The 144,179-nt window shown below is 40.5% G+C and overlaps 3 protein-coding genes across 8 annotated transcripts; 1 reads left to right on the top strand and 2 right to left on the bottom strand.

Annotated features, from left to right (window-relative positions):
• Positions 1-4,555: 4,555 nt before the first annotated feature.
• On the bottom strand, positions 4,556-39,087 carry LOC311597711 (uncharacterized protein). 4 transcript variants are annotated; one of them, XR_014779327.1, is made up of 10 exons: positions 38,052-39,087; positions 34,475-34,589; positions 34,149-34,322; positions 26,695-26,801; positions 24,730-24,867; positions 21,030-21,088; positions 18,844-18,953; positions 13,166-13,199; positions 9,728-9,776; positions 4,556-4,956 (listed from the first exon to the last, which is right to left on the bottom strand). XR_014779327.1 is itself a non-coding variant. In XM_084782011.1 (9 exons), the coding sequence occupies exons 1-9, from the start codon at positions 38,342-38,344 to the stop codon at positions 4,942-4,944; spliced, it is 1,005 nt and encodes a 334-aa protein (XP_084638137.1). In that variant the 5' UTR covers positions 38,345-39,083; the 3' UTR covers positions 4,556-4,941. The 4 variants fall into 4 exon arrangements, 3 of the variants coding, with proteins under 3 accessions (XP_084638137.1, XP_084638138.1, XP_084638139.1); XM_084782011.1 differs by lacking the exon at positions 18,844-18,953 and having other exon boundaries at positions 9,707-9,776; positions 38,052-39,083; XM_084782012.1 differs by lacking the exon at positions 18,844-18,953 and having other exon boundaries at positions 38,052-39,082.
• A 26,466-nt stretch (positions 39,088-65,553) lies between these two features.
• On the bottom strand, positions 65,554-101,205 carry YME1L1 (YME1 like 1 ATPase). The gene is made up of 19 exons (XM_084781967.1): positions 100,535-101,205; positions 96,345-96,476; positions 94,075-94,237; positions 91,501-91,599; positions 88,226-88,335; positions 86,048-86,198; positions 85,431-85,514; positions 81,184-81,266; positions 79,069-79,159; positions 75,452-75,604; positions 74,679-74,811; positions 73,828-73,890; positions 70,918-71,030; positions 69,734-69,889; positions 69,199-69,350; positions 67,988-68,114; positions 67,833-67,906; positions 67,141-67,227; positions 65,554-65,925 (listed from the first exon to the last, which is right to left on the bottom strand). The coding sequence occupies exons 1-19, from the start codon at positions 100,565-100,567 to the stop codon at positions 65,782-65,784; spliced, it is 2,148 nt and encodes a 715-aa protein (XP_084638093.1). The 5' UTR covers positions 100,568-101,205; the 3' UTR covers positions 65,554-65,781.
• Positions 101,206-101,304: 99 nt separating this feature from the next.
• Positions 101,305-141,546, top strand: MASTL (microtubule associated serine/threonine kinase like). 3 transcript variants are annotated; one of them, XM_084781945.1, is made up of 12 exons: positions 101,305-101,566; positions 106,970-107,107; positions 111,813-111,952; positions 112,540-112,628; positions 117,629-117,735; positions 118,156-118,303; positions 122,400-122,572; positions 125,069-126,157; positions 127,838-127,976; positions 136,925-137,038; positions 137,385-137,486; positions 139,216-141,546. In XM_084781945.1, the coding sequence occupies exons 1-12, from the start codon at positions 101,384-101,386 to the stop codon at positions 139,371-139,373; spliced, it is 2,580 nt and encodes an 859-aa protein (XP_084638071.1). In that variant the 5' UTR covers positions 101,305-101,383; the 3' UTR covers positions 139,374-141,546. The 3 variants fall into 3 exon arrangements, with proteins under 3 accessions (XP_084638071.1, XP_084638070.1, XP_084638072.1); XM_084781944.1 differs by having other exon boundaries at positions 127,835-127,976; XM_084781946.1 differs by lacking the exon at positions 101,305-101,566 and adding an exon at positions 109,521-109,640 and having other exon boundaries at positions 106,975-107,107; positions 127,835-127,976.
• The last annotated feature ends 2,633 nt before the right edge of the window (positions 141,547-144,179 follow it).

Genomic DNA, 144,179 nt, shown 5'->3' with positions numbered 1-144,179 from the left:
CTCCTCCTCTTCCTCCTCCTCTTCCTCCTCTTCCTCCTCCTCCTCCTCCTTCTTCTTCTTCTTCTTTCTCTCTCTCTCTCTCTCTCTCTCTCTCTCTCTCTCTCTCTCTCTCTCTCTCTCTCTCTCTCTCTCTCTTGTTAGGGGAGAAAACCCACACTTTGCCCTCACCTGGTCACAGCCCAGCCCATTCTTTGTTCTTTCCTCCAGCTCCTCCTGAAGAGCTTGTGCCCCCCCTTCACCTGTCCCCCACTACTTCTCATGCACATCCCCTCTAACCTTCACCCAGGTTACCTCCTCTCCAGCCACCATCAGGTCTCCTCCAGATGAAGCTGTCAGATGCGGGTCCCACCATGCCCCGCCCCCCACTCCCTTATACGTCACCTGGTCAGGGCTGCTCAGGTTCAAAGCCTCTTCTCCATCCTCAAAGCTCCACAGATACTCTCCAAGAGGCCTTCAACTTCTGCTCCTCCTATGGTCACTTCCCCAGTGCTGGACTAAAGGCGTGGGACACCAAGCACAAGTTATGAAAGGCTGGGGATGAGACGCAGGGTTTTGTACCTTCTGAGCAAACACCGGTGTATTTCAGAAAACCGCTACCTCCTTCCTGCAATACCTTCTTAAATACCCAACATTGTATTCAGCAAAGCTCTTGCTTTGCTTGACAAGAGGAAGGACAGAGAACCTCCAATGATAGTGGGCTGGGAAAGAAGGGGGACAGGTAAAGTTCCCCCATTCATCCTCTAAAAGGCTCAATCAGAGACTGCTTGCAAGATATATTTCACTCTTCCCTGGGTTTCCTCACACTAATATACAGCCATGGGCAGAAGGTCCACCATGACATGTGCTACAGAAGAAAATCTTTTGGGGGCAAGCCACACTTCAGAGGGCTCCTCTATCAACATAAGTTTGTCTGTCCAACGAGGTGATTCCAACATACTGCAGTAGGCTGGGTTCTGACAGAGCCTGGAAAAAAAAAGGTATCAAAGCACAGTTGTTCACTGAGCACAGGGCTATGGTTTTGTAAAATGGAAAAAATAATGTCTAGAGATGGGCGGCCCACCTGCTGGAATGCACCAAACACTGTCCAGACAGAACCCGGCTAGTCTGATGGGCCTGCCATCCTAGTTACCCAGGTGGCGGGAACTGGAGCCAGATGTTGTGTTCCAGGGGTTTTCCAGGCACACAAAGAACAACCTGGACCCCAGGAGACGATGGCAATGGCTGTCCTTCCCTCCCCAGTGCCGCCTCAGAGCTCTCTTCTGTTCTCCCCTTGTCCCTTGTCCAGAAGCCAGCACTTTGCCTCTGCATCCTGTCCTTTGTCCTCCCTCCCAGTTCCAGTGACCTTTTCTTCCTGACATTGCTTCCAAGGCTGAACCTAAGCTGCACTGTGACAACATCTTTCAGGCTCGGAGCCTTGTGTCACTTCCCGAAGGCCATGCAGCCTTTGAGGTACGTAGGTAAAGGGAGAGTACAAACACTGTCATGCTGACATCCGGTGTTATGTTCAGCTCAGATGGAAGGGTATCCTGGGGCTCAGGAGCCCTGGAACCATACAGCTGTGAGGTAGGACAGTGTCCTAGTGGTAAGCATCCTGAGTCATGGGATCCCAAGAGCAGCACAGCTCTGAGGAGAAGCCTCCTCAGCAGAGGCATTGCGGCTCCCAGGAGAGGGTATCCCCAGCTGAGCTGAGCAGCTCAGGGGCCTCAGACACACTTCCCTTCTTTGCTTCTTCTCTTCAACGCTTTTGATGAGAGAGTCACATCAGGGAGAAAATCTCATAAAACAGATTTTTGGGGGGTCCAGCGTATGGAGGGACGAATCCAGGGTGTGGCTACCCCTGCTCCTGAGAGAGGACAACAGAGAATTGAACAAAGGGCAGAGTTTATATAGGATTTCCTAGGGGGCAGATCCTTTCAGGGCAGAGATTTCCAGAATGAGGATTGGTAAGATTTCAAGTCCTGAGCTTGGAAGAGCTCAGGGATTTGTGGGTTTTCCTGTTCAGGGATTGGTTGGTTTTCCTGCTCAGAGATTGGTGGGGTTTGTGAGAAGCTCAGAAATTGGTGAGTTTTCCTGCTAAGAGACTGATGGCTTTTAGTTCAGACTTTTCACATAAAATTAGCATAATCTGTCATGGGTCCTATTGAGAGGCTGGAGATAACAGTTACAGAGGCTGGAAATGCTGTTATGACAGTTATAGAGGTCTGGGAGAGAGGCCAGGCTACTGGAGCTTCCTCAGGCAGAAGCTTGGAAGGACACTTTCAGGCCTTGAGGGTTTACAAGATTTACAAAGGGAGTACACAGCAGGGAAGCCTTTCCCTGCAGCCTGAGTCAGCATGAATAGCCAACAAAGTCTGGAGAAGAAGATGCTGCCACCATGGACACCTCCTGGCACTGTAGCAGGCTAAGGCAGGAAAGGTGAAGAGGTGATGGACAGCTCCCATCTTTGGATGCCAGGACGATAAGGAAACATCACTGCTCTGACAGGACATACCATTTTGACAGGAACTGTCATTTTGGCTCCTGTGGGAGTGAGCAGGCAGGGGCCAAAAGGAGAGGCTTTGATAACACTTGAATGGATGGCAGCCGGCTGCTTTGACAAACACTCAGAGTCTACATCAGAACCCAGAAAAGCATGGCTCAGGATGTAAGAGGATGAGGAGGAAGCTCAGGAATTTATGGCATTAACTGTGGGCCTTCCAAGCCCTCAATGACCTCTGTCCCCAAAGTCAACCTCAGATGGAACATACAGGAGAGGAGGCACTAAGACATCGGTCAGTTGCAGGGTTGAGTAGGGTGAAATATCACTTTGCCAGGCAGCACATGTAAACACAGGAGAATGCTGCATCTACATCGTGTGGTGCTTGCACAGTAGTTAGCCAGCCTATGTCAGATAGCCAGTGGAGACTGGTCCTGGCCACTAGGTAGGGAAAGAAGTTTTCCTGGACTCTCAAGACTGCAAAGGACAGACTAAGAGAACCCTTTGCTAAATGCTTTCTAGCTCAATTATCCTGGATTTCTGCAACTTTCCTTCCTACAAACTGCACCAAGCCCAAGGTGGTCTCTGATGGAAGTTACCAGCTGCTACAGAAGGCAAAGGAGTCTCGTGGATGACTCCGGCATCAATAGCAGGATGTGACCTTTAGAGCAGAAACAGGCTTACCTTTGTCAGATTAAATTGAAAGCTACAGTGCCTGCCTCACTCAATTGCCTTCAGCCTACCCTCGAGTTCTCACACAGAGTCATTTCTCCATATGTCTGGATGGAACTTTACACTTAGAAACAGGGTGTCTTATTCTGGACATTTCAAGCCATTTTGCTCTGCCATTCACAGGCCCCCGGAACTCTGTTTTCTTCTAAGAAATTATGGTCATAACTCGATGAGCCTCTTCATTCCGAAATGGCCTGCAGCCTGAAAACTGACCTTCCTCTTCCTCCCCCTTCCATCTGAAGCTGTGAGGTCCTCCAGATCTGGTCCTCCACCTTTCATCTCTAGGCATTCAGAAACAACACCTGCTCAGGACTTCTTGGATTGTCAGTATCATGGGCACCCTCATCATCTGGCAGATGTATCTCTCTGTCTCTCTCTGTCTCTCTCTGTCTCTCTCTGTCTCTCTCTGTCTCTCTCTCTCTCTCTCTCTCTCTCTCTCTCTCTCTCCATTCCACTCTGTTTCTGAAAGCAGGTCTTTCCTTCCCTTAGCCTCCAACTTGATTCTCCTGCCTTTATCTCTAAGTGCTGGGACTATGGGTGTGGGACTCAGGCACATGTCAGGAGAGTGTCAAATCTGAGGCTTTGTGCCTGCTAGTCAAGCAAGAGACTATCCACAACTGTTTGGGAATAAGAAATTCTATACATGTAAGATCACCATCATCTAGTCCACAGCACTACAATTTTGAAACAAGAGCTGAAGATCTCAGTCGGTCATGATAGTATGCCCCTTTGATTCCAGCACCCAGTGGAAGATACAGATGAGTCTTCATGGGTTCAAGGCCATTCTGGTCTACATAGCAAGTTCCAGCCCTTGCAGGGCTACATAGTGAGACCCTGCCTCAAAAATATAATGAAAAAAAAAAGCTAGAACTTTCTCCTTTCTCTTCAACAATGCACTGTATGAAATAAAAGACATACTCAGAGTATAACAAGAGAATATATGTAGTAAGGGTGTATCATTTACATGTAATATATAAAGAAAAAGTCTCCTTTTCACAAAACAAAAGCACCTAGGTTGTATTTAGTGAAATAATTCAAAAACAACCCATTGCTCCCACAGTGAAAAGCTCTGTAGTTCTACCTTAAACTCATTTGTTAGTTTAAAATGTTTTAAATCATGCAAGCATTTTGAATCCACAAACTTTAGGAAATTTTTGATAAAACTGAGTCTCCAGGTTCCCAGCCTTGAATTATCAACACTCTGTTATACACTGAGAAAACCAACCGGATGTGACCTAATGAACAAATCATTCATAGAAAATACTTTTGAAGTAGGTATCCACTCAACATAGTCTGTAGAATTAATTTTAATTAACTATCAATGAAAGTTGCACAAAGTAGTTTGAGTTTTTACTTATTTTTTATTTTATCTATATAAGCACTTCATGGTATACATGGGTTTATTTCTTATTTTTTATAAAACTAAGGCTGAGGAACTAAGTGAGCACAAGGATCATACAGTATGCCCACAGCCATTATTCCAACAAAGTCCAGAATTCATTTCTGCCACTAGGGCAGCACCAATATTGAAAGAGTTCCTTAAATATTTCCTTCATCACAGATAGTCTCTTAGACCCTAATCAGGTTCCTTGAGACCTGTTTAAAGTAGATACTTTATAATTATATAGTTTTGTCTTTTCTCTTTCAGCTGTTTCCATTTTCCAACTTCATGCTTTCAGAAGTCATCACAACTATGGGCTTGGGTTTGCAGTGGCAGCTTCTGTTCATTCACGTTAATGTTCTGGCCTCTGTTAATCACAAAAGAAATGCACATGATTTTTTAACCTGAAATGCAAGAAGATGATCTTAAATCTGAGGTAGTAGAAATGGTAGAAGCCTTAAAGGAGGAAAATAAATTTCTCAAAGAACTATAGGAAAATACGTTCAGACAGATGAAGGAATAGAGTGAAACAGAAGAAGGGAATAGATAAAAACTGTTCAAGACCTGAAAATTGAAGTAGAAGCAATAAAGAAAGCACAATCTGAGGAAATGCTGGAGATTGGATAACTATAGAAGAAACCAGGAACTATAGGCCCAAGCATCACCAACAGAATATAAGAGATGGAAGAGAGAATCTCAGGTGTAGAAGATGCAATTGAAGAAATCAGTACATCAGTCAAAGAAAACATTAATTCTAAAAAGTTCCTGGCACAAAACATCCAAGAAATCTGGGACATTATAAAAAGACAAAACATAAGATTGATAGGCATAGAAGAAGGAAAAAACTCTCAGCTCCAAGACCCAGAAAATATTTTCAATAAAATCACAGAAGAAAATTTCTTCAACCTAAAGAAAGAGATTCCTATAAACATAAGAAGCTTACAAAACACCAAATAGATTGGACCACATAAGAAAATCCTCCTGCCACATAATATTCAAAACACTAAATGTACAGAAAAAAAGAATATTAAAAGCTGTGAGGAAAAATGGCAAAATCACATACAAAGGCAGACCTACAGCTGATTTCTCAACAGAGACTTTAAAAAGCCAGACAGGACTGTGCATATATCTTACAGACACTAACAGACCACATATGTCTTCTCCAACTACTATACCCAACAAAACTTTTATTTACCATAGAGGGATAAAACAAGATATTCCACAACAAATACAAACCCAGCCCTACAGAAGATACTAGAACACACACACACACACACACACACACACACACACACACACCACAAATGCACTCCATCACAGCCAACACTGGGCATACATTGAGTTGATTACAGACAAAATACTGTCCAACCCGGACAAACTGTTGCAGGAAGTCTACTGCCAATCTTTTCAAGGACAAGGTAGGCAAGTCCTTTATAATTTCTGCTTCACATATAATTCTGTCAAATATTCTGGGCCAGAAGGCTGAAGATGATGCACCAACATTATGGAGAAATTTGTGGGGACTGTCCAGGAAGCCAAATAGCTCTATCATTTTTATACTTTTTTAAGCTGTTTGCTTGCACTTCCTACATATTTAGATAATACTTACCCCTTCTTAAGTCTCTGATGGGGTTGAAGACTAGATAGAGTCTTACAGGTAAAAATAATTTTTTAGGATGATAGAAATTGACAAGGGTGCCAAATATACAAATGTAAATCTTACCTAATAATTTTCAACATTGTTATTATTACATATAGTTTGTTATTATAAGAGAAAGAGCCTAAAAGGGGGGATATATAGACATAAAGTCGTTGTGTAACTCAAATGCTGATTTCTGAACCTGCCCCATATCTGGTTTCAATCCTTGTTCTGAGAATCATCTGTCTCAATGTTGTGCAAACACTGCTCCCCAATTGTCCCCTGATATGCCCATAAAGCAGCTTCTAGCTGATCACTGTTCAGAGAAGAGAACAGGGTTGGATTTCCTGCCAGCCAGGGGAGGAGGAATTGGAGGAGGAAGTAGGGGATGCAGTGGTGGGCACAGGTCCAGGAGAGACCAGGAAAGGGGAGCCAGATCAGGAAGGCCACAAAGTGCAAGTATCCTTGGGATTTGCACTGAGAGGAAGCCAGATTAGTTTAAGGGGTTAAGAATGGAGTAATTACTACTGATTTTTTTGTGTAATGAAACTTGTTTAACAAATAATCTAAGAGTCTGAATTATTTGTGTGATAGCCAGGCAAACAGTGAAATGTAAATTTATAAAAATAACATTAACAGATGTGAATGAATAATGGCAAGGAATCATGGTGTGTGTGTGTCTAACATTTTGAGAAAGTCATATGAAAACCTACTACTGTAGAAACCTCCTAAAATATAAACTTACATATTATGTAAAATAATTTAAATGGAGTTATCCTACAATAAGGCAACAATGCCCTCCTAAACACCACAGGATAACAAATGCAAAACTCAGTGCCAGGAATAGGTTACTTCTTTTTGAGTTGTTGGCCAGTGACATGCCACGGACCCCAAACACTGGAAAATATAGCCAATGCTCATGGTTTCCCTCCAGAACTTGAGGGTTAAGGCTGTATTGATGAAGACACCAGATACTTGAGTGATAGAAGACAAAGACAGCAGATGGTTCTCACTTGGATGCCTCATTCCTAGCTTCCATGGTGCAGATTACCAGAAGAAAGGATAATCACCAGTCTTACCCAGCTGTGAACTCTATAAGATACAACCTGACCAACCTGACAAGATACACCCATTGGTACAATAGTGACATGAAAATCATAGAAGTAACCAATCATTAGATGATTGGATTTAAGCACACCTCACTGGTTAAAACCCCTATCTGGTACCAATATTTAGCCAAGAACCCAAATTTGTAATTTGGAGAACCTACTATTTCTCTGCTAAATGAGTACAAAACCAACTGCTAATGACTTAGCATTGCACACATAGACATTGCACACATATTGGGAAAGCTTTTTGCTTTAGATGATAATTAATGCAGAGACCTGGTCAAGATCCAGAGAATACAAGACGGCAGAATCCTAAGACCTAACTGGGGCTTCTGATTCCTGCCTCCCCCCTCAAGGCTCAGAGATCTTTGTGAAAGAAGTGGCAGAAAGATTGTAAGAACAACAAGTGGTGAATAAGTACAAGGAAAGCATTTTCCATACATATCAGAGATGTTTCACATGTGGATATATACAGTCTTAAGACCGCATGCATAAGACTGAACAGCCTCAAGCCAGAGGAAAAATCCCAGCATGGAAAGTGAAGGTGGGCATAAAGTCCCATCCACAGCTAAGCAAGCAAGCAAGCAAAAAAACAAACAAGCAAGTGAGGAAACAAAGAAGGAAACAAACAAGCAAGCAAGCAAGCAAACAAGCAAGCAAGCAAGCAAGGAAACAAACAAGCAAGCAAGGAAGCAAACAAGCAAGCAAGCAAGCAAGCAAACATACAAGGAAACAAACAAGCAAGCAAACAAACAAGGGAACAAACAAGTACACAGACTGTTGTATGCAGACACAAGTATACAGACTGTACACACACACAAGTACACAGACTGTATGCACACACAAGTACACAGACTGTACTCAGACACAAGTACAAAGACTGTATGCACACACAAGTACACAGACTGTATGCAGACACAAGTACACAGATTGTTGTATGCAGACACAAGTACACAGACTGCATGCACACACAAGTACACAGACTGTATGCACACAAAAGTACACAGACTGTTGTATGCAGACACAAGTACACAGACTGTATGCACACACAAGTGCACAGACTGTATGCACACAAGTACACAGACTGTTGTATGCACACACAAGTACACAGACTGTACACACACACAAGTGCACAGACTGTATGCACACACAAGTACACAGACTGTACGCACTCAGAAGTACACAGACTGTATGCAGACACAAGTACACAGACTGTACGCACACACAAGTGCACAGACTGCTATATGCAGACACAAGTGCACAGACTGTTGTATGCAGACACAAGTGCACAGACTGTTGTATGCACACACAAGTGCACAGACTGTTGTATGCACACACAAGTGCACAGACTGTATGCACACACAAGTACACAGACTGTTGTATGCAGACACAAGTACACAGACTGTTGTATGCAGACACAAGTACACAGACTGTTATATGCACACACAAGTACACAGACTATTGTATGCACACACAAGTGCATAGACTGTATGCACACACAAGTACACAGACTCTTGTATGCACACACAAGTACACAGACTGTTGTATGCACACACAAGTACACAGACTGTTGTATGCACACACAAGTACACAGACTGTATGCACACACAGACTGTATGCAGACTGTATGCAGACACAAGTGCACAGACTGTGTGTAGTCCTGGCTATCCTGGAACTTGCTCTGCGGATCCTCTTAGCCAGAGATCTGCCTGCCTCTGCCTCCCCAGTTCTGGACTTAAAGGTATGCACCACAGTGCGTGGAAGGTCTTATATGTTAACTTACAATAATAAGCCCTGTCATCTTCAAACATTTCTGCTGTAAGGTCATCACTTTCATATTAGGATGCCTGGATGGAGAAGGGAACCCAACTATGTTACTCTAAGCCTAAAGAGAATATCTGGAATTGATGCCATGTAGGTGAACATGGTTTTTTTGTAAGGAAAACAACATAGTGTATGGAAAATACAAACTTGACTCTATGGGTTTAAAGAAAAGAGGTGTAAGGATGAGGACAGCTGGGCAGGTAAAAGCACCTGCTGTCAAGTATGAGGATCAGGGTTTGACTCATGGACCTACATTTGATACCTAAGACCTACATGATGGGAGAAAAGAGCTGGGTCTAGCAAGTTACCTCTGTCCTCCACATAAGAGTACACATCACAATCAATCAGTCAACTAATAAATAAATGTAATTTTTAAGATTAAAAACACACGATTAGGTAGAGAAGTGTGGGCAGACTTGGGATGAATTGGAGGAGGGGAATAAATATGGTTAAAATGAAATTATCTAAAAATTAATTAAATGAAAAGAGTAAAGATTATTAAAAGTTCTAAGTAAGAAAATTATTTTCATCAAGGAGAACTTTACCCCAGGATCGACATTACAAACCACATTTGCCACAGGTGGGGTGGTTCCAGCACCAGCTTTCTTGGTAGGCCTTTAGAGCAAAAAAAGTACAAGACATATGAGTACAATTCATTTAAATGTAATGAAATATCAGCTGTCTGCACAGTGAATTACATTTTTATTATTATTATAAGTTGGCTTAAGTGTTTAAGCCCTCTTTAATTAACCATTTCTGCCTCCACCTATCCTGACCTAAAAACGGCTCAATGGTGCATTACTTATGGCTTCGTACCATGCCAATATTTTAGACCCCCTGGAAATACTTTGCATTTAAATATGGCATACCTTGGAGGAAATGAACTAAAATTCCTATCAGTGGTTCATAGAAGTGAAACAAATCTTAGAGCATAAAAGGCATTACAATGATGCCTTCTCTCTCCCTCACTTAATCCTGAATCAAAGACCATGCTTTATTATGAAAATGTATTATCTTCTTTCTTCATCATGGAAAATGTGTATTAAAAAGAACCTATTGGAGGGCTAGAGACATGGTCCAGTTGTTAAGAGCACTTGCTGTTCTTTTGAAGAACCCACATTTTGTTCTCAGCACTCATGTCATGCCTCACAATCATTGAAATTCCAGCTCTACAGGGGTCCTCTGGCCTCTACCAGCGCCTACACAAACATGTGCATACCCACCTGTAGACAGAGACATAGAGAAAGAGAGAGGCAGAGACAGAGAAACCTTGGAGGGAATTTTAAAAAATATTTCTTCATCTCTTTGTCTGAAAAATAGCAGAGGGATTCCCCTGAGACATTTTAAAATGTTGAAAGATAAATTTGTAAAGTCAAAGAATATGTTTACAGTTGTTAATGGAAATGATTTTCACATAGTAGTTGAAACATTATAAGTTATAGTGTTAGAACACAGACGCTATAAGTGGAGAGAGGGCATAGCTGGAGCCTGAGGTTTAAGTAGGGAGGGGGATGAGCATAGGACAGGATGGAAAAGGAATAACTAACACTAAGTATGTTTTTAAAAAACCCAACTAGAAACTTACTCTTTAGCTTATTAAGTGTGTATTCATATATATATTCATATATTAAAGATTTGTTTGTATTAGTTTTAGTTATGTGTATGAGGTAAGTGTATCTTGGTGTTAGCATGTGCACATGAGTACAGGTGCCAGCAGAGGCCAAAAGGGAGTGCTAGATCCTCTATAGCTGGGGTTACAGGCATCTGTGAACTCTCACATGGGTGCAAACAATAGAGCTCTCGTCCTTTTAAAGAACAGTACACACTCTTATAAAACTCTCTCTCTCCTCTCTCTCTCTCTCTCTCTCTCTCTCTCTCTCTCTCTCTCCTCTCTCTCTCTCTCTCTCTCTCTCTCTCTCTCTCTCTCTCTCTCCCCTCTCTCTCTCTCCTCTGTCTCTCTCTGTCTCTCTGTCTCTCTCTGTCTCTCTGTCTCTCTGTCTCTCTCTCTGTCTCTCTGTCTCTCTCTCTCCTCTCTCTCTCTCTCTCCTCTGTCTCTCTCTGTCTGTCTCTCTCTCTGTCTCTCTGTCTCTCTGTCTCTCTCTCTGTCTCTCTGTCTCTCTCTCTCCTCTCTCTCTCTCTCTCCTCTGTCTCTCTCTGTCTGTCTCTCTCTCTGTCTCTCTCTCTCTGTGTCTCTCTGTCTCTCTCCTCTCTCTCTCTCTCTCTCTCTCTCTCTCTCTCTCCGAGACTTTTTAATGGAGTTAATACTATGTAAAGTATAATGATCCTCCCAGTGGCGTTGGTCATAGGTATCCCAGAGATGTTGCTGAAGACACTACATGCTGTGGTCATAGAACATGAGAGAATCAAGCTGGTATTGACTAGGAAGCTTCCTTCTTACTGACTAGCTTTCATAGTACTAGAAGATCCTCCTATGTAGGCAGCTAGGTAAGAAACGTAATTAAAAGTCTTACCTATCCATGAACCCTATGGGCTACAATGATTAACAGCCAAGCAAGATATGGCTGTGCATACAATAATGCTACAAATGCTATAGATAAACAATTCCCTTCTGATTGCATTTAAGACCCTCCTCACAGGAGAAAATGTATGTGTAAATCCAGCAAATGACCTGTGGCTGGGAAGCCCATAGGCCCTAGAGAAGAATCTACCACTATTATTTTGCTAAGAGCAAATTATATTATACTGCCTTGTAGATATGAGTCTCTGGATCCAGAGAATAGTGAAGTTCTGAGATCCCATGAAAAACATCTCTTTTTACAGAGGACAGTGGTTGGCATAGAGACTCAAACATGGTCAAACTACAGAGAATATGAGTCTGTGAAATGCTCAGGCTAAAGGAGGCATCTTTTTCATAATCCCTACTCCAAAGGCTCAGGGAATAAGGAACAAGAGGGCACAGAAAGACTGTAAGAGCCAGAAGACAGGAATGAGTGCAGCAAACAGTGTCTGGTGGACATGACAAGGCCATTGACCTCATGAAAGCATGCTACCAACTGTTAGGTTCATGAGCTTCTTTGCCAGCCAATTGTAAACCTTGACCATACATGTGCACAAGAAGTGCAGCAGTGAGTTGGAAAAGAAGTGCCATAGAGCGGACATCTACCCTGGGTACATGAGAGACTCCAATCCACTCTCTATAAAATGAGATTAAGTAAATGTTGCACATTTCAAGTTTCCACAGAAACTTTCCTCAGTGTCTTGAGTGATTTTTTAACAACTTTCAAAGGAAATTTTGTCCATTCCCAATATTAAGCAAACAAAAGCAACATATTAGTCAAAATTCTCTTGAACCTCTGATGTGCACTTGCCCTTCTATAGAACTTTTCAATATTGCAGGTCTATAGTGTTGTGTTATCTTTATCAGACATCTCATGAAACCCAGAAAACACTGCGCATGCAGTCACTATGCACTTTTAGTAAAACATTCCTCCCACACACTTCTTCCATTTTGCTGTGTACTGCACATGACTTCATAGTCACATTTAAGTAAGATCGTCCCTAAAATATATTTTAACAGTATTTTTAAAATATTAAGATACATTCTTGGATTATAGCTGTGTTTCTTCTGAAATGCCAAAGCATATATGACATAGGGGAGGGGAGTAGGGGGAAAGCAGGGGTAATTAATTTTCTTAATCGACTTTATATATATATTTCTTGCCCCTGAGCTCTTGAAGGGCTTCTCAGTCTATGAAGAGAAACAAGATACTTCACTATAGAAGTAGATAGTCTGACATTTATATCATGGGCTGGATTCTGACTTGATAGGACAATTAATCAAACTCTAAATGATGGTTGCTTAATTATTAAGGTAAATGAGTTATAATAGCATGGGTCCTTTTGCATAGCTGTTGTAAAAACTATAATAAAGAACATGTATTAACATACAGTACAGAATCAGGGACAAAGTACAGCATCATGAAGCTTCCTTTCATCCCACTCTATTATCAATTGACATTCTTTTATAAATTTACAAATCCTACCTGATAGAAGATCTCTTTTCAGAACCTTTAAGTGCTATAAAACAAAACAAAACAAAATAAAATTTACCTTGTGTGGACAACATAACACTGCCAAGTATTAAAAGTGCCATAGCTGAGCATGGGAATAGAAAGCAGAGGCCGCCCTTGGTACACCTGAGCAGCTTTGGGCTTGGAGAGAGCTCCACCCACTGCTTACCATCCTGGCCCACCTGGGACACAGAGATCTGACAAACAGAGCTAAGTTGGGTAAGGGCCACAACCCACATTAGCTGCCATCCTGGAAAAGACAGTAGAACACCTGAGAAGCTTTGGGCTTGGATCTCTCTCCACCTACTGCTTACCAGCATGGTCCATCTGGGTCATAGAGAGAGAACCAGCAAAGGTGAGTCCAGCACTGGCCACAACCCACATTGTCCACTGTACCAAGGACGCCTGAGGGGCACACAAGCAGCTTTCACCTTGGAGCTCTCTCAGTCTGCTCCTTTCCTGCCTGACCCAACTGGGACACAGACAGTGAACCAAGCAGACCTGAGCTGGGAGCATGCTCTATCTAACACCAATTGTTCGCCATTATGAGGAGGCTTCTGGGGAGCCCTAGCAAATAGCCTTTGGCTTGGAGCTCTTTTCACCTGCTCACAACCAGCCTGGCCCATGTGGTACATAGACATGACCCTATTGGAAGAACCTCCAGGCCTGACAATATCAGAAAATATAAAATGTCTAGAGGCCAATGCAATAACACAAGCAACAAAACTCAGAGCCATCTTACAGCACCAGAAACCAGTGGTCCTACCACAGCAAGCCCTAGGGATATTAACACCCCCAAAGAACAATAAGAAGATTTTCAATCTGAGGTGATAAAAATGATAGAAGCCTTGAAGGAGGAAAATAAATCTCTCAAAGAAATATAGAAAAATACATTCAATCAGATGGAGGAATTGAATAAACCACTTAAATAATTAGAGGAAAATACAATCAAATGGGAGAAAGAAATGAATAAAACAATTCAAGACCTTTAAAATGAATTAAAAGCAACAAGAAAACACAATCTTTAAAAATCCTAGAGTTGGAAAACCTAGAGAAGAGAACAGAAACTGCAGACACAACACCAACAGAATACAAGAGATGGGAAAGAGAATCTCAAGTGTAGAAGATGTGGTTGAAGTAACTGATACATCAGTCAAAGAAAATGTTGAAGCTGAAAATTTTCTAACACAAAATATCCAAGAAACCTAGGGCACTATAAAAAGACCAAACCTAAGAATACTGGAAATAGAAGAAGGAAAAGAATCCAAGTTAAATGGCCCAGAAAATATTTTCAACAAAAGCATAGAAAATTTCCCCAACCTAAAGCAAGAAATGTCCATAAGCATACAAGAAGCCTAGAGAACTCCAAATAGATTGGAACAGAATAGAAAATCCTCCTGCCACATATAATCAAAACACTAAATGTACAGAACAAAGGAAAATATTAAGATAATATTAAAAGAGGAAAAGGCCAACTCACATATAAATGCAAACCTAGCAGAATCACACCCGACTTCTCAACAGAGACTATGAAAGCCAGAAGGGCCTGGACGGAAGTCACGCAGACACTAAGAGACCACAGATGCCAACCCAGACTATTAAACCAAGCAAAACTTTCAATCACCATGTGGAGAAAGCAAGATATTCCATGACAAAATCAACTTTAAACAGTACCCACAGAACCTTACAGAAAATACTGGAAGGAAAACTCCAACCAAAGAGACAAACTACAGCCAGGAAACTCAAGAAATAAATAACCACACATCCTCAAAACCAAAAGAAAGGAAGCACATACATGCACTCTACCTCTACCAACATCAAATTAATAGGAACTAACAACCACTGCTCATTAATATTTCTCAACATGAATGGCCTCAACTCCCAAATAAAAAGACACAAGCTAACAGAATGGATATAAAAACAGGATGAATCATTCTTCTGCATACAAGAAATACATCTCAGCAATAAAGATAGTCATTACCTCAGAGTAAAGGTCTGGTAAAAGGTATTCCAAGAAAATGGACCCAAGAAATAATCTGGAGTAGTCATTCTGGTGTCTAACAAAATAGACTTTCAACCAAAACTAATCAAAAGAGATGGGGAAGGACCCTTCGTATTTGTCAAAGGAAAAATATACCAAGATGCAGTATCAATTCTGAACATCAATACCCCAACATCAAGAACATCCATATTCATAAAAGATATATTACTAAAGTTTAAGTCACATATTGATCCCCACAAATTAATAGTGAAATAAATGAAGTCAATAAATTAGAAACAAAGAAAGTAATTCAAATAATTAATAAAGCCAAGAACTGGTTCTTTGAGAAAACCAACAAGATAGACAAACCCTTAGCCAAACTAACTAAAAGTCAGATGGAGAGTACTCAAGCAAACAAAATCATAAATTAAAAAGGAGAGATAATGACAGACACTGAGGAAATCCAAAGAATTGTCAGGTCTTACTTCAGAAGCCAATATGCCACAAAATTTGAAAATCTAAATAAAGTGGACAATTTTCTTGAAAGCTGGCAATTACCAAAATTGAATAAAAATCAGGTAAACAAATTAAATAGTCCTATATCTCCTAAGGAAATTCAGACAATAATCAAAAGTGTCCCAACAAAAAAAGAACCCAGGGCCAAATGGATTCAATGCAGAATTCTCCCAGATCTTCAAAGAAGAACTAATACCAATTCTCTTCAAACTATTCCAAAAAATAGAAGCCGAAGGAACATTACCAAACTCATTCTTTGAGTCCACAGTCACCATGATAACTAAACTACATAAAGACCCAACAAAGAAAGAATTCCAGACCAGTTTTCCTTATGAACGTTCATGCAAGAATACTCAATAAAATACTTGCAAATAGAATCCAAGAACACATCAAAAATATCACCCATCATGACCAAGTAGGCTTCATCTCAGAAATGCAGAGGTAGTTCAATATACTGAAATCCATCAGTGTAATCCACCATAAAAATAATCTGCAAGAGAAAAACGCCTAGATGCCAAAAAAGTGTTTGACAAAGTCCAACATCCATTCATGTTAAAAGTCTTAGAGAGATTGGGGATACAAGGCACATACCTAAACATAGTAAAGGCAATATACAGCAAGTCTATAGCCAACATCAAACTAAATGGAAAGAAACTTAAATAAATTCCAATGAAATTAGGGACAAGACAAGGCTGTACACACGCTTCATATGTCTTCAATATAGTACTTGAAGTCCTAGCAATAAGATAACTAAGGGAAATCAAGGAAAGACAAATTGGAAAGGAAGAAGTCAAAGTATCACTATGTATAGATGATATGATAATATACATAAGTGACCCAAAAACATTCTATCAAGGAACTCCTGCAGTTGATAAACACCCTCTGCAGAGGGGCTGGATACAAAAGCAATTTTAAAAAACTCAGTAGCCATCCTTTATACAAAAGATAAACAGTCTGAGAAAGCAATTAGGGAAACAACACCCTTCACAATAGGCACACACACAGAAGAAAAAATAAAGTATCTTGATGTAACTCTAAGCAAGCAAGTCAAAGATCTGTATGAAAAAAACTTCAAGACTCCAAAGAAATAAAGAAGATATCAGAAGGTGGAAAGATCTCTCATGTTCATGGATTGGGAGGATCAACATAGTAAAAATGTCCATCTTACCAAAAGCAATCTACAGATTCAATGCAATTCTGATTAAAATGCCAATACAATTCTTTACAGACCTTGAAAGAACAATTCTCAACTTCATTTGAAAAAATAAAAAACACCCAAATAGCTAAAACAATCCTATACAATAAAAGATCTGAAGACATCTCCATCCCAGATCTCAAACTGTACTATAGAGGAACAGTAATAAAAAAAATGGCATAGCATTGGCATAGAAACAGACAGGTGGATCAATAGAATTGAATTGAAGACTCAGAAACAAACCCACACACCTATGGACACTTGATTTTTGACAAAGAAGCCAAAACCATACAATAGAAAAAAGATAGCCTCTTCAACAAATGGTGCAGGTCTAACTGTATGTCTACTTGTAGAAAAATAAAAATAGACCCTTATTTATCATCCTATACAAAACTAAAGTCCAAGTGTATTAAAGACTTCAACGTAAAACCAGACACTGTTAGATGAAAAAGTAGGGAAGAGATTTGGGCTCAGGAGACAACTTCCTGAACAGAACACCAATCGCTCAGGATCTAAGTTCAACAATTAGTAACTGGGACCTCATGAAGCTGAAAATCTTCTGGAAGGCAAAAGACACTGTCAACAGCACAAAGTGGCAGCCTACAGAATGGGAAAAGATCTTTACTAAGCCTACATGTGACTAAAGGCTAAAAATATATAAAGAACTCAAGAAATTAAACACTACCAAACAAACTAATCCAATTGAAAAATGTGGTACAAAACTAAACAGAAAATTCTCAACATGGGAATACTGAATGGCTGAGAAACACTTAAAGAAATGCTCAACATCCCTATTCATCAGGGAAATGTAAATTAAAACACACTCTGAGATTCCATTTCACACCTATCAGAACGGCTAAGATCAAAAATTCAAGTGACAGCACATGCTGGAGAGGATGTGGAAAAAGAGAAATATTCCTCCATTGCTGTTGGGAGCCAAACTTGTACAACCACTTTAGAAATCAATCTGGAACCTTCTCAGAAACTTGGGAACAGTTCTATTTCAAGACCCAGCCACACCAATTCTGAGCATATACCCAAAAGATGCTCTGCCATATAATAAAGCTATTTCCTAAACTATATTCATAGCAGCTTTATTCATCATAGCCAGAATCTGGAAATAACCTAGATGTCCCTCAACTGAATAATGGATAAAGAAACTGTGATGCAATTGCATAATGGAATACTACTTAGCTATTTAAGACAAGGGAATCTTGAAACTAGCAGGCAAATGGATGGAACTAGTAAAGATCATCCTGAGTGAGGTAACCCAGACACAGAAAGACATGTTTGGACTCAGGAATGTTTCTCTTTTCCTTTATCTTTCTTTTTCAGGTATGGAGAAAGGGGTTGAAAAGAAAGAAGGGAGAATATAGAAATATAAATGGATGATAGGACAACAAGTAGATTATTGACTCTCCTCCTCAACTTAAGGCCTTAATGTTACTAACAAATAAGATTATTTTTAAATCATTGGTATAGAATTTTGTCCATTGATGCAAAATAAGTTTAAATTTGATACATTGGTATAGAATTCAAATTTAAGATTATTCTTCACACATATTATACTCTCTCTCTCTCTCTCTCTCTCTCTCTCTCTCTCTCTCTCTCTCTCTCTCTAATATGAGGTATTGTTCCCATACAACTCAAGTAGGATACAAGGTTTACCTCCAACACTTTGAAAGTGCTATTGCAGGCTGTTTAGGATAATCAAGTAATACAAGTTAATTGTTAGTTTATCAAATCATGGTAAAGTCAATTAGTAATCTATTTTTATCGCAATAATATACATCCTAGCTATAACAGATAGATATGATTCTGTAGATAATAAGGTAAAATAGTTAGATATGGTCTTCAAATCCTCAGAGTCCTACAAAATATGGCATTTAAAGATGTTTTTATTGTTTTAAAGATTCTTTGATAATAAGACAGGTTAACTCCTGGCAACACCCAGCCTACCTCAAAGAAGATGATGAACATCAAAGAACCTCCTTATGGAGATGGCTTCAAATGCGGCAAACCAGCCACTGGGCAAAATGTCCTCATTTTCGCTACAGACATAATTCTGCCTAAAAATAAGCAAGCTTTAATGCAGGCAGAATTGACAGCCAAACTCTGCCAAGATATAGTAAGCAAGTCCTCAACTGTTTCTGCCTCACAAATATATCTGTCAGATACACTGGGCCAGAAGGCTGAAGATGATGCTCCAATGTTATAGAGAGTTTTGGGTGAGTATTCAGGCAGCATACTGTCTCTGTCATTTTTTTTTCACTTTGGAAGCTGCTACTCTGCACTTCCTGTTTACTTACTTTCCAATTTTATTCCTTCTCAGGTCTCTGATGGGGTTGAAGACCAGATAGTTTAGTCTTACAATTAAGCTTACTTGTTTGGGGGTTAAGATGCTTTTACGTCTTGATGGGTGTTTTAAGTTGATAGAAATGAGTACGATAGATACTGATTTAAATGCAGAATTTTAGACTCACCAAGATAGGAAAAATATTTTCTTCAAGGTTGCCAAATACAAATAGCCAAAACACTATGAATGTACATTTATATAATTCCTGATTGTTTTATGTTACTTATTGCTGTATGTAGTTTATTGTAATTTATGTGTAATAATATAAATGTATATGTAAAAAAGAAATATAACAAAAAATCAAATTTAAAAAATCAATTAAAAATTTAAAGTTTTTGCCAGGTGGTGATAGCAGAATCTTTAATCCCATCACTTGGGTGGCTAAGGCAGACAGATCTCTGAGTTGGAAGCCAGCCTGGTCTTCAGAGCAAGTTCCAGGACAGCAATGGCTATACAGAGGAACTCTATCTTGAAAAACAAAACAAAGATTTAAAGTTTTCATTGTAAAGATGTTTCATTTTTCTTGGTTATGTTTATTCCTACACACTTCTATTTTGTGAGGCTATGGGGAATAGGAGTGCTGCTATTTCTTTCTCAGAATATTTGTTGTTGGCATGTACATTTTTGTAAGTTGATTTTGTATCCTGACACTTTGCTGAAATTGTTGACTATTTCTAGAAGTTTTCTGGTGGAACTTTGGGGATCTCTTATGTTATATCATATCATCTTCACATAGGAATAATTTAACTTCTTATTCTACTTGTATCCCTTCAATTTCTTTTTCCTGTTTTATTGATATTGCAACAGCATGGTGAAAATGGACAGCCCAGCATCATTCCTGATTTTAATGGGATTGTTTGAGCAGCTAGTGATTTAGAGCTCTTACCTAGAATGGGCTCTGCATTCAAACCTTATTGACTAGCATTACCTAGTAGAGTTAATATTTTTTAATCTAATATATTTCAGGTAGCCTAGTATTACTGTATATTATACAATAGCTAGTAACCTGAAGTGGAGCTATTGGTATTTATGGCTTCTGGTGGAGGAAGAGCCAGTTTTCCTCAATGATGGTGGCTCTGAGAAGCTACCCAACTCAAGTAAATGATACCACACCCATCCACACACAACAGCATTAAATGGATTCATTGGATATTGAAAGATAAATTGGGATTAACATGAAACTGGAAGAGGAGAGTTATGGCTGCTACAGATGAGAAATTGGAATAGAAGAAATAGGAGTATGTTTGATGAAAACACATTACATTCATGTGTAAATATTATAAAATTATATAAAACCACAGAAATAATGAGTGTTGTAGTCTAGATTGAATAGGTTGAAAATGTATAAAGTCAAGTTTTTTTACTAACAACATAGGAAAGAAAAAATAAAATGCTTTAACATTACTCATGTTTAGTGACATATACAACTAAGTAAATAATGTTCAACTATGTGATTCAACATAATATTATAAAAAGGCCCGTTTTATAACATGCTCAACTTGCTACAATGTGATGGTTATTGGAATATATAATATACTAATTTTGAGAATCTTTTTTAAACATAGGACATAAACTATTTTAAGTGCCAAAATTAGTAAACCATTTTCTTCTCACACAATACCATTTCAGATTGAAATTTTCATATAATTAATTTCTTCATAATTCTGAACTCTAACCTAGAAAAAAAGTAAATGCAACCTACAGTTGGTTTTGAAAACTTTTATCATCAGAACTACCTTACCCTGGCATTTTCTTCTGGAATACAACTACCAAGAAAGAGATGTCTTACCTTGAGTTTTCTCTCTTAGGTTTATTAAATTTTGCTCATACTCCAAAAGTACTGTCTTCCTATGACATACAAAAAAGTGGTATATGCAATCATTACTTTGATATTGGTATCAAAACCATGCCAAACATATTAAATTTTTGAGAGTGTTTCAGGTGGTGTCAGTTAAGTTTGTATAGTGTTCAAAACTGTGAACTTGAGCATATTAGTATTAAGCATTAAGTTAGATAAGGGAATAACAAAGAAATGGTGACGAATCAGTGTCAGCTCATACATTAGGCTATCTTGACATTACGAGAAGAATCATAACTATGAATACACTTCTAGCTTCATGACTAATAGCTATTGTTAGACACAATTTCTCTTACAATAAAACTCTTAGGTTTCTGAAAATTACCTTACTGCTTTAGTTCAAGTTATTATAAAAACTTAACAATATAAAAATATAAAGAAATAAATATAAAAGCAATGTAATTATTTAGATCTTAACAGTGAATTGCTTTAAAAACCCAAATAAACCTTTATGTGTGTTTTTCTTCTCAGAAACTAATGTCCAAATATTACAGCTTTCAGCAAATATGATATGCTGTAATATTTACTAGATATTCTGTTATTTGTGTTTATAGTTTAGAAAATAATAGACACTGGATAGTTTTAAACTAAAATTCATATTAACATATCTTCTTAAATTAGTCAAATAATTATTCATTATTATTGAACTAATAAATCATACTAAGATTTTTAAACAAAGGAATAAGAGTACATCATAGTGGAGACAGATACAGAGAACCACAACCAGACATTATACAGAAAGAGAGTCTAAATGAGATGTCTCCATCAACTCCTCAATGCTGACGGAATCCCATGAAAGAGAAGGTAGGAAGATTTTAGGAGCCAGCTGTTTTGGAGGGTACGAGGATAACAAGGCTCTCTGAATCAACTAGGCAAGCTACATTGGAGTTCACAGAGACTAAAGCAGCAAGCAAATGGCCCGCATGGGTCTACATCAGGTCCTCTGTGCATATATTATAGCAATTAGCTTAGTGCTTTAATTGAACTCCTGAAAAACAGTGGGCCTCTGACTCTTGTGTGTGTTCTTGGGACTCTTTTTCTGTTCAGTTGCTATGTCCCACTTTGATATGACTATTTTGCTTCATCTTATTGTGCTTTATTTTGTCATGTTTGGCTGTTATCTCTTAGAAGCCTTTTTTTCCCAATAAGAGACAGAGAAGGAGTGGACCCACAGGAGCAGGGGGGTGGGAAAGAAATAAAGAAGTAGAGGAAGAGAAAACTATAATTATAACATATTATGTGAAAAAAGAATCTGAGGTTCCATCTTACACCCGTCAGACTGGCTAAGATCAAAAACTCAAGTGACAGCACATACTGGAGAGGAGGTGGAGTAAGAGGAACACTCTGCCATTGCTGGTTGGAGTGCAAATTTGTACAACCACTTTGGAAATCCATCTGGCTGTTTCTAAGAAAATTGGGAATATCACTACCACTCCTGGTCATATACTCAAAAGATGCTTAACCATACAACAAGGACATTTGTTCAATTATGTTTATAGCAGCTTTATTCATAATAGCCAAAAACTGGACACAACCCAGATGTACCTCATTCAGAAAATAGATAAGAAAATGTGATATATTTACATAATGGAATACTACTCAGCTATTAAAAACAAGGAAATCATGCAATTTGTTGGCAAATGAATGGAACTATAAAAGATCATCCTGAGTGAGGTGACTCAGACCTAGAAAGCCACTCATTGAATACACTCACTTATATGTAAGTCGTTATTAGCTATATAATTCAGGATAACCATAGTACAATCCACAGATCCAAAGAAGCTAAGTAACAAAGAGGATGCGAGGGAGGATGTTTCAATGCCACTCAGAGAGGGGAAATAAAATAGACATCAGAAATAGATGAAAAGAGGGAACTGTGGAGGAGAGGGTGTGGTGAGGGGAAAGAGGGTGGGGACCAGATGTGGGAAGAGCAGGACGGAAGGATGGAAGAATGGAAACAGAGTGGGGGGGGAGGGCATCTCTAGGACAAGCTTAAGCCCTGAAATAGCATAGCCTTAGGAGGATATGGGGTGACTCTAGCTGAGCCTCCTAGTATTGGGGGACATGGAAAGTGAAGTGGTCACATCCTGTAGTCAGGCAGGACTTCCAGTGGAGGGAGGGGGACAACAACACACCCACAAAACCTTTGGACCAAAATTTACCTGCAAGATGTGCAGGGACAAAGATGGATCAGAGATTGACGAAATGGCCAACCAATGCCTGGCCCAACTTGAGACCCACCAAATGGGAGAGAGCCAACCCCTGAAACTATTAATGATACTGTGCTATGCTTGCAGGCGGGAGCCTAGCATAACTGTCCTCTGAGAGGCTCCACCCTGCAGCAGATTGAAACGGATGCTGAGACCCACAGCCAAATATTAGGCAGAGCTTGGAGAGTCTTGTGGAAGATTTGAGGGAAGGACAGAAGGACCCACAAGGGACAAAAACTCCACCAGAACACTAACAGAGTAACTAACTGGGTTCATAGGGTCTTACAGAGACTGTAGCACAGACTGAAGAGCATGCATTGACTGGACGGACCTAGGCCCCTTCCACATATGTGGCTGATGGGTAGCTTGGTCTTCACGTGGGTCCCCTAGCAAGTGGAGTGGAGGAGGCTGTCTCTAACATGGACTCCACTGTCTGGTTTTGGATCACTTTCCCCTAGCTGGGCTGCCATATTTGGCCTCAGTTGAAGAGGATGTGCTTAGCCTTGATGTGCCAGGATGGGTTTGGGGGGGGGCCTCCCCTTTTCTGAAGGTAAGGGAGGGGGTAAAGGAGGAAGAGAGTGGAATGGCAGGATAAGGAGGAGAGGAGGGGAGATGCTGTGATAGTGATGTAACGTGAAAAAATAAAACATGCACTTTTTAAAGGTTTTGAACAGATGGGAAGGGTCAGTTTACTGTGGATGGGTAAGGGGAAAGCTAAGAATCATAGCTGTTAAAAATAAAGAATTTTTGAAATAAAATCCATATAAGATGAAGACACTGTTCTATGATTATGTGACTATTACCACAAAAGCTCAGGGATGTGAATCAATAAGAGCAACCACTGAGCAGTTGTTAATCTTTACTGTACTGTAAGATCCACGTTCATAGCAAAACCTTAACGGAAGTTCTTCCTCTGAGCTGTGAAAGAGGGCTGACTCCCTTGTACTTACAGAACTAGTTGGTTTCCTGGAATTCCAAGTAGGAGTGTATAGAAGACAAATTTTAGGGATTTTCTTCTAAAGTGGACATTTTAAGACTAAAGTAAACAATTAGAAAATAAAAATGTGACATTGTGTCTGATGCACAAGGGTTATATTTGGAATGAAATGAAGCATTCTGGAAATCCTTAGGCATGAAGATCTTCAAACTCCTGAGGCAGGGTTTCTGGATGGACCTCAGTGATAGAAGTCTTACCTTGTCCACAGGCCCTGTATTCAATACCAACACTATTAAAAATAAAACATGTCTTGGGATTAAAATATCCTGCACCAATTTCTACTTCTAAATAATCTGTTATTGTGCTTGGTTTCTAGCTGATAAAGTAGACTAACTCGTGTCCATCTTAAAACTACCTAACCTGACAATGAATTATCACCTGGTGTGGCCAATTGAAACAGTTAATGTTGATTAGAACTACTTACACTTCACGATCGCCTTCAGTAGCATAACGTAAAGCAGTCCATCCAAATAAATCTTTGAAATTAGTGTCAACACCTTGTTGTAGAATAAGGCTGACCATAGCTGGCGAATCACATCTTACAGCATACATGAGAGAATTTCTAAAATAAATGTAACTTGTTACAAACCTTAATATAGTTACTTAAATGGTTATTGCATATGCTTTGCCGAATAGCTTGCCCAACCATATAGAATTGTTAATAGACATAAGTATTTTGGGAGATCCAGTATTCAATGCTGTGGGTTATCTTCAAAGCTAAAAAAAGTCACAGAACTCTAGTAGATTCCTTTCCCATTAATCTATTACCTAGGAGGATTCCCAACTTAATATCTTTGATGGACAACTATGGTACTAAGGAAAATTTATGTGAAATACATTAAAATTTAGGAGCTTTGTCTATTTCTTCCCTGGCCTAATGTAACATCTTATAACTTTTTTAAAAAGATATTTATTTATTATGTATATGAGTATGCTGTCTTCATGTACACCAGAAGAGGGCATTAGATCACATTACAGATGGTTGTGAGCCATAATATGGTTGCTGGGAATTGAACTCAGGACCTCTGGAAGAGCAGCCAGTGCTCTTAACCTCTAAGCCATCTCTCCAGCCCCGTAACTTTTATTCATATTGAAAAACTAAAATTATTTGTGTGCTTAGTATAGTAAAGTACCAATATAAAATAATATTGATAATAGTGGCAAAGATGGTTATAGTACTTTCAGTTAATGATGCTGATAACCAAAGATGGACAGGGACTCAATATGTATGTTTTATCATACAGATCAGGATGACTTTAAACTCAGCTTTCCTGCCTCTGTCTACTGAGTGCCAGGGTTAAAATTATGTGCAACCACAACCAGCTCCCACACGAATATTCTTAGTACACTCTTCAAGTGTATTATTATATTTTAATATATTAGAGGTGTGTTTTCTCTGGTTTAGCTACAAAGGTCTGGGAAGCAATGCAGTCCAATACCTAAGAGCAGCTTGAAATTGTTCGGTCTAAAAGCAGAACATGGCATCATTTATGTGGTGCTGGTTTGGAGCAAAAATAATGCAAGAGTTAGGAGATTGTGAGGATTTTCTCCAGGGTTTCAGGATGAAAAATAAGCCCCTGAGGCCAGGCAATGGGTAGCAGGCTGGAGTTTCCAGTGCAGAGCTCCTAATTGAGTTATATGTTGAACTGTGAATGGGACCTCGGGGTGCTAGAGATGTCAAGGACACAGGAATCCTTGAGAGAATTCTCGCACCGTCTCCCAGCCATGGGGATACTATACCATGGTCTCCCTGCTAAGATAGACAATACATTCTGAGGTCACGAGCCAAAATAAATCTTCCCTCCAGTAATTTGCCTTTGTCATGTACTATGTCATGCCTATATGAAAAGTAAGTAGTCTAGAATGTTTTTTTTATTTTTATACTTAATATAGAATTTTCCAAAGTATATTTAAACAAAAGCCATGCATTTTAGTTAATTCAAGGTCATATGTACTAATATCAGATTTAAAATTAGAGAAATCAGTCAATATTAATAAGAGATTATAAACACTATTACATACCACTCATTTTGAAGTACTTAAATTCTAAACTGGGCATGGTCACCCATTTCTTTAATCCCAGCCCTCAGAAAGCAGAGTCTGGCAGATCGCTGAGTTTAAGGCAAGCCTGATCTATAGAACAAGTTCTAGGACCACCAGAGCTACAAAGAAAAAACATGTCTCAAAAAAAAAGAAAAGAAAAGAAAGAAAGAAAGAAAAAAGGAAAAACAGAAATTCTGCCTGACAAATAATTATGTTTGGTTTTCAGTATATTTCCATTAATTTCATCTTATTGTTACTATTAATGTAATATTTTTATGTGTATGGTTGTATTCACTTTGGAGTAACACCGAAAGGATATATATATATATATGCCAAATGACTGTACCTCCTGTGAGAGTCAACTGCATGTACACTTGCTTCCATCTTTATTAAAAATTGCGCCATCATCAGTCTGTTTTCCCTGAGAGCAAGCAATAGTGGTGTGAGGTTATCCTGTAAAACAGCAAAATAAACTTAGATTTTGCAAAGACTCAAGGAGAATAAACATATGAAACAGAGTTTGAAGAAGTGGGCTAGAGACATAAGGGACAAAGGGGAGTACATGAAGAACTACCCTTTCCTTCCCGCCCTACTAGGCTTTCATGTACGCAGCGCGTTCTCCTCAGACTGTTGCCCTTTGTTTACGGTTGTGACACGAACTCCAATCCTCCTCAAGGCTCACCTGAAATAGCTTTGCTTCTATGAACTGTACTCCGTTACTACACCTGGAAGAGCGTGAAAACACTCCAAGACTGATTCTGTGTCTTGAAGAAAGTGAGGTCTTGTTTTCTTGGGGCTTTCTTACAAGCATTCAGAATTCTCCTCACACAATTACATTATTAGACTGTGTTCTGACCATCAGCTATTGTGAAATGTGAAAACACCATGCACTGTACGTAACTTTAGTTTTGGCTTAATTCTTATGTGGCAATGTGTTTTGAGCTATTCATTAGCATTTGAAGAAGTAGATTGTGGAAAGTGTTGAGTCTTCTCTACTAACTTAGACTCTACCTTCAGGTCATGAGGACCCCTTGCAGATGTGAAAGCAGGTTCTCAGAAAGCAGATGGACCTTCCACTCAACCTTCCCCAAGGCTCAGTAACTGATTAGAAATTTAACAGTTGTAAAGAGTTTGTCATGTCTCAGACCAGAGCCAAATTATCTAGGCCATCTTTAGGCCTCTTAATAGACATGTCTCCCTCCTCTGTGTGTGAGCTGACATATTTTGATCATTAGGTAAAGTCCCATTGCAGACAGACATGTAGCCCACACCAACTAAAAAGCTAAGGGTGTCATCAGATAGTGTCTGAGGCCCATAGCAGAGATTTCTCCACTTTGCTTAATCCATTCACCTGATGTTTCTGTCAATGCATTTGAAAATCGTCTATTTATGACCTCTTTTTTTCTATTACTATAAACATTCATGACACTGATTCCCCTTTGGAAACATTTAGGGTAAGAATTTAGGGTAACCAAACCTGTGTTCCTTGATCATGGTCACTTATGTTTAGATCTAGGATAAATTTCTTATCCCCTGTAAAGTAAGTGTTCTATATCAACACAAAACCCCAGAAATCAACATCACTCCCACTCCACATGGCTGACTACAGAACTTGACTTGTCATTAGATCTAATGTCTTCAAAAGGACTTCGAATGCTTCTTACTGGATGGTCTGTGGGTTTTCTCATATTGCAAATTGAATGTCATAGCTGTTAGGAAACTCAGTACAAAATATTTTTTCTCACTGTTAATACTGACCCTACTATTATTCTTTTGGGGGGGTTCACAATGTCAAGTGTCGCCAATGGTGGCCTGACCTCATGCTTCAGCTGCTCTCGTTTCCTAAGTGCTGAGATCACAGGTATGTGCACCTATCCTGAAATGTCTAATCCTTTTAATTCCTGCTTACTACGGCTCTACTTTAATTACTAGCTATAGTTACTTATTTACTTATCATTTTGGTCAAAGTAAGTAAGTTAAAAGCCAATGACTTCTCACTGAAATTCCCATGTTGATATACATAGATATATAAGTGATAATGTAACAAAGGTCACTAAATCACTCATACTATGTAAGTGAAAGTGAAAAAAATATATTACAATATTCCCATCTTGATTGGCTAGTATAATTAACCAAACAAGACTTATACATGTTACAGCGGGAGTTTCATTACTTATAGTATAGTAGACAAGAGAAATATTTGCCATGTTGGAAATGAAACACGGGGCCATGAGCATGCCCTGCAAGCAATCCGCCATGAAGCTGGCCACGAGCATGCCCTGCAAGCAATCTGCCATGAAGCTGCACTCCCAGCCCAAGAATAGTTTTAAAGATGTCTTTTAAATATTTTAAAATTTCTTATTCACTAGTATGTTTGCCTGTCCACATGTAAGTATGTGCATGTATATGTAGGTGCCTGTGGAAGCCAAAAGAGGATGCCAGTTTCCCTGGTGCTGGAGTTGCATGTGATGGTGAACTACTTGACTTGGGTGCTAGGAACTGAACTCTGGTCCTCTGGAAGAGCAGCAATGGTTCTTCTCTACCAAGTCATCTGTAGAGCACCAGCCAAGAAAGATTTCAACATGCCAATTTAATGTTGGAACCTAGAAACCTATGTCATAGTATACCGTAAGCCAAGTGTTGTAGACTCAAATACTAACGCAGACCAACAACATGACACAAAGAAATGCTGAAGTGAGTTCCTTGCATCCTGGAGCAGTCAGATAATGCCATGCTCTCTGCCCAGGATCATCAGTCAACTGGATTTGATTCTCTATGAGACCACAAATTCCAGGTTTCTGCAGAAAAATTCTAAAGTTAAATTGTGGAATATTTATGCCTTTATTGATGGTGTGTTTAATCAGTGAATGATTATTTTAAAGCCTTTATATGTGGAATATTAAAAAAGTGGGCATCGAAATTTAATTTAAAATGCAAATGACCTTCTCCTGGTGTTACTTACATGAATAATTTGTTGCACAGGACAGCTAAAGCTAAGTCATTTAAAGAATTCCTGTCTTCACTATTACTGTTAGGTTTTCAGTGTTTACAACCGTAGGTCTTGAACTAACAGACTTCCCAGTGCCAGGCTCTCTCTCCTAGATGGTGAATTACAATCAAAGTGGGTGTTGGTGGTCATACTTCCTGCTCCCCATCCACTTCTTTGCTTGAGAATCAGAAAGCCTGGCTGCAGGCATATTCCGTGAACACCACATCCTCAGAAAGCTTTAAAGAGAGACCTGAGAGCCGCCACATGGGTTCCTTTTAGAAACCGCCACAGGTTGGCTCTGATGCTGGACCTGACCTCTCCCTAGAGCCATGTGTCCTACGTCCTCCCCGCCCCAGTCAAACTGTTGCCTCTGTGCCATGGCATTAACTAGAAATTCCTAGTCTAGCGTCATCAGTCTCAGCTGATCCCAGAACTGAGCTCTGGCTGTGCTGCCTGGATTTATGTCAACGTGACACAAGCTTTAGTCATCTGAGAGGAGGAAGCCTCAGCTAAGAAAATGGCTCAGTAACATCTGGCTGTAGTTCAGCCTGTAGGGTATTGTCCTATTTAGGGGTTGATGATGGAGGGCCAAGGCCCTTGTGGGTAGTACCACTCCTGGGCTGGTGGTCCTGGGCTCTGTAAGAAAGCAGACTGAGCAAACCAGTAAGCAGCCTCTCCATTGTGGCCCTGCATCTGCTCCTGCCTTCAGGCTCCTCCCCTGTTGGAGTTCCTGTCCTGCTTCCTTCAGTGATGAACAATGATGTGGAAGTGTGATCCAAATATAGCCTTCCCTTCCCAGCTTGCTTTCCGTCATAGTGTTTTGCTGCAGTGATAGTAAACCCTAATAAAGACACTCTCCAAACTCTTTCTTAGTGGTGCAGGAAATTTGGATGCTCTACTGAAATTTGAAACACTTTAAGGATGATCTCCTCCTCTTGCTGCTACCTTCATACCCAGCAAAGGCCCTTACCCTAAACCAGTGAGTCTTTCACATCTTTGGGAGCCTGCTCATCTCTGGACCAAGAAAATCCCATGCTGAGTCACATGGCTCCCCTGACATGGTCCAGGACTGTTGCTCAGACCATTTTGTGTTTTGGGGACTGGCCATAGTGTTCTTTCCCCTGCCCTGCCCCAACACCTAATCAGCCACAGCTCAGTACACTCAAGCATGAGTGTCACAAGTCTCCTTGTCCTCTACAGCAGAACTCTTCAAGGAATATCGCTTTCCCATTGTCTGCCCAGATTACCTTTAGAGCTGAGGTGCCCCCCACTCGTATTTTTCTGTCTTCCCGCTTCTCTCTGTGTGCCACTTGGTACAGGTGAAAGTGATATCATGTCCTTACTTTGATAATACTTGATATAATTGTTCATTTACCCAGACCCCTTACCTTATTTAGGTCAAGTTTCCATGTTTAAAAGGATACAAGTACTTTCCCTATCTTACGATTCACTTTGTAGAGGAATTTTCTTATCAGTATAATTAGGGTGAAAGAGATCTAAATTAACAACACCGCCCCTCAATTTTGGGAACACCTATATTTTAAACCCATGTTTAATGCCTGAGCCAAACTTTTTCTTATTTATATGTATTAAATAGGTCAAACCAACTAGATTGCCACGCCTCTGGCTTTAACTCCACTTACTATAGTAGGGGTTCTGATGTAGCTCAGATTAAAGCACCAGTCTCTCTCGTCTGTTATCTTTGCTCTTTTCAGAGATGAGATGTTTGTAATTGTTTTAATGCTAATTTTAACATTTTTATGTCAATGTGGTTATCAGATACAGAAGACAAAATTAATTACTTAAGTCTGGATTAGACTATGACTAGTAGAGAGTAGAATCTGGAAATGTCTTCCTTAGTAAACTTTGGTAATTATTTCTGTTATTTTCCCGCCTCCCCACTCAAAATCACTCTCATTTCCCATTTTCCCTATCAGAGCACGTGTATCCTGCTATCCCCTTCACCTTCTTCTCACTTTCTTCTGTATATCCACAAATAAGGGTAGTCTTCACACCTCATCAAAGAAACTGCCCTTTGCAACAGACAGAGACCACAGGCAATCAATGCAGACTGTGGAGCCCAATCCCAGTGGATATATCTACAAAACACTCCCGCGCCTGAGGCTCAGGGAACACTGCTGTAGATAGAAAGACAGTAAGAGCCAGAGCATCGGTGAATTTGCTCTGAGATGCTGTCTCCTAGCAACATCAGAAGCTACACCCATAAAGTCCCACCAACATAACTGCCCAAAATGTGAGTTGACCAAGGATGACACCAATGAACATGCCAAACGGGTTGAGGATGATTCCAAGAGGCCTGAACCGATACAAAGATCTAGAAACCCCAGGGCCCAGACCTGCCTGTAGTTTTCCAGGACCCTCTGGATCCTTCTATTTCCCACCAGCCAAGGAAAATAGAGGCAGTAAACTTCCAACCCCTACCCAGACTAGCCGATGGACAGGACATTCTCCACCGTTAAGTGGAGAAGGAGATCTGACTTTCACACAAACTCTGGTGCCCCATATTTGACCATGTCCCTTGGATGGGGACGCCTGGTGGCACTCAGAGGAAGGATAATAGGTCACCAAGAAGAGACTATGAGCATATACAGGGGGAGGAGGTCCCCCTCAGTCACAGACATAGGGGAGGGGAATAGGAGGGGAAGAGGGAGGGAGGGAGGAATGGGAGGATACAAGGGATGGGCTAACAACTGAGATGTAATATGAATAAATTAATAATAAAAAAAGGAAAAAAACAAAGAGCTAGAAACAACTGGGTAAAGCTAAGAGAGGAGAGGTAGTCCTCCCCAGGGGAGGGAGAGCCCACAAATTTATTTTTCAACACTAAATGGTCATCCCTGAAAACATGCATACATATCATACATACAAATGTATACGGACTCAACAGATATATGTGTGTGTATGTGAACATGAACATATGTATGTGCGAATATACATTTATATCTGTAATAACAAGTAATGAAAAAAGGGATCATGAACTTGAAGGAGAACGGGGGGGGGAAGATTTGGAGAGAGGAAAAGAAGAGACAAACATTCTAACTAAATTATAATCTCAAAAATACACAACAAAAAAAATAGCCAAATCTATTACTTTCCCCTACATATGACATCACATTATTATGTCAACTATTCAAAGGCTATTTAATGAGATGGAACCTAAGTATAGCAACCCTACTAGGACTTTGCTATCTGTCTCCCTCACAACGTCTTCAAAAATCAAAATTTCAAATCTTATCTCAATTATCCCCTTTTCTCGCTAATTCCAACTCCAAAATGGTTTGGAGGCTCTTCTTGGACTTCCTTACTTCCTTTTAATAATGGTCTTGACTTTATATCCACAGAGTGATCCGGGATCTGCATTCTGATTCAGGTCCTTGGAACCCTGTCCAGCACACTGCTTGGACTCAGTGATTCCCTCCTGTGAGTGAGTGTGGATGTCAGCCTTTCTTCTAGCGGCCCACACCCGACTCCCCAGTGGAGAAGAGGAAGGTCCACCATGACACTTTATCCTTGTTGGAACAGTTGAATGTGGCCGACACCCACTGTCCCTTGAATCTACTCCTTTGCCTCCCTTTTCTATAAAATCACTTCTAGGTTTATTTTTTAAATATAAACAAAAGACTAGAGTGTAAGAACATAACGCGAGACTCTAGCTGCTGCCGAGGCCACAATACTTGCAGCAGCTGCCCCCTTTTCACCGGCCTCTTACTAAGCCACTGTCTGTGAGTCTCCAGTTAGGAGACTTGCTGGGGTCAGGATCTCTCACCTGGGTAGTGAGTTCATATCAAAGGAGAGACTGGTTAGCCACAATTCCTTCTCCCTAACCCCTTCCCTGCCTTGTGCCTTCGAATCAGAGAGCCTGATGGCAGGCTTGCACTGGGAAAACTCTCCCACCCTAAAGTGCTTTTAAAAAGAAAGGAAGGAAGAAAAAAAAGATAGAAAAGAGACTCACACCTGCCATTAGACTGACTCCTCTTCTCAGCGACTCCCACGGGGCTATCCATTCCTGGTGCTGGGGCCTGAGCTCTTACTAGAGGCCCTCCATGCCCTGCCTCTCTGTGTTTCATGGTGTTATTAGCTCTAATAAACTCCTTAATCCTCAGTAATCTGTCCCAGTGCCCCTCCTGAGCACCCTGAAACCTCTCCATTGCATAGTCACCATATCTCCCGATGAGAAATCAATGCGACATCAGTTGTGTGTTCTAAATCCTGGCCCCTGGCATGTTTTTAACTTAGGAACATCCTTTCTTAAACTAGGCAAAATTATCCCAAACTGAAGAATGCCCTATCCATGCAAAGAAACTGGAAATTTTCTAAACAATTAACAAAGCCTTCCTGGCATTTTGTGCTAACTACATAATTTGCAAATTGGCTTGAATATTTCTAATAAATTTGTTTTCATATTCTTCCATTAGCACCACCATGACTAGACAAGTGGCTGATAGAACTTGTCAACAGCATCAATATTTCCACTTAAAATTATTTTGAGTTTTAACATGATGATTATTTTCAAGGCTAATAATGCCTTATTGTATTTATCTTTAATTTTTACCAAAAATGTTTTTAAAGTATTGAATAAAATACAAATCTTACCTTTAAAAAACTCAGTGTTTTCACATACATTTGTCTTAAGTGTAAAGAAGAAAACTCCACCTTCCAAAGTGCCAATACTTAACATGATTTCCCTTCCAAATGTCTAAGCATTTTCTCTCAGAGAGTGAGTGAGCTTCTAAACACGGGTGATTAGCCCTGCATACATCACAGCTGTTTCTAAGCAGAGTGATCCTTACTTTCGTTCTTTCCTCAATGTCTGCTCCGTACTCGAGCAGCCTGGCAGCTGTTGCTGAATTCCCGGCATAGACTGCATAGTGAAGAGCAGTGTTGCCCCTGTGGTCTTTAATGCGCGGGTTAGCGTGATGATCTAGCAGAAAACGCACGATTTCTTCTTCCCAGCTTTGGACGGCCTTAAGGGATTGTAAGAAGAAGCACATGGTCAACTCGAAGGCTTTATGATCCACGCTCACGGGCTCATCAACTAGTTATGTTTACATGAGATGAATTCATTTTCATGTAAGTCAAAAATCATCTCGTTTTTAAAATGATGCATATGGTCTACCTTCATCAGCGGTGTGATGTTACAATTGTCACGCACATTAATCTCACAGCCACGCCTCCAGAGATACCTCACCATATCTAGATGTCCATAGAAGCAGGCGAAGTGCATGGCAGTCCTATAGAGAAACCACAGTGCACTTTCTCAATATACACAAGTATTAACTGAGACTGGTAAATAGCAGACAGTGCATGTGCCTTTTAAACAAATATGTAATGTCCTTCTGAATAAATGTGTTTTCCATTGTGAAATTTCTTCCAAAAAATATAAATCTGCTTCATTTAAAATTTCAGGATATAGAACACAGATCCTTTGCCAGAATGTAGCACAAATGGCTTCTGTCCCAATTTACTACAGACCCCCTTGTTTCTAAGACTCAGGAGAGTGCGTCTTTTCCTGTATTCCAATTGGCTTTCTGTCTTCTGTACTTTCAGGATAGGTCACTAAGCTCTGCTCACAGCACTTCTCCAACATGCAGCTCCAGACTTGCCCACATTCCTACCGCAATGCAGGTCTTCCGCTCTATAAGCCACATGTTCATGGTAGTGCTCAGGAAACAGAGAAGGCACTGGAACTAACAGCTGGCCATACCCCCAACTAAGGCCTGATCCAAAAAAAAAACCCTTCCATTTTTTCATAAGATTTTATAACCTCCAAAACTGAGCTTCCACCTGAGGACAAAGTGCTCAAATTCATGAGTCTGGGGGTGGGGTGTAGATTTGTCTTCAAACCCAGGCGGATTTTAATCCTACTCTAAACTCTGTTACTACAAGTATCTCTTACCCTTTCTAGGCTTCATTTGTGCTTCAATAAAATGAAACCTTGTGATATTTCTTGAGAATATATATATGTATGTATGCATATATATTTAAGAAAATGTTATTTATAACATTCTAGACATCATATTACTTCAACTTAACATACATGGTATTCCGTAAAAACAATACAACTATACCCATTTTGTAGGTGTTTTACAGATTCAATATTTCAACACGTGTAATTTTTTAAGTGAGACGAAATCTTCCTGTCCAAGCTGGCCACACACTCATGCTCTTCCTGCTAAGATGCAGAAGCTGGAGTGCCTTTCTCCTGTCTTATAACTATAAATGGTAGTAACTTTTAGATTGTTATTAGTACTCAAAATAATGGGTTAGAATATAGTCCTATATGCACGGGTCCATTGCAGTCTGGTTGTGCCTTTCTCATTTAATAAACTTTACTTCTTACAAATACAATAGAAACAGCAATAAGAGTAGCAAAATCTAAGCACACAGTAATCACGGCTTTAGCTTTCAAGAACCTTTTAAGCCGAAGAAAGAAATTGCCAGAGTCAAATGAGGAGGTATAATTTATTTTAGTCAGTATTGCTACTCTGGGAAAAGAAACACAAATTTTCAAGGATAGGTGTATCCTGAAAGATAGTATGTACATAGTAGATATTCTGGTAAGTCTGGAGACTGAATGGATTAAAAGACTGTGGGGCAGGGAGTCATGATTCTATAAAGAAAGTATTGTAAAAATAAAACAATACTTGTGCAATATTAATAGCCATTTATATTTGCTATCTTTTATTTTCATAACTATTATCAGTGTCTTGGTTTGGAATTCTATTGCAGTGACAAAACACCATAACCAACGCAACTTGGGGAAGAAAGAGTATTTGGATTACACCTCCACAGCACCGTTCATCATCAAAGAAAGACAGGGCAGACCTCAAACAGGGCAGGAACCTGGAGGCAGGAGCTGACATACATGGAGCGGTGCTGCTTACTAGTTTGCTCTTTAGGCCTTGCTCAGTTTGCTTTCTTATTGAACCCAGGACCACCAGAGGGATAGCACCACCCATAATGCACTGGGCCCTCCCCCATCAATCATTAATTTTAAAAATGCCCTACAGGCTTCCCTACAGCCTGACCATATGGAGGCATTTTCTCAATTGAGGTTCCCTTCTCTCAGTTGACTTTAGTTTGTGTCAAACTGACATAAAACTATCCAGCACAATCAGTCTGCAATTGTTTGCCTGCATAGGTCTCTATAGAATAAAAGCATGTTCAATAATACTTATATGATACAAAAATTTGTAAGCACAGATACAAATATTCTCTTCGGAAAAGATTAAGTATTGACAGAAAATATTAATACATATATGTACACCCAAAATTAAAAGAAAGTGTAAGATTTTCATCTGTGTGTGAACACAGTCCTACTCTTCAAATAACTATTTGACGGAATAGCACAAGTACATGCAGAACCATTGCCAACTCACCACGCAGGAGTCACAGAGCAGAACTCAATGCCAACACACTGCATTGAAAGATTATAGTCTAGATCGCTGAAAATAAACTAGAAAGAAATCAAAAGATGACCACAAGACCCCAAGTGTTCACATTAGACATTCAAAGCAATGGTTCTTAACCTATAGAGGGTCAAATGAGCCTTTCACAGGGGTCACCTAACATCATCAGAAAACACAGATATTTACATTATGATTGATAACACTAGCAAATTACAGTTATGAAGTAGCAATGAAAATAATTATATGGCTGGGGGTCGCCACAGCATGAGGAGTGGTAGTAAAGAGTCGTAGCATTAGGAAGGTCGAAAACCACTGATTTAAGTAATAAAAGAGAAAAATTCCCTTGTCATTCAAACGCTTAAAAGTAACACATCAGATTTTTATATATAGCTTGCTATTAAAAATCCATAATCAATGTCGGTGTGAATATAATCAAACTGAGTTGTCACTTAGCATAACTATATCTGACTATGCTAATATTCCTTTAAGTCTGCCTATGCGTCCTTCAAAGGTGAGATATTCATTTCAGTGGGTATACTGTAATTTTTTAATAACCCTGTGTTCTTCTAATGATTTGATATTTTAAGGCAGGTTGAGAAAAATTAAGTGCGGTGGGTTTTTCCCCCCTACTGGAACCAAGAAGTAGAGATGTGTACAACTTTTATATGTAGCAGCAGTAACAGGGGCACTCAGCTATCTTTGCAGTTCAGTTCCTTACAACACACATCAGATAGATAGATAGATAGATAGATAGATAGATAGATAGACAGACAGATATATAATGAATACTGGATTTTGAAAATTTTTTAGGTTTGATAGTATTACATTATGAAGAATATTCTTTTTGTTTCTGACCTTTGACGGGGGGTGTTGTAACAGGGTTTCTCTGTGTAGCCCCGGCTGTCCTGGACTCACTTTGTAGACCAGGCTGGCCTCAGAGATCTGCCTGCCTCTGCCTCCCCGAGTGCTGGGATTACAGGCGAGTGCAACAGCGTTGGCCCTGTTATTTGCCTTTTAAAACATATGCCGTGTTGAATTCCTAATGTGTACACTAAGACAAAATGATTTAATTTTGTTAGTTAGCACTTTTAGATAGTCTGTTTACTCTCTAAAGGGGTTCGTGGGGGAAGGGAAAGCAACCAGAATTCTGCCCTTGCGCCGGCTGAAACAGGCTGCTGTGGAAAAGAGCAGAGCTGGGCTCTCCCCGCCCCTGTTCCTGACCTGAGAGCCAGTAAAGGTGTCTTCTCTCACATCAGCCCTCCCCAGGTATGAAGGATCTCTTACCTATTCTCCTTGTCTCTGTGATTGATTTCGTATTTACCCAGATTGAAGTACAGCCGCGCAAAAGGTAAATCTCCCGCACAGGCCGCCATGTGCAGATCATTGTCGGGAAAATATGCCACGTCTAAGTAAGCAGGATCCTGAGTCCCAAAGCACAGCTGGCTTCTCCGATCCTGGATACTGCAGAAACCCAAGGGCGTCTCTTGGTGACTCTTCTTCTGACAGCAATAGAGCACAGAGAAGTCCGGGAAACCAAAAGGACTCCTCTCTCCCCCTCGGCTGTTCTTTCCTCCCATCTCAAACGAAGTTATTGCCAGCCAAAACCGTTAACTGCCGCAGTATCGCGATTATTATAACAAGCTGACTCTCCTTATCTCGTATCAAATTATAAATCCACCCCTCCTGTTTTTAATCTCATATATATAGTAATTAGCCCCGATTCCATATCTAAATATCAATGATATTATAATAAGCCTACTCCTCCTGCTCCAAATATTTATTATATGTCATAGGCTAGCCAAGTCTCTCCCCAACGCCCCCTCAAGTCGGCTTCCTGGTTTAGTGTCTATCAACTGCAGAGACAGTTGGCAGTACAGCTGTTGTCAAGCCATCCTGGTGGACACAAACACACAAGGGTGTTCGTGAACACACGCGTGCCTGACTTTCAACTGGCTGAAGCCAATGAGGATCAGTGCGCATGTGCGTAGTCCAGCCTGTCAAATCTCTGCAGAACAGAGTTTCATGGCTTCAAACGTCATAAGAGGAGGCTGGAGGGACGGCTTCGCGTTTAAGAACATGAAAATGAAGTGCCCTTGCAGATGGACCTAGCTCGGTTTCCGGCCCCCACTACAGGTGGCTCACAACTTCCTATAGCTCCAAGAGGGTCCTACACTCACAGGGCCACATTCCCTCACACACATTAAGTACATAATTAAAATCGCAAATCTCTTCAAATGTCAAAACTCAGAAAGCTGGATAGCCTTCGGTCATTTGCCCAAGGCTGACACGCAGACATGGGAAAGCATTGTATATGGCTGTCGAAAGTGGACGGGGGGGGGGGGGGGGGGCCGTGACTAAGAACGCGGAAGGCCTGCTCTACAAGAAAGTCTCTCCAAACAGAACGGTCTCTTAATCTCCACTACTTATTTTCATATGCAGTAGTGTCTCTGCATGACTGCATAAGAATTCAGCAGCGGAACTCACAGCCGTCTGTTTTCATGGTTTCAGAAATATGTAAGTACAAACTCTGAAGAAAAACTGATGCACTCAACAAGATAGACAAACCATTAGCCAAACTAATTAAAGGGCAGAGAGACAGCATCCAAATTAACAAATCAGAAATGAAAAGGGGTATACAACAACAGACACTGAGGAAATCCAAAGAATCATCAGATCTTAGTACAAAAACCTGTACTCCACAAAATTGGAGAATCTAAATAAAATGGGCGAGTTTCTAGATAGATACCACCTACCAAAGTTAAATCAACACCAGGTAAACCATTTAAATCATCCTACAGCCCCTAAGAAAATAGAAGTAGCCATTGAAAGTCTCCCAACCAAGAAGAGCACAGGGCCAGACTTCTTTAGTGCAGAATTCTACCAGACTTTCAAAGAAGAGCTAACACCAATATTCCTCAAACTATTCCACAAAAATAGAAACAGAAGGTACACTACCAAACTCATTCCATGAGGCCACAGTCACCAAGACTCAACAAAGAGGATTTCAGACCAATCACCCTTATGAACATTGATGCAAAAAATAATAAAATACTCATGAACCAAATCCAAAATCATATCAAAGATGTTAGCCACCAAGATCACATAAGCTTTATCCCAGGGATAGTTCAATATATGAAAATCCATCAATGTAGTCTACCTTATAACCAAACTGAAAGAAACACACACACACACACACACACACACACACCATCATCATCATCATCATCATCATCATCATCACTCGGTGCTAAAAAAGCCTTTGACAAAATCGAGCACCTTTCATGTTAAAAGTACTGAAGAGATCTTGGATACAAGGCATATATCTAAATACAATAAAAGCTACATACAGCAAGCCAATAGCCAACATCAAATCCAATGGAGAGAAACTTAAAGCAATTCCACTAACATCCAGGACAAGACATGGCTGCCCACTCTCTACATATCTATTCAACACAGCACTTAGAGTCCTAGCTAGAGCAATAAGGCAACTAAATGAGATCAAGGGGATACAAATTGGAAGGGAGGAAGTCAAAGTATCACTATTTATAGATGATATGATAGTATACATAAGTGACCCCAAATTCTATGCGGGAACTCCTACAACTAATAAACATCTTCAGCAATGTGACTGTGTACAAAATTAACTCAAGTCAGTAGCCCTCCTTTACACAAATGATAAATGGCCTGAGAAAGAAATTAGGGAAGAAACACAATAGCCACAAATAATATAAAATATCTTGGCGTAACTCTAATCAAGCAAGTCAAAGTTCTGTATGACAAAAATTTCAAAGAAAGAAATTGAAAAAGACATCAGGATATGGAAAGATAGCCCATGGGATATGTATAATTAACATAGTAAAACTAGCCATCTTACCAAAAGCAATCTTCAGGTGCAATGCAATTCTTATTAAAAATTCCAGCACAATTCTTTACAGACTGGAAAGAGCAATTCTCAACCTCATATGGAAAAATTTAAAAACCCAAGATAGATAATAAAACAACCCTGCACTATAAAAGAACTTCTGGAGGTTTCACCATCCCTGATTTCAAGTGATGTTATATAGAGCGATAATAATAATAAAAACTGTATGGTATTGGCATAAAAAAAAAAGACAAGTAGATCAATGGAATAGAATCAAAGACCCAGAAATAATCCCACACATCTTTGGATACTTGATTTTTTTTAACAAGGAAGCCAAAACCATAACATGGGAAAAAAGATAGCATCTTCAACAAATGGTGCTGGTTTAAATGGATGTTGATATGTAGAAGAATGCAACTAGGTCTGTAGTGAGTATAAACATGCTTTTGTTTTGATCCCAAGTGTGGGATGTGAAACAGACTTGTGAGAGGTCACCTGATCTTTGTGCCTCATGTGAGGACATGGTCTTTGCCAGCTGCAAAACATCCTGTGTGGACTATGGGAGAGTATAAATAGTCCAAAGAACAAAGATCAATCACTTTTGCATTGCTTCACATTGCTTGGTTGTTCATCACTTCACTTCGAGAAGTTCCTAGAGAGAACCACTCCAGAGAACACTTTGAGGTTCTGGGTTCCAGATGCTGCAGTTGTGGTAGTTTTTGTTGAATTTCTGGTTTGCTCTTTAACAGGTCTTTTGGGATCCTGATGACAAAGGGTGGAATCACCCCAGGGAACTGAGTCTAAAAAAGGTCTACTTCTCCTGTCCCTGTTAACTTTCTTTCTATCCTATTTAGGATATATGGGTTGAAAGGGAGGTAGAGGCATAAAAGAACCCCAAATAAAGTAGCTTTTTAAAAGATCCAAGCCTACAGGATCCATATTTATCACCCTGCACAACATTCAAGCCAAAGGTGACCAAAGGCATGAACATAAAATGGGATACACTAAATCTAATAGAAGTGAAAGTGGAGAAGAGCCTTGAACTCATTGGCACAGGAGATAACTTCCTGAACAGAACACCAACACCACAGGCACTAAGATCAATAATCAATAAAGGGGACCTCATGTAACTGAAAACATCTATAAAGCAAAGGACACTGTCAACAAAACAAACCAACAGCCTACGAACTAGGAAAATATCTTCGACCCTACATATGACAGAGGGTTAATATCTAAAATATTTAAAGAGCTAAAAAAAAAAATCAACAAACGAAATAACTTGAATGAAAATGAGGTACAGAGGGCTGGAGATATGTCTCAGTGCTTAAGAGCACTGTCTGCCCTTCCAGAGGTCCTGAATACAATTCCTAGCAATCATATGGTGGCTAACAACCATCTCTTGCCCTCTTCTGACATGCAGGTGTACACGAAGAGAGAGCACTAACGTACATAAAATAAATAATATTTTAAAATGGAGTACAGAGCTAAACAGAATTCTCAACAGAGTAATCTCTAATGGCAGAGAAATGTTCAACATCTTTAATCATCATGGAAATGCAAATCAAAATTTGAGATTCCAGATGGGTGTGGTGGTGCACATTTTTAATCCCAGGACTCTGGAGGCAGAGGCAGGCAGATCTCTGTGAATTCGAGGCCAGCCTGGTCTACAAAGCGAGTCAAAGACAGCCAAGGCTACACAGTGAAACCATGCCTCCAGAAAAAAAAATTTGAGATTCCATCTTATACCCATCAGAATGGCTAAGATCAAAAACTCATGACTGCTCATGCGGGCAAGGATGGGGAAAAAGTGGGAACACTCCTCCATTGCTGATGGGAGTGCACACTTGTACAGATACTGTGGAAATCAATCTGAAGGTTTCTCAGAAAATTGGGAATAGATCTACCTCAAGACCCAGCCATACCACTCCTGGGTATATACCCAAAAGATGCTCCACAATACCACAAGGACACTTGCTCAACTGTGTTCATTGCAACTTTATTGATAATAGTCTGAAACTAGAAATGACCTAGATGCCTGTCAACTGAAGAATGGATAAAGAAAATATGGCACATTTACACAATGGAATACTACTCCACTATTAGAAACAAGGACATCATGCAATTTGCAGGCAAATGGATACAACTAGAAAAGATCCTCCTGAGTGAAGTAACACAGTCCAGAAAAACACACATGGTATGTACTCACTTATAAGTGGATCTTAGCTATAAAGCATGGGATAACCATGATATAATACATATAACCAAAGTATCCAAGGCTTGCCCAAGTGAAAATGCTTGAATTTCACTCAGAGCAGGAAATAATATAGACATCTGAAGCAGATGGAGAGAGAGAACGGGGTGGGAGAGAGGGTGCAGAGTGTAATAGGTATGAGGACCAGGTGGGCAGAGAGGAGGGGAAGACCCGGAGAGAGAGTGGGAGTCGGTTAGGGGAACATCTCTGGGACAGATGAGGCTCCCAGGAGTCTATGGGGGTGACCTTAGCTGAGACTCCTAGCAGCGGGTGTTAAGGAGCATGAAATCAACACTTCCTGTGTCCAAGTGGGACTTCCAGTGGAGGAAGGAGCATACCAACTCACTCTTAAAACTTTGTACTCAAAATGTATCTTGCCTACAAGAAGTATAGCAGTAAAAGATGGAGCAGACACAGGGGAATGGCAGTCCAATGACTGGCCCAACTTGAGACCCACCCAATGGGAGAGAGCCAACTGATACTATTAATGATACTCTGCTATGCTTGCAGACAGGAACCTAACCCAACTCTCTTCTGAGAGGCTTCATTCAGCAGCTGATGGAAGCAGATGCAGAGTCCCACAGCCAAACAGTAGGCTGAACTCAAGCTCTGTGGAAGAGTGGGAGAAAGGATTGAGAGAGCAGAAGGGGTTAAGGACATCACAAAAAGACCTACAGAGTCAGCTAACCTGCGCCCATGAGGGCTCACAAAGACTGAACCACCAACCAAAGAGCATGCCTAGACTGAGCCTAGAACCCGTGCACATATTTAGTAGCTGAACAGTGTGGTCAATAAGTGGGTCTCCTAACTATGGGAGTAGGGGCTGTCTCTGACTCTGTTGCCTGCCACTGGATCCCTCTCCCCTAGCTGGGCTCCCTTGTCAGGCCCCAGAGGGAGAGGATGCACTTAGTCCTGCTGTGACTTGAGGTGCCAGGGAGGGGTTGATACCTCTTGCCCCCCCCCACTTCCCTTAGAAGAAGAGGGGAGAACGGGAGGAGTGGAGAGTGAGGGCAGGACTGGGAAGAGAGGAAGGAGGGCTCTGGCATCAGGCTTATAATGATTACATACATACATACATATACACATACATGCATGCATGCATATATACATACATACATACATACATATGTACATATATACATGGGAAAAAATAATGCACATTCCATGCAAAATGAACATACACCAACATAAGCCTTTTAGACTCTTTTTTGCCCTGATTTCATTTTTATGTTCTCTCTACTTTTATTCTATTTTCTCCTGCAATAATTTCAAGGTTTACTTTAGAAAGCAATATTTTTTCTTTTTAATTGGCAATTTTCTTTTCCCAACTCATCTTTTCTCACTAGGTTACAATGCTATATCCAGTGGCTTTCTGGGTCCCCTGGCTTGGGGGACTTGGCTCTGGCTCCTTCCTCCTTCCCCTCTTCCGTCTCCCCTTCCCAAGACAGCTAATTTCCTGTTCCTCCTCTTCTTTTTCTTCTCCCCTCTTCTTGTCCATCCAGAACAACCACAACCCTCCCTACCAGAAGCAATGTCAGCTTCTCAGACCAAGAAACTCAGTGAGCGAGGTTCTTTTTTACGAAGCACATAGCTATGGAGCTTGCAGGATTTGTCAGTTTTGACAGTTTGCTCAGTCTTTGACACCCTGAAAAGAAAGATTCAGTGCTCTCATTTTCAAATTCTGCACGCACGCAGATGTCCAATAACTAGTAGGACCTCAAAACCTCAGGACTCCTCTGGCCTTCATGACCACCGTTCATCACTGGAGAGCCACCTGAGTTCACAGCTCCTGCACTTGACCCGCGGTGCAGCAGGCATCCCTTCTGCTTTCAGCTCAGTGCATTGGTACTCTTCCTCCGGGTTACTTCTCAGTTCTGAGCGATGCTACAATTCATGTGTGTAAGGGCTGCTGACCACTGTCTTGTGGGCATCACTGTGAGCTTTGCTAGTGGTCCACCTGCTCTGCAAACTGAACTGTATTGGCTTAAAAAAATCTTGTCTAAAGCTTGTATCAAATTGGTTTCTTCCGACACAATAAAATAAAAATACTTTATCATTTCACACTGTGTAATTGTAAAAATACTGTGTAATTTGGGAACACATCTGACATACATCCCTGGACAGTTTGAAAATATTTTCTAATGAAATAAACTAAAAAATAAAACCAAAAAGATAAGAACTGCACTAAATATTTAAAATATGACAGAGTGGGTGTTCATTATTTTAAAACATCAATGGTCACATTTTCTTGCTATTTACTATGCTAAATAGTGTATATACTTTACATAAATAATGAAATGGTATTCCTGATACTTCTCTTACCCTAAAACCCTAGTGCTCAGAAACTTCCTTCTGAGAATACATTCATGCTTAGAATTCTACCCTCTTAGTAGCATGCCAGGGGGCAGCCCCAGGTGAGGGCAGGGCTTGAAGCAGGTGGATGCAAGAGCGATGAGGAAAGAATCAGACTCGGGACACTATTTACTTCCATTTCATGAGAGATGGGACAGAGAGGAAGCACATCTCAGTATGTATGGCTTGACCTACTCTGATAACCTGTGTCTCTCACAGGCTGTATATAAATAAAACACAAAATCATGTTCTCAGAGACTTTAATCATTGACTGCACAGCCTTTTGGAATACACCTTTTCTAAAGTCTTTCTTGATTACATGAGTATATTGAAATAAAAGAAACAAAGCAAGCAAACAGCAAATTTCATGATAACTAAAATTAACACGATAAAATCAACTTTCTTTTAACTCGGTATCTTCTTAAGATTGGTGTCGTAAAGCCATATGGTTACAGAAATGCTAAAATAGGATGACTATACTTGATTTTGATTCTGTTTCAGTTTGACACAGAATTAACAGATCATAAGTTATTTCCTACTACCTACCTATTACATCAAACTTATTTTCTATAGAAATCCTATCTCTTTGACCCTTGTTTAATTCTTTTCCTTCCTCTATTTTTCTTTTATATTTAACATAAGACCACCATTTTTTTTATTCTTAAAATAATGTGCAGCCCCTTGCTTAGGCAAAGGCAGTCTGCTCTTTGTTTTTCTACAATATCAGAAAAGTCTGTTCAGGAAAGCAGGTAGCTCACTAAGCCAAAATGATGTCCTCTCTGTGTCTGTCATGAACCTTTGTTTCAATTCCCATCGTTATTCCAGTTCCGTAAAGAATTTTAAAAAATCAGGATTCCTAAAACTGCTTGCTTTGCCTTCAGGAAGGCACCAAGGTTTGTCATTAACTGTATGATCAAAATCTCTTCCTGTCCGTACAAGTTCCCTGTTGCTGAAGCTGAACATTAAAACCCAGTGATTCAGTTACAGTTTGTCAGCTTCTAGAATTTCTCTAAGCTTTTCTTCTTTCATAATTTTTCTCAGATTCTCTGTGTCATGTTTACTAATATCACTTAATAATAATATAAACATATGTCTAAGTAGCAAGTTCTATAAAAGAGTCACTTTTCTGCATAGCTGTTTTCCACAGGGAACTTGCACTAATTCCATTCTTGTTGATACCAGCTTCTGTGACGTCATTGCAGCTCTAGCTTTCAGAGAGAGGCCTTTAACCGTAACAAGCATAAATACAAGCAAAGGTTGTGTAACAGATTTCCACCAAGGGCAGTGAAGTCAGTCCAGGTTGTCCAGGCACTGGAACTTTGTCAAGCAGCACCTTCCAGGTGCTTGGCGCCGCCATCTCTCCCTTTTAAGTTGTGAAGCGCAAAATGCAACTGTCAAGGCCTGCAAACCTTTGGCTAGGTGTCTGATGATGACTGGGAATAAGAACACGAAAAGCAAAGTTATAAAAATAGTGAGACCCAAATTTATTTTTTAAAAAGGACCAGGAATTAGTGCGTCCCACACACAGCCAGTAGAAGAGAGTCAGTGACCTCTTCCAAGGCGGAGGAAATAACAGGAGTATGAGCTGTATCATAAGAATTTTCTGATGAAGAGAGACCACAGAGATAAAGCAGAATTATTCCAAAACCCTTGTAAGTGTGCCTGAACTCAACCCCAATCATGTTCTGTATCATTACATGGGAGGAGTCACACAAATCCATCTAAAATTAGAATGACACTGTACACTAACTCTAGCCTTAATATTGTCCAACTGATTTCCAATATAAAGAGCAGCTTCCTCCAAAGCGTTGAAACCGTCCTGAAGGCCCCTACCAATTTGCTCCTGTAGCATAAGTGCTGCAGAAACAGTTTTAGAAATCTGATCAACATGAGTTGCACTATGTTGATGTTGAGCTAAAGCAGTTGTAGATATTGTAAAACTGGTCAAAATACCTATAAGAGCTGTAATTCTTAAAACCGAGGCGGTAACACTATGTTTAGGTCATGAGACAGCAGAAGAGATTTGGTCCAGGGCTTGTAGTCCAGGATCATCATACCAAGGAGTGGAGCTATTAACAGGTAGGAGAACATCTGGTGGCTGTCTGATTATAACATAAACATCATGTGAGGAAGAAACAGTAGTGCAGTTAGTAATTATGCAACCAGAACAAGAAAGTCTAAAGGAGCCATGGCAGTGACGAAGGTAAACAGGAAAGCCTGAGGTCCTTGATGAAGGACAGCAAAAGGAGTTCCAACACAAGCATGGACAGACTTAGGAAAAAATCCAAAATCAAACATAGCATGGTATAGCCACACTAAAGGTGAAATAAGTCCCTTTGTAAAGGATGTTTATGGAGTGAGGTAAGAACAAAAACTGGAGGGGCCAACCAGGAGTATACTGAGCATTAAACGTCTCAGGGAATAGAGACCGATGGTCATAAGCAAATTTTTGTTTGTTGGATTCAAAATATTTTTATAATCTAAATTAGATTTGTTAACCGACCAATCAGTAATAGTAAATGAAGCATTAAAAGGATGCGAATGTACAGAAGTATTGGCAGAACCACAAGAAAACCATTTAGGGAATTTGAGGGGAAATATGTGCCCAAAGCAAACAGAAAGTCTAGGGGGCAAAGGTAAAGTTGTAATCTCATACTTACTATTTTTTAAGGGTAGGAAGAGTAAGTTGTAGAGCTCAAAGATTTCTAAAAGATATAGAAATCTATTAGGAAAAAAACTTATTCCACCAGAGGAGTCAGCAAAGTATAGAAACAACCAGTAGGCCGGGCGTGGTGGCGCACACCTTTAATCCCAGCACTGGGGAGGCAGAGGCAGGTGGATTGATGTGAGTTTGAGGCCAGCCTAGTCTACAAAGTGAGTCCAGGACAGCCAAGGCTACACAGAGAAACCTTGTCTCTGCAGGGGAGTTTGAAACTATAGAGTGGTTGGGGCAGATCAGAGGCAGCTGGGTCCAGGATCCAGATAGGGTGAAGAGTCTGCATTCTGTGGAAACAGTCAAGCACACCATCGTTCTGGGGTCAACAGTATATCTGGACCTTACCTGGTTCCCGTGAGCAAGTCATGCCATTTGACCAAAAGTTTGGGGGAAGACATTCCCACCTGCTCTCCATGGAGATGATTTAAAACAAAAAGGGCATGTTGTAATATATGAGAATATTTAAACTCACCCACCTGTAACCTACAAATACATGCCTTAAGAGTCTGATGGGCTCTCTCCACAACAGCTTGGCCTTGTGGGCTATAGAGAGTGTCCATAGTATGTTTTATATTAAATGTCAAACAGAAATTAGCAAAGGCCTTGCTAGTATAAATAGGAGCATTGCCTGTTTTTAACTGTTGTGGCATGCCCAAATATGAGAAACAATAAAACAAATGGTGAAACCACCTCTTTAACAGCTTCTCCTGTTCCTGCAGAGGCGACAATGACATGAGAGAAGGTATCCACACACACATGAACAAAAGAAAGTTTACCAGAAGCAACATGAGTAACGTCCATTTGCCCAAGATCATTAGGCCTGAGTCCTCTGGGATTAACTCCCATGGGCAAAGAATAATGGGTTTCTGGACAATAGCACATTGAGGAACAATTCGTCTGGTAGCCTCTCTCGTTAAGGCAAATTGATAGCGTAAAGCAGGAGCGTGTTGATGCTTGTTCTGAAGCTGAGCAAACGTAAGGTCGTGTAGCAAGATCAGCTAGCCGGTTACCTTCTGTCAAGGGCAGATTAGTGTGTGTCCATAGACGACTTACAAAGTAAGAGGAGGGTCTGTTCTGTAATAAAATATGCAACTCAGATAAAAGTGAAGACATGCGGGAGGCAGAGGCAGGCAGATCAGTGTGAGTTCAAGGCCAGCCTGGACTACAAAGCGAGTCTAGGACAGCCAAGACTACACAGAGAAACCCCGTCTCGAAAAACCGGAGGAAAAAAAAAGTGAAGACATAGTAGACTTGTTTAGAGCCAGAATTATGGTTTCAATGGCTGGGAAAAGTTTAACCACATATAGTGAGTCAGAATGGAGATTAAAAGGACAATCTTGTAATTTGGTGAAAGGGAAAATCACAGCAATTGGCTCTGTTCTTTGTGCAGAAGTTTCAGCTGTTTCTTGAGTAAGTTTCACCATTGATAATAGCTACAGCCTTGCCTTTTGCAGACCCATCAGAAAAAGCTAAAGCTGCATTGGGCAAGGGTTCAACAGAATGTTGTAAGATAAAAATCCTTTGGGTTTTCAAAAGTAAAAAAAAAAAATTTAATTGTAACAAAGGGTGCCTGGAGAGATTATGTAAAATCTGACCTTTAAAGTTAATAATACAACCTGCCAATCTTCTATGAAAGAAGCTCAGTGAGTTGTTCATTATTATATGGAACTATAATATTACAGACATTTTTACCCTTTGCTTCCTTACTGCGCTTGCATCCTTTGGAAATCACAAGTACCACCAAAGTGACATAGGAAGTAACAATTTTTTTTAGGAGTGACAGGTAGATGGATCCATTCCAAGGGACCATTTGGCCATCACACACCTGTGGGTGTATGAGCAGTAGGCAGTACTATAAGGTCCCATGGTTCATCAAGTTTTCTCCTCTGTAACTGTTGGTTATTAACAGCCTGTTCCACAATTGTTAGTGCACTTTTTGCTTCTTCAGTTAAGGACAGTTAGAATCACCTTCCAGAATGTCAAAGGCTTAAGCTCCTCAGTGGTTAAGAAAAGGACAAATCCAATTAATTTCCCCTACAATTCTTTGAAAGCTACTTAATGTAGTTAATTTGCTTACATCAAGCTTTAAAGGTTGATGGGTCACAGTATCAGAATAAACAATTCTTCCTAGATAGGAGAGGTGGCTCCACCTGAATCTTCTCCAGAGGATCTGACAAGCCAAAACTGGCCAGTGGAGTAACAGTAGTTAGCAATAACGGGGAAGCACCCCAAAAGAGGGTCTCCAGATAAAGCCACTTCCCAAGCAGTGCCAGAAATGCCTACATGTCCTGAGCGAAGACGTTTATGTTCCTTCTTCCCATTTAAGAAGAGGAGAGGTGGCCCGTTATAAGAGGGAGGCCATTATAATATTCTGCAGTTTCTTCCTCTACATCAAGGCATCCTGGGGATCTAAAGGTTCCTTAGGATCATCCCCAGAGTCAGACTCTGTCAAATCATCATCTAATAAATTAACTAAATCTCCATGCCTTAATGAAAGCGGTGCCTTAATAGTTCCATATCCCTTGACAAGAGAAACTCTTTCAGAAACATTATCAGGGAGATCTACCTTTGTCTTCTGCAGACAGGGTCTGTTTAACACATTCCCGCAAGGAGACTGCTTGGACAGGCACCTCTTCAGGGCCATGTTTAGTTCACCAACATCGTGGATCTTTTCCAACTCTTTTACAAATCTCTAAATCTAAAGTTCCATAGTCTGGAAACCAAGGGCTAGTCTTTTGTACAAATTGTAAAAATTCTGACAGACTACTGTCTTTGTCTTTGATTCCTCTTTCCTTAAGGGAACTCTTAAGGATATGTATATACAAATGTATCTCAGAATAATTAGGAATTTTTACTTTTCTCGACTTCTCACTCTTTTACCTAGGCTTTTATTATACAAGGGTGTCTGCAGTGAGATATCCCTTAGTGAGGTCTATCTTACACCAAGACAGCCAGGGGAAACTTACCCTATTTTCAGGCACCTGAGTAGTATTATTTTTATGAAGTGGACTTCAGTGTAATATTTTTGTATGTATATATAATGCATTTGACCATATTCACCCCCCATTACTGTAAGACCCCCAGCACGGCGGTCTTAATGTGGAGACCCCCACCAAGAACCAACGAGACCAAGGCTTCGGTTGCAACACGCAAGAGGCTTTATTATTAAGGGGACGGGTACCCGGGCGTTTCAGTCTCTGGAGAGGCTGGCGCGCCGAGCGAGTCTTTAGGGGGTCCTTTATAGGGAGTTTGGCGGGAAGCTCGGTTACAGAAGCGAGAAGCATAGTTACAGGGCTCTGATTGGTAAATTTAAATGAGGCGAGGTTATAGTCCGGTCATTAGATGGGCTCTGGGAACAGGGGAGTTTATCCGTTCTCTGGGCCAGGTGGTCGTCTATAAATATCTTGTTTGACATGAAGCGAGGTTATGGCCCGGCCATCGGATGGGAACAGGGGAGTTTATCCGTTCTCTGGGCCAGATGGCCGACCATAAATATTTTGTTTGACAAGGACAAGCACGCTTTTATCTTTCTCCTCTGAGCCCCAGGCCTTATCTTATCCCGGGAACCTATTATTCTAGTCTTGCCTTGCAAGATAGCGTTACTGCTGTTATGCTTGCTATGCCGGGTGCACAGGGGAGGGGGTCTTACATTACCATCTCATAAGCCCCTTTCCCTAACCCATCCCTGGTCCCATTCTTCTTCACCAGTATTCCACCTTCAATATGCATTTTATTTCTTCATTTCTAGACTCCACTTGTAAGACAAAATGTGTTTTTCTGAGCCTGCCTAGTTTAGCTAACATGAAGACACTCCTCCATCCATTTTCCTAAAAATTACACATCCACAGAATCTGCATTCTGTGGGAAAGATTAAGCTTTGTCACAGGTGGAAGCAGTCTTGGCGGGCTTTACCCTTGGGGCACACCATGAATACCTTGTGAGAGACTGTTTGGAGCCTTCCTGGGCTTGGAATTCAGGAAGCCTACCTGGGAACCCCACCGTGGCTATTGTTTTCCTAATTGACCCTCGAAGGGAGAAGGAGACCGCCCTTTGCATGTGACTGGGAAGGTGGTGGGAAGAAAAACAAGAGGTTGAGAGAAGGCGAGGAGAGAGCGTGGAGAGAGAGGAACGGACCGGACCAGCTCATGGGTCAGAGAGACACCTAAAGACCTATCCCGTGGAACGGAGACTGGAAGGTTCATTCTTCTGTCCCTTTAACCTTTTTTCCCTCTTGTGTATGCTAGTTGGGTTGTATAATAAAGTTTAATTGTTAATAAACAGAGCCAACATCTGGCGCCCGATGTGGGGCCCGATGGGTTCCACAGTACCTAATGATATGAGGGAAGATTCAGTATTCCAAGGGATAGAAATGTTGTTTCAGGCTATTGGCAAAATTGCAACTGCTGTTGCAAAACTCTTTCCTGCATTATACTTAGAGGGAATTCTTTGTTTTCTCATTGTCCTTTTATTACAATATTTCATGTTTAGAAGGATTAGAAGACAGGCTAATGGCATAGAAAAGCCGGAAGGGTCAGTAAGTTCTATCCTTTTGGAAAAGATTGCAGATTTGACTGGACAGATAGAAAGGCTGAGGAATGAAAATGAAGGGATGGGAAAGCGGATAGAATTTTTGGCATTTGGTAGTGATGAAGGACAGAAAATAGAGAGACCGGAAAGCCAGAAAAACCAGGAAGAGTCAATAAGCTCTATCCTTTTGGAAAGAATTACTGACTTGACTGAACAAATGGGCAAAATACAGAGAAAACTGGAAGGGCTGGAAAAGCAGAAGGCACCTTTGGTTAAAAAGGGTGGAGAAGGTCAGAAACCAGAGGCAAAGGAAGCCAGACCGACCAAAAGGTCTTTGGAAGTAAATGTACCAGTGGAGGATACCTCCACAGTCACCCAGGCACCTTCAGCTTTTCCAGTCACTGTAAGACATGTAATCGAGCCAAATGGTGCTGAGGGTCATGACGAAATAGCCTGGTGTCCTGTAGACATGATGGATTTAAAACATTTTAAGGAATCCGTCGTCAGATATGGTATGCATTCTAACTTCGTTAAACAAATGTTAAACAGCTGGGCCTATCAGAATAGACTTGTTCCCCAAGATTGGAAAAATTTAGTTTCAGCGGTATTGGAAGCAGCACAACAGTTACAGTGGTTATCATGGTGGCGAACAGAGGCTATAAAAATAGAACAAGAAAATATCGCACAGGGAATAAATATTAATAGAGATCAATTACTTGGTGATGGACCATATACTAACATGAGAGAGCAAATTCAAGCTGACGATAGAGTGATTGAACAATGTCGTAAGGCAGCCTTGAGAGCTTGGGAGCTGGTAGAGGAACCTGGGAAAACAACTATTCCCTTTACTAAGGTGTTCCAAGGACCTCTGGAGCCCTTTACAGAATTTTTGCAGAGATTAGGATCTGCTATGGATAAAGCGATGCCAGATTCTGACAACAAAAAGGCATTAAAACTTATCATGGCTTATGAGAATGCAAATACTGAATGTAAGAAGGTGCTTAGACCGTTAAAGGAAAGAGGCGCTCCACTAGACGACTGGGTAAAGGAGACAGTTAATATCAACTCTCAGGAATATCAGAATAATATTGTGGGACAAGCTTTAGTCAGAGAGCCCAGATATCATAATACTCGGTGCTTCAATTGCGGTCAAATTGGTCATGTGCAAAGAAACTGTAGAGATAGAAGGCGCAATAACCCAGGAGAAAACGTAACTCGTAGAAGAGAACAAGGAGGTTCTGGTTATGATGGTAATGAGGTACCAAGACTCCCAGGGTACTGTAGTTGCTGTGGAAAAGGGAAACATTGGACTCGGGATTGCCAGTCTAAGCGAGATGTGCAAGGCAATATCTTGCCGACGGGAAACGGCAGGAGGGGGCCATCGGCTCGGGCCCCCGTAAACAATGCCAGCCGAATTCCTATGGCCAGTCAGGAAGTGACAAACCCGCAGGAAAACGGGAACTGAGTGTTAGCGATCTAATGTATGCTACTGAAGGCAGTGCAGCCTTGGATCTGGCTTCAAATATGTCTCTTACCCTAACTCCTCAGGTTGAATGTTACAAATTAAATACTGGTGTTTTCGGACCTTTGCCTTCAGGCACAGTAGGATTGGTTCTGGGAAGAAGCGGGCTGACTTCTCAGGGTTTTATTGTGCATCCCGGTATTATAGATGGAGATTCTAAAGGGGAAATAAAAATCTTGGTATGTGTGAAAAAGGAGATGAAAATCGATGCCAGGGATAGGATTGCTCAACTCCTACTGTTTCCTTACATTAAGGGCAAAGCCGCTCCAGTGGAAAGGACTGGTGTGTTCGGGAGCACAGGGACACGTGTGTTCTGGCAAACAGTAATTAATGATCAGAGACCTAAGTTAATTATACAATTGAATGGTATTAAAATAGAAGGCTTGGTAGACAGTGGAGCCGATGTCTCCATCATTTGCCAGAAGTCTTGGAACCAAACTTGGCCACTTAAGAAGGTTTATACAGAAATTGTAGGAATTGGTAAGTTATCTCAAATAAAACAAAGTGTACAGTGGCTTGAGTGTGTGGGACCAGACGGGCAGTTAGGGAGGCTGAAACCCTATGTGGCTGACATTCCTATAAATCTATGGGGAAGAGACCTTTTACAGCAATGGGGTACTCAGATTACTATTCCTGCAAATACTGAGATAAACAGGGTTGAAACTATGGGAGAATTGGTATGCGCTTCTAGGGAAGAGATTAACGTAAGTGATCAGAGGCTACCCCAAGCTATGCCCATTGTCCAACATCAGAATTCTTCAGGTTTAGAGGGTCAAAATTTATAAGAGGGGCCACTGCTGAGATACCAACCGCTTTGCCCCTAAAATGGATTTCAAACAGACCTGTATGGCAGGAGCAGTGGCCCTTAACAAAAGAAAAGTTACAGGCACTTCACGGTTTAGTGAAAGAACAGCTGGAGGCTCAACACATCGAAGAATCTTCCAGTCCCTGGAATTCCCTTGTGTTTGTGGTAAGAAAGAAATCAGGTGGATGGAGAATGATAACAGATTTGAGGGCCATAAACAAGGTGATTCAACCCATGGGTTCGCTTCAACCTGGAATTCCTTTGCCTTCCTTGCTACCTCGGTCTTGGCATATAATTACAATTGATTTAAAAGATTGTTTTTTTTTACCATACCTCTACATGAGAAGGACAGGGAAAGGTTTGCTTTCTCAGTACCTACTCTGAACAGTAATTCTCCAATGAAGAGATATCATTGGAAGGTACTTCCACAGGGAATGTTGAATAGCCCAACTTTATGCCAGTATTTTGTACAACAACCTTTAGAAATACTTCGTAAGCTTTTTCCTCAATCTATCATATACCATTACATGGATGATATTCTGCTAGCTGATTCTGATCCTAGTATTGTAGAAAAAATGTTTCAGGAAGCACAAAGAATTCTGCCATGCTGGGGATTACAGATTGCTGTGGAAAAAATACAAAGAGGAGATTCAATTACCTATTTAGGCTATAAAATAACTGAACAAAAAATTCGACCACAAAAGGTACAGATCCGTAGAGATCAATTACAAACTCTTAATGACTTTCAGAGATTATTGGGCGATATTAACTGGTTAAGGCCTACAATCGGGTTAGCTACCTATGAGTTAAGTAACTTGTTTCAGATTTTACAAGGAGATTCGGATTTAAACAGTCCTAGGTGTTTAACTGCTGAAGCCAGAAAAGGAGTTAATTCTGGTGGAACAAAAACTTCAAAAGGCATATGTGGATAGAACTGATCCTGAACTTGTTTGCATTTTGGTTATTTTGCCTTCAAAACATTCTCCTACTGGGCTTCTCATGCAAAGGGAAGACAGGATTATAGAATGGATATTCCTGCCAAATAAACAAAGCAAAAAATTGAAAACATATATAGAGAAAATTTCTGAATTGATTACAAAGGGAAGAATAAGGTTGCGTCAACTGTCAGGGATGGACCCGGTGGAAACTGTAGTGCCTCTTACTGATTCTGAGATTATGTCACTATGGGTAATTAATGAAGATTGGCAAAAAGCTTGTAGTAATTATTTGGGAGACATTAACAATAGATACCCAAAAAGCAAACGTATACAGTTTATAAAAAGAACTAATTGGATCCTTCCAAGTATTGTAAAGAGGTCACCAACCTCAGGGGCACCCACCTTTTTCACTGATGCAAATAAATCAGGTATGGCTGGTTATAAGTCTGAGAAAATGACCAAGGTGATTAAAAGCCCATTTACATCAGTTCAAAAATCAGAATTATATGCTATCCTTATGGTATTGTTAGATTTTCCTGAACCTCTTAATATAATTACTGACTCTCAATATGCTGAAAAGGTTGTTTTGCACATAGAAACTGCTGAATTTACTCCTGATAACACAGAATTGACTACTTTATTTATAGAACTGCAACAGGTCATCAGAAGCAGAAATTATCCTTTGTATATTACTCATATTCGATCCCATACAGGTTTACCAGGTCCATTGGCACAAGGAAATGAAGAGATCGACAAATTATTGATAGGTAATGTATTTGAAGCCTCCAAATTTCACGAAAAACATCATGTCAATGGTAAGGGGTTAAAGAAAAGATTTTCTATCACTTGGTAACAAGCTAGAGAAATAATTAATAAGTGTCCTACATGTTCCTTATATAGTCAACTACCATTACCTGCTGGAATTAACCCTAGAGGTAACAAAAGGAATGAAATTTGGCAGATGGATGTGTTTCATTTTGCAGAATTTGGAAAAATGAGATATGTGCGTCATACCATTGATACATATTCAGGTTTTCAATGGGCAACTGCCTTAAGTTCTGAAAGGGCTGACTGTGTGATTACTCATTTGCTGGAAATAATGGCATTAATGGGAATACCTGCACAAATTAAGACTGACAATGCTCCTGCATGTGTGTCCCTTAAGATGAAAAACTTCTTTATGTATTATAATATAAAACATGTTACTGGTATACCTCATAACCTCATACCTCATAAGGGAGAAGGAGACCGCCCTTTGCATGTGACTGGGAAGGTGGTGGGAAGAAAAACAAGAGGTTGAGAGAAGGCGAGGAGAGAGCGTGGAGAGAGAGGAACGGACCGGACCAGCTCATGGGTCAGAGAGACACCTAAAGACCTATCCCGTGGAACGGAGACTGGAAGGTTCATTCTTCTGTCCCTTTAACCTTTTTTCCTTCTTGTGTATGCTAGTTGGGTTGTATAATAAAGTTTAATTGTTAATAAACAGAGCCAACAGCATTCTTTCACACTAATGAAAACTCACACCTTTGCACGTTGACACAACTTTAAATTTACAAAATCACACAGCTATGCAAAAATCATTCTCACACACATTTTCACTCACAATTGCTCAATCTGCATCTCAAACATGCTCACACTGACAAATTAGGACACAATCTCATACTTTGCAAGCTCACATTTCCACTTTTGCACACTTATCTACCCAATTCATACACTTAAACAATTCACATCTGTTACACATTATTGCACTCTTGTACACAACCAATATGCATACAGCTTCACGTAGCTTTACATAGTTATATGCTCTTGTATAAAATAAGCCATGTATCTTAACATATGCCTGCACACTTATGAAACTAGATGTCTGACACTCTTACATCATTTCAAACTCATACACAAAAATCTACACACAATAATGTATACAAACACAATGCTAACGTAAAAACAACATGCTAGGATACATACACAGACACTCTTGCAGTTACATGCTAACACTTTTCCGCAATTCTGCCTTTTTCCAGCTACAAGCACAACAGGTAAGGGATCCTCAACCCCTAAGCACCCAGCCCAGACTTGGACTTTCCTCTCAGCTCCTGCTGCCTACAGGTAAATTGGTCCCAGACACTAAACACTTGACCCAAAATTTTGCCTTCTTCTCAGCTCTTAGGGCTGACAGGTTAGAGATCCCAAGACCTGACAGCACCAATAAACAGACCATCATGGGCGGGGTGAATTCACAGGGCCCCACCCTGAGCAAAGAACTATAGGGAACTAAAGGATGCTGATAGCTAGAGCAGTTTCTTCAAGGAGCGAGCCCTGTAATTGCTTATCTAATACCAGGTGGCCAGCCCTGAAATCACACATATAAGCAACACTAAGGAGAGTTCAGCAGTGTGTGTGTGTGTGTGTGTGTGTTTGTGTGTGTGTGTGTGTGTGTGTTAATGAAAAAGAAAAAAGAAGCCAGAGGTTTGAGAGAGGGGGCATGGGAGAAGTTGAAAGGAAAAAAAATGGAATGGGGGAGATTGAATTAGGTAATTATATTTTAATAAAATAAAACATCCCAAAAAGTTTGATAATAAAAGGAATTAAAAAGGTTTTTTGTTTTGTTTTTGTTTGTTTTTACTTGAGGTGTGTGTGTGTATTGTTTTGTTTTTTTGGGGGGGGGGTTTGGTTTTTTTGTTTGCTTGTTTGTTTTGAGACAGGTTTTCCCTATCTTAGAACTCTCTTTGTAGACCAAGCTGGCCTTGAACTCACAGAGATCCACCTGCCCTTGCCTCCTGAGTGCTAGGATTAAAGGGATGCACCAACATTACCAAGCAAAAAATTTTCTAAAAGACACGAGCTTGGAGAAAGACGGGAGATGTTTTGATCAAAATAAACCGCATGAAATTTAGAAGCAATAGTATATTTAAGAGTTTATGAAGTTGGGGCTGGAGAGATGTGTGGGAAGAAGCCATGGCAAATTCTGCCATGTCAGAAATCCTGTGCTTAGGCTGTATGCTGTGACCTTCAAGTTGCTGACCTTTACCTCACGAGGCCTTGTCTTCTCGACTATCCTTGGACTATTTACCTTTGAAAGAAGTAGAGAAGTCTCAACTTGGAATCACCCAGAGGATCTAGGAAGTTCTTACAGGGAACTACTCAGAGAACTAGAAAGTTCTACAGGGAGCAATTTTGGCTATTGTATTCTTGCCCAGGGGTTAGGGTGAGTGGCATTAGAATAGATCCTATTGACCTTGCCCTATATATGATCCTGCTAGTCGGCAATAAAGTGAATCTTGATCAGAAATTTCCTGACTTGATTCATTATTTCTCGCATCTTTGTATCCTACTTTCAAACCCCACTCCCTCTTTCAGGTGAACCCTGATTTGATTTTCCTGCGGGCTGTGACCCGACAGATGGTTCAGTGGTTAAGAGCATTGGCTTCTCTTCCAAAGGACCCAGGTTAAATTCCCAGCATCCACATGGCAGTTCAAACTGTCTATAACTACAGTTCCAGGAGGTCTGACACCCTTACACAGACACACACACACAGACACACACACAGTGCACACGCACACACACAGTGCACACGCACACACACAGCAGGCAGAATACCAACGTACATAAAATAAAAAGTTTATGAAATCAGAAAAGAAATGGGAGAGTTTGAAGGTTCAAATAAACTAGAGAGAGTGGGGCATATGACCGAGATATACTGTATGAAATTTTCAATGTTAATTTTGAAAGAGATTTTGTGGAGTTCCACAAGCTACTAACTAGGTTTACTTGTCCAAGATTCACCCCTACTTCTCAAAAAGCACTCAAGAAACAAGAACCTACTGAAACAATAAACCAGTTAAACATTTACACCTTCTACTAAAAAAATACTGCAAACGTGAACTTCTGATAAGAAACTACAGCCACCAGGCAGATGCTCAAAGCACTCCCTACTTCCTTACACGCTAATCAGTCTGTTTCCTTAAGACCTCATCACATTGTTCCCGGGCTTCATATGCTACACTATTCTTACCGTTGTTATTTGTCCTTGGTCCTTGTTCACTTCTGATTGACATCTTCCAGATTCCAGACCCTAAAATGTCAAATAATGCTGACAAGGGGATGCCAGCCACAAGCATCTCCTTCTACCAACAGCTGTTAGATGTAATGCTATACATTTCATCCGCTCTTAGCATGAATTCCACAGGGACCCACCCAGCTCATTCATTATTATCCCTATTCAGCTCCCAAGCAGCCAAGACTGATGCCTAACACTTGGGTCCTAAATTCTTGAGGGGGAAATGGTATGGTAAGAATGCATAAATTAAATGTTAAAATGTTAACAGATGAATGTACATAAATGGTCTTACAACTGGCTGTGAGATATCCAAATTAGCTACATAAAAGACTGGGCTCTAAAACTGAAGCAGAATAGTAAATGAAGCAATTAATCAAATTTTGTTAAATTTGATCTCAAATAGTCAGTAACAAAATAACGAGTTAAATATATCCTATAGCAACACATAAGCAAGGGCCAAATGTAAACTGTAAATAGTGTGTGTTGTCAGTGTTTACTGACCCGACTCTAGGATGAGGCTGCTCCCACTGCCACCTCAGACCCAAATGTTTGTCCAAAAGTCTCCAAAGCCCCTTGTTGGAGGAGAGAGGTAGTTCCCCACTTTTGTGACAGGGAAGGTAATCCAGCCAAGTGGAAAAGCAGTGCCCTTGAAATCATCTGGAAGGAAAACAATCCCTAACAGTTGCTACTATTGTTTATTCTATAATACTAAAGTGCTTACGGTGAGAAAGAGAATTCAAAAGTTCAGTCATGGAAAGTTTACCCATAAGAAGTTGATTAAGAGTGGAGAAGACACATCAACTCCAAATTCCAGCAAATGCCCCAGCTTTCCCAGCCCAACTCTGCAGGGTGTTCTGAGCATCTCGCTGGGCATCTTCTTTGCCATTTGCTATTTATTTACTTATTTTATTTTCTGTCCGAGACAAGGTTTCTCCGTGTAGCCTTGGCTGTCCTGTACTCCTTTTGTAAACCAGGCTAACCTTGAAATCACAGCAACCTGCCACATGGAACCCTCACCTGAGTGAAAGCTCTGATCTGCCCAGACCCTACCGGGAACTCCACTTAAAGGGCTTTCCAGTCAGTTTCTGTTATGTTTTGTGTACCTGGCTTGGCGTTTTGCTATCATCTGCCAATTGCTTTGTAGTCTTTTAATTTGGCTTGGCAGTTTGTTTTCTGTAGCTGTAATAAAGACAATGAAAAATAGCAACTTGGCAAGGAAGGGGTCTCTCTAGCTTACAAGTAACCTATCACTAAGGGAACCCAAAACAGGCTCTTAAGATGACAACTTTGATGTGGGGGTGGGGGTGGGGGATAATACCTCTTTTACTACCAATCTGTAGTTGTCACAATCTCCTGAAAATTGTTGTAATTATTTTCCTCCTAGCATCTATACCAGCAGTTCTCAACCTATGGGTCGAGACCCATTTGGGGATCAAATGACCCTTTCACAGGGTCACCTAAGACCCTCGAAAAACACGGTTATTTACATTATGATTCAAACAGTAGCAAAAAAATTTATTGTTGAGGATCACACGGGGGTTGCAACATTAGGAAAGTTGAGAACCACCACCCTAAAGTGTTGATTTAAATCACAGTACTTTAAATTGAAGTATGGTTAATCAGACTTTCTTATTTTCAGGTATACTCTATTAGCAAGTTTATGTTTGAACAACTCCATTTTGCATTTCTTTAACAAGTTTGAGGGGTTTTGTTTTTTGTTTTTGTCTGTTTTGGGGTTTGTTTTTATTTGTTTGTTTGTTTGCTTGTTTTGTTTGAGACAGTTTCTCTGTGTAGCCCTGGCTGTCCTAGACTCCCTTTGAGAACCAGGCTGGCCTTGAACTCAGAGATCCACCTGCCTTTGACCCTCTAAGTGCTGAGATACAGACATGAGCCACCATACCTATCTCTTCAAGGAGTCAGAAGGTGGGGTCTTCTTGTGGCTCTTGTCTTATTTCTGAAGGTCAGCTCTATTGAGTGAAATATTCTTGGCAGGCAGCACTTTGAATATATTATACTATGCCGAGATTCTGCTATCTGGACTAAGCAAACATGATATTCTTTGTGAATTACTTTCCTCTTGATTTCAGGATCTTTTATTCTTCACCTTCATTTCATCACCAGGTAATCCTCTCTAAAACAACTGACTGTTACATCTTTCTACAGGCTGGAAAAGTTCCCTGCTATTACCTCCTCAAATACAATATCTAACCCATTTATTTCCTATGCCCAACTCAACAGCTATGATATACATTTCCTTTCTGTTGTGTCCCAAATTCCATTTTCTTCTTTGTTTTCTTCTGATTGTACGTCTTCCATTTACTTTTAATTATTTGTATGTGTGTGGGTATGAATAGAAGACAACTTGAAGTTTAGTCTTTCTGTCAGTGTCATAAAGCACTAACCAAAACTAACATGAAGAGGAAAAGCTTTAGCTTACACATCATGGTCACAGTCAGTCACTGAGGGAAGTCCAGGCAGGCACTGCAACAGGGGCAGAGGCAGAGTCCTAGACAAAGGCAGCCATGAGCCTGCTCTCCAGGTGCATATGCAGCAACCTTTCTTATGCCTCCCAAGACCGCCTGCAGAGGTGTCATCTACAGTGGGCTGGGTCTTCCCACAGGGATCACTAGTCAAGATAATACTCACAGACTTGCCCTTAGGTCAATTTTCTCCACTGAGGCCTCCTCTTTCTGGATGATCTAGTTATGTGTCAAGTTCACATAATAAACAAAAACCTTCAAAAACAGCTGATTCTCTGCCTGTACCATGTGTATGGCTTAGGTCATCAGTCCCAGCAACAAGTGCTTTCACTAGTCCCTGATTTTTTATTTTCAGATGATGGGCCTTTTTAGTAAATAAAATTTTTCACAATGTTCTCTACTGCCATTTTACATTTCATTCCCAGTATTTTAAAATTCCTAAGATTTAAAAAGAAAAATTACTTCAATCTATTAAATGGCCCTAATTTCAAAACGATGTCCTTGAGGTGCCGTGTGCCCTTTGCTCCTGACAGTTAATATTTCTCCCATCTTTAGGACTCTCTAGTGGTGCCTTCATCTGTGTCTGTGCTATTTTCTGATTGTTCTTGATCCTTACAGTTGAAGTTAGCTGTCTGACCACTGTACTGTGCCAGTCCACCCTCTGCAGCCTGACTTCTGACAGTGACGTTCAGTAGTAAGCCTCCGCGGGTCCTCTGTTAAGGTCCTTAAGCTCATGGTCACTGCAACTGCAGAAGCACTCTAAACCCAGAACTGCCATGGCTGAATGGGGCACTGAAGCCCAGCTGCTGAGGTATACCTGTTGCTATAGGTACCTCTGAGCCAACGGCCGTATTAGCTTGCCACCATCTCACTGTCACCACAGAAGAGATCTGAGGGGTCTGTCCATTACTGGGCCCTATGGTGGTATGCAAGCCCAGTCCTGGGTTCTAAGACCATGTTCTGTGCTTGCTTCCCTTCTTTCTACAGGGAGCCTGTATCTTTATGCTCTGCTGGTTGGGATATGGACAAGTGAAAGCTAAGTAATGTACAACTGTCTTTTCTACCCTACTCACCTTACCACTATGCTACAACCATGTTCTTTATCATATCTGGCTTGCTTAATCCAAGGGAAGGCATTTTCACATATAATGAATTATTTAAGTAGGTGTTCCTGTAGAGTGATGGAAGCTAGAGGGTCCAATTCCCATAATTCAATTCAGGCATTTGTATGGCTTTGAATATTAGCTCAGAAAAGCTTAAAACTCTTATATCCACTCTCCTTCTTAAAATGCTTCAGTTGGAATGTGATCTTAAAGTATATCGGCAGAAATTCATTTTAGTTTCTTAAAAAAGGACAAAACTCAATGAAACTATCACAAGTAACATTGTATGACTCTAGGAATTAACAAGATCTACAACAAAGTACGGCTTGTTTTTTCATGAAAACCACAGAATTTAACAAAGAACATGATTCTCTGGCAGTCCTGGCCACTCAGTGTAGCTCCCAGACCACACGTCCAAGGGCTAACGCAGGGTGAAGGAAGACCCTGTAAAGCAGACTTATGTGCCAGGAATGGTGACACACACCTACCGCTCCAGCACTCAGGAGGCTCAGGCAGGAGGATGGCCTCATGAAGAGCAGCCTAGACAACATACAGAGATCTCTCTGGAAAACACCCAGAACACCACCAAAAACCAAAGACAAAACAAAAATAAAAAACAAAAGACCCACCCAGGAGAAATAAAAATAAAAAAGGCTTATTCTCCTTTTCCCAGGAGAAATTTAGCTCATTTGGTATACTCCTGAGTAAATCTATGAACTCAATGACAAGCAGCTTACTACCCTGAAGTGGCTGGTTGCTCTGTGACACGCAAACAAGGTAAGTCTGAGATTTCTGTGGTGTGAGAAACCCAGAGGAAGTTGATCATCACTTGGTTTACTAGACATGCAGAGCAGAAAATTCTCCAGGTAATTATATCCACCCTTGGTTGTCAAAGCCTCAGCACACACACAAAGTAGATGCAATAAAGCCAACTAAAACTCAAAAGCCATAGTAAACTTGCTATACAATTTACTGAGACTAAAATTTTGAGGAATTCAATTTGGATGCCAGTTGTAAGATACCACTTTATATTGACTGATGATGAAACAGAAACATAATACAAGCTACAAAGGAAAATTATGTGGTCACTTTGAAGGCTTGAAAAAATGCCCTAAAACTTAATTGTGATGATTTCACAGAAAAAGAAAAAAAAATTTTTGGTCTATATATTTACAATGGATACATTTTATAACATGAAAATTACAACTCAATGCAAATGCAAAAATGTTTTAAGGCAGGGTAGATAAAACACATTGCCAATGTTTTCCATACGTGTATGTATGAATATATAGGGACAGAGAGAATAAGCACATGAATGTGAGTGACAATGGAGACAGTAAAAAGCAGTAAAAAATTAAAAACCCTGTGAATCTAGAGATCAAGAATATGAAGGAGCTCTATCAACATTTTCAGTTTGAAACTGTATCAAAATTTAAGATTATTTTAAAAGGTCAAGAATACCATGTAACAAGATCCCTTTAATTATACCTATCTTCTTCAATGAAGGCCACATCCTCGATGAGAAAACTGAATGTGAGTTTAATAGTTCCTTCAAGAATGCAATCTGGCTGTAACACTACTATGATGCACACTATGTTCTACGGACTTGAATATGAAATTACCTCTACACCCTGTAACATGTGCACATGGCATGAGCCTTCCAGTTCTGGCAAGGAAGAAGTTGAAAGACCACTTTCAAATAAATTGAGTTTTTGGCTTCATTTTGATTTTGAGATTAAATTATACAGTTATTCAGAATATAATTTGTTACTTGTTTACTTCATAAAATACTGTTGTTCTGAAACAAATATTTTCAGTGAGATAGTAATATCTGAAGGAAAGTGGGTATGCATGCTGCATTTTAAAAACATTACAATAATTTAAATTCTGATTATAGCTTAATATTTACAATTCAAACAGCTTTCTTTTAAAGGCCATTTTACACAGTTAACCAAGAGCATAATTACATTCATCTGAATGCATTTCCACTGATATTAGTAGAAATGATCTACCAAAGAAATATCACTATCAGGAGATGACAGCTTTTCAATTATTTAAGCTTCCAAATTTAAAGATACTTACCATTAAAGGCACAATTTTTACTCACTTCAAGTAATCAACCATAAAATGATTATTTACTTTCAACATGATTGATTGACATTTTTCAAACAATTTCTTTAATCCTGACAGCTCTTTATTTTTCATATACCTGCTATGGGTTACTAATCTCCAATGGGTGTCAGCACAGGAATAACCACATCAGATAATGTGACAGAATATTGACAAAGTGTTTCACATCCTTGAATTATACCAAATCAAGAGTGGGGGCTGGAGAGTGTTGCAAAAGGAGACTGCAGGACACTGTATACACTTATAATAAAACCAGCAATATCAGGGTTATCATCTCACTTCCAACTTCTTCCCCTCAAGAACAACTTGAATCTCTTTGGCATCCAAAGTCTCATAGGTCAGCAACGCTTCTGCTAGATTCTTATGCTCTTTTGCGTGAGTTTTCAAGATATGTTTTGCTCGTTCATATGACTCCTGAAAGAGAAAAGCAAGTCATAGAAAAAAATTTAGGAATGCAAAAACATAAGAAAAGAGAAAATAAAGCCAATGTGGCTTTAAAATGTCTGCTGATTTATACCAATAGAAGAACTGAAAAAAAACACAAGAGTTTCAAAAGAGCTTGTGCCTTTCCAAAATGCTCACTTTCTCTATTCTAGCTATGAAGGCATTTCTTTCCTTACCCTCCAGCGGTTAATTAAAGCCTGGCAGCCTCCTCTGAAGATTGCTTTCCTGAAATTCTTACTCTTGCCAGGCATTTCTCTGTGCCCATCACCATTTCAGGTCACCAGGAACCTACCTCCTGCAGACAGCACTACTGCTCTGAAGGTCAAACCATCTGAATGCTTGGCTACCAAAGCCCCTTCACAAGCCTTCTAGTTAATACTGATTACATTCCTCCTTCAATAGGCACTGCCCCTCAGCCAGATCTTCTCTTCACTCCAAAAGCTTCCTTACGTGATGGGCAATTTCACTATCTAGGAATATAGAAGCAACCTTTCTAGTAAGCTCCAGACAGTCATACCTTTTCCTAACTTAAAACCTTCATAAGATATCCAAATTCAGTAACTTCTTATTAGAAAAAACCAACCTACCTACACCAACAGTTTACATTTCATTTTGGTTCTCATGTTCTTCAGTTAATGGCATAAACAATATAGTTACCAGAGGTAGAAATCTGGAAAATAGTTTCAGCTGCTCTCTTACCTTTCATAACTGCAATATAGTATTTTAAGTCAACTGAACCCCACCCCAAGCCTGCATCAGTGTCAGTCTCTTGGGTACACTCAGTGCTTCTTCCCCTGTTATAGGGTAAGACGCAGGAACATCAGTTATCACTAGTAACAGCAGCGCTGGGGGATAAACCCCAAGGCATTCCATAAGCTGGGCAAGCACTCTCTAATGAACTACATCCACCTTATTATCATTTCTTAAAATACACAGGCACATTTGTATTTTAAAAAAATAATAATGGGGGTGGAGGGATGGCTCAGTGGTTAAGAGGACTGACAGCTCTTTCAAAGGCCCGGGTTCAATTCCCAGCACCCACATGGCAACTCCCAACTGTCTGTTAACTCCAGGATCTGACACCCTCACATAGGCACACATGCAGGCAAAACAACAATGCACATAAGATATACATTATTTTAAAAGTAATAATAATAATAATAGTCAAGCTCAGAAAAGTCTTACCCGTAGAAGGATTCTTATTTCCTGTTCAATGGCAGACTGAGTTTCAGGACTTAGTTTCCCTGTGTCACTGTAGGTCATAACTCCAAGCTAACATCAAAAGGAATAAAGTAACTGAACGAATTACTACCAAAAAATTTAGCACAGTAAGTATGAGCCTATACATAAACAAATATTATGTGTGGCAGTGGGGGACCAAAAAAAAAAATCCAAAAGAAAAATGTTGAATGCTAGCACTCTAGAAAGCAGAGGCAGATGGATCTCTGTGAGTCCAAAGACCAAAGTGGTCTTCAAAGTAAGTCCAGACAGCCAAAGCTACACTGAGAAACTGTATCTTAAAAAAAAAAAAAAGAGTGCAACCAAATATCATTGTCTGGAAATTATAAAGACAAATCAAAATGTAAGTCCTTTAAGTGCATTCTCAGAGAACCCTGGCAGCTCTCCCCATGTAGAAATCCACAGTACACGTGCCTCATGGCTAGCAATGATAATGTAGGAATGTGAAATATGAAAATGTAAAGTAAGTTCAGAAAGATGAGCTACATAATTTATTTTATCACACTATCAGTTCATGATGTTAAAGCAGAAATAAATTTGTTATAACTACTCAGAAAAATGAATTAGAAATAAGACAAGGGAAAAAAATGTTATCAACTCATAAATCTATCAAAAGAACCACATGGTAAATTAACTACCTTTTCACTCATTCCAAATTTGGTAACCATCCTCTTTGCAATTTTTGTTGCATTATCGAAATCGCTCGAAGCACCTAGATTAAAAAAATAAACATAACTTGAAAATATCTTTAAAAGAATATAAATTTAAAGAAAATACTCTATCAAAAACCAACCTGTTGTAATGTGATCGGTTCCAAATATGAGTTCCTCTGCCACTCTTCCCCCCATGCTCACATCCATCTGTGCAAGAAGCTGGGCTCTAGTTTCATTCCATCTGTCATTCTCAGGCAGCAGGGAGACCTACACAATTCAGGACCACATGGTAAGAACGGCCAGGCAATCGGCACACTTCTGAAATAGTTATAGTCATAACTAGTTATTTAATTTTTTTCCCACAGATAATAGTCAGGATAATGCTGAAAGACAAGAGATTCTTTAGACATAGTCACCAGGTAACTTGTTTTGGGTTTTTTGTTTTTTTGTTTAGTTTTTGAGACAGGGGTTCTCTCTGTAGCACTGGCTGTCCTGGACTTGCTTTGTAGACCAGGCTGGCCTCGAACTCATATTGATCCGCCTGCTTCTGCCTCCCAAGTGCTGGGATTCAAGGTCTGTGCCACCACATCTAGCATGTCACCAGGTAACTTAATAACAATATCAACATAAAAACAAAACTATCTATAAAAATGCATCTTACAAACAATAGGTACATAATGCTGCAATAGGACTTTTTCCAACTGCACAAAAAATATATTAGCACAGTAAGTACAAGCCTAAATATACTTTCAAGATTGAAGTATGTACTGAGAAATATCTTAGAACTATGAAAACAGCCACTATGACCTGTGTCTTTATGTCCTATTTAGATGTTTAAGACTTCTAATCTATAGTCACTCTTCGATTATATTTTGGCACTAATATGTAACACCTGAAATACGAAACTATTCTGATAGAAATTTATAGCAAATGGACCTTACTTCAGTATTGTTCAGGAAATAAAAAAGGATAAAAATCATTAGGAGTTACAAACTCCTACATAAGCTTCTAGAAAGCTGTATTCGAAAGGGAATTTTTAAACAAGAAAATTAGAAATGAAAGGCCAGGTGACTCAAACACGTGTTCCCAGGGCTTGTGAAGATAAGGCAGAAGGATTACCACAAGTTTCAGGCAAGTCCAGGCTACATGGAGAATTCTAGGCCACTCTGAGCTACAAAATAAGAAGTGAGATCCTGTCTCAAAGAGGGCAAATAAACAACACAAAACAAATCAACTGAACAAATATGAGCAGGGGCTCAGTTCAGTCATGAGGCCTGGGTCACACGCTCCGGTCCCTGAGTTCATACTACACTATGGGAGCAGGGGTGAGGAAGGTCTATAGGAAACTTACATGTCCAAGTGTTGGCCCTCGCGGCATGATTGTCGCTTTATTGATTGGCATTGCATCCTTTGTGTAATATGCAATAATAGCATGACCAGATTCATGATAGGCTGTTATGGTTTTGTTTTTGTTATCAATTTCCACACTTCTTCTCTCTGGTCCTAAGATAAGTAGCATACTACATTAGGGCAGTATTCGTAACTGCTGGGAATGGTAGGTTTCAGGTTAGAACATGATTCACTGTGATAAGAACGAAGATGTGTGTGCGTGCACAGAGAGAGCACAGAGAATAGGAATGTGTGAGCACTCATCATGTAGGACAGAGGACCGGTGGTCAGGAGGCTAAGGCACAATGGCTACCAAGGGTTTGCAGCCAGCCTGAAGTACACAGTGGAAGTGAGGGCCAGCTGGCCAGTTTAGATTATAGACCGAGAGTCAGTCTTAAAAAAAAAAGAAAAAGAAAAAAAGAAAAAGAAAGCTAAGGCAGGAAAAAAAACAAAGAAAAAGTAAACTGCAGAATGAGATATGAGAAAGGAACACATACCCATTAGAATTTTATCCTTAGAAAACTCTAGCTCCTTCATGGTAACCATTTCTTTTCCATCAACTGCCGCCTTTAATGCAGCTTGGTTCACAAGATTCTCCAACTCTGCACCAGAAAACCCAACAGTACCTCGAGCTATGATTTCTGGATCAACAGCTGTAAAGAATGAGAATATAATAAATCTCCATCACTACATAGAAACTCTTTCCACTGAACTCACATTTGAAGAAAGAACACAATTACTCTAAATTACAAATTAAAACACCTATCTTAAAACTGAAACTGGATTTAATAAAACTTAAACATCAAAATATGCCATTTTAAGTTAATATTACTAGTTATTATGAATTAGTGATAATATTGTTAATAATATATTATCTCAATAATAAAACTTCCAGAAAAGTTCTAAGTTGTATTAGCTTTTTGAAAATGAAATAAAAAATAGAGTTGCTAGGAATGAAATTAGAAACTTCAAATATGACCTCTTCTGGGCCTGGAGAGAGCGCCCAGCAGCTAAGAGCACCAGCTGGTCTTGCAGAGGACTCAGGTTCAGTTCCCAGCACCCACAGGACAGCTCCTCTTCTGGCCTCTATTGTTACTGCACACATGTAGTACACATAAATACATGCAGACAGACAGTTATACATACACATAGAAAGATATAAATAAACATATCTTAAATATGTCCTAAGTTATGTCCGGCCTGGCCACAAATTAAAAAAATCAAGCTCACAGTCTGAATTCTTTTCTCTTAAATTTCACCTTAGCATACCTGGGTCTCTCCTTATTGTAGGAGACATCCTTGAAAACACTGTGCCTTACACTACTGTCACGTTTTCTCAAGAGCTCCGTATTTCCATATGCCTTGTTTCATATTCTGCTTTCCTCCTAAATGGAGTCTTGCTTTCTTGTATTTTCTATTTTTATTTAAAATCTATACATACATCTTTATATACATTTATATATAATATACATATATATGCCTGTATATAAACGCAAACAATAAGGATTCAAGTATAAAATAGTATTACGGATAGACACACACAAACTGAAGAATGCACATATAAATGGGAATAAAGGGAACCAAAAACTGAGATATTAGCCAAATAAGGACCGGATAGGATGGTTAGGTCTATTTCCATTTTCCAGAAATAACAATATTTGAATTAAGGAATTAGACTCACATTTATCGAACTTTATTTTATTGAGATACCATTTCAAAATTTCAGTACGACCCTTCACATCTGGCCTTGGAACTGTAACCTGCATGTCAAAACGACCAGGACGTATTAAGGCACTAAGGGAAAAATAAAAAGGATACATATAAGTAAGCTGAAGATGCCAGCACATGCTAAACATGTGAAGGGAAAACAATGACAACCAAAGATAAGAAAGAATTCTGAATATAAATGTTCTCACAGTTCCCTCAGAAGCACAGAAGACTTGTTAAGTCAAGGTTAACAGGAACTGCACACCCACAGTCACAGAACTCAAGAAGCCAGGTAAGGAGTCCCAGACCAACCTGTACTACATACTGTAACCTGGTGTGAAATAATAATAAACAGAAGGCAAAAGAAAGGTTCATTCAATATATGTGTGCAACTAAGGTAGCATCATCTCTCTTTCCCTCCCTATTTAGAGTCCCCGTTCCTTTTTCCCACTTCCCTCTTCAGGTCACTTATACCCTCTATCTTCCTCTCTCTTGCAGCTGTTCCCCTCACCAATGGCCCCTTTTCTTTCCTGGTTTGTTCAATTACTCCAGCTTATGTATTCACATCTGAGGAATCAGAGCTGGACGCATGGATTCTGTATCAGTCTACCACAGAAATGTTTTTGTTTTGGTTTTATTGGACTAAAGAAATACAGCTCCTTTTGAGACAGGGTCTCTGTGTAGCCCAACAGTTCTTGAATTCACTATGTAGCCCAGGCTGACCTCAAATTCACAGAGATCTTCTTGTCTCTTCCTCCCAAATGCTGAGATTAAATGTGTGATGTGTGTTGCAAGATGTCCATCATATTTTAACTACCTAAAACTATCTTTAATACCCCCCCTCTCTTTTTCTCTGTGTGTGCATTGTGTAAAATCCTTTCTGGATTGACAATGCTAAGAGCCATGGAGCACCTAACAAAAGTGTGTGTGTGTGTGTGTGTGTGTGTGTGTGTGTGTGTGTGTGTGTTGTAAAATCCTTTCTGGATTAATAATGCTTCACCAAAGAGCCATAGAGCATCTAACAAAAACCCAAGAGCAGGGATGAGTTTGTTGGTCACTGTCGTCCAAGAGAGTCCCAAAATATTAAAAGTTATTGCTATTGTCCTAACCTGTCACCAGAAGTGAAAAGTAAGTCTGTATAGATGAAGACACATATAACTTCAAACACAGGACTCAGAGATGTCTGAGCTGGAACTGATCTGAATGCCTTTTCCCTGAAGATTAGCTTTTATGATATTAGAAGGCACCATGAAAGCTTCCAAAAAGCAAGTAACCAACAGTCCTACCCAACTAGACAACCTATGAACCACAATAATGATCAGCATGGCAGGATAACCCTAAGAGTTCAGTAGTGGCATGCGTACTTTGATGGTAACCAACAGCTCTCTAACTGCACTTAAACCCCACTCAACAAGAGGGAAATCATGCCTGCAACTAGACCTAGCCAGCTGCCCAGGGCTAGTAAAAGATCTTAAAGGAAACCTACAACTGCTATTTTAATTAACCAACACAATCTCTAACTACATTCTAAATATTTGTCCTGATATACAGATAAGTGTAGTCTTCACCCTTACCAAGAATATCTTCTCTCCGAAACTGACAGAGACCATTATATAAAGCCACACTTGATTAAAGGGCAGAGCTGTGGAGCCCAGTGCCATCGAATACACCTACAACACAACTCCTGCACTCAGGCTCAGGGCTCACTTTAGACGAGGAGTAGAAAGACTGTGAGGGCCAGGGCATCAGGGAGCCTGTTGTAAAGCTGTATCTCCTCCAAATGTCACAAGCTACACTTATGATAGCTCACCAACATGGGTGCCTAGACATGACCTCAAAAGGGTGATGCCATGTTATACTAATATAGATAGGGGAAAGCTCATGAAGTTTCAACTCTAGACAAAGAACTATAGGTAAGTACAGATTGCTGAGAACAGGAGCAACAGTATTTCCCAGAGAAGAATAAATCAAAGCCAGCCCTAAAAAACATGCATATACAAGTAACACTACACACAGTAAGCAGGTGCACTTATGCATGAAGAAACACACACATACCAGAAACCAAAGAAAAAAGACAAAGAATTTAGAAAAGAGCCTTGGCTTGGGAGGAGGGGTTACAAGGGAGGGCTTGAAGGAAGGGAAGAGGGAAGAATGGTGTAATTATAACCACAAAAACCAAAACATCATATAAAAAACACACACTCTCCTGACTGCTGCCTAGAGTACCGACTGCTCTGCCCACTCCCCTAGGGCTGGAGTTCTCTATCAGTGGCTGTAAGCTGGAGGGCCCAGGTGGTGGGAACCAAACTCAGACCACTGCAAGGACAAGATGCTCTCTTAACCACTGAGCCATCTCTAGCCCACTCCTACTACAGAGACCCTTTTGTTTTTTGGTTTTTTGAGGATTTTCAAGACAAGATTTCTTTGTATAGCCTTAATTGTCCTAGACTCGCTTTGTAGTCCAGGCTGGCCTCGAACTCAGAGATCCACCTGCTTCTGCCTCCCAAGTGCTGCGATTAAAGGCATGTGCTACCACCGCCCGGCAATACAGAAACTTTTAATGTTATAAATTTCACTTTTAAAATGCTTCTGTTTTCATATTTTCAGTATCACTGAAAAGTAATTCGAACAGTTCTGAATCCATGTGAGTTTTAATATATTAGGTTTTTTAAACATTACTTTGATATAAATTTAGAATTATTTTATTCTTTAGGAATTCTTTGTTCACTAGTTAGGGTTACATGCCTCAAGCATTTGGCAACCACTAGTCTGCCTCTGGATTTGTTTATTCTAAACATTTCTATAAACAGAACTGTGTGATAGGCTTCTCTTAGCACAGTGTTGTAGCATATATACTTTACAGAATATTTTTTTTCATACTTACTTATCTAATGCCTCTGGGAAATTTGTGGCACCTATAATGATTACTCCTTCATTGGGTTTGAAACTATAAAGAAAATAAAAAGAACCATTTCACTTAAAATTGAAGTATGGCTTAGATGTAATACTTCTATACAAAACTGCTCAATACTAGCCTTAATTGATAATAAACCACTGGTTATATAAATCACACACCTTCTGTCAGTTATTTAGGAAAACAACCTGACATAAAAGGCTTCGATGCCTCATTAGATTTTGAAAATTTTATTTTAACTTTACCAATTCAAATCATTTGGTACTAGACCTTTATTCAGTGAAAATGCCTCACACTGACATTAATATAATTCATTCAAACCAACACTTCTTCCTTTTATATCACACACATCGATAGAAGCTTTAACTTGGTTCAACACTCAGTCCTTGACTACATGGAAACTAGTGCATGATCCTTTACTTGGGGGAGGGGAGGATGAGTCAGTGCTGGGGATTAGTCCAGGTGCTCATGTACAGTAGAAGCAAAAGATTCACCAGTGAGCATACTGAGATACTCCCTATCTTTAAGTAGACCAGTTTGAGCTGGAAGCATTCTTTGCCTCTTATAGATATATCAATTAGTAATGGAAACAATAATGAAAGAAAATTCTGACTTCTTAATAAGGGATGACTCTGTTGCCTAAACATGTAACATTTAATACCTATACAATTTTTCCAAACACTTTATGAGAAGAACTTGTATTAATCTGGGTCTATAACTATCAAATACTGGAAGGTATCTGTTACTCAAAATTATCTTTAAAATACAGTAAGTACTAATTTTCAAAATATTTCATCATATTTTAATAAAGACTCAATTACCCATCCATTTCAGCAAGAAGTTGATTGATAGTCTGCCTTGAATAAGGATGCATTGGAGATTCAATTCTCTTTCCACCAACAGAATCTAATTCATCAATGAATATAACACAAGGAGCATTTGCTTTTGCTTCTCCTAAGAAAACAAACAAAAAAAGATACAAATAATTTGAAAGAAATACTTTTTGAACATAAAAATATTAAAACTTGTAAGACTACCAAAGAAAAAAACAAACAAGAAAAAACATAGGAGAAAAAATTTTTTTTACTAATAGTAATGTTGGAGGGTGTGTGTGTACTAAAGAACATGATAAAAAATAAGAACTGTTTATCCATTGAGGCTACTATTAATTATATGCTACAGAATTAATCAAATTAAAAACCAAAAAACTCAAGAATTAACTTTTCAACAGTCACTAACTTCATCCAGCACATCTACTAGGTGTTATGATTCCTTAGCCCAAGAGTGCAGAGCCTGCAAAAATAGCTCAGTAGAAAATGGACTTGAGCTCAAATTCCTGATAAAAAAAAAGAGGTAGAAGAGAACTGACTGCACATTTGATAGACAGACAGACAGACACACACACATGTGTACACATAATAATAATAATAATAATAATAATAATAATAATAATAATAATAATAATAATAATGAGTGCAGCTCCATTCAAGTTACCCAAAACTAAAACCAATTTTCAAGGAAAGGATAAATAAAACATTATTGTTCCTCTAACAAAGAAAGTGTAATGTTGTCTAAAATATACATTAAAACATACTAAAAAGATTTCTGATCCTGCTGGCTCCCACACCCACGAACATCTCATCGAATTCTGATCCAGAAGCATAATAAAAAGGAACATCAGCTTCTCCTGCCACAGCTCGGGCTAGAAGTGTCTTCCCTGTTCCTGGGGGCCCAACTAAAAGAATTCCTAAAAGAAAAAGCAGACAAGAATGGTTAATTTTTAAACTCCTTGATAAAAACCTCTAACACAAATAATTATCAATTTCTATAATAAAACAGAAATAACACTAATGCTGAATATTGCCAAACATGGCAAACCAAACAAAACCAAACCTATTTTTGATAATGTTTCACTTCAAGATTCTCTCTACAACTAATTTTCCTGTACCATTTAAATAGTACTTACAGTCAGGAGAGGTTGCACACACCTTTAATCCCAGCACTAGAGGCAGAAGCAAGTGGATCTATGTGCGTTCAAGGCCAGCCTGGTTTACATAGTTAGTTTCAGGCCAGCAAGGGGAACAGAGTGTCCTTTGCCTCAAACAAATTGTATTTTTTATTATATATTATATAACTATGTAAAAGTTACAGATCAACAAGACAAGAGAAGAATACTAAAACAAAGGAATACAATTACAACATAAAATTCACACTAAAAGATAAACAGCCAAATATGAATGGAAGAATCTTTATGATGTACTTCCATAAGAGGCCAAAAAATATTTTCTAGAGACATTTAATATAAACAACAACAACAAAAAAAACCCGTGATATTTAAAAAAATAATGCTAGGCCGGGCACAGTGGCACACGCTTTTAATCCCAGCACTCTGGAGGCAGAGGCAGGAAGACTGCTGTGAGTTCAAGGCCAGCCTGGTCTACAAAGGGAGTCTAGGACAGCCAAGGCTACACAGAGAAACCCTGTCTCAAAATACCAAAAAAAAAAAAAAAAAAAGCTTATTTGGTAATTTGCTAATTAAATGAGATTAGTGCAGTCTTTATTTGTAAGTGACACATAATTGAAGTCTACACCTTTCATATGTTCAAGGGAGAAATGAAATGCACATGTATGCATACAGGGAAACACAGAAAAATAGTTGACAAAATGTCAAATGCTGTTGATAATACATAGATGTTAGCTGCTATTATTCCTAGGTTTCCCAAATATTTCAAAGTTTTCATACCAGTAAGCTTTTCTTATAGTAAGACAGAAAAAAGTAATCCCTGATTTGTGGAGAAAATTTAATTCAGAAACATGGCTGCTCTGGAAAGGGATCACATCCAAAGATCTTCTAAGTCTATGTGATCAGTCGCAATGCAGACTTGGTAGATTACAGTATGACAGGCTGGAATGCAGACACACCCTTAGTACACACCTTTAATCCCAAACAATGACGCTCAGGTTAGTTTATAGAAGGAAGCCACCATGTGAGAGAGAGAGAGAGAGACAGACTGACTGACTGACTGACTGACTGACTATTTTTACTGAGTGTTTCATACTGGGGCAGTTGTACAGAGACAGGTTGCAGAGAGAACAACCTAGACACAGATGTAGACAGAACAAGTAAGAGAATGAGAAGGGCCAGAAGATTAAAACACTGCCACAATTAGCTTGAGCCCAGGCAGAGCAATTCAGTCAGAAGCCAAGAAAAGCTGGTTTAAATCAGTGAACTTGGAGTGGAGTTTAGGTCAGAACAGCTGAGCGGAACAAGCCAACAAGAGTTTAGAAAAGTTTGGGGATAGCCCTCATCTCAATCCCTCATCCAAGGAAATAAAAACAGCATTTATATTTGATTTTGTATTTATATTAAAAGGCAATAAAGCTGTAGTGATGTAGCATTTTAACATTAAGAAAAGTAAAGAAAAGATCAAAAACAGCATGAAAATTGCACTAGCATTACCGTGTTTTAGTAATATTTAACTGGTTTACCAATTTTGACATAACATATCTTAGTATATATACCTCAAGGCTTTACCATAAATTTATGTAATGCTATATTAGAAATTAAGTGTAACTATGCTTTTAAGTATTCCCTCCCTGATATTATACCACTGTACCCCCAACTGGGGAAAAAACATTCTATTTTCTCTGCAGAACTCCCAGAAGAGATGCTCCGTGGTCTAAAATCTAGCCTTTAGCCTGCTACCACTGTGGAGCATTTGGAACAGCTACCAAACGCCTACATGTTCTAGGTCTGCTTAGACTACTGGTGCTACTACAAGACTCTCAACGCAGAGACAGCAGTGGGTAGGAGGAGGTGGGCAGCTGGCGGTGGGGCTTTCTTTGAAGGGTAGATGTTGTCGTGGGTCCTGTGCCACATGCACAGGCATCCCTTCACAGGGTAGACTGCGTCTTGGATGTCGGGACCCGCTCTCCATTCTGGCTCTACTGCTCGTTTTCTGGCTACTGTGAAGTGAGGAGCTTTGTGTACCACGTACTATAATGCTTAGCCTCTAAAACTACAAGCATGAAGAAAGCCTGCCTTCCTTTAAAGACAGCAAACAAAAAACAAATTACAATCTTTAATGCAGTAACTCCAGTCCTAGAAATTTGGGGTTTTTTGTTTGTTTTTTAAAAGAAGTGTCTTCTGTTTTTTCAGGCTAACCCTACATTCCTGATCCTCCTGCTTCCGTCTCTCCCATGAGATTAGGGCTCAGTTTACACCATGGTGGGGATCGAATCTTGGGCCTACCATATGAACTGAAATAGAATTTCTACCCCTAAGAAATGTATTCTAAGTAACAATTAGGCTGAAAGGCCAAGCCTTTCTTAGAGTGGTCATGAAATGGCTATTTTTAATAGAAAAAGAATCATATAAAAGTTTTTATAGGAGCTGGGTGTGGTGGCACACGCCTTTAATCTCAGCACTCAGGCAGCAGAGGCAGGCGGATCACTGTGAGTTCGAAGCCAGCCTGGTCTACAAAACAAGTCCAGGACAGCCAAGGCTACAGAGAAACCTTGTCTCAAAAAAACCTCAAAACCTCAAAAATCTTCTCATATTAAAAAAAAAAAAATCTAAGGAGTTGGGTGTAGCTCAGGGGTGTAGTGCTTACCTATCATGTGCCCAGTAAGTGAATTTGATCTCCAGTACAACAAAACAAGGGAAAAAAGGACAAAAACATCAGTGTTTAGTGTGACCCTGGATTTGTGCCTGACCATGACAGGGGTAACATTACAAAGATCACTACTAGAACAAATAATGAACTTTGTGTGTGACACAGTGAAGTTAGCAGTAAAAGTACTAGTATTAACAACTATACAAAATATATAGAAAAAAATATCTTTATATGAGGTTAAAGAGATGGCAAACCGGGTTCAATTCCCAGCACCCACACAGCAACTTGCAACCTCGGTAACTCTAGTCCTGGGAAAATTCAATGCTCTCTTCTTGCCTCCACCAGCGCCTGGCATACACATGGTAGGATCACATACATGCAAGCAAAACACCATATATAGAACAAGACTCCTTTTTAGTAAATGTACATCTTACTAAAAAGCAGTTCTAGAACTTCATATGTGAAATAAGCACATATTTTTTAAAACAAAAATTAGGAGTTGAGTTTCAATCAGTTGTAATATGATCAAATAAAAATTGTAGTATGTTACTTTAAGTTTTTACACCAAATCATGATAAAAGGGAGAATATCTTACCTTTGGGAAGTTTACCTCCAAGCACAGTAAACTTTTGTGGATTTTTCAAGAATTCAACCACTTCCTGTAATTCTTGTTTGGCTTCTTCCACCTTAAATGGTGCAATTAACCAAATAATCAAATAATGGCTAAATTATCAAGGCTTCTTCTTTGGCAATTATATGTTTAATGTAAATATGAGTGAACTTGGCCTTTTTTGGTGACAATTTTTAACACACTAACAGTTTTCTCCCAATCATTATTTCCAGTTACATGGCATCCACATTATGCCAAAAAAAAAAAAAAAAAAAAAAAAAAAAAATCAACGTTCTCACTTACTCAGTAGGAAAAACAAGTCAAACACATTGGTCAGGCTTCAACTGAAACTATCAGAAAAAAACATAGCTTAAGGCCAAAGAACAATCTGAAAGCCTGAACTGTTTGCATTTCTAGAAATTCTAGACATGATTGCATTTCTAGAAATTTTCCAAAAAAAAAAAAAATATATATATATATTATTAGAAATAGGAAATATTTTACTAAAATTTTTGTAATGATAATAAATAAAAATAAAGCTCTATTCATTCCCAGCACGAGAGAATGGGCATCATGTTCACAAAACGCATGAGGTACAACATACTCATAATACTGGAGTCCAAAAGTACAAACAGCCAAAATGTCTAAGCTAGTCAGAGTGGAGTGTATCCCGACAGGCACATGATGCAAACCGTGCGTGCATCAGAAGATATGAACTACAACTCCAACAGCATGGAGTTGGGTATATCATTGCCCAACAATGATGTTCTTGGGCAAAACAGGATATTCTGTATATATGCAGCTACTGCAATATTCAAATAGGCAGAATCAGAGTAACGTGTCTGGAAGGATCCTGACTGTCCCTCCAGTGATGGAGACAGTAGGTGGCTGAGGCTTCTGGGAGGCTCTGGGGCTCTAACATTCTTTGTTGGGCGGAGAACTGACGAAAAACATGTGCTTACTCTTGAAATTCATTATTTATGTACTTTGTAGCAGATATGTTGAACTTCAAAAAGATGTGGCTGAGTTTCTTTAAAAGAACACTTTTTTACAAGTATTCAAGGATACTGTACAGTCAAAGACTACAAATATCTACTTAAAATAATGGGTAAGTGGTAATTTTAAATTCAAAGAGATATGAAACACCATTTTCTTTTCAAAATAAATAATATCTGTCTCCAATCTCTGTGGCAAGAGTATTTCCAGTTGAGCAACAGAAAAGCTACTGGGTGAGATAGGGTTAAATGGATCAAGATAATGATGCTCTAAACAGTTCTTATATTTTTAAAAGCAGCTCTATATACACATACGCACATACTCAAAAACTGCAGGCAAGAAATGATTCCTAGGTAAGTTTCCTAAGACTTGGCAAAACTGTGCAATAGTAAACCTATTATGGTAAATTCTACTACGTTACTTTGCTCACATGAATTTAAATTTTGTCAGAATCTACTTAAGTTGTCAGCCTCTCTCTAGTTTTATACCCAGACACTCCCTCATCCCCACAGCAGGCAGAAACTTACATGCCCCAAGCAAAAACAGCTTCAACAAGAACTCAACTTTTCAAGATTTACTTTATTTTTTAATGGTATGTGTGTGTGCGTGTGTGTGTGCGCGCGTGTGTGTGTGTGTGTGTGTGTGGTGTGTACATGTTGACTACAGGTGCTCATTGAGGACAGAACTGGGATCTTTTGGAACAGGAGCTCTAAGCAGGTGAGCTACCCAGTGTGTGCTGGGAATTGAACTTTGGTCCTGTCAAGAACAGTTAAGTGCTCTTAACCATTAGACCGCCTCTCTAGCCCCAAGAATTCAATTTAAAGCAAATATGACTGCAGACCTCAGTCAGCAGAGCAAAGCGCCCCCACATTAGTGATTAAAATCTTAACTAGTCATCATACCAATCTCCTCCTCAATTGTTCACTTTCTGCAACTCAAACACAGCTCACAGCCTTAAATTGCAAGAAAAGTTTGGGGCAGCTTGCTAGAATCAGTACCAATTAGATAAAATACAAAGAAAGCCAAAAAGAAAATAAATAAATAAATAAATAAATAAATAAATAAATAAATAAATAAAAAGAAAGAATAAAAATCTTAACTTACCCCTTTAACGTGTTCAAAAGTGACATTTTTCATCTGGACAGGGTCTACTGCAGAATCAAGTCCTGTGGTTGTCCGGAAGCGCACTAACAGGAAGAAAATTCATGTGGATATTTGATACCAAAATCTACAAAAATTGCCTGTTTTAGATGCCTATGTTTCTCAAATTAATCTGAAAGAAAAAAAAGTTTTCTGGATTCTAGACCATGTTCAAGGACAAAAGATTGCTTAGGACAGTCAGTAACTGTTTTCCTATTCTTATAATCTTAACATTATAAGATAGAAATCTTAAATTATTTAGGAGAGTGAGTTAGAGTTGAAGCTTATTTTGAAATATTTGTTTTTAATCAATCCCTATCTAAATGTTACAAATGTAAATTTGAAATGGCTATTCATTCTTTAAGATTGGTGTTAAGTGACCTTCTTGGTACGACTGAGGACCAAAGCCAATAAGGATAAAGGGGCTAAGAGGACAGCCAATATTTGGCCTTTGATTCAAGGTCAGCAAAGTCCCAGGAGAGAACAGAATACCCCTAAAAGTGTCCTACAACCCTACTACTTCCCTGTGCCTCTACATCAGAGAGGGTGGAGACGCAGGGCTCTAACCGCATACAATCTGCAAACAGAATGATCATTACAGACAGAACGTCTCCAATCCTTCCATGAGAATCCATGTGCTCAGCAAGGTATGTATCCAGCCCCGGAGATGGCCCAGCTGGGAGGAGAACAGAACTAAGCAGGCCAAGAGGCTCCTCCTAAGTCCCTAAAAGTGACCCTAAGGAGCCTCACAATAAAAAGAAAGTAGGTTAATTTTTGGCCACCTATATGGTTTTAAACACACAGCAGGAAAGCCCAGACAAAATGTAAATTAGTAATATAAAACAAAGAACTAGACTAGACTCTTTTTTAAAGAACAAAGCAACTCAGTTCTTATAAACTTTCCCATTACACCCCAAGTGCAGGCTACTGACATGTAAGGTGAGGTACTCATAGCCACCGTGTGTCAACATTTTCTCCTGCCTGAACCCTCATGTTCTAGTTAGAGCCATCAATTTGACACAACCTAGAGTCACCTGGGAAGCGCTGCCCAGATCAGACTGTTCAGGTGTCACGTCTATGGGCACTGTCTGATGGCCGAGATGTAGAAGGGCTTAGCCCACTGTAGGCAGGATCTCCCCTAGGTGGGTAATCCCAATCTGTGCAAACAAGCTCATGCACTGCTTTAACCACCCTCAATAACGGATTGTAATGTGTAACTGAAAGCCAGATAAACCCTTTCCTCCCCAAGTTGTTTATGGTGCTTCATCACAGCAATAGAAAATTAGAATTATTCAAATCAGAATACCTAATTAGGATTTCAAGCTGTGATGATTATCACTGTCAATTTGATGGGATCTAAGTGAGAAACTGCTGAGCATGCTCACAAAGGAGTTTTTAATTGGACTAAGATGGGAAGAGCAACCTAAATGAAGATGAGGGGCTTAAAACTGAATAAAAAGGAGAAAGTGGGGTTGGAGAGACAGCTCTGTGATTAAGAGCACTGGCCGCTCCTTCAGAGCTCCTGAGTTCAACTCCCAGCAACCACATGGTGGCTTACAACCATCTATAGTGAGATCTGATGCCCTCTTCTGTCTTCTGTCATGCAAGCATACATGCAAATAGTGCTCAAATATATAAATAAATAAAAGGGGAGGGGACAGCGAGAGCAAGCGCACAGCATTTTGCTTCTCTGATTCCCGACTGAGGCTGCCATGTAGCTCCTGCAGTACCTATGCTACAACTGTGGGACAAGATAAAAAACAATCCCTTTCTTAAGCTGCTTTTGGCAGATATTTTGCTCCAGCAGATAACTTGCTGACAGAGCCTCTGAGTCTCTTAGCGCAAGGCTCAACTCTTACCCCAAAAGACAGTATATCTAGGACACATCTTCTCCCTAGAGCACAGAGCTCTTCCAGTCTCCATATCCAAGCCGGACTGACAGCGGTCATGGAATAACTAAGAATATTCCAAGTGGGCACAGGTTTGTGAACACCTGGGCCTCGGCTGGTGGTGCTGCTCACCTTCAGGACACGCTCTCCTGGTGGGCGTGTAGGCTCTGAGCGTGTAGCCTTAGCCCACTTCTGTTCGTTCTCTATTCGTTCTGCATGACTGAAAACATGACTGTCAGCCGGCCTCCTGCTCATCTCCAGCTGCCATGCCCTCCCTGCTATTATGGACTCTAGTCCTCCGATACCATAAGCCAAAATAAACTTTATTACTGATTCTTGTTCTGTGGGCTTTGTTTTCATTTTTAGAGAAAGAGTATGTAGCTGACTGGCATGGAAATTGCTATATAAGTCAGGATGACCTCCGACTTTCAGATATACCAGCCCCTTGCTGAGATTAAATGCATGCACCACTAAGCCCAGCTACCAGATCCTTATAAAGCCAGGTCTGGAACTGTACCTCATTGGATACTCGTGGTGGAAATGGGTTATATCTGTCAAATCTCACTGGTCAACATCTTTGGACCTTGACCTTTTTTTTTTTTTTTTTTTTTAAAGGCTGGATTTTTCTGTGTAGCCCTGGCTGTCCTGAAACTTGCTTTTGTAGATCAGACTAGCCTCGAACTCACAAGGATCCACCTGCCTCTGCCTCCCAAACGCCAGAATTGAAGATGTGTGCCACCACGCCCAGATTTTGCATTCTTAACTGCTGCTTGATTTTATTCTTCTAGTTCACTGCTGTCGTTCCTCCTTACAATAATCCTGTAACAATGAACTCCATATAACAGTCCTTTCGGTTTTTAAGGCCTTAAAAGCACCAAATGTCTTAGAAAGCAATCTGTACCCCATTTTATGTATTATTAGCCAGATTGACTTAACTATCTCCTAAGTGACTTTAGGGTCTCAACTTCTCAGGGGAATTGTTAAGTAGCAGGCTTGGGGTTACTGGGAATGGACGCCTCATTTATCACCAGAAGCTTTTAAAACCAAGAACTGGAACTGAAAGATCACTACTGCTCAACATACAGGAGCTAAGTCTTATTCTGAACTATGCAGCAGTAATTAAACTTTATAAAATTGCTATTTAGCTGGCAGCTGATAAAGAATAAAGATGCAGGGGGCTGGAGAGATAGCTTAGAGGTCAGAACACTGGCTGCTCTTGCAGAGTATCTGGATTCAGTTCCTGGCACCCACACTACACCTCACATGTACCTCAACTCCAGCTCCAGGGTACTCGATGCCATTTTCTGGCCCCCATAAGAACACAGTGTAGACATACATTCTTGCAGGTGAAACAGTCATGAATCTTAAAAAGAACAAGTATATACCACTGTCTCCTCAAGAAAGGCCAAGCGTGATGGAGAGAGGAGAATGTGCCACAGGAAGCGCTGTCCTTTCTAGAGGCTTTAGAAATGGAGATTGGCATCATAATCTTTGCCCATCCACTCTCATCCCTTCAGTGTGGGCTCTTCTCTACTCAGCAGACAACCACCTAGTTTCTACTCTGCTGTGCAAAAACAAGCAAACCAGGCCTACAATCCTATCACAAAGGACATAGTCAGGAGGACCAGCAACTCAAGGTCTCCCTTGGCTACACAGTGAGCTTAGTGTCAGCCTGGGATGCATGAGATCTTGTCTCCATCAAAACAAGTTTTTTCAGAGCTGAAATAAAGCTCTGTCGGTGTGGTGGTCATGCAGCATGCATAAAATTCTGGCCTTAAACCCCAGTGCCCCATAAATTGGACATGTAATTACATGCCTGTAATCTCAGCACTCAACCTTGTTTCAGGGGGAAAAAAGAGAAAGGGGACAAAAAAAAAATCTTTAAATCTATGGATATCAGAGTTTTGTGAATAAAAATCTTATGAGGAACATATTAATGAAGGCCCTAGACATACTGCAGACTTATGGTCTATTCAAGATAGAGTTTAGGAATCAGTATTTTTAAAAATTGTGATATTTTTAATTTTTAAAATTATTCATTTTAATAATGTAATTATTATTCTGATACAATTGGTCACAGAAATAAAACTTTGAAATTATTACTTTAAACCCAGACTAAACAAAATGGCACATCAAAATTTTTTTAAGTCAAACTGAATGGATTATCTTACTTTTCAAATACTCTTCCCCAGTAACAACAACCTTAAGTTCAACAAAAGACAAATTTGTAAGACAGTAAAATACTTTCTACAGTAGTAAAGAATATAAAAGCCAGATACTTGAGGAGGAACTAGGTTAACTGAGACATATAAAAGTCTTTACCAGATAAAAATGGGTTTTTTAAAAGTCCATAAATGCCAAACAGCAGCAGGACAAAGAGGATGAGACGAGTTCGCCGCAAGGAATCTGGAAGAGAAAAGAAGCCTTGGATGAAGTGACATCAATGACTTATTACACATCATGGCACATATCAGGATATTATTGTTTTGAATTGGATATAGTAAGTTAGACTTTTAGCTGAGAGTGTTCCAGTTGGTGGGATGTTGGCTGAGCACATCTGAAGCCTAGGCTGAATCCTCAGAACAATGACAGCAAATGTAAAGTTTAGGTTTACAGAGAAGTTGAAAGCCTATTTTTACCACCCACCTCGGCCTGTGTCCCCAGGGCACCAACTAATATGCATTTATGTAGTAAACTTGTTAACAAGAACCCAGCGTTAGTATAGTTTTATCAGGTATAATTTATATGACGGTTTAATCTTGGTATGAAACAATATGTAAGTCATTTAAAAACCACACACGAAATAAGGTTTTTTACTGTATTTCTGTGTGTGTGTATGCTCACTCTGAAACTGTATGAAACTGTTTTACAGTTAAGAACGGTTTCTGTGATACTTTAAGAAGGACTAAGTACCCTTTCAAGTACTTGAATATTCATACCATTGGTCTTCTGTGTGAGAGCTTGAGCTTTGAGAAAACCCTCGGCAAAACCAGTTTTAAATGCGTCTTGGTGAGCTTCAGGTATGTTTTTAGTTTTCATAAGTTTGTCCAAACTCTCAAGATCTGTTCCTCTGTCCCGCAAAAGAAACCCCTAGAAATAGAAGAAAATACAACAGTGTCGTAAAGACACAAAGAAGGAAGACAGTATCTGAAGATTTTCAGTCTACTCAGCAACGTTAAACAAGCAGACACACTTTACAAATAATTTTGATATTCTGCTAGAAGCAATACATATGGCAATACAATGAACGCTACCTGTGGAAAACAGAAATGCTTAGTAACAGTAGGACACTGGGGCTAGAGGGGTGGGCTCAGCCATTCAACCACAACATCAAGAGAAAGGGACATCAGGTTAAGATGTGTTTAAGTCTGGACAGATGTTTTAAGTTGACAGAGATGAGATATGATATTGATTTACAATCAGAATTTTAGACTCATCTAGAAAATGTTTTCTTCAAAGATGCCAAGTACAAATAGCCAAAATACTATGAATATAACATTAATATAATTCTGGATTGTTTTGTGGTTCTTCTTGCTGTTTGTGGTTTAGTTTATATATGTGCAATAATATAAATGTCCACATAAAAAAAAGAAAGAATACTAAAAAAAGAGAGAGAATGGGACATCAAAAGCACACACAGAAGGTTGGATATTTTTTTTTTTTTGTAGATCAGTTGGTATTGTTTGCTTAGCATACATGACCCACAGAACAACATAAACTGGACTTGGTAGCACAAGTGTGCCAGCACATGAAAGGGAGAGACAGGAGAACTGGGTTAAGAGTCATGGGCTACGGAAGACTATCTCTCCAAACTCCCCACCCCCGCCCTGAACGTCACCTCGTCAGGCATCACGTCATAGGTCTTTAATCTCAGGACTTGAGAAAGAGGATTTTGAGTTCAAGGCCAGGCTGGACTAACAAAAACTGTCATACACGCACGCACGCACGCACGCACGCACATGCACACACACCAAATATGCACACAGGGAATAAACACCATGAGCAAACAATTTGACAGAACAGTATGAAATAATGACCAAAAAGAGTAACTAATCTGGTAAGATGCAATGCTGAGAAAAGAAGAAGGGTATTTAGTGACCAGCATAGTCAAGATGAGAACAGAAAAATGGTCAATAAAGGATAATAAAACACAGTTATGTGAGACTGAGCTGGGTAATAAATCAGAGCAACACAATTAATGAGGTCACCATTTAAGAAACAAAGATGATGTAAGTTTGGAGGCAAGATGGAAAATATCAAGAGCAGGGGGAAAAAAAGGATTAGAGTACTCATTAGAGTGATCCAGGCAACAGAATGTCATAGTGCCCATGTATAGCAGTGCAACAAGGATGAAGAGAGAGGCTGAAGAAACGTCAGCTGGGCAATGTCACCCAGCTTTAAGAACTTGAAGCAGAGCTGGGCATTGTGACATATGCTTTTAATACCAGCACGCGGGAGGCAGAGGCAGGCAGATCTCTGGGAGTTTGAGGCCAGCCTGGTCTACAAAGCAAGTCCAGGACAACCAGGACTGCATGAGAAACCTTGTCTTGAAAAAACAATAAAACAAAAAAACAAAACTAAAAACTTAAATTTAAATTGAGAGAGAGAGAGAGAGAGAGAGAGTGTGTGTGTGTGTGTGTGTGTGTGTGTGTGTGTATTTAAAACAGATTGCCTTGAGTTTGAGGCCAGACAAGGCTATATAGTGAGGTCCAGAACAGCCTGTGCTGCAGAATAGGGGGTAAATACCATATTTCATTGTATAAATGTATGAAATTAAAGAAGAGAAACATATTTAAAGATTTACAGCCACAACAAATTAAGTAGTTAATTATCGATAATGGACAGAAGGGGGTGGGGGTCCTATCAACTAGAAAAATGAATTACTTAAAAGTTTTTAATGTTTCAATGCTTTGTTTTGTTTTTTTGAGACAGGGTTTCTCTGTGTAGCCCTGGCTATCCTGAACTCTATGTGTTCAAGTCCTGCCTAATCTACAAAGTGAGTACAAAATACTACAGCGATCCTCCTGCCTCTGCCTCCCAAGTGCAGGGATTACAGGCATGTACCACTGTGCCTAGCTTGAAAATTATTGCTTTCTAAAGCACAAAGAAGCAGTTACCTTCACAAATGACGGTGCTCTATTTTGTGCTTCTGCTAACCTTTCAGAGGTAGACTGCAAGCGGCGTGTCCTTGATTTCAAAGTTTTAAAACCCCGAGACTGTATGAAAACTGAACAAAACAGTAACAATTACTTTGAATCTATAGTAAGGGAAAATGAACAGGTGTAAAGTCTGATACTAATTAGGAAGTAAAGTTCTAAAAACAGTTAATTCTGTTGACATTCCAATATGCTTTACCTTTTCTAAGAAGCATTAACATTTATTTCATGTTGATATAAAAAAAGTTAAAAGGATTTTACAATATAATGTAGAAAACAAGAAAGTAACAAACTGACTTTTCAAAAATCAAAAGCTAAACTACTGAAATTGATTAAATATAAACAATTAACTTTAAATTTTCTTTGATAGTTATAAATCGTTTCTAGTACCAAAAAATATTGAAGTTTATATTAATTCTTTAAATCTTAAATCTATTTCACAAAGTAATCATCCTTAATAATTCTGTGACTACTCTTAACCGCCTGTACACACATTTTCTTCTTTTACTTATTCATTCTTTAAGCTTCTGAAACACGGAAAGGTTCACAGTGAAGCTAGGCTGGAGTTCCCCGTCCTCTAGCCTTTCGAGTGTCAGAGCGCACACAAGGCTACACACACAATCTTCCTACAGATATTCCAGAGGAGATCCCCACCAGTCACAGTCATAGGGAAGGGGAACGGGGTGAAAGCAGGAGGGAGGGAGGAGTGGGAGGATGCATGAGACGGGATAGCAATTGAGATGTAATATGAATGATTTTATTTTTCAATTAAAAAAAAGAAAGAAAAATTATTCCAAGTTGGGTAAGCTAGCAGGTGCCTATAATCCCCGCACCCAGGAAGATAAGGCAAGAAAACCATGAGCTCAAGAAGACTATATGCTCCCTTAGACTACATAGTGAGACATGGTGTCAAATACAACATTCTAGAAATAAAGTTTACTCAACTCCACTGACATAATTCAGAATACGACAGAGCACATTCAGTTTAATGGTCATTTATACTTGTTTTAGTTTACACTAAAGGCTGTTTGTTGAAATCATCCCTCAGGCACACTAAACATGCTCTCTAAGCTAAGCTCTAACTTTAGCTCCCCAACCACTTCACTGCCAAAAATATACTACAGTACATTTTCATGGTTTGTCAGCATATGAAGACCAAATTCCTATGGTGAAGTTGCCTTTGTGACAAAAGAAACTACTTCCTAAAAGGATTTTCTATGAAGGTTTCTCACATGGATCTTCAAGGTCTAACTTCAGGGCTGTCTTGCCCTACCCATGACACAGTGCCTGGGAGGAACCGGTCAGTGCTCAGGCATTCTTTTAGCTGTCCTGCTGCATGTTAGTTCTACTGTTTGATAATCGATCTGACTTCAGAGTTGTAACACTATAAAAATGTAAGTTATCTTTCAAACTCTAAAATCAACCTTGGTTTTCCGTAAATTCTTAACATACACATAATCTGCCTTAATTAACCTTCTGTCTTTGGCACTAACCATTTCTTCAGAGGATTACTGGTCTTTGTAGAATTTGGTTCTTTCCTTCTCATGCTATAAGTACTCTCCCCAAATGTAGACTCCTAGTGTCCAGATCTTTCCATTTTAAAACAGTCTTGCTATATAGCTCAGGTGTTCCTGCCTTGCCTTCTCAAGCTTTGGGGTTACAGCTGTGTAGCATCATAGATGGCTCCCATTTCTATTTGTAAACGAGAATAGAGTGGTTGGTACTGATAGCAAATGTTTCCTCAATATTAACAAAGCAATAGCATACTGAAACTACAAATGACAAGTTATGTGAATCAAGACAAGTGTATACATAATTCAAAACCAAAGTAAACTTTGCCTCTTTTTTTTTTTTGACATCAATGATCAAACCAGAAATCTCCAAAAATAGGTTCCCCCAAACACATATACAAACATAGCACTTATAAGGAAAAGTGTTTGTTGCTACCCATAGCCTGAAAGTTAACTCCTACAGGTGCTCTATGAGTGGACTATTCCTGGCAATCTTTTAAGAGTTTATTGAATCAACAATCCTCAGCTAGTTAGTTTTTTGTAAATGTGACATAAACTAGGATCATCCAGAAAGAACCTCAAACAAGGAAATGCCTTCCTAAGACAGGCCTGGAGGCAAGTCTTTGGATATTGTTTAATCACTGATGTGAGAGGGTCCAACCCAAAAAAGGATACTGTCACCACTGGGCAAGTGATACTGGGATGCATGAGGAAGAAAGCAGAGAAACGATGGGACGTCGCCATGGCCCCTGCTTCAGTTCCTGCTTCTGCTTGACTTCCCTCAGTGATGGACTGTGATTAGGACCAGTGCTCCAAATAAACCAGTTCCTCCCCAAGTTGCCTTAAGCCAGTGTTTTATCATAGGGGAAAAAAAAAAAAAGCCAAACTAGGACAAAACTCAGAGCCTGTTCTTCTGTTCTTATTGACTCCAAGTTTGGTATTTTTCCTAAGTTCTACTAGAAATAGAAGCATTTACATCATTTATGGCACTCTATTCCACCAGTCCTCAACCTTCCTAATGCTGCAACCCTTTAATACAGTTCTTCATGCTGTGGTGACCCCTAACTATAAAATTATATTTGCTGCTATTTTTTCTATCATTTCAATGAATTTTTTAATGTGAGGGTAAGTCAACAAATACGCTCAGTCAATTACTTTGGAACAGGCACAGATGAGTTCCGCAGATCTGGCTTACCTTGGGACTTAGCACTCACACATAGTTTAGTGTCTATTATTTTGTAGCTCAGAGGACTAGAGAGGGCTCAGCAGTTCCCAGCACAAGCTGCTCTTGCAGAGGACCTGGGTTCAATTCCCAACACCCACATGGCAGCCCATGGGCACCTATAACTCCAGTTTCAAGATCTCTGATGCCTTCTTCTGGCCTCAGAGAAAAGCAGGCACATAGGGTACACAGACATGCATGCAGGTGAAATATCCACACTTATAAAATAAATACTTTTCCTCAAAAACTTACAAAGAAAGCCAGGCACAGTGGCACATCCCTGTAAACTCAAACACATACAAGGCTAAGGAAGACTACAAGTTCCAAGCTGTCTTGGACACAATGAAACCTTTACATCAAAAACTACAGAACTAACCAAATTAGTAATTCCTATACTTTAAGCCCACTATACTAGAAATAGGTATCTCAATCACCACCACTAACAAAAACCAGTCTTATTAAATATAACTATCATGTTTTTAAAAATAAACAGTTTTTCACACCTGGAAAATACTGAAGATCTGAACAAATGCTTCGAAGAGTTTTTGGGTGTTGTCTGTACAAGCTAGAGGAACGTAGTATGCTGAACATATCTAAGTGACCTGGAAGGAAATTGCAAGAAGTTACTGCCTAATTGTCAAGGTAAAAGCAAAAACATGTAAATAAATAAATAAATAAATAAATAAATAAAAAATTGCACAGGATATAAATTTATAAGTATTAGGAAACTTACAATACATGAGTTTCACATCGTATTTGTCCATAGTATAACTTTACTTTTAAAAAGACATCTGATGCCTCAACATAACTTCTTTATAGCTCACAGTTCTTCATTTCACTATCTCTTACGGCTAGATTACTATTTTTCTCTGGCATATGATTATAGCTGCCCATGAATCTCAGTTCAAATAAGCAGAGGCAAAAACAGGAAAAACAGCCTCTTTGATTACAAAGATAGAGTGATAAAGAGCTGCTAATGATTAAAGACCATATTAAAGCTCTAAAGAGAATGCCATAGAACAGTATAAACATAGCGTCTAATATGACTTAAACTATCTAGAGTAAAGCTCTGCAAGTAGAGACAAGTAGAACTCTGTGAGTTCAAGGCCAGCCTGGTCTACATAGTTTCAGAAAAGTCAGGGCTACTTAAGGAGACTTGTCTCAAAAAACAAACAAAGAAACAAAAATCAACAATAAAGTATCTAGAGTTGCAGAGATTAAAAAGGTTCCTTAAAGAGCCAGGCTTACAGTACCACTAAACTACACTCCCAGTCCCAACTCCTCAGTGATTATTACTTAACTGAATGCCCAGTAAGACTTAACACATTTTTCAAAATAGTCCTAAATGTCCAACTATTCCTTATATCTCTGCCTGCCCAAGTGAAGAAAATTTCTCATAGTATAAAGAATTTTAAACGTAAAACTACAGATTAGAAAAACAGGAAAATAACAGTATTAAAATAGGGGGCTGGAGAGATGGCTCAGTGGTTAAGGGCAATGTCTGATCTTCCAGAGGTCCTGAGTTCAATTCCCAGCACCCACACGGTGGCTCACAGCCATCTATACCCTCTAATGCGTTCCTTTGGCGTACAGGTATACATGCAGACAGAGCATGCATATATATAAATAAAATCTTAAAACAAAAGAAAATTAAAATTAAAATGTGTCCTACATAAGATTTCGTATGGGCCCAAAGCTTTAAAAAGTCTAAAAGATGAGAGACTAGGGCTGGAGAGATGGCTCAGAGGTTAAGAGCACTGACTGCTCTTCCAAAGGTCCTGAGTTCAATCCCCAGCAACCACATGGTGGCTCACAGCCATCAATAATGAAATCTGGTGCCCTCTTCTGGCACGCAGGCGTACACGCAGGCAAACACTTTATACACAGTAAATAAATAAATCTTAAAGGAAAAAAAAAGGATGAGAAACTAAGTCCTAGTCAAAGCTCTCAAACCTTAATAACTGTACTTTTTCTCACTCTTACATTCTTTTAGTCTTGGAGTTTTTACAATTTAAGCTGATTTTTAAAATGTGTTCTTCCAACAATATAAAATAGGTATTTCTATATTTTAAGAAGGCTCTAGGGCCGGGCGTGGTGGCGCACGCCTTTAATCCCAGCACTCGGGAGGCAGAGGCAGGCGGATCGCTGTGAATTCGAGGCCAGCCTGGTCAACAAAGTGAGTCTAGGACAGCCAAGGCTACACAGAGAAACCCTGTCTCGAAAAAACAAAAAAAACCAAAAAAACAAACAAACAAACAAAAAACAAAAAAACAAAAAAAGGCGGCTCTAGGCTGGGCAGTTGTGGCATACAGCTTTAATCACAGTCTTTGGGAGGCAGAGGCAGGCACATCTCTGAGTTCGGTTCGAGGCCAGCCTGGTCTACAGAGCGAGCTGCAGGACAGCCGGGGATACACAGAGAAACCTTGTTTGGAAAACAAAGAAACAAAGGTTCTCCTATTACCTACTTGAGTGTCTTTAATCAACAGCAGCTCTTTATCACTCTAGTCTTATAACAAAAGAGACTGCTTTTCTTGTTTTGAATTTAGTTTCATGGGAGCTATAACCATTTAAAACAAACAAACAAACAAACAAAAACCCCAGCTATTGAGAAGGCTGAAGCAGGAAGACCAGAAACCAAGACCCACTTGGACTACAGAATGGACTCCACAGGCCAGCCTGGGTGCCTTGCCAAACCCCTGACTCATAATATAATAAAAGGGCGCAGGATATAGCTCACTCGTAGAGTACTTGCCTAGCATGCGTGAGGCTAAGAACTCAATCCCCTGGAAGACCACAGAGAAGACATGCATGGACGAGATATGTAGCTCAGTGGTAGACTTGCACAGTATGAGCAAACCCTGATGTCAATATTACAGCAAATGAAAAAGTACAGAGAAATTCTCTGTATTTTAACTTTTTTTCTATAAATCTAATATTAGAGCAGTAAGAAAAGTTATAAATTAAAAAATTAAAAAATTAAAAAAAACTGACACACAGTAAATGCCAATATACTGCACCTTCTATAATCATTATATTAGAATAGCTATTTTAGTTAGAAATGACAATAATTAACATACCATATTTATTTTCAAAGAAGGACTGTGCCGAGATATGAGATGTATGCCAATGGGAAGAAACTCTTTTGTCTTTATAAAATCCAGGGAGTAAATTTTCTACCAGTTTATCAATCTGTCCAATTTTCAATTCGGATAGTCCAAGGTCCCTTAAATTAAGTACAGGCTATAAAAGACAAATCAGCCAAGTTAACATTAATGAAATATTTAAAGGATACTTATCAAAAGCAGTAAGACCTTTTTAAATATAAAAATGCATTTGGTTTTCTTTTAATTCTTAAAAATAAGTTAATACAAACATTCTAATGGTTCTAGTTTTACTAGGTTAGTTATGTTTGCAAAAAATTCCCTACTAGTATGACATTTCACAATGAGGAAAGAATATTTCTGCTGAAGCCCAAAGCACCAGTTTAGGTATCACAATGAAGTGAAAGGCTGCACAGCATTTTCCCTCTACATACAAAGCCCTGTGCCCTGGTGCCAACCTAACAGCCATCTGTCTTTCTTAAGTATTTATTTACTGGGTGGAGTACAGTAAAGCAGGGTATACTGAGACAGATCATCTCGATATAACTTTCACTGTAATACAATTGTTCTGTTTATTATTACTGTTATTAATCTCTTACTATGTTTAACTTACAGACTATGTTTTATGGTATTTTCAGTAGTAAGGTTTTCTTGGACTGTATGATAAGGGAGGACGGTTATCAGAGAGACGCAATCGAGTGCCTACAGAAAGGAGCAAGAGTAACTGCGCAAATAGGGTAAAATAAGGTTAATCAAAATGTTTATCATGTCAGGCCTGGTGAGGTACACATGCCATCCTAACAAAGGGTCCGCGTTCAAGATCCTAACTCGTGATGACCATGACCACCTCAAGCAAGCTTTTCTACTCTATTGCCCTCTGCCGGACACCAAAACTAAGAACATTCTGTATTTATAGGTTAGAAGGGCTTTAGAAAACTTCACAACTTTTTTCTCCCATAAAAAGGATATTTGGGAGGCAGATGCAGGTAGATCTCTGTGAGCTGGAGGCCAGCCTGGTCTACAGAGCAAGTTCCAGGACAGCCAGAGCTACACAAACTCTGTCTTGGGGGCGGGCGGCATGTGAGCTTATAACTATCTTAATAAAACTTATAAATATAAAAGGTTCTTAGGTCCATGGCTTACCACGCCTTTGTACTTCACTGACTTCAGGACTATATCAGCACTGGAGGCATAGCTTCCCAGCTTACAGATTTATTTGACTTTTGTGTACTTAGCCTCCAGCTATTTTTGTAGTTTTGTTTTTGAACTGATTGTTTGAGACAGAATGCGGGGTGACCTCAAACTTTCAGTCCTCTGGTGGCTCAGATTCCAGATGTGTCACCACGGCCATTCCAGTTGTTTAATTGTATTAATCTATCTATAAGGCAGTAGGCAATGACAGGATTCCTACGCTGCTATCTTCCTTGAGACTTTGGTAATGACTGTCATAAACCTGTAAGCTCTCAGTCCCACCCTTCCCTGAGGAGCTACTGGAAACTGATGGTTGCTGTGGGAGGAGAGCCATTCCCCAAGGGACATGGCCACTAGTACACTATGTATACAAGCATCCCTAGTTACACGCAGTGGGCCACACACAAACAGCCACCCCAACAGCAGACATGAAAATAGAACCTGAGACTTGTCAGAATAGCTCAGAGGGTGGGAAGAGAGCAACAAAGCACATTATGCACGCGATGACAATGTTAACTGTTTTATTTCTTTAAAAGAGCTGGAGAAACGGCTCAGCAGTTAACAGCATTTTTTTCTGCTGTTACAAAGGACCAGGGCTCAGTTCTAGCACCCACATGGTGGCTCAAAATCATCTGTAACTCCAATTCCAGGGGACTTGACACCCTATTCTGACCTCTGTGGCCACCAGAATGTGTATTACACAGATATACATCTAGGCAAACATTTATATACATAAAATAAAAATGGGCAACATAAAAAAAATTAATACACTTTTTACTAAAAAAAAAAAATACTAATTGGTATCAACAAGGAGTAAAACAGGAGGCATAAACCAAATATAATGTCATAAATGTTTTAAAAGAATAACCAAATAAACTACTTATCTTAATACATATAACAATACAACTGAAGCCAGAATTAGCTACCTTTAATTACAAAAATTAACCTGAAAGGAGAAAGCACTGGTACAAATGACTAGACAACAATATTTGGCCAAATATGATTAAAATCCACCATACAAAAAGGCTTTCTCATATAGTTCAGATAATTATTACCTCACTACTGGGAGCTTCATGCTCAGGAACTGTATCCCGATGCTGTTTTTGAGAAACGGATGTATTGACAGAAACAGATATATTTTTTGGTGAATGGAAGGCATTGATGAGATGACTGAGAGGAACTGTAACCTAGAAAAAAGATAAAAGTTCAAATTAAGCAATATGTTTTTAAAAATAACAATTTTTTTTTTTCTGATCAGGATTTAGATCTGTTAAAAGTTAAAACATGCACCAGGTGTCACAATTATGGCTAGGCTGGGCTACACTCAGTGATAAAAACCTTTTCTTTTTTTTCTTCTTCTAAACAGGGTTTCTCTGTGTCGCAGCCATGGCTGTCCTTGAACTCACAGAGATCCGCCTGTCTCTGCCTGGAATGTGCTGGGATTAAAGGCGTATGCCACCACACCTGGCCCAGTGGTAGAACTCTTGCTCAGGACAAAGGATGACCTCGGTCTGAGCTCCAGCACCACACACACAAGTACATGCACATACAGAGATTAGCACAGACATAAACACAAACGCATGCGCGCACACACAAAATCAACAGAACTAGACATTAAAAACTGTCCATATGAGCTGGATGCAGTGGTGCATGCCTGTAATCCCAGCACTCAGGGAAGCAAATGCAGGCAGATGTTTGTGAGTTCAAGGCCAGGCTGGTCTCCAAAGCAAGTCCAGAAATATTGTCTTGAAAAAGCAAAAAACAAGCAAACAAAAAAACAAAATGGAAAAATCATCCATATTCTGCTGATAGGAAGAAAATGTTTTTGTTCTTTCATGGAGTTATTCTGTACACATTAGAAACCAAGCATGGTAGTGCACACTTTATACCCCAGCAGTGGGAAGGAAGACAAGGCAGAGCTCTGTGAGTTCAAGGCCAGCCTGCTCTACAGAGTTCATGGCCAACCAGGAGGACTGCACAGTGACCCTGTCGCAAAAAATAATTTGAAATACACACACATACACTTTCTTTTATCCTTCAAAGTCTACTTTCTAGGAATTTATTCTAAGGAAATAATTTGACAAATATGAGCACACTTATTAAGATAATTTTTTCAGAACAATTTTAGAATAATGGAAAGCTGGAGGAAACTATCATTAGCCAAGTAGAAAATGAAAGACATTTTCACAGAATTCTTCTCCAAAATAAAGTGCATACCAAGAATTTTCTGGATTTGCACTTCCCTGATGCTATCACCTTGTTCTAAATCCCACCACCTAATATCCTGCCCCTGCCATTCCTCAGCTGTAGCACATTCCCAGAGCTAGATACAAGTGATGTTAAAATCAAAGTCTGTTACACCACTCTCTGCTTAAAATCTAATACCTGCAGAACTTGAAAAAAATCTATGATTTAGTTTTTATTTACTTCCCTTAATTACATGGCCCTTTGTTCCGTGTGTTAGAAAATGGCTCAAAGAACACATGAAAACACTTGGTTTACATTTGCCAGTCTGTAAGAAGTCAGGAAGTACGCAGGGCAAGGCCTGGAAAGACTACCTAGTGGAGGGCATGCTCCATGAAGTAACACATCTACACAAGGCCAGGGCCAGCGGCTCAGTCACCGCCTACAGACTGGGAATTACAGTGTGATGAACTTAGCTGGTCTGACTAGTCCCAATCTGAGATTATATGCAGATCATAGTTACCTCATTAGGACAAGCACAGATGTAATCTGTGGGGGCTTGTGATTTATGAATAACTATTTCACAGAAGATTCGTATCAGGAAAACCACACAAATTAAGGTTTTTTTTTATCATATTATAGTATCCAACTAAAAGATAAACTCCATATGAAAAGAATGTTTTTCTATTTTAATATTCAATGTTGCATCCCAACACAAGTGTGTACACAGAGAAATCTAAATAGACATTTTTGTTGACTAAACAGAATATTGGGCTCTGACTGTAAACCAAGTCTCAAAATTTGCTAATTTAATCCCTCTGACACTAACATTAGGACTGTTAAACTTCCTGCTGTGATTTGGAGGCCTATTCCCTTAAAAGTCATGCTGAATTCCGTTTCCATCATAAGGGCTGGGAGGGGTCAGCTAAGACAGACAGCGCACTGCCATGAGCCATTGTTCTGTGCCACATGGGAGATCAGCTGTACAAAGCCCACAACAGAGCAGTGAAGTCATGAAGTCCTGTCCTCATGTCACCAGAGCGGGTCCCCCTTGCTTGTCTACCATGTTATATCTTCTACCCCAATTATTATCATGATTTCTTGATATAAACTAATTAATATTATATTCAACAGTCTCTCTCTGCCTGCCTTTTCGAATTACTAAAACTTTCCCAAACACTGTCATCTTGGAAAACAGCTGTTTCCTGTATCAAGAAGATCAGAACAGAAACATCACTTTCTACCATTTCCCACACTTATGCCCAAGTGAAATTCTCTTATTTCTGTTCTTTTTTGAACTTTTCTGAGATCGGTTGGCTGCCAATTCCTAATCCTCTTGCCCCTCCCCCCAAGTCTGGAACTAGAGTTGCCATGCTAGACATAGCCACTTCTTTTCTATAATCACTGAATGCCACTTTATGGGGCAGCATCCCTTGCCTGGGTTAGGGCCACAGCATCCTTAATCCATAACACTACACTTTTGCCCTCTCACACTCTCCACACAGCAAGAAGCCAGAGCAAGCCAACAAATAAAAATGTGGTCATGGAAAGCAAATCACCCTTAACTGTCTTGAGGCGTCTCTCCAACTTCATCTCTGACACTGCTCCCTTTAACCACTATGCTCCTGTCACTGGCCTTGCTTCTGTTGCTCACAGGTCTTTTCACTTTTTATATTTTTCCATCTGCCTGAAATTCCTGTTTACTGTTCTTCTTTACTTCCAATCACTAGCAAAAATCCATCTATTCTTTGTTCACTTGCTGCTTAAGTAGTAGCTAAGCAATTACATTCTCTATTAGTCAGCTAAAACCATAGAATCACAAAAAAAAGTAATAGAAATTAAAGAACTATAACTTTTTACTTTTCTTTTCTTCTTCCCCGCCCCGCCCCCACTCACCCCCCCACCCTCGTTGGTCTTTTGAGATAAATTCCCACTATGTAACTTTGTCTGGACTATCTGCCTGTCTCTGACTCCCAAATCATGGGATTAAAGATCTGCTCCAAACCCAGACAGAATAATCTTTTTTTTTTCCCCTCTGTAACAGCCCTGGTTGTACTGAAACTCAATTTGTGGACCAGACTGGCTTCAAACTCAGAGAGATCCCTCAGCCTCTGCCATTAACGTGCTGAGATTAAAGGTGTGTGCCACCATCGTCAGATGAATAATCATTTTCTTAAGACAAGAAGCTGAAGATACCTCTGGTGTGATGACGGTAGGAACTTACGATCCCAGCACTTGGGAGGCAGGCTGATCTCAGAGAGTACGACGCCAGCCTAGACTACACTTCGAGGTCCAGGGCAGCAAAGATACACAGTGAGACCATGCCTACAAATGGAGTTCCAAGACTGCCAGGGCCATTACACAGAGAAACTCTATCTCGAAGAAAAACACCAACAAATATATAAATTATATTAATAAATAAACTGATTTAATTAATTAAGAGGCCTGAATCTGAATGTAAAAACAAAACAAAACAAACAAAAAACATTGCTATCCAAAAAGAAATTTTTAATGAAAGAAAAAAAATTAACACAATTTGGGTCCTGAAAAAGGACCCCAAAAGTATGGAATTTAAATCAAATTTTAAATAATTTTAATGCCAAGAATCCAATGACTCAAAAATGTACTTGAATTAATTCTGGTCCAGAAAAAAAAAAGAAATTATGGTATCTCTTCAGAAGTATTAGAGTATGTTTAAGCTAAATTCTGCTTGTAAGAAATAAAGGAGAGTAAGAAAGTGGTGGACGGAAAAAACATTACTTTCTTCTTTATCTCTCACACAGACTTCACAAACTCCCATCTCAGACTGTCCAACCCTGAACAATGCCTGGAATTCTCTTAACAGAAATTCTGTACAAGCCATCGGATGAGTTAGGATGTTCACCAGGGTTAGTGTCAGGTCCTATTGCCAGCACTGTCCCCTGATCTACTTTTCAGCCCGCGACTCTCACTGCGTTCGTCGTTTCCCTCACTAATTTGCTTCAGCAAAACCGACTCTACGACACCATCCGGTAAACAGTCGCAAAAGGGCTGCAGGAAAACGGCTAAACGCTGGACTCACCTGGGGCTGCACCGTGCTCGACAAGGAGAACATCTCTGGGCCCTTAGCAGCCCGCCGAAACTGCTTCCTATCTTTAGGTCTGAGGAAAGGGGCCGAGCCCTTTTATTTTCTCTTTTACTTCCCTTCGCTTTTCTCCCAGTTTCTTCCTTACTCCTCCCAGAAGCAAAAAATGGCTTCCCCTCCCCTACAGCTGCTAAGACGACATCTGCCCCGGAAGACCAGGGACTAACGAAAGAGTACTTCCGGGACAAGTGAATGCCTCCACGTTCACCGGGCCACAAGACCGTCAGCGCTCCGCCTCTTCCGGATAGTATTTCGCTTTTAGGGGTTTTCGTTGTCGTTGTTTCCCACACAATAAACTGGATGTTCTTCTAGTCACTCCTGATGTGTTTCTGGATTCAGTACGGGGTCAAGCGCGCTTCCCGCTCACCCAGGTTCTCCACGTTCTGCGACTTCGCTCGCTTCCACCCCTCATCCCTAGCCATTGCTTTACTCAACACTCGGCCTGGTTTCTAGCTCTCGCGGAGGGCGGGCGGGAGGGAGGGAGGACTGCAGATCTTTACCGGGACCCGGAAGGACCCCACCAGACTCAATCTGCATCAGAGCCGGTCGTTGGCCGGCAACCGCGCAGCCCCGTCACACTCACACCCACCCCACCGGGGGCTGGCGGAACCCGAACCCAGCCGAGCCCCGCCCAGCGCGCGCAGGCCCCGCCCACCGAAGCCGGCCCGGAGCGAGCCGGCAGGGCGCAGCCGCGCGGTGACGTCACGGGCGGCGCCCTGCGTGGGCGAAACCTGGTTTTTGAATCTAGTTGGCGGGAGTTGCGGCTGCAGTGCGAACTGTACAGCTATGGAGTCCGCCACGGCGAGCGAGGAGAATGAAGGAGGCGCGGCGGCAGAGGAGTGCGTGAATAGGATCCCGGTGCCAAGACCACCCTCCATTGAGGAGTTCACCATAGTGAAGCCCATTAGCCGTGGTGCATTCGGGAAAGTGTACCTGGGACAGAAAGGAGACAAGTTGTACGCAGTGAAGGTAGGAAGTGTAGAAGGGACACGGCCTTCAATGGTCCTCCTCCATGGTCCTCCTCTCTGCGTTGCTGAACAGGCTCTGAGGCTGCTGGAGCACTAGCCTGGAATGCTCGGCTTGCAGAAGCCTTCGTTGCCCAGAGTGCAATGAGCAGGTGTCGGTCATCTTCCCTTTCAGTATCCTGAGAATCACTCACTACCCAGTGAAAAGAGCAAAACTTTGCCCTGGCCAGTGTTAACCAATGAGAGAAAACCGAGGCTAACGGCAAAGACTTGAAGCCACAGCCAAGATTCATGAGTCATGTTTCAAAATCCAAACGGCCTTAAGTACGATGGTTGTGTTTTCCTTGTTTGCTTTGACATACCGAATAGCTGAAATCTTGCTATCACAAATAATTGCTATCACAAATAAGATTGGTTTGTGGACATTGGTTTCAAATCCCACTCTTACCAAGAAGCTGCATTATTTTCAAATTTTCGGCTATGAAGTTAATGTGTAAATTTTTAAATTCTAGTATCATTTATTTTATATGTCATCCGGATTTTTGTTTTACTAGCTTGAGCGTCACCAGGGTTGCATTTGATACTTCCATTACGTTTGCAATAGTCACTTTTCAGATTATGTTTTAATTCCAACCATTTGATAGCAGATGAATAAGCAGGAGCAAGTGCTGTACAACCAGAAGATCCTCATTAAACCTCACTCTTGCTTTTCAAATTTTCCACAGTGATATCTAGATTGTAAGTTGATGTGTAGAGCAAGTAGCAAGAAATATGTCCTAAACCAAGCCTTTATTATCTATATGTGATCTTAAAAACAGTGTGCACTTAATACTCACTCTTGCTTCTCATCCACGCCCAAAGTTTCAGCTTACTCACATTATGGTAATGAGTGCAGATAACAAAGGAAAGCAGGCTTTGACAGTTTCAAGTGTCTGGTACACAGCGCTCGGTGAACAGCACACAAGGTGCCAGCCGTCCTGTCACCTGCCCAAAGGTTGGCCCTCCCGTATTCCTTCACTCCCTTAAATGGCACCAACATCATCCCTACCTTTCAGGCTAGAAACTTGCAGCATTTTAACTTTCTTAAATTTCATTCATGTCATGTATCCTATAACTGTTCCTGTTCTCCCTGTGGAACTTTTTTTTTTTCTCCATTCGCAAGTGAATGACTAGGTTTGGGCCCTTCATTTCTCCCCATTTATTTGTTCATAAAAGTATAGGTCAGTGATGGTTTTAGTAAATTAAATAGTTCTGGGACACTCATCGAAATCCAGTTTTAAGGAAAAGTCCCACAGCCCAGAAAATATCTTTTCTGCCTATTTGTAGCGCCTCTTCCCTTAATCCATCAGGAGGTAACTCCTAACTGTCCTCTCCGTCTTCCTCCTCTGTCTCTCTCTTGGGCAGTCCCAAATAGCCTGAGACTTACAGTGTAGCTGAGGCTGGCTGGCCTTGAGCTACTGATGCTCCAGGCTCCATCTTCCAGATGCAGGGATCACAGGCATGTACCAACATGCCCTATGCACCAACTTACTTTTTATCTCTGCAAGGTCACATTTTCACATTTCACATAAATGGGATCCTACAGTGTATGATCTTTTGCATGTTCTTTTTTTTTTTTTTTTTTTCTCATTTGCCTGGTGGTTTGAGGTTTATCAGGCCTTCAATTCTATCCCTAGTCCATTAGAATAGTCCCCTAACTAGAATCATTATTCTTATTTTTAATCCATTCTTTAGGCTGTGCCCTGCAGACCCGGATCCACAGTCTTTAAAAAGTCAGTCATAGTGCCAGTTTTCTGGTTCACACATGCCCATGCCACCAGGGCCAGCTCTGTTGTGCTTCCCAGGTGAGGTGCACAGCTTGCAGCCAGTAAGGGGCAGGGCCAGCTCTCCCACTCTCATGACCTTGGGGCCACCTCTCCTGCCTGTCATTGCTGGCAAGCGGGGAGGATCCCAGGATTTTCTTAAAAATATTTTTTCACTGATTTGAGAGTTATATGATCCCAATGTTACTACTTCACTTAATGCTCCAATTTTAACGTATAGTTTTGTTTCTAAGCCATCTGCTTTGAAACTTAAAAGGTGTAATGTAGCCAGATGTCGTGGCACACACCTGTGCTGTCAGCATGTGTGAGGTGGAGGTGGGATCAATGGGAGTTCAAAGGCATCCTCATCTATTCAGGAAATGCAAAGCCAGCCTAAGGCACATAGGCTGGGGATATAGCTCTGATTTTTTTTTTTTTTGTAATGCAGCATTTGAGACTATTTCAGAATTGTGTTTTGTTTTGTGGTTGTTCTTTGAGATTTGAGTCTCGCTCTGTGGTCCAGGCTTCCCTCAAGCTCCTAAATGCTGATATTACAGGCATGTGCCACCATGGCCAGGTCTCATTATTCATAAGATAAACACTTACTACATTTTTTGTAAAAAAAAAAATATATATATATATATATATACTTTTTTTTTTAGATTAATTTTATGTGTATGAGCATTTTGGCTCAATACATGTATGTGCACCATGTGCATGCCTGGTACCTAGGGACCCCTAAAAGGATGTTGGACTCCTTGAAACTAGAGTCACAGATGGTTATGAGGCACCATATCGGTGCTGGGAACCAAACGCAGGACCTCCATAAGAGCAGCAAGTTCTTTTAACCATTCAGCAGTCTGAATCCAGTCCCCCACATTTTGACTCTATAACCTTCTATCAAAGAATAATCGTGTGTGTGTGTGTGTGTGTGTGTGTGTGTGTGTGTGTATGCGCCACGTGTGTAGATGCCCATGAAGGTCAAGGTGTTGTGTGACTCCTTGGAGCTGGAGTCACAGACAGTGTTAGCCTCCAGGTGTGGGTGCTGAGAACTGAGCCTGGATCATCTGGTAGTACACACTCTTAAGCACTGAACCATCTTTCCAGGCCCAGACATTGTTACTCTGTTCCTCCCTGGTGAAGAATGAGAAGCTATAACAGAGAAATCTAGACACCCATAAAGAAATGTTCACCATCCTTAGTCATCGGGGAAATGCAAATCAAAGCAACTCTGAGATTCCATTTTACACCCATTAGAATGGCTAAGATCAAGAATTCAGCTGACAGCACACGCTGGTGAGGATGTAGAGCAAGGGGAACACTCCTCCATTGCTGGTGGGAGTGCAGACTTGTACAACCACTGTGGAAGTCAATCTGAGGGTTTCTCAAAGGGAATAGATCTACCTCAAGACCCAGCTATGTCACTCCTAGGTATCCTGGGTATACACCCAAAAGATGCTCTGCCATACCACAGAGATATCTGCTCAGCTGTGTTCATAGAAGTTTTATTTGTAATAGCCAGAAACTAGAAACGACCCAGATGACCCTCAACTGAGAATATAAATAGGACAAAGAATATAGGTAGGATAAACTGAAGAATAAAGAATATGTGGTACATTTATAGAATGGAATACTACTCAGCTATTGAAACCAAGGACATCTTGAAATTTGCAGGAAAATTGGTGTATATAGAAAATATCATCCTGAGTGAGGTAACCAAACCCAAAAAGACACGCATGGTGTGTACTCACATATAAGTGGATATTAGCCACAAAGTACAGGATAACTGTGCTACAATCCAGAGAGCCAAAGAAGCTAAGTTGCAAGGAGGGCCCAATGGAGGATGCATGAATCTTACTAAGAAGCTGGGCGGTGGGGGGGGGGGGGAGCATTGGAGGTAGAGGGAGGGATCTGGGGAGGGGAGGGGATGGGGAGGGGAGTAAGGTGAAGATTAAGAGTAGGGAGAGGGGGAGATAGGGCCATTTGAGAATAGAAATTTGAGGTGGGGAGGACATCTCTGGGATTTGCCAGAAACCTGGTATAGGGGAGGTCCAAGGAAGTTTATGGGGATATAGAGCCTGAAGTGGCGACCTCCTGTAGCCTGTCAGGACTTCCAGTGGAGGGATATGGGACCTGATGTGGCCACCTCCTGTAGCCAGTCAGGACTTCCCGTGGAGGGATATGGGACCTGACGTGGCCACCTCCTGTAGCCTGTCAAGACTTCCCGTGGAGGGATATGGGACCTGACGTGGCCACCTCCTGTAGCCTGTCAGGACTTCCAATGGAGGGATATGGACACCAACCTACCCGTAAAACCTTTGACTCAAGATTTGTCCTGCCGACATGATGTTCAGGGACAAAAGTGGAACAAAGATTGAAGGCTTATCCTCTGAGAGAGAACCAAACCCTGACACTATTTGTTACTCTGCTATGCTTCTAGACAGGGGCCTAGCATAGCTCCTCTGAAAGGATTCACCCAGCAGCTGATGGAAACAGATACACAGACCCACAGACAAACTTTAGGTAGAGCTTGAGGAGTCACATTCAAGAGTTTGGGGACTGACTGGGGGAGCCAGAGGGGTCAAGGACTCCACAGGAAGACCTACAGAGTCAACTAACCTGGACCCCTCGGGCCTCATAGAGACTGAACCACCAACCAAAGAGCATGCACGGACTGGTCCTGGGCTCCCTGCACATATGTGGCAGACATGTAGCTTGGTTTTCATGCAGATTCCCCAACAACTGGAGCAGGGGTCCTCTCTGACTCTGTTGCCTCCCTTTGGATCCCAACCCCCTCGCTGGGCTACCTTGTCTGGCCTCCGCGGGAGAGGATGCTCCTAGTTCTGTAGGGACTTAATGTGCAAGGGCGGGTGGATATCCATGGGCACCGTCCTCTTCTCTGAGGAGAATGAGAGGAGAATGGGGACAATGGGTGTATGAGGGGGGACTGGGAGGCAAGGAGGAGGGCTGCAGTCAGGGTGTAAAGTGGATAAATAAAGTTAAGATAAAAACTAAAGAACAAGAAGTTAAAATGGGGGCCGGAGAGATGGCTCAGTGGTTAAGAGCACCGCCTGCTCTTCCAGTAGGTCCCGAGTTCAATTCCCAGCAACCACATGGTGGCTCACAACCATCTATAATGTGATCTGATGCCCTCTTCTGCAGATAAAGCACTCATATACAATAAATAAATAAATAAATCTTTTTTTAAAAAAGAAGCTAAAATGTAAGTATGTATACTTATAAACATATATTGCTATTTATGTAGCCAGCTTCCTGGTGATTAGATGGGCTTACTAGAAACATTATCTTTTGGCTTTGTTATAGTAAAGCTTTCCTACAAACATACAAATCAGTCAGGTGCTTAACCTCTTTTCTTTCTCGAATTCATGGTATTTTAGCCATTTAACCCAAGATAGCAAACAGTACTATCTTAAACAGTGTTTTCTGTTTGTTTCACCATCTGAGCTATTTTTCTGGTCGCTTCCTGATGTCCATCGGATCTAAATAATTTTCTCTTTCTTGGAGTTTTTATTATAGCAACTTTGAAACTTCTGAGCACTTTAATAAGAGGATAAATGTGTCTCCTGTCATGTTGTCTATTATAGGTTGTCAAAAAAGCAGACATGATCAATAAAAATATGACGCATCAGGTACAAGCTGAGAGAGATGCACTGGCCCTGAGTAAAAGCCCTTTTGTTGTGCACCTGTATTACTCACTGCAGTCGGCAAGAAATGTCTACTTGGTGAGTAAACAGCTTTATAGTCTCCGTGGTAACTCAGCAGCCGCTGAGCCCAGTGACCTAAGAGCACGGCATCTGTGTTTACATCTTGCATCTGCATTGCTGCTTTGGTGCTTAATGACCTTGACCAACTTACATGTTGTTTTAGTGAGAAAAGGAACCAATGGGGTGTGTTTATATATATGTAGTGGGCACAGGGGGAGGCATCCGTTTTAATGAGTCCGAGCATTTAAGTGTCAGTAGGTGGTAGACTGTTACTCTAGAAGCTGGCTAATGCTGCCATTTCTATAATGTAGGCTGATTGAGGGCTGTTGACGATTGATTGAGGGCTACTGACATTATGGAGAATAATGTGCTTTATCAAAGTTAGCATCATCTAAAGAATACCTTGGGTGAGTTATAAAAATGGTACTTGGCCTAAAAACTGGTCTGGTACCTGATGATTCAGCCCATTTCCAATCTTCAGTAAACCTTCAGGTATATTTAGACTTTAGACTGGTGTTAAGTGTGGTACAAGATCTAATAAGAGAAATTTTAGGAAAGAAGGTTTTGCAGCATAGTGCTGAGCACTTTTGCCCCCCCCCCCTTTTTTTTTCATTTTGTCAGGATGAATTTACAAACAGGGCGATTTTGTTGTCTTTCTTTTTTTTTTTTAAACCATCATTCAGATGAATGGTAAAGGAGAAAGTCCTGCCTGTTTTCTCTGATGGCAGCAGCATTCTGTGAACAACATAGAATTCCAGCATTTGTTCATGAATTTGGTCATATTTTTGGTGATTATATTGTTGATGAAATTGTTTCCGGTCTTTGTCTGGTTCTGGTTTCTTTAGTCAGGTGAATTTCTGTACTGGGTTGTAATGAACTCCGTTGATGAAGATGAGACCTGGTGATTGTAGGGAACTGATCTTGGTTAAGATACGAGTGTGTCTGGGCATTCACCTCCAAAGCAAAGTTGCAAGCTGTGCAAGATGGCACAGGTCTATAATAGCAGCATTTCGAAGGCAGAAATAGGAAGATTGCAAGTTCTAGCCAATGTTTGCAAAACACTGAGGCCCATAACCAAGGTTGACTCTTAAAATCTAAGTTTTTGGTGGTTTTGTTTTGTTTTGTTTTGCCTTGGGTTTAGTCCCCAGCACAAAATAAACTTAGTGTAGTGGTGTACACATTTAATCCCAGCACTGAGGAGGTGGAGGCAGGAGGGTTAGGGGATTGAAGCCGCCCTGGAGATGGAAGCTGTGCTTTTAAAACAGGCATGGAGGTGGGGAGAAAAATATAAAGAGATTTTTGGAATTGGGATAACTCAGAAGGTAAGAGTTCTTACTTGCACAACCATGAGGACCTGAGTTCAAATCCCAAGAGCCCATATAGAAATCTGAGGGTGATCATAGACACCCTGGTAATACCAATGCTATAGGGTCACAAAAACACGAAATCACTGAGGCTTGCTGCTCACCAGGCTATCTCCAGATTCAGTGAGAGACCTTGTCTCAGAGAATAAAGACAGGAATAGGATAGTGTTCCTAATGCCCTCTGTCCCCTGTGTACACCATGTATACCACACAACACCAAGAAAAGACTTCTGGTACATGAAAATTACAGTGAAATTGGAATTTCAGTCATTAGATAAAGTTATCACATCCCTTTGTTTATGTTACCTACATCTTTGGCAGTGCTGCAATGCAGAATGAAATAGTTGCATTGGAATCCCACAAAGCCTAAAGTTTATTACCTGGCTCTTCACAGAATAAAGAGTAATATCTTTGAATGCTATGTCCAAAGAAGGTAGGAAATTTGTCTTGTTACCAGCCTGGACCAGACGTTTCCAGGTTGTTGGCACCTTGGTTCAAGAATGGAAGAAGCACTCAAGAAGCCTAGTAGCAAGTCTTATTCAAAGGCACAGTGAATGTCAGACTGAGAAACTTGCTCCAGAGCACCGGTTACTGCCTGGATCCTCCAGGAGGAGGAGGTGATTGCTAGGGGAGGGCTTGGCATAGTTTTCCGTTTGATTGACAAGCTTGGGTTATGTCAACTTTGTCCACTATGCACATCCTTTCCTATGGTACCTCTGATTTTAATATGCGTGCCCAGTTATGCCTTGGCACAGGATTGTAAGTAGGGTTCTCCCTTGAAAGTTTGTTTCTAGAACATGGATTGCCTCACTCTCGCTACACATGTAGACTGGACTGGCCCCACGAGTGCCTCTGCTTTCAGGATATGTTTCAAGATGTGTTCAGCCGCAAAGAAAGAGTTCGTAAGGACTGCCAGGGATGTAAGGGCAGGGTAACGCAACTGATATGTGTCAACAAGGGATTTTATGCAGCTAGATGCAGGTGGGGCTCCGGCCAGACATGATTCTGGGTTGGTAAGCTATCTCTATGCTTTCCTGCCTCTACTTAATCCTTTAATTCTTCCCAAGGCCTGCACATGCTTTCGCAGCACCCCGTTTTACATGGATGTGTATAGAAACCATGACTGTGACTCTAGTATCTGATCTAACTGCTTGGTGTCCTGTAATTTCCGAGTCCTATTACAGTAGGTGAGTGGTAGGTGTGATTTCATGAGGCTCTCTGTTTTTACTCTAGAATTGCTCTAATACTTAGACACTGGGAATATTTTTATGTTGTTTGGTTGGTTGGTTTATTGTTTATGTGGTACGAGGGCCGAACCCAGTGCCCTACACATGCTAAGGAAGAATCCTGCCACTGAGCTCTATCTGCAGGTCTCGTCTTGTTTATTCTAGACATTTGCTAATAGAGAATGTCTGAGCTGTCATATCTAACTTCACTGCTGCTTTAGATCCTTAGATCCTGGCCCTCAGAATGTGGTCCACACACAAACAATGGCAACACGAGGGGTTCAGTAGCGATCCAGAGGCATGAAGATATAGCTCAGTGGTAGAGTGCTTGTCTAATCTCCATAAGGTCCTGGGGTCAGTTCCCAGGTATTGGGGGACAAGGGACAACTTAAAACGAAACCAAAAACTCAAACTCTTAAGTGTCTTCTTCTGGGAGCCATCACCAAAAAGGAGAGTGCCAAATATTCACACCGCAGAATGATGAGGAAACACCAAATAACCACATGTTAAAAGGTGTCTTTCTGTTAATACGCCTGTTTCTTCAAGACTGTATTGTAAGATGCACAACAGAACACTGGGAGACTTGCTTGAGTGATGTAACAGAAAGGCTTGTCTTCTATCTTGTGAGTGGGGCCTGGGGAGGGAAGCTACACAGGACAGCATTAACATGGCCATAGTTAGACTCCACACTGGACTCTTATTGCTCTGTCCTTGCATAAGAAGGCCTTATTCAGCAACTCGTGATAGGTTTGATTGCAGTCAGATGCCACAGAACCAGCCCACAATCTCAGCACTCGAGAGATAAAGGCAGGAGGACCACAAGTCCTGGGCCAGCCAGGGTTACAGAGGAACGCCCTGACCCAAACAGAAACTTCAGGGTAACAGTTCGTTAACTTTTTAAAACTTTATTATCAGATTATTCAGAAACAAAATAAAACTAGCCAGGCACAGGGGTGTGGACCTGTGATTACAGCAATAATCAAGTCAAGGCAGAAGGAAGTGTGGAACCTAGTTCAGGACTAGTCTGAACAGCATATTAAGACCCCCATTCTCAAGAAATAAAACAAAATCATATATTACTACCAAGTTTGCCGAAGTTAATGTATATTTTCAAATTTAAAAGTTTAATATAACTGTGGTGGTGCAGGCCTGTAACCCCCACACTCAGGGCAGCGGAGGCAGAGGGAGCTCTGAGTTGAAGGCCAGCCTGGTCTACAAAGTGAGTCCAGGACAGCTAAGGCTACACAGAGAAACCCTGTCTCAAAAGAAAAAAAAAAGTTTAATATAAACAAAAACACATTTTCATAGAATGATTATATTAACGTATTAGAGTGTAGATGTTAATATGTGTCGTGGGGATTTTAATACTGTAATGAAACACTACAACCAAAAGCAACTTGGGGAGGAAAGGGTTTTTTGGCTTACAGGTCCTGAGTCACAGTCCATTGAAGAAAGCTGGAGCCTGGAGATGTAAGAGCTGATGCAGAGGCCATGAAGGGCTGCTGCTTACTGGCTGCTCCCCATAGGCTTCTCACCCTGCTTTCTTATTGCACCCAGGACCACCAGCCCAGGGATGGCCCCACCCACGATGGCCTGGCCCCACATCAGTCACTAAGAAAATGCCTTACAGGCTCGCCGACTGCAGCCCAGTCTCATGGAGGCATTTTCTCAGTTGAGGTTCCCTCCTCTCCTACATCTCTAGTTTATGTCACGTTGGCATAAAAACTAGCTCACAATACATAATACTACCGTTTTTAAAGTGTGTGTGTGTGTGTGTGTGTGTGTGTGTGTGTGTGTGTGTTTAGAAGAAACCAGATCTGGCCCATGCTAAAAATTTGTGAACATTGGCAAGTGGGAAGTTATTCTAATAGTTTTAGAACTGATGTGTCACTAATTTTTGTTCAAACTGATCAGCTTAATTTTTTACCAGAAAAATAATATGAGAAGCCAGGATTGGTGGTGTATGCTTATAATCACAGTATTTGGAAAACTGGGGCAGAAAAATAGTAAGTTCAAACCTAGGAGTGATAAGAGAAAAAAAAATGTTTTATTATGTAACTAGTCTTAAAAAAAATAAAGTGTAATGCTTAAACCCTATATTTCAAGTATATTGCTTTTAAAATTTTCTGATAGGTTATGGAATATCTCATTGGTGGAGATGTCAAGTCTCTCCTACATATATATGGTTATTTTGATGAAGAGATGGCTATAAAATATATTTCGGAAGTAGCATTGGCTTTAGACTACCTGCACAGACATGGAATCATCCATAGGTAAGACTCACTCTTCTATGCATTATTACGTAAAATGTATTCTGTCTGAATCCATACTATATGCAGAAACTAAATGCTTGTATTTCTAATTTACCTATAGCTCAGTTGTAATACTTAGAGACTGCATTAGCCCTTGTATAATCTCCCCATATTTTGTTAACTGTTGCTTTGAATGTAAACATGATATTTTATTGTGAAGACTGTTAATCTCTGTCCACTCCCATACCATCTTACAAGAGTGATAGACCTCGTGGTCTCGGCTGACGTGCACACCTTTCGCCTGTTCAGAGAAAAGTTAAATGGCTCCGCTCAATCAGACCTTGCTTTGGAGAAGCAGATATACATTTGAATTGGCAGGAGGATGGGATATCCAAAAATAATGCCAAATAGAATCTAGTATTGAATCATATATATTTTTGTAAGGTCCCAATATGTAATAGATGCTTTTGATAGCTCTTTTCTGAGCCACTCGTGAGTTATTTTAAAGAAAATAATCACTGTTGCCTCTTGTAATTCCACCCACCCTTCCTAGAATTTTACCATCAAACCTACTTTATTCAGTATCTGTTTGCCTTTTGTGTGTTCAGGGACTTGAAGCCGGACAATATGCTTATCTCCAATGAGGGCCATATTAAGCTGACAGATTTTGGCCTTTCCAAAGTTACTCTGAATAGAGGTAAGGATACTAGCAGATAAGTGCCTTTTACAAAGCCCCACAGACCTCTCTTACATTAACTTAACATTTTTTATACTAGACAAAAACGTGATAGCTATTGCGAGATAGGCTAGAAATTAGTATGTAATGTTGTGGGGGTTGGGGGGGCATTCCCACTAAAAGAAGGCTTTGGGGCCGGAGAGATGCTGGCCCAGTGGTTAAGAACACTGACTGCTCTTCTGGAGCTACTAAGTTCAATTTCCAGCAACTACATTGTGGCTCACAACCATCTATAATGGTATCTCATTCCCCATTGTGGTGTGCATGAAGACATAGCAGTCACATACATAAAATATATGAGTAAATAAATCTTTTTTTTTTTTTTAATAAATTTTAAAAGGAGGCTTGGTGAATGGTGGCAGAATGTTTAACTGGATCCAGTCCTAGCACCAAAAACAGAGGAAGGAAAAAAAAAAAATGAAATGATCATTCTTGAGTCTTCAGAGGTCCTTAAAACTCCTTAGATCTTTAAAAATGGAACAGGCATCTGCTGTTCTCATTATCCCTGCTGAAACAGGATGAACAATTAAGCAACAACAAAATAACTAAAGCTGTAATGTGATCCAGAGCTGATTCCTAAAACACTTACACAAATACATCTTGCCACCACCAAGACCTTGTTAGATGGGGCTGGGGAGATGGCTCAGCAGTCAAGAGTACTGGCTGCTCTTCCAAAGAACCTGGCTTCTGGGCTCCGCAGGCACACACATGCATGAGGGCTTGCATGCAGACAGACACACATGTACTCGTGAATACAGTTTTCTTAAAAGAAGTGTAGATGAAGAGAGAGGACGTTGGAAGAGGTGAGAAGGATGCTGGGGAGGGGAGGATAAGAGCACACTGTAGCCCACACTGTATGAGAAGGATGCTGGGGATGGAGGATAAGAGCACACTGTAGCCACACTATATGAGAAGGATGCTGGGGAGGGAGGATAAGAGCACACTGTAGCCACACTATATGAGAAGGATGCTGGGGAGGGAGGATAAGAGCACACTGTAGCCCACACTATATGAGAAGGATGCTGGGGAGGGAGGATAAGAGCACACTGTAGCCCACACTATATGAGAAGGATGCTGGGGATGGAGGATAAGAGCACACTGTAGCCACACTATATGAGAAGGATGCTGGGGAGGGGAGGATAAGAGCACACTGTAGCCCACACTATATGAGAAGGATGCTGGGGATGGAGGATAAGAGCACACTGTAGCCACACTATATGAGAAGGATGCTGGGGATGGAGGATAAGAGCACACTGTAGCCCACACTATATGAGAAGGATGCTGGGGATGGAGGATAAGAGCACACTGTAGCCCACACTATATGAGAAGGATGCTGGGCAGGGAGGATAAGAGCACACTGTAGCCCACACTATATGAGAAGGATGCTGGGGATGGAGGATAAGAGCACACTGTAGCCACACTATATGAGAAGGATGCTGGGGATGGAGGATAAGAGCACACTGTAGCCCACACTATATGAGAAGGATGCTGGGGAGGGAGGATAAGAGCACACTGTAGCCACACTATATGAGAAGGATGCTGGGGAGGGGAGGATAAGAGCACACTGTAGCCACACTATATGAGAAGGATGCTGGGGAGGGGAGGATAAGAGCACACTGTAGCCACACTATATGAGAAGGATGCTGGGGAGGGGAGGATAAGAGCACACTGTAGCCACACTATATGAGAAGGATGCTGGGCAGGGAGGATAAGAGCACACTGTAGCCACACTATATGAGAAGGATGCTGGGGAGGAAGGATAAGAGCACACTGTAGCCACACTATATGAGAAGGATGCTGGGGAGGGGAGGATAAGAGCACACTGTAGCCCACACTATATGAAGATGCTGTGATGAATCCAGTCCTCTCTGTTCCAACTTAAGGCGTAAGAAACAAAAATCAAACAAAACCAAAAGCAGTAGAAGAGACTGCGACACATGGCTCTGGGGTAGTATGCTTGCTTAGCATATGCAGGGCCCTAGGTTTTGTCCTCCAGCAACACAGATGTACACACCAAAAGAGTTGTATGTAGAGGCAGGCTTTTTTTGCTTTTGGATTGTTGTTGTTGCGATGATGATGATGATGATGATGATGATGATGATGATGATGTGTGTATACGCATGATATGGGGTTGCGGCATGCCTGGTGCATGTGGAGGTCAGAGAACAACTTTGTGGGGTTCTGTCCTTCCACTTTTACAGGGATCCCAGGGATCAAACTCAGGTCATCAGGAGTGAGGAGTAAATGCCTTTACCCACCAGCCATCTCACTGTCCCTGGTTTTTGAATTTTTGAGACATAGTCTTGTTCTATAGCCCTGAGTAACCTAGAATTCACTATGTAGACCAGACTGGCCGTGAATTTATGACAATCCTCATGCCCCTGCCTCTGCCCCTGAGCACAGTTATACAGGCATGTGCTACCTACCACACCCAGCTTTTTCCAAAAGTTTTTTTAAATAAATGAAGAACAATGTAAGATTGGATCTAAAAATTGTGAACTCTAAATTATACTAGCTTGAAAATACATACAAGTCTACAATTATTACTAAGTTAGGTATATTTCTTACCTAAGCTGATATGAAACTATTTATAATCGTCTTAATCCCACTTCATGTGATTTTTCACACATCTTCCTTCAGAAGTAATATCTGATTGTACAGTCTATGTGAGGTTCAACTAAGGATGTTTTATAATATATAATATGTTCACCATATTCGCTTTCTTATAACTTAAACATTTTTAAATTGTGAAGCAAACCCAACCCCTAATTAGTTACTAGAAAATTGTATAGGGAGGATATTATTGGTAAAATATATAAGATTAGTGTTGCCTTTTTCTGCTTCATCCGTATGAGACAAATGAAACTGGTATGTTCAGACTCAGCACAATGTTTTGTTTTAAGACAGGGCCTTCCTTTGGCCTTGACTCACAGCAGTCTTCCTGCTTCAGCCCTCCGAGGGCTTGGATTGCAGGTTGAATATCCTATTTAAAAACGCATATCAAAAGAGAACAGACTTCTCTTACCTTTTCATCTAAATAAAAGAATAAAGTATTGTGTTAGTCACTGTTCTATTGTTGTGAGAGACACCACAGCCAAGGCAACTCTTACAAAAGCAAGGTTTAACTGGGGGGCTTGCTTCCAGCTTCAGAGGGTTAGGCTATTGTCATTGTAGCAGAGCGCTTTACGTCCTGATCCACAGGCAGAGAGGGTCAGGGGAGGAAGGGAAACAGACAGACAGACAGCTGGCAGGAAACTCAAAGCCCACCCTGAAGTGACACACTTTATCAGCACATGTACTGCAAGGGCGCACTTCCTAATTATCAGCACATGTACTGCAAGGGCGCACTTCCTAGTCCTCCTTAGCCTTTCAAACAGTTCTACTTCCTGGTGACTGAACGTTCAAATATATTGAAGCACGTTAAAAAAGTAGATCAATTTCTCTCGACCTAAGTTTAGCCTATTAGTTGATGTCAAAGGCCCATAACGAAATTTATCTTGCCTAATTTCAGAGCTTATAATTTTTAAGTCTAACGGGTAACAGTGAGTTTTCATACATGTTTATAATGTACTATAGTCACATTCACACACAGCCTTTACCCTGTCATCCCCCTTCCTCTTCCCAATCAGTCTCTCTAATGCTTCGTGTCTTGCTGTTTTCTTTAATTTCCAGTTAGTTATAGGAGAGTTGTTTATGGAGTGTGGGACTTTCTCAGTGGCTACATCACTGAAGGAAATGTCTTTGTCTCCCCCCAAAAGCATTAACTGCCTATAGGTCCTTAGGAAAGGAAGACCTTATTAACCCCTCCTCGTGCCATGTTGGCGGGCCTAATCTCATGTAGGTCTTGTTTAGGTGATCACAGTTGGCTTGTAGAATACTACAGTCATCCCTGTAAGTCAGAATTCCACACCAAAGTCACGCCACCTCCAGCTAAAGCATGCTTTCTACCCATTCTGTGATGGGATGTGTGACAGAAGTGGCCCCTTCACGCTGAGCATTCAATAGTCACTTATTCTTACCACTTTGTCAGGTATTAGCATCTGTAATTACTGAGCCCACTACAGAAATAAACTTCTCTAGCCAGAGCTGACAGCAGCAATGATCTATAGGTATAAACATAATTGTTCTGAAGGTGATTTTATGGGTACATCAGGTCCATCTGTCAAAATAAGAGCAGTAGGGATTTCCCCCTCCCCAGGACCTATGATATCCCCAGCCATGAACTCATCACCGAGTTTAGAGTGTCGGACAAGGATTCTCTCCCTCAGCTGGAGAATGGTAGGTGCCCCCATAACATAGTTGCCCATGGGCATGTCTGGCTAGTGTGGCAGCAGTAGTGGCTGGATGAAGCTGTTAAATAAAGGTAACCCTCCCCCAGCATCCCCCTAACACCCTCTGGTACTGTGAGGGCTAGCCAGCAGGGAGGAAACTCCCAGCTCAGTTCCATAGCAGTTCCTCTGCATGCTACAATGAGAGAGTGGTTTGCTCAGCAGGAAGGTCTTACCGTCTCCTTTGGTGAATAGCCAAGAGCAATGGCAATTGCTTTTACTGAGATAACTGATAATTAGTGACAAGTGTTTCCTAACAAGCCGATAGCATTCTAGGTCATTTTGCTGTGTTCTACCAATTCTACAAAACTGTTCTAAAAATCTCCCCTCCCCACCCCCTGCTCCAGTCCTGAGACTTTAATCCTGGGCCTTACACATGTTATGCTGGGCAAGACGTTCTACCACTGACCTATATGTCTACTTCTCAAACTTTGAATGATTTCAAGTAGTTAATTATAAACGTTGCCTCTGCCACTCCAAAAGTTCTCTGCATATATGTATCCTACACCAGCCAGATTGTAGATAAAGTTCCTAATGTGGAAAGACAGGCAAAGTTCAGAACATGTGATTATTGATATACACAATGATAAGCAATGGCTTTAAATAGAATCATATATTTCCTTGCATACGTAGACATCAACATGATGGATATTCTTACAACACCATCAATGGCTAAGCCTAAGCAAGATTACTCAAGAACCCCAGGACAAGTCCTGTCTCTCATCAGTTCTTTGGGATTTGTAAGTACTTGATAAGGAAAATTCATACAATACTTTTCATGATGACCACTTAAAAATTTAAGCCTGCTTTAAGATGAAAATCGAATGGATATAAGTACCAAGCATGGGGTAGCATTACTTTTGGCAGTTTTTGTATTCAGATGGTACAGCATCTATTTTCTATATTCATCTGAAGATAAATCTCTTACTATTTGTTTTTAATTTTTCCTTTTAATATTTTTTTCTTCTTAGAAAATGTTTATTACATGTAGGTGTGGGTATGTGCACCACGGTGCACAAGTGGACGCAGAGGATAACTTGTAGAAGTCAGCTCTCTCCCCCACGATGTGGGAGGAGCAGGGATTGAAGTCATGCCGTCAGGAGGCAGGCGCCTTATCTGTCACCTTCTCACTGGCCCCAAATAATTTTGCTTTTTAATAGTTCACACCAGTTGGAGAAAAAGATCAAGAGTCTGCAAACAGGTTTCCAGTCCCTAAATCTGAAGCACAGCTTTCTCGAGGATTAACATGTCCTATGTCTGTAGATCAGAAAGAGCCCACTTCTTATTCTAGCAAGTGTCTAAAGTCATGTAAGTATAAAGGGGTGTTTTATTCCACCACGTGTGTGATTTAAAGAACAAAAACGTCAAAATTTTAAATTTCTAATAGCAGTCTTTAGTAACATAAAATACAAATATTCAGGTAGTCTATGGTACTATTTTATTAATCTCTTCTACTAGTCTATTTTATTATATAACATTTCTGAAAATTGCAGTAGATTTTATAAGTCCACAGAATAAACCATCTTGCTAATAATCATAATCAATTATTGTAATAGTAGAATGATGGTTGGGTGAATTTCACTAAACCTGGATCTGTGGGAATTTTGTCTGAAGTAAAGTAAAGTAACTACAGTATTTTATGTCTTTGTAAACATATTTGATTTTTAAAGATTTTGAGGTAGTTTAAATTTAAAAACACAAAATAAAGGTTGGGTTTTCTTGTTCTTATTTGTTTCGAGAGCGGGGTTTTGGTTTGTTTTGGGGCTTTTGTTTGTTTTGTTAGTGTTTTGAGAAAAGTTCTCTATATGTTGTCCAGGCTAATGTTGAACTATTAGCCCGATTGGCTTTTAAATTTCAATGCTCGGGCGGGAAAGATGCCTCAGAGGTTAAAAGCACTGTCTGCTTTTCCAGAGGTCCTGAGTTCAATTCCCAGCAACCACATGGTAGCTTACAAGCATCTATAATGAGATCTGGTGCCCTCTTATGGCTTACACAGGCCCTCTTGCAGGCGAACATTGTATATATAATAAATAAATAAATCTTAAAAAAAAATAATTCAATGCTCTTGCCTCAGCCTCCTGAGTACTAAAGTTACAGATATGTGTCACCACAACTGGTTTCAAAGCAAATGTTATCTTTGCATTAAAAAACAAAAGGTGTATATGGTGGCACACACCTTTAATCACAGCACCCAGAAGCAGCTGGCTCCCTGAGTTCAAGGCCAGCCTGATCCACCTAGAAGACTTGTGTATGAAAATTTTAAGTTGGATTAGACGGACTTTGAAATGAAATCCCTTCTTAGTGGTAAAATGCGACGGTTACTATGTTAGAAAGCTCTGATTTTCCTAGAGTTTAATTCATGGTCATCCCTTTGGAGAAAGAAAAAGATACATGTGTCTTAGTTATCTTTCTATTGCTGTGCTAAAACTGCATGACCAAGGCACCTTAAAAAAAGAAAGTGGAACCAAGAAGAGACTTGATACCCTATGAGCATATACAAGGGGAGGAAGTCCCCCTCAGGAACAGTCATAGGGGAGGGGAACAAGGGGAAAATGGAGGGAGGGAAGAATGGGAGGATACAAGGGATGGGATAACCATTGAGATGTAACAAGAATAAATTAATAAAAAAAAATTCCTATACCACAAAAAAAAAAAAAAAAGAAAGAAAGAAAGTGCAGGCCAGGCGTGGTGGCGCACGCCTTTAATCCCAGTGCTCCAGAGGCAGAGGCAGGCAGACTGCTGTGAGTTCAAGGCCAGCCAGGTCTACAGAGTGAGTCCGGGACAGCCAAGGCTACACAGAGAAACCCTGTCTTGGAAAAAAAAAAGTGTTTATGAATTTCATTGGCCTTCTAATTCCAGAGGTTAGAGGTCACGATGGCAGAGCTAGGACACAAAAGTAAGTGGCTTGAGCAACGGCTGAGGGCTCAATCTTCGTCCACAAACAGGAGCTAAGAACACACTGGAGATGTGTTTTGAAACCTCAGGCCCGTCCCTGTGACACACTGCCTCCTTAGGCTGCTCCTGATCCTTCCCACACAGTTCTACCAACTAATCAAACCCGAGCCTGGGCGGGCCATTCGCCTTCACCAGCACCATATGCATCCTTCTGTATGCATAGAAACCTTGAGGTTCGTAAATACTTCAGTAAAAGCATAACTGTCTTGTGTCTAATTGAAACTATCGTGGGGACCTTTATTCAGTCTGCAAAACCACTTAAAAAGCCAGGCATGATGGTGCACTTTTGTAGTTTTAGCACTAAGGAGAGGGGCAGTGATCCCTTGGGCTGTGTAGCCGGCCAGCCTAGAATGCTTGGCCAGCTCTAGAATAGAGCTAGACCCTTAACTCTAAAAAAGGGTCGGGGGAGCTGGAGAGATGGCTCAGCAGTTAGGGGCACTGGCTGCTTTTCCAGAGGACCTGGGTTCAATCCCCAGCACCCATACGGCAGCTCGCAACTGTCTGTAACTCCACTTCCAGGGATCTAACACACTCTCTGGGCTCACTTGGGTACTAGGTATGTACATGGTGCAGACATACATGCAAGCAAAGCACCTATACATATCATTTTTTAAGTTAAAATACATATTTAAAAGAAGAAGAAAAACTACATGGCACCTAAGATACTCTGCTCAGAATGATCCCTGGCCTCAAGCTCAAATGCACACACACATACACACAGGTAAGGAGCAACCATTCCTAGCCATCTATGTAGGATAAAGGAGCAGATATACTGTAGGTGCTGCCTTATTGCACTGGTTCATTGGTAGTCAGATTTCTGTCATGTGACTTATCAGATCATAGTGACAAAATCACTTACAGAGAGGCGTAAGTGCAAAGCTCATTAGCAGAGCCAGGCATGGTGGAGCACGCCTTTAATCCTAGCACTCAGGAGGCAGAGGCAGGAGAATCGATGTGAGTTCAAGGACAGCCAAGGCTATAGACAGAAACCCTGTCTTTAAAAAAACAAAAAACAAACAAACAAAACCTCATTGGGAGAATGTTTGCTAAACATATATGTGGTCATGAGTTCAATCCTGAGCACTGAAGAAAGAAAAGAAAAAAGAAAATGCCTGTGGCTTTCTATAATCCACCCTGCTGAGCACTATAAATTTCAACATCTCTAGTCCTGCTACAGCTTTAATTAAACATAAATTGAGGTGGGTAAATTTAGTAACATTCTAACCTTAGAGCATACCTCACTAATGCATATCTCACTGACAAATGCTCCATTATCTATAACTTCAAAGTAAATCATACATAGCTCAAAATCAATTTCCTTCTAATTGTATTTTAATTTCCTTATCATGGCTTTTATTTTACAAATGTACAGGGATTTTGTTTTGTTACAACCTCCAGAGCATTACTTAAACTTGAAATAATTTCTAAGTCTAAACGTAGTAAGAATCATATCAGACACACCACCATCCTGTGGACTAGGTTAAGCTTACAAAGAGTAGTATATTATATTATATTATATTATATTATATAATATAATATAATATAATATAATATAATATGTAATACAGTTGCCTGGAAAGAATCAGGCTCCACATGTTCATAGCAGCCTTATTCATAAGAGCCAGAACATGGAAACAGCCTAAGTGTCCCTCAGTAGAAGAATCGATAAACAAACTGTGGTACATTTACACTATGGAATACTACTCAGCTATTAAAAACAAGGAATTCCCGAAATTTGTGGACAAATGGGTTGAACTAGAAATGATCATAATGAGTGAGTTAACCCAGAAGCAGAAAGACTCAAATGGTATATACTCACTTATATCTGCATACTAGCCCAAGGGGCATGTCCCATGAATGTCTTCACTCACCAGGAAAGTGGGACAGAGGGGAGGACATCCTGTTGGGACTGTAGGTGAGAGAAGCATGGGAGAATGGAGAAATAGAAGGATCCAGAGGGTCCTAGAAACCTACAAGAAGAACATTATGATGGGCGGATCTGGGCCCAGGGGCTCTGCTCAAACTGGCACCAAGCAAGGACAGTACGTGCAGTAAGCATCAAACCCTGACCCAGATCTAGCCAATGGACAGGACATTCTCCACAGTTGAGTGGAGAGTGGGGACTGACTCTCACAAGAACTCTGGTGCCCCATATTTGACCACGTCCCCTTGATGGGAAGGCCTGGTGACCTCAGGAAGGATATAAGAGACTTGATACCCTAGGATCATATACAGGAGGAGAAGGTCCCCCTCAGTCACAGTCATAGGGAAGCGGAATAGGGTGAAAGTGGGAGGGAGGGAGGAATGGGAGGATACAAGGAATGGGATAACAATTGAGATGTAATATGAATATTATCAATTTAAAAAATCAGAAGAAGAAAAAAAAGAATCAGGTTCCATAAAGAACTAGTAGCTGTGAAAATAAACCAGTATTTTCTTTTCCCTACAGGTCTTGAAACACTTGCATCCAATCCAGAAATACCTGCTAAATGTCTGACTTCTAATCTCCTCCAGTGTAGGGAAAGGCTGGGCACGTCTAGTACTGATAGCCAGTCTCATACCTTCGTATCCAGTGTGGAGTCAGAGTGCCACAGCAGCCCCAAGTGGGAAAAAGACTGCCAGGTTAGGAGGACGCATATGTAAGCCGAAGCTAATACACAACACCCTACCATTCCTTATAAACCCTGTAAGGAAATGGCATGGTTACATGGGCCTAGTTGAACTATTATTAAAGAAATTCTTCATCTTTCTGGATATCCTATCAAATTCTTGTAAAATCTTTACTTCATCTCTCATTCACTTGTGATGCTGGTCTTGCTTAGCGTAAGATAAATGATTAAGTGTTGTAGGAAACCAATAGAAAATGTTTGGCTTCCAGGCAAACTTTAATTTCCTACTGTGATAAAGATGTTGGATAATTGAAGGTTTGCTGTTTGCTTGCCTAATAATTTAAAAACTTACAGTATGTTCTTCTGAACTGTTACTACCAATTTCACAAATAGAAACTCTTTAGAAATAACTTTTAGAATATAAAGTTAATAGGGATGTGTCCTTAAAAGTCTCTGTTTCAGGGCAATTGTTAGCCAAATGAATGGATGTCCTTTAAATTATTTTACTTAAGCCAGGCAGTGGTGGTTCATACTTTCAAACCCAGCATTCAGGAGGCAGAGACAGGCAGATCTCTGAGTTCAAGGCCAGCCTGGTCTACAGAATGAGTTCCAGGACAGCATGGCTATACAAAGAAATCCTGCATTAAAACCCTCCAAAACAGATATTATTTTACTTAATTTATATATTGTTTTTGCTTTTTCTATAAGGTTCTTAATGCTGATAAGTACAAAAGGTGATGGAAACTTAAATGTAAATTTATAGTAAGTTCTCCATAGAAGGTTGATAAGATAAAAATAAGTCATTTGATAAAGTAATTTAGGTTCTATTTGCTTTTTATTTTCAGAAATCTGACTTTTCTTATTACTATTAGATATTTGTGTTTTTAGAGTAAAGTCAAACATGGATAAAAACAAGACATCTGGGTTTTTTTTTTTCTTTTTAGATTTTGCTATAGATAATATATGCTGTGCCGTACACAGATTTTTATTCCTACAACTCTTACTTCATCTCTTTCATAGTCTAGAGAACATAATGTGTACTCTTCCTATCTGTACATAGCTTCACCTTCTCCCTTCCACTTAGCTCACCACTCAAGAATGCGGTGGTGAGAATACAGCGCACTCTGATACAGTAGACCTCCGATAACACTGTACTGACCCCCAGGTTCATCAGTTTCTATACCAGAAAACCAGTAAATTACAATTTGAAATTTTTCTTTTTGCTTAGAACTAAATGTTTGTCGCTACTAAGTAAGTTAATGATAGTTGCTAAAGTTTGATGTTTGTACATTAAAAGTAGACCCTGTTAAATCTGAGGTTGTGTCTTTGTGGTGTAGCACTTGATTCACATGATCCTAAATTTAGTCTCCAGTGATGCCAGGGGGAAACGGCAGTATTAGACATTGCTTAATTCATGCTACAAAAGTATTCTTATAAAGACCCTATGGGGCTGGAGAGATGGCTCAGTGGTTAAGAGCACTGGCTGCTCTTCTACAGGACCTGTGCCACTCATATGGCAGCTCACAACTGTCTGTAACTTCTGTTCCAGAGGCTACAACACACAGACATAAATGCAGACAGAACACCAATGTACACAGAATAAAAATAAGTACTTTTAAAAAAATGCTGGTTTTTTTAAAAAAATCCTAGTTGCCATGTGCCAGTTTTAATATACACAAAGTTCTGACACATGCATCTTCAGATTTTTCAATTCAGTCTTCAAGAAAAGCATTTTGCTAGTCCAGAGTTGGTACAGTGCTCACCTAGCAGCTCAGCACTCTGGATCCATCTCTAGCATCACCTGTATGGGGCCTGGTGGCACATACCTGCAATTCCAGCACTCAGACAGGCTTTTCAGAAGTTCAAGGTTATCCTTGCTACATGTTTAGTTGAAGCCAAGCCTGAGATACATAAGACTGTCTCAAAATAAGAAAAGCATGTTGTTTTTGAAGCAGTGTCAATTTTTATTTGTTTGTTGCCAAGTACTCACCACTGAGTTACATCCACAGCCCCAACAATGGATTTTAATTCCTAAGTATTTCTGGTTTTATTTAATTGTCTATATAGTAACACATGTTTACAATAATTCTTTTTGGTCTATAATGTTTCAGTTACTAGATTTTAATCTCTTGCATTTTGCTGTTTTAAAGAGAATCACCATACCTCCATTGTAAAATTATGTACAATGTATATACTATATCCCTACCCCAAAATTTATCTGAATATATTCTGCTAATCTTCTCTGACATCAAATACCATGCTATCAAAATAAGTATTAGGACATAATTTATTGAAATTTTAACCAATGTTTCACTTGAAACAATGTAATTATAAGCAATGTAGTATAGTAAGCTTACACTATAATTGTTTTTAATTCTTCTGTTTCATCTAAAACAAGAAAAGGCAGCATACTAGTTCATTGATTACATCTCACATGTAGGCAATCATCAGCTAGAAGCTTTTAAGAATCTAAGATTTATAACTGAAAATAGCATTTTCCTCCTCTTAGGAAAGTACCAAGTCATCAGGCTGGAATGCAGAAATGCTATATGCAGAATCTACAAACGCCATCGAGACAAAAAGGAGGCTTGAGTTAGCACTTTCTCCCATCCATGACAGCAGTGCCGTTCCTGCTCCTGGAAGCAGCCGCGTGAACCTCCCTAGAAGATGCTTCTCTGGGGAAGTCTCTTGGGAAGCAAGAGAACGGGGTGTAAATAGTGAGGGCATGGCCGTTGGCATGAGGCAGTCTGGTTCCCAGCAGTCCTGGCGGTGGGTTGTAAATTCTAGTGGTACGTCTGAAGAGCAACTTGGTAAAAGAAATTTTAAAAGAAATTTCCAATTGGTTGATTCCAGTCCTTGTCAGGAAATTATACAAAGTAAAAAAAACTGTATAGAGTGTGGGCACAGTAAGGAAAGTATAGGTTGCTATGCAAATCAAAACACAGGCATGACGGCCGAAGTCCAGAATCTTAAGCTGTCAGTTGGTGGAAGTCAGCAAAATGACTATGCTCATAAGGAGAACATTGTCACCTACTTAACTGATAAACATACCCCAGAAGAACTGCATATTCCAGTGATAGCAAAAAACCTTATGTCTGAACTAGACGACGATTGTGAGATGACTAGTAAAAAGGACTGTCTAAATCCTAACTTTGTGTATTCCGATGAAGACGGAGCTTCTAAAACTGTCTGTGTGGATTCAGATTCATCTTTTCCTGGAGTTTCTATGATGGAAAGTTCGCTGGAAATTCAGGCTTTAGAGCCAGATAAAAGCATCAAAGAATACTCTTTTGAAGAATCAAATAATGAAGATGTACTTGTGTTACCAAAGTGCCAAGAAAATGACTGGCACACTTCTTCTATCCAAGACAGCAGCCAAATGTTAGCTCCTCCCTCCAAGGCGTTCAAAACATTAACCTCTAAAACAAATGTTGTAGCTTTTCGAAGCTTTAACAGTCATATTAATGCATCCAGTAACTCAGAACCATCCAAGATGAGCATAACTTCTTTAGATGCTATGGACATTTCCTGTGACTACAATGGCTCGTATCCCATGGCTGTGACCCCTACTCAGAAAGGAAGGTCCTCTATGTCGCAGGTATATTACAGTTTATTAGCATTTTATTCTTTCAGTGTTAGAATAACCTATTAAAGCACATTCTTGCCTCTCAGGTTGTATGGTATTAATTATAGTTTTGTTTTCTTATAGATTGTTGACATTTTTCTCATAAAAGTAAAGCTGATAATGCTTGTTATTCTGATTATTTATATAACTATGCTTTTCTAAGAAAATACATATTTTCACTGATCTTAACATACTTTGAAATAAGAAGTTTAAATCTGTCTTGCTATTCGCCAACAACTTATATATTTCAAATATTATTTGTCTTTATTTTCTAGACTTGTATAAACCAAACTTACCATTTTTTTATATTTAATTAATTTATTCAGATTACATCTCAATTGTTTTCTCCTCACTTGTATCCTTCCATTCCTCCCTCCCGCTTTCACCCTATTCCCCTCTCCTAGGTGTGTGACCGAAGGGGACCTACTCTCCTACCATACAGTCACAGGCCAGCAAGTCTCATCTTGCTAGCCTGCTTATCCCTTCTCTGAGTGCCACCCAGCCTCTCCACCAAGGGGAGGTGGTCAAACATGGGGCACCAGAGTTCATGTCAGAGTCAGTCCCTGCTCTCCACACAACTGTGGAGAATGTCCTGTCCATTGACAAGATCTGAGTAGGGGTTCAATGTTTACCACATGTATTGTCCTTGGTTGGTGCAGTAGCTTGAGCAGAACCCCCCTGGGTCCAGATCTGCCTGTCATGATATTCTTCTTGAGGTTTCTAGGACCCTCTGGATCCTTTTATTTCCCCATTCTCCCATATCTTTCTCACCTAGAGTCCCAATACGAAGTCCTCAGATCTATCCCAATCTCCTAGTAAGTGAAAACTTTCATGGGGCATCCCTTTTGACCCACTGTCCAATTATAAGTGAGTATATACCATGTGAGTCTTTGTGCGTCTGGGTTAAGCGCACAGTAAGGTATACAGTATGTGCCTTGGGTCTCACTCAGTATGACCATCTCTAGTTCCATCTATGACTCTCTTTCTTTTATTCCTTTAAAGGGGGCATTATAAAAAGATGAAGCTCCAGATTTAGGTTATAAGATCTGGATTTTCCCTTAAGGGCTTAGATGTCCCTTCACCTCAGAGCTGTTTCCTGCTGCCTGTAAGGATAAAAGACCCTGTGGTACTGGTTTCGCAAGGTTGGTGTTAAGCAACAAGTACCTTAAAAACATTTTAAGGCCACTTAGTACAAAAGGCGACAGATACTTAGTTTATCTCACATGTTGTCTTAATAGTTTTCAATCCTTTTGTCAGCCGTAGCCATTCTTATCTGTTCTGATCTAGGCTGTCCAGGTATTTGCTGAGGAGGACTACCATCTTATAAACCTGTAATCTTAACCCTTGAGACGCTAAGGCAGCAGATCGTGGGTCTGAGGTCAATGTGGATTGTATAGTAAAACTATCTCAAAAGAAAATTTTGTTCTTGGGCATTTTTAATCTTTTTCTTTTATAGTGATATCTTACTGAAATAATTGATGTTATGTGAGTTGTTGCATTTTATTACCTATCAGGACCTTTTTATAATTATAACTAGCATGTGCCTGTCTTTAAATCCCTGAGCAAGGGACTTTTTCTTGTTGCCTCAATGCTTTTGTTCATTTAAAAGCAATAACATATTTGTTGTCTCTTGAACTCTTCTTGAATTAGCAGACTCCAAATCAGGTCAAATTGGGAACGTCATACAGAACTCCAAAGAGTGTGAGAAGAGGGGCAGCCCCAGTGGATGATGGACGAATTCTAGGAACTCCAGATTACCTGGCACCTGAGCTTTTACTGGGGACAGCCCACGGTAAGGTATACAGTATGTGCCTTGGGTCTCACTTTTTTGTTGTTGGTTTTGGTTTTGGTTTTTGGTTTTTCAAGACAGGGTTTCTCTGTGTAGCCTTGGTTGTCCTGGTCTGCCTTTGTAGACCAGCCTGGCCTTGACCTCACAGTGATCCGCCTGCCTCTGCCTCCTGAGAGCTGGGATTAAAGGTGTGCGCCACCACGCCCAGCAGGTCTCACATTTTTCTCAGTGGCTGCATTATCTCTTTATGTGAAAGTGTTTTAAATTTCCTTGATCTGTGGTCAAGCCCTGGAAGCCACATGGTCCGGCTCCCAGCACACCCACACTGTGGGCGTCTGTTTGAGACAGTGTCTTACTTTGTAGACCAGCCTGTCCTTGAACTCAGCTTCTCCTTCTTTTCTCTTTCAAAAAAGTTCTTTTACATTCTAAGGTGAACTGTATTTATCCGCCAGAACTGATACCACAAAATACTACAAATCAAGTGGCTCAAAACGTATGCTTCACGGACCTGAAATCTGAAGGCTAGAGTAGGGACTTCTGAAACCTGAGGGAGGATCCTTCCGAGATCTGAAAGCTTACAGTAATTTCCAGGCCATCTTTTATTTTTCTGTTTCTATCTCTTTATATGTGCTGCTTTCCCTACATCTCTGTCATCATGTGGCTTCATTATTTTGACATGTCATAATTTTTCACTTATGTATTAATTCCTTTTATTAATTTTTGTTGGCATACAAAGTATTGAGTTTCATTATGACATTTTATTTATGTATGTATCACTGTACTTGCCTGATATTGATGCCCCTTCTCACTGGACATCTTCCTCTACTCAGATAGTCTCACTTCTGCTTTCAAGTTGTGTGTTTGTGTGTGTGTGTGTGTGTGTGTGTGTATGTGTGTGTGTGTGTGTTGTGTACTTTACATTTATTTATTAATTTACTGTGTGAATGTATATTTTTAAATGTAACTTTTATTCGTCAGATATAATTGTCATCTCAGAGGCTTACTGATGAATAAGCTCATCCTTTCTAGCTCTTTCTGAATTCTGGCTGGCTGGTTCACCTCAGCTGTTTTTGTTTTGTTTTGTTTTGTTTTTCATATTCCTCTCCAAGCTGACTGATTCAATCTGGCTTAGAGAATTCATTTTCTCAGTGAATTGCTCTGCTTGGCCTTAGACTGACTCTGGCAATTTGTCCTAATCTTCTGGCCCCTTCTCATTCTCTGGCTTCAGCGGCCTCTGCTCACCTGCACTGAGGTGCATGAACTCAGGAATGAACACAGCTCCACTGCCCTGACTCCCAGCTCACTGCCCTGACTCACTGCCCTGACTCCCAGCTCACTGCACTGACTCACTGCCCTGACTCCCAGCTCACTGCCCTGACTCCCAGCTCACTGCCCTGACTCCCAGCTCACTGCCCTGACTCCCAGCTCACTGCCCTGACTCCCAGCTCACTGCCCTGACTCACTGCCCTGACTCCCAGCTCACTGCACTGACTCACTGCCCTGACTCCCAGCTCACTACACTGACTCACTGCCCTGACTCCCAGCTCACTGCCTTGACTCCCAGCTCACTGCCTTGACTCCCAGCTCACTGCCCTGACTCACTGCCCTGACTCCCAGCTCACTACACTGACTCACTGCACTGACTCCCAGCTCACTGCCTTGACTCCCAGCTCACTGCCTTGACTCCCAGCTCACTGCCCTGACTCACTGCCCTGACTCCCAGCTCACTACACTGACTCACTGCACTGACTCCCAGCTCACTGCCTTGACTCCCAGCTCACTGCCTTGACTCCCAGCTCACTGCCCTGACTCACTGCCCTGACTCCCAGCTCACTACACTGACTCACTGCCTTGACTCCCAGCTCACTGCCTTGACTCCCAGCTCACTGCCCTGACTCACTGCACTGACTCCCAGCTCACTGCCCTGACTTCCAGCTCACTGCACTGACTCCCAGCTCACTGCCCTGACTCACTGCACTGACTCCCAGCTCACTGCCCTGACTCCTAGCTCACTGCACTGACTCACTGCCCTGACTCCCAGATCACTGCCCTGACTCACTGCCCTGACTCCCAGATCACTGCCCTGGGCTCATAAACAAGCTGATTCTTTCTCCCGGTACTCCTCTTAAATACCTTTTCTCCTGAGAATTGGGCATGTCATATCTCTGGCACATTCTGTCAAATCTTTCTCTGATTTGTCACTTTGTCTGCCCTTCAGTTAGATGTTATTGTTTGGGATTAAAAGTGTACTAAAGGATTCCAGCCAGAGGGATTAAAGGTGTGTACACCAAACTAGAAAGTTTTTAGATGTGATCGGAGCAGCCATGTTGCTGGATTAAAATTCCTCTACAGTGTATATATTTCAAAGGGCACATTTTGAGCTTCCAATTCAGTAAGAAATCCTGTATCCCAAAACAAGGTGGAGACCAATAAAGGAAGATACTTGATGCCTTAGTTACTTACTGTTCGATTGTATAAAGACATGTTGTGACTAAGGCAACTCTCATAAAAGGAAGCTTTTAATTGGAGGCTTGCTTACAGTTTCAGAGGCTTAATCCATTCTCAGCATGGCTGGGAACATGGTAGCAGGCGGGCAGCTGCTAGAGCAGTACCGGAGAGGTTATTAGTACCCTGATCGTCCTAGCAAAGGATGAGCCTGGGCCTGGCCTGAGCTTTTGAAACCTCTAAGCCCACCCCAGTGATGCACTTCCTCCAATAAGGCCACGCCTCCTAGTCCTCCAATAAGGCCACGCCTCCTAGTCCTCCAATAAGGCCACGCCTCCTAGTCCTCCAATAAGGCCACGCCTCCTAGTCCTCCAATAAGGCCACGCCTCCTAGTCCTCCAATAAGGCCACGCCTCCTGGTCCTCCAATAAGGCCACGTCTCCTAGTCCTTCCAATCCTTCTCAAGTAATGTCAGGCCCTAATAATTAAGCATTCAAATATATAAATCTGTGAGGGCCATGCTTAGTCAAACCACACCTAATGTTAAGGTTCTTTCTCCACATTCATATGCAAAGATGAATGACATATATAACACACACATATACCACACATGCATGCGGCACACACACATAGAGCAAAATAAATTAATAAAGGCTCAAGGTTCGCTATTGAAAAGAAGAGTATTAAAGTGGTTCTTTCTGTGTCCTCTACAATTAACCGAGGCTGAGGGTATCAGGATCCAAAGTTATGAGGGGAAGGGTCTGCCCCCAGCTTCTGCCCAGCGTGAGTCTACTGCCACCTAAACTTTTCTTCAGGTCATCTAGCCGTCCTCTGTCCACATCACTTCCCACACCTCCCTCACAGTCCTGTGCCTGTGGCTGTGGCAGGTTGACTCTACATTTTATTTCCAGATATTGGGCCTCCATGCAACTCAGTCTTACACAGCAGGAGACAGACTTCTCTTCTCTCTCATTAACTGCATCAGAGTATGTCCCTTGAGCCCCAGCTGGACTGAAGGCTTGCAGGATCTGTGGGCTCATCCTATAGGTAGGACTGCCAGGCTCTTCATCAGCTGCCTTGCCTGCCTTCTGTTTTCCTTGCCCCTTGTACAGCTGTGTAGCTCAATCTATGTGCTTCTTGGCCCATTTTACTGAACTACCTTTCTGTTCGCAGCACTTGACAACAACCTGGCTGGTCTGGAACTCTTCTATACTCCCCAACAGGCCTTGAACTCACAGAGATCCTCCTGCCTCTGCCTCCAGAATGGTAGGATTACATGTACAGCACCTGACAAGCACTTACAATGCACTGAGCCATCTCCCCAGCCCAACACCACAAGGCCAAGTAACTGAGCTTCCTGATTATAGGTAAAATGTTCCAGACTAGCTGAGCATGGTGGCACAGACCTGTAAACCCAGCACTAAGGAAGGCAGAGGCAGGCAGATCACTGTGAGTTCGAGACTAGCCTGGTCAACAAAGTGAGTCCAGAATAGCCAAGGCTACACAAAGAAACCCTGACTCAAAAAACAAACAGGCAAACAAAAATGTTGCAGTCCAGAGCCAAATTATGTTGAGTTACTTTTAATGCCTTTGAAAGCCATGAAGTGCCCACTCCTACCTGATATAATACCCTGGTGACTGCCGTAACCAAAGCTGTTCTCAGCAGGTCACTGGCCTGCGCCTGCCCAGAGCTAGAATGTCCCGGAGCCTGCAGCCTGTAACTGCATCTCACCTGCCTTGCTGAAACCCAGCCACCTGGGGTACCCAACAGCCTAGCTTTACTCTCAGTAGATGGTAGGATACCTGCATTTAAAATACGTCCTTAGGATTTTCTGGATTTCATGGGTGTTTGTTTTAATGTCTCATTTCTCTAATTTTATTCATTTGGGTCTTTTAATTAATTTGGCTACAAGTTTATCTTGTTTATCCTTTTAAAAACCATCTCTACTTCATTGATTCTTTGGGGGTTTTTTTGTTTTATTTTGTTTTTTATTTTCTATTTCATTGAGCTCTGCCCTGACCTTATTAATTCTACCAATTGCTTCTAGGTTTGGTTTGCTCTTGTTTCTCCAAGGCCTTTGGGAGAATTTGATTTTTTTTTCCCCATGTATGTGTGGTATGAACGACATACAGAATGCATGTGGAGATCAGAGAACAACTTCGTGGAGTTGGTTCTCTCTCCCTCCACTTTTACGTGGGTCCCAGGGACTTCAGGTTGTCAAACGTGCATGCCAACTGCTTTTACCAATATACTGCTGAGCCTACTTATTTGAGAATTTTTTGTTTTTGTTTTTGTTTTGTTTTGTTTTGGGGTTTTTTTTTTTTTTTTTTTTTGCGTTATAAACACTCTGTCATTTTCTCTGTAACAAACATGAGGAAAAACTGTCTGCCCTTAAAATTCTTGAAAATAATGGGATAACAAACATCTGGCCACTTCATTTTTAACTTGATTTGAACTGAAATTGTTACTCTTCATGGACCAATAATGTATAAATATTTTAAAATGTAATATATTTATATGTAAGTATAAGTATTTTAGGATCGTTTTTAAATGTAACAGTGGCAGTAATATATAGAGGTTATTGCCTGTGTGCGTTTCCCTCACCCTTTGTCTCACTGGGTCATTAGCTAGACCTAGCTAAAATACAAACATTTGAGAATTAACTTCAGAATTTAGGATAGAATTTTGAAAACTGGTATACAAAGACTTTATCTCAATCAGGGCCAACAAAATTATAGATAATAAAATATTAGTTCTCCACCAACAGCCCAGGCATTAATGTCAACAATTAATAAATGGGACCTCATGAGGCTGAGAAGCTTCTGTAAGGCAGGAGACACTGTAAAGAGAACAAAGCGACAGTCTACAGACTGGGAAAAGATCTTCACCAACCCTACGTCTGACAAAGGTCTAATATCCAAAATATATAAAGAACTCAAGAAATTAAATACCACCAAACCAAATAACCCAATCGAGAAATGGGGCATGGAACTAAACAGAGAATTCTCAACAGAGGAATATCAAATGGCTGAGAAACACTTAAAGAAATGCTCAACCTCCTTAATCATCAGGGAAATGCCTCAAATCTTTCTAAGCACTCGTTTTAACCTGAGGCTATTGCGATGCCAGAAGGGTTTGATTTTGTGCATAAAGTTGGGGTTTACATGGTATAGGTCCTGTGTTAACCAGAACTGTAACAAGTTGCTGCCTCAGTTTTTTTTTTTTTACTAATTTATTCTTGTTACATCTCAATGGTTATCCCATCCCTTGTATCCTCCCATTCTTCCCTCCATCCCATTTTCCCCTTATTCCCTTCCCCTATGACTGTTCCTGAGGGAGATTACCTCCCCCTGTATATGCTCATAGGGTATCAAACAACTCTGAGATTCCATCTTACACCCATCAGAATGGCTAAGATCAAAAATTCAAGCGACACCACATGCTGGCGAGGATGTGGGGAGAGAGGAACACTCCTTCATCGCTGGTGGGAATGCAAACTAGTACAACCACTTTGGAAATCTATCTGGTGCTATCTCAGAAAAATGGGAATAGGGCTTCCTCAAGACCCAGCTATTCCACTCCTTGGAATATATCCAGAAGATGCTCCAGCACACAACAAGAAAATTTGCTCAACTATGTTCATAGCAGCTTTATTCATAATAGCCAGAACATGGAAACAGCCGAAGTGTCCCTCAATAGAAGAATGGATAAAGAAACTGTGGTACATATACACTATGGAATACTATTCAGCTATTAAAAACAAGGACTTCCCGAAATTTGTGGATAAATGGATTGAGCTAGAAATGATCATAATGAGTGAGTTAACCCAGAAGCAGAAAGACTCAAATGGTATATACTCACTTATATCTGCATATTAGCCCAAGGGGCATGTCCCACGAAAGCCTTCACTTACCAGGAAACTGAGACAGAGGGGAGGACATTCTAGTGGGATTCTAGATGAGAGAATCATGGGAGAAAGGCAAAGTAGAAGGACCCAGAGGATCCTAGAAGCCTACAAGTAGAACATTATGATAGGCAGATTTGGGCACAGGGGTCCCGCTCAAACTAAGGCACCAGCCAAGGACAATACAGGCGGTAAACCTTAAACCCCTACCCAGATCTAGACAATGGACAGAACACTCTCCACAGTAGAGTGGAGAGTGGGATATTACTTTCTCACATACTCTGGTGCCTCACCTTTGACCATGTCCCCTGGAGGGGGAGACCTGATGGCACTCAGAGGAAGGACAGCAGGTTACCAAGAGGAGACTTGATACCCTATGAACATATAGAGGGGGAGGTAATCCCCCTCAGGAACAGTCATAGGGGAGGGGAGTAAGGGGAAAATGGGAGGGAGGGAAGAATGGGAGGATACAAGGGAGGGGATAACCATTGAGATGTAACAAGAATAAATTAATAAAAAATAAAAATAAAAATAAAATAAAAATAAAAAATATTAGTTCTCAGACTTCTGAAGGATTTGAATCTGGCATTTTCAAATGTTAATTCTGAAGGCTAAAAAGAGAAAAAAGAAACACTTATATAAGAGCATTAACGAACGTCTCCACTTGTCTGCTACCAGCAATCTCATTTAAAAGAGCTAAACAGTAGCACCTCCCCCAGTAAGCTCAGGAACCTGGCCTGCCTAGTGCCTGAGCGCTCTGAGCCTCCCTTGAGTGAGAAACAGGACTTTGGAGCCTTTCACCTCAAGGTCCATCTGTTCTCTGGAAGCAAACAGCGCCTGGACCAGCCCACCAGACTTGGAATCCAGGCCACCCGCTGGCCATTGAACACCAAATATCCAGTTACCTGGTCAATTAAATTGATTGCTCTCTTAGCTACTGCGTTTACTTCTTCAGGCCATAGTGTTATTATTTCAAAACAGGACTTCACGTAGCTCAGGCTGGCCTTGAACCCATCACATAGCTGAACTTGTAATCCTTCTGTTTCCAGATCTAGAGAGCTGAGACTTAAACCTAAAGCGTCATACAAGAAAGACAAGCACTGTAAAAGCTTAGCTATATACTTTACCTACCATCTTAATGGGGGCACTTGAGACAGGGTTTCTCTGTGTGGCCTTGGCTGTCCTATAGTCACTTTGTAGACCAGGCTGGCCTCAAACTCACGGTGATCCACCTGCCTCTGCCTCCTAAATGCTGGGATTAAAGATGTGCGCCACCAGCCCAGCCGAAAATAAATTTTTTTAAAGCAAATAACAAAAGCAAATGTGCATGTTTGGCAACCCATTAGCTTCCACCAACCCAAAGGCTTAAGAATGTCATCAGATAGCATCTGGGAATGACCAGATCACTGAGTTTTTCCTGCTTTTCTATGACCTGCCTATGGGCACCATTGGTGTATTCGGCCAGTGTCTGACTTATGACTTTCTTTGCTTTGTAGTTAATATAGTGGAGCATGCCTTTCCTGTTTGAGATTTTACTTTATTTATGTGTACTTTGTGCCTGCATGCATGTATATGTCCATGCCTGGTGCCTACTGAGGCCACAAGGAGGTACTGAATTATCCTGGAGCTGGAGTTACAGGTGGTTGTGAGCTGTCATGTGGGGGCTGAGAATGGAACCCAGGTCCTCCTGACCACTGAGCCATGTCCTCAGGTCTAGAACATGTCTGTCAGGACACACTTAATCTAAGCCTGAGGTGTGGTCATTCAACTTTGGCAACAGAATAGCTCTTACTCCCTTTGATATAAGAACAGTATTTTTACATTTTAATTTATTATAATTTATTCAGATTATATCCAGATTGTTTTCCTCTCACTTGTATCCTCCCATTCCCACCCTCCTTCCTTCTTCCACCCTATTACCCTCCTCTATTTTTGCATCAGCAAAACACATAGTAAACCATTATGACTTAGGGCATTCATGGTTCCCAGGCTTTCCTTCAGTTAGTATAAATATTGCTGACATACGTTGGGTAAAACAAGTAAAGTAATACTATCATTTAAATGTCTTTGTTTGTTTGTTTGTTTGTTTTGTTTTGTTTTTTGAGACATGGTTTCTCTGTGTAGCCCTGGGTGTCCTGGAACTCTCTCTGGAGACCAGGCTGGCTTCAAACTCAGAGATCCACCATCCTCTGCCTTCTGTGTGCTGGGATTAAAGGCTTGTGCCACTACCACCTAGTTATGTAGTCATTTCTCAACTTAAAATTAAAAAGTCTATTTCAGAAAACATTCTTTAGGTTAAAGATTTAAGAACTTAATTTAAGATTTAGAATTCATAAAATACTCAAAATATCAGAAGCTACTAATCAATCAAAAAGTAGCTTTGCAATGTCTTTAAGTATCTGTGGCAGCTGCTACTTGAAGCCTCCTGAAAGCTAAGGCAATGGTTAACCCACTGCACAACAGAAGGTAATGTGTGCAGAAACAGAAGAAAGCCCAAAGCAAGAAGGCACTGATGGCTCAAGCATCAGTATACTGATGTTTCTGTTGTAAAATGTCTGTATAAAATGCTTGCAAATTCAACTCTTCTCGTCTTAAATTCCAGGTCCTGCAGTAGACTGGTGGGCACTTGGAGTTTGCTTGTTTGAATTCCTAACAGGAATCCCCCCTTTCAATGATGAAACTCCACAACAAGTATTCCAGAATATTTTAAAAAGAGGTGATTTTTTTTTTTAATTAAGATAGATTCCGGGTTGGAGGATGTATATCGGTGGTAGAGTACTTGTCTAGCATACATGAGACCCTTAATTTCACCCATAGGACAAAAAAATTCATTTATCTCTATTAGTTGAGAATGATTTAAAATCATGTTTAAAAAGGCATTCTAACATAGTGTTAAGCGTGGGGTCAGAGTGGTCTAAGGAAAAAAAGGCACTCAAGGAAGTAAGCTACTGACAATATGGGTGTCCACTTCTCCAAGGTTTACAGAAAGTAAGACACACCCCAGTGTGGCTCCTCAAGGTAAATAAAGTCAGACAACTTTGCTTGTGTATTTGTGTTTGTAGACATCCCTTGGCCAGAAGGTGAAGAAAAGTTATCTGATAACGCCCAAGGTGCAATGGACATACTCTTAACCATTGATGACACAAAGAGAGCTGGAATGAAAGGTAAGGGTTTGTCAGTCAACTACTTTACACTTGCTTGGTTCCCCATAGTAACTGTGCCTTCAGGTTCTAGTACAGTAATCTGGCTGCGCAGTGGTCAAATCATAGCTATACAGTTGTGTATTTGTCTTTATTTCATCTTCAAACCCAGCACAGTGTACTTACAACTCACACACTGAATTTTGTAACTCTCCATGAGATACTAGAAACAATATTATGTTGTATCTTCTAGTTTAGAGGAATAACAATTTATAGGCTTATAAATTTCCTAAATCAATATTAAGCATGTCATCTCCCAATATTCTTCTTAAAGTAGATACTTTTGGTTGTATTTACTTACTGCCTTGCCACTTCTTTATTTACTGAATTTATGTTGCTGCTTTAAAAAGTAAAGGATTGAAAACTGGGTATGGTGGCTCATAACTATGATCCCAGCCCTTAGGAGCCTGAGACATAAGAATTGCCATGAATTCAAAGCCAGCCTGGGCTCCACAGGTTAAAAAAAAAAAAAAAAAAAAAAGCCTGTCCCAAAAATAAATTAAGTGAGGAGGAGTTGGCTGGAGATGGAGCCTCACAGTGACATGTGCACAGCATGTGCCAGCCCCTGGTTTCAATCACCAGAGCTGCAAAGAAGAAACAGTAGCAACTAAATAACACAGAACAGTCCAACAAGTGAGCATGTTTTTATTTTAGTAGATAGAAGTAGTAAAACTACCTGATGGCACACATAATCCCAGCACTAAGGAGGCAGAGGCAGGTAGTTTGAAGCCAACATGATCCACATAGAAACCTATTCCAGGACAGCCAGGGCTACATAGACACTGTCTCAAAATAAAACAAAAAACAGAGGAGTGCTTAATGAGAAGATTCATGATGGACCCGTAGTGTTAGCTACTACATCGTAACGATGCAGCCAGTGAAATCAAGTAAGTCAAAGAGTCATGACGAGAATGTGTGGGAAATGCCATATAAGACCAGAACCAAGCCAGGCAGGGTGCTACACGCCTGGAAAGCCAGCACTTAAGAGGCTGTTGAAGGGGATTGTAAAAATGGTCCACTTGGGGTTCATGGTAAGTTCCAGGCCAGCCTGGACCACAGTGTGAAACCTTATCTCAAACACATGAACAAAAAGATCAAAACAAAAGGGCAATAGGTTAAATATACAGCAAATCATCATCAATATATCTGAATCCTCATTCATGAAGATAAAGTACAGGAAGCAAATAGAGAAAGGTGAACTTCATGTTTATGTTATGCTGGGCAATAGATAGGGCTGAAAGACTGCCCTGATGCGACAGGAGGTGGAATGAGAGTTAGAGCATCAGCCATGAGCTCCAGAGGCAGGAAGAAGCCAAACCATCTCCAAGGGAGGGAAGGTGCGAGAAGATGCTGGCCTCAAGAAAGGGCCACTTCTCCAAGATCAATTCTTCCACTCACTTGGCCAATGTAAAGCAGGCACCTGTAATATACCAGGTGAGGGCTGAAGAGATGGCTTGGTTGTTAAAGGCTCGGCTCACAACCAAAATGTAACATGCCAGGTGATATGCAAAACAGCACCATGTGAAGTGTGCAGGTTAATAGGGAAACACATGGTAAACAAATACCATTGAGTGTGGTACAGTAAAGTAAGGCAAGATAATAGAAGATATTCTCTTTTTAATTCCTGAAAGCAGAGCTTAAGTAATGGTACCGTAATATCCTGTTTTTGGTGTTCACATATTTCCCCTTCTAGAGCTGAAGCGTCATCCTCTCTTCAGTGAAGTAGACTGGGAAAATGTACAGCATCAAACTATGCCTTTCGTACCCCAACCAGACAACGAGACAGATACGTCCTATTTTGAAGCCAGGAATAATGCTCAGCATCTGACTATATCTGGGTTTAGTCTGTAGCACATATGTGTCGCTTATATCTACCCTTGTGATATATAATTAAGTTTTACAATAGTATGTTTCTTAATGCTAGGTTGGTCTAAATGTCATTATTTTACCCAAGCTAACGAGCTTTTAATTACTGAATTCAACAGCTTTCACTGAGTTAAAATACTCTAAGAAATATAATCAGTAATTTATCTTTACCTTAGAACTGTATATAAGTCACACACGCTTTTTCATCTTGCTATCTTATTTATTCACTGCACTTTATGAAGACCATCTTATCAATAAACTAAAACAACACTACCACTCTAACTAGAGGGAATGAGCCATAAGCTTGTCTGTGTCTGCTGATTTCATAGTGTTATTCACTTTGGTGTTACCATCAAACACCAGCAAACTATCAAAAAAGGACTATTTCATTTAAATTTCACTTGTTTGCATATGATTGTGTCTAAACCTGTTATCAGGGCTGTCATGAAAGACAATACATGAAAAGTCAAGACATGAAAAAAGATTTGTCAAAATCATCATTTGCACATGATGGTGCAAACGTCAAGTCCCCATATTGAGGAGCAGATGGAAGACAGTAGTAAGACTACAACTTCAAGACTAAGGCCAGCCAGGTCCATCGGCTCATCTGGCGACCAGCCAGGATTTCATAGCGAGACCCTGTCTTGTAAAACTTAAAACAAACAGAAAAGTAGCCGGAAGATTACTCAGCAGTGTGACTTTGCAGAGTGTGGCCTAGACAAAGAACTGAGGTTTACACTTACCTTACTGGTGATTGAGTTTCACTGCCCTGATTGTTTTTGGTGCTTCCTTTCACAATTCCTCTTTCTTTAAAAGAGTAAAGGAAAGGCCGTGTGTGATACCTTAAACCATCTTAATAGCTTGTTCAGTTTTAATAGAAAAAAAATTGTACGTCACATCATATTATTTCTAACATCATCAGACACAAATAGTAATAATCGACTTTGCTTAGTAAATGTAACTAATGATTTTCAGCATCGTTCTTTTCAAAGAATATGTACTATGAATCAGCTCACAAGTCTTATCTTAAACTGAGGCTTTCAGCATTTCTCTAGAAGAGCAAAATTAAGGTTTAAATGTATTGTAGCTAAGGTTCTTGCTAATAACCTTTTGCATATTGACTTCCTATGTTCCTATGTTCCATTACCACTTAGTCACAGCCCAGATATAATGTAGTTTGCACAGATGAGAGACACTTAAATTTGTTACATTAAAACACACAGTATAGTGGTGCTGGATTTTGAACCCTTACTGTGCTCACTTTAGTAATGACTACTTTAATGGTCCAGTCATCTTTTTTACTAAAAATATTCAAAATAAAGTTACTACAACTTCATTTAAATATGAGTCACTTTCAAGTGACAGCATAATTCTACAGTCTATTTACTCTATCATCCTTTTATAGTGTTTTCAAGTAGTAGAAAGAAAAAGGCCTTTGGTATTAAAAAACAAAATGGTTAAACTGTGCCGCTGCAATGAAATGATGTGGGCAGGTTAAAATTGAGCACTAAGATACTGGAGAATGGTGTAATTACTTTGGAGGCTGGAGGTGGTGAATGCTTATCTGGTTTATAAAGGACTCTGTGTTCAATCCCCAAACACACACAAATACTAATTACTTTGTAGAATTAGAATAAGGAGAGCCAGAATTAGAAATAAACTAGGGTCAGAGGAGTCCTGGCCTCTAAGAGCGTTGGATCCCGCTCTGAGGGCTGATAAAAATGAGGCCCATGGTGCCTTCTTAAATCAAATCATTGCACAACTGGTTATAGTAAAATTAGATTCTGCTGTAGATTACTGAGGGGTCCTCGCCTGCCTGAGGCTACGTGAATCTAGCACTGAAGTAGACAGAAAAGCATATAAATGGGAGGCTGAATAAACAGGGATGCATTTGTACAAGGAAACAATGTGCTGTGTATGAGTATACAGAACCAAAGGGTGGGAAGACACCAAGTTCTCTTTGTAGATGGATGTATTTTTATGAAGTTTTTTTCTACTTATTGGTTCTCTTTTAAACTGGCCTCTTTCATAGTAGTTGGTGGTACTTTTTTCAATGACAGAGTAAATCATAAACACTTTGTACATTTGTTTCCTTTTACCTGTCTGTACAGAATGTGATTTTTTTAATTATTTCTGCTTTAAAGATTATTTAACCTAATGTTCTAGCAGTGGTGTTTCTTTTGATTGTGTGATTGATTAAATGAAAATGGCGCCATAGGCTCATGTCTGAATACCTGGTCCCTGGTTCGTGGAACTATCTGGGAAGGATTGGGAGGTGTGTCACTGGGGGGTGAGCATTGAGGTTTCAAAAGATTCAAGTCACTCCTAGTGTGCTCTCCACCCCCTGCCTGTAGTTAAGATGTGAGTGTTCAGACACTGTCTCCGAAGTCTGCTGCCTGCTACCTCTGCTCCACCATCGAGAACTATACCCCTCTGAAGTGTTTTTTCAAGACAGGGTTTCTTTGTGTAACCCTGGTTGTCCTGGAACTCTCTGTAGACCAGGCTGGCCTCGAACTCACCTGCCTCTGCATCCCAAGTGCTGAGATTATTGGCATGTACCACCACTGCCCAACAAGCCGCTTTTTGTTGTTGTTGTTGTTGTTGTTTTCTTGTATGTACATTGGTGTTTTGCCTGGATGTGTATCTGTGTGAAGGTGTCAGAATTCCTGGAGCTGAAGTTACAGCTGGGAATTGAACCCATGCCCTCTGGAGGAGCAGCCAGTTCTCTTAACCACTGAGCCACCTCCACAGCCCCAAATTCTTTTTTTAATAAGTTGCCTTGGTCATGTTGTCTTAATCATAGCAACAGAAAAGTAACCAATATAGATTATTTACTTATTCAGGTGACTAGATGGCAAATTACATTAATGAGTAATTAAAACATTCTGGAGGTAAAACAAAAACTAGGGCCAGTAAGTGGCTCAGCAAGTAAAGACACCTGCCACCAACCCTGAACACCTGAGTTCAGTCTCCAGACCCACACAGTGGGAAGAAAGGACTGCGAATGTTCTTTGACTGGTTCTCCTCTTCCCTGCGAGGCTGATGGCCACCAGCCCACTGAGGCAAGAGAAGACGAGGCGCAGGGCTTGGAAGGCCATAAGCACCATGGAGATCAACCACTCTGGGAACCACCCCAGGAACTAGTTCAACATTACTCAGGGAGAACAAAGGTTATGTAGCCCTTGGGGAGTGGGTGGGGGGCTTCCAGGATAGGTTGTCACAAGTTACTGAAACCATGCACTTTAAGGATGCTTGCTTTACATTTGGCAACACGCTCCTTTCATATGAACAGAAACACAGTACCTAATTATCCCAGGCGCACAGAGTGGAGAGAGCTAGCAGGGAGCTGTGTCGAGGGCCATATATCAAGTGTGGTTAGCGGCATCCATGTCTGAAGACTCTCCTGGTAGAGTCAGACAGAGAACTGGAGGCCCTGCTAGGGAGAGGGAGTCCTGCACCTAACACCAAGCTCAGAATGGCTCTCTAGACCAGGAGCACTGCAACCTCAAACAGCAGGGTCCTTCCAACATTTGACCTCCATACATGTGCTGTGACGTGGGCACACACACTCTCAAAAACACTCAAACCTGAAACATTACAGCACTGGACTTATATCTTGTCTTAGGGTTTCTGTGGCTGTGGTGAAAACAATATGACAAAAAAGCACGCTGTGGAAGAAAGGGTTTATTCAGGTTATGCTTCTTCATCAAAGAAATCGGGACAGGAACTCAAACAGGGCAGGAACCTGGAGGCAGGAGCTGATGCCGAGGCCACAGAGAAGTGCTGCTTACTAGCTTGCTTCACATGGCTTGTTCAGCCAGCTTTCTTATAGAAGCCACGCCCACAGGCCCAGGGATAGCACCATCCACAATGGGCTGGACCCTCTCCCTTAATTACTAATTAAGAAAATAACTTACCTGATGATGTGAGAACGGGAGAGTGGGCCCTGCCATGATGACATGGGAGGGGACCTGATCCGGGGCTCTGAGTCCACCTCACCCCAACATCCACCCCATGTATGACCTGCTGGAACACATGAAGGGGCCAGACCTGCAGATTCAAAGGCTAAGAATCTCCTTGGCACACAGCAACAATGGGATATCCGACAGCAGTCCCAGTGAGCATCCGGTAACAATAGTGTAGCCCTCCAACCAGACCCATGACTCGTAGCAATGAACATTTGAAAGTAAACATATGTGGACAAAAGGCTATACTGTGTGATACACTGCAGCTTCTGTGACAAAATTTTTTGTTTGGTTTATTTTACTGGCGGGAGGAGAGGGATTTTGGTGCATGATGTGTAAATCATAGGCATTCAATAAAAGTAAAAAAAGAAAATGCCTTACAACCAGATCTTATAGAGATATTTTCTCAATTAAGGTTCCCTCCTTTGAGATAATTCTAGCCTGTATCATGTTTGAGATAAAACTAGATAGCACAGCCCTTGAGTAGAAAATTACAGTTTGCTATCACAGACATGGCATGTGCAGCTACAGTCACCTGATAGTCTGCCACCAGGTAAGGCACTGTTTTGTGATAGTATTTGTTAGAAATAAATGATTTATTGCGTAAAATTATTCCTGTCAAAAACTGTACATTCAGACACTTGTTAAAGAAAAACCAAAACAAAGAGATGAACAATCGTAGTTGTTCCCCCATGAAATCAACCTATGTGAAAAAATAAGAATGTCACCACCAGACTCGATACTCTAAGAGTATATACAGGGGGAGGAGGTCTCCCTCAATCACAGGCATAGGGGAGGGGAGAAGGAGGCAAGTAGGAGGGAGGGA

Source organism: Acomys minous (genome assembly GCF_964271855.1).
Source record: "Acomys minous genome assembly, chromosome: 5".
NCBI classification, from domain to species: domain Eukaryota; kingdom Metazoa; phylum Chordata; class Mammalia; order Rodentia; family Muridae; genus Acomys; species Acomys minous.
This window is presented reverse-complemented; position numbering and strand designations above follow the sequence as displayed.

Coding starts and splice junctions, on each gene's coding strand:
- LOC311597711 (XM_084782011.1), bottom strand. CDS start 38,344: ATGGGAGGAAAGAACAGCCGAGGGGGAGAGAGGAGTCCTTTTGGTTTC. Junction 34,590..38,051: donor CACAGAGACAAGGAGAATAG/GTAAGAGATCCT, acceptor GTTTCTCTATAG/GACTGCCATGCACTTCGCCT. Junction 24,868..26,694: donor GCAGTTGACTCTCACAGGAG/GTACAGTCATTT, acceptor CATTTATTTTAG/AAATTCTCTCATGTATGCTG.
- YME1L1 (XM_084781967.1), bottom strand. CDS start 100,567: ATGTTCTCCTTGTCGAGCACGGTGCAGCCCCAG. Junction 96,477..100,534: donor CGAGCACGGTGCAGCCCCAG/GTGAGTCCAGCG, acceptor TCTTTTTTCTAG/GTTACAGTTCCTCTCAGTCA. Junction 91,600..94,074: donor CTTCTTTGAAAATAAATATG/GTATGTTAATTA, acceptor ATTTCCTTCCAG/GTCACTTAGATATGTTCAGC.
- MASTL (XM_084781944.1), top strand. CDS start 101,384: ATGGAGTCCGCCACGGCGAGCGAGGAGAATGAAGGAGGCGCGGCGGCA. Junction 111,953..112,539: donor AGACATGGAATCATCCATAG/GTAAGACTCACT, acceptor TTGTGTGTTCAG/GGACTTGAAGCCGGACAATA. Junction 112,629..117,628: donor CAAAGTTACTCTGAATAGAG/GTAAGGATACTA, acceptor TTGCATACGTAG/ACATCAACATGATGGATATT.